This window comes from Mobula birostris, chromosome 4 (assembly GCF_030028105.1).
Source record: "Mobula birostris isolate sMobBir1 chromosome 4, sMobBir1.hap1, whole genome shotgun sequence".
In the NCBI taxonomy this organism is placed as follows: domain Eukaryota; kingdom Metazoa; phylum Chordata; class Chondrichthyes; order Myliobatiformes; family Myliobatidae; genus Mobula; species Mobula birostris.
The window spans coordinates 190753789-190897967 of NC_092373.1; the positions used below are offsets into that span (position 1 = coordinate 190753789).

At 44.1% G+C, this 144179-nt stretch overlaps 1 protein-coding gene across 1 annotated transcript; it reads right to left on the reverse strand.

Moving 5' to 3' along the window:
* Positions 1-19842: 19842 nt before the first annotated feature.
* LOC140197093 (histamine H2 receptor-like) lies at positions 19843-66048 on the reverse strand. The gene is made up of 4 exons (XM_072257008.1): positions 65928-66048; positions 59489-59778; positions 24083-24259; positions 19843-20524 (listed from the first exon to the last, which is right to left on the reverse strand). The coding sequence occupies exons 2-4, from the start codon at positions 59758-59760 to the stop codon at positions 19843-19845; spliced, it is 1131 nt and encodes a 376-aa protein (XP_072113109.1). The 5' UTR covers positions 59761-59778; positions 65928-66048.
* Positions 66049-144179: the final 78131 nt, after the last annotated feature.

Genomic DNA, 144179 nt, shown 5'->3' on the forward strand with positions numbered 1-144179 from the left:
TCCTTACTTAATTTAATTTTATAATACAGTACTGCGCAAAAGTCTTAAGCACATATATAACTTACTATGGTGCCCAAAACTTTTGCACAGCACTGTAATAATTTTATGTGTTGCACTGTACTGTTACTGCAAAAAAAAAACAAATTTCATGACATCTGAGTGATGATAAACCTGATTCTTATACAGGTCTGTATTATGGACTGAGAGTGGGAAGGGGGCAGGGAGAGGGGAATCATGGTTGGGAAAAGGGGAAGGGAGAGGGACGGGAGTGGGAAGTACCAGAGAGACATTCTGTAATGATCAATAAACCAATTGGAATTAAATGACCTTGATTTGTGTCTGCACCCCCCCACCACCACTGACACTCCTTCTCTGCCACCTATCTCACACCCCTCCTGCAGTGCTCCCTCCTCACCATTCCTATATATATATTTATATACAGTTGAAGTCAGAAGTTTACATACACCTTATTCAAATACATTTAAACTCAGATTTTCACAATTCCTGACATTTAATCCTAGAAAACATTCCCTGTCTGAGATCAGTTAGGATCACTACTTTATTTTAAGAATATGAAATGTCAGAATAATACTAGAGAGGATGATTTATTTCAGTTTTTATTGCTTTCATCACTTTCCCAGTGGGTCAGAAGTTTACATACACTTTGTTAGTATTTGGTAGCATTGCCTTTAAATTGTTTAACTTGGGTCAAACATTTTGGATAGCCTTCCACAAGCTTCTCACAGTAAATTGCTGGAATTTTGTTCCATTCCTCCAGACAGAACTGGTGTAACTGAGTCAGGTTAGTAGGCCCCCTTGCTCGCACATGCTTTTTCAGTTCTGCCCACAAAGTAGTGCAACAAGAGCTAAAAAATGGTGAGGTAAAGGAATAAATTGATCCATATCTTTGTATCCTTGTAGACTGAGATTATGCCCTCTGCTCCTAGACTCTCCCACTGTAGGAAAAATCCTCTCCACATCTACTCTATCTAGACCTTTCAATATTTGATACGTTTCCTTGAGATCCCTCCTCATTCTTCTAAATTCCATCAAGTACTGGTCCAGAGCCATTCAAACACTCCTCGTACATTAACCCTTTCATTCCCAGAATCATTCTTGTAAACCTCATTTGGCCCCTCTCCAATTCCAGCACATCCTTTCTTCAATATGGGTCTTAAAACTGCTCACAATACTCCAAATGTGTTTTGACCAATGCCTTATAGAGCCTTGCTCTTCTTTGCAAGAGTAAAATATAGTTGTTCTGTTGCGAAACAGAAGTTTGATCTCATTTCCCTCATAGAATTGCTGTCTATTTCTGTTTTTGTTTTGGATTTCTTGCCTTCCCATGACTTCACCCTTGTGAAACAAATTAGCTCCAGATTGAAAAGAAAATCAAGAAAAGAAATCTGCAGATGTTGGAATTCAGAAATAAAACAGTAAATCACTCAGGAAACACACATAAAAGTTGCTGGTGAACGTCCTGGCGAAGTGTCTTGGCCCGAAACATCGACTGTACCTCTTCCTAGAGATGCTGCCTGGCCTGCTGCGTTCACCAGCAACTTTTATGTGTGTTGCTTGAAATTCCAGCATCATTCAGGAAGCTAGGCAGCATCTGTGGAGTGACAAATTGAGTTAAAAGTTCAGGATGAAGGCCCTCCACTGATGATTTCTAATGAAAAGCCTTTAACCTGGAAAGTTAAATTAATGGCAGCCTTGTTCTGCAAGATAAAGGTTTTGTACTAACAACCAATTGTTTCAGCTTTTTCCATTTTTGTAACTGGATGAAGAACCAACTGAGCCTCATGGCACGGCACATGTAGTCAGTGTCTAATATGTCTTTTAATTATTTTTCATCAATTACCTGAACCGAATGCAACACTTAAAAGCACTGAAGCCAACAATCTACTCAAGGAACTCTGTGGATTGATGCACAAAGGGGGAGTGCCAATCCATTCAGGGCCCTAATGCAACCCAAAAACTTTGAAAACTCATTTGCCTCCACAGATGCTGTTCTACCTGCTAACTTCATAGAACCTAGAACAGTACAGCAGAGTACAGGGCCCTTTGGTCCCACAGTGTTGTACCGCCCTTTAACCTGCTCTAAGTTCAAGCTAACTCTTCTGTCCCACATAGTCCTCGATGTTGTTGTCATCCATGTACCTACCTAAGGTACATGGTTTAAATACCTCTAATGTGCCTCTACCACCACCCCTGGCAGAGTGTTCCATGCAATGACCACTCTCTGTGTAAAAAACTTACCTCTGACATCCCCATTACACACTTCTCCAAACACCTTAAAATTTCTGGTGTCTTCCCCCTTCCTTTCCAGTCCCAAGGAAGGGTCACGATTCTAAATGTCGACTGTTCATCTTCTCCATAGACGCTCTCTGACTTGCTGAGTTCCTCCAGCATTTTGTACTGTATGAGCCCCTTGTATTAGTCACTTCTGCCCTGGAAAAAGGTGCTGGCTTTCTCCTCTATCTACCACACTTATCACCTTTTACACCTCTATCAAGTCACCTCTCACCCTCCTTCACTCCAAAGAGAAAAGCCCTCGCTCGCTCATCCCTTCCTCATAAGACGTGCTCTCTAATCCAGGCAGCATACTTGTGAATCTCCTCTACACCTTCCACATCCTTCCTATAATGAGGTGACCAGAACTAAAAGCAACATTCCAAGTGTGGTCCAGTAGATTGTTTGTTGTTCCAGGTTCCAGTATCTGCAATTTCGTGTGTCTGCATTTAAAGCACTGAGATTCCTCATTTGAATTTTCAGCATGGGCACAGGCTACTCAGCTTGACTGAAGTTTTTATTTAGAGAGGGATACAACATGGTAACAGGCCCTTTTTTCATGTGGGAGGGGTTGGTGATCATGTTGCTGCTCTTTTTTGTGCGGCGGGTGAAGTGGGTTTGATGTTTTTCTTTGAATTACTTCTATGGTTTTCTTAGCTGCATTGCTAACTGGAAAAGGCGAATCTCACAGTTGTATGCTGCAACATACTTTGATAATAAATGAACATTTGAACTTTCTGGCCCAACGAACCTGCACTGCCCAATTAACCTACTAATTTGTATGTCTTTGGAATGTGGGAGGGAACTGAAACACCCAGAGGAAACCCACATGGTCATAGGGTGAGTGTACAAACTCCTTACAGACACCAGTGGGAATTGAACTTGGGATAGGGTTCATCCCATCCCTCTTCACACACCTCCATCAACACATCTTTCTCTTCCTTACTCTCTCATGTACAGTACTTATCCTCTGTCTCCTTAAATGCAGCCATGCATTTTAATTTTGAGTTCATTATTATGACGCTGTTCTCAAAAGTCAATTTCACGGCTGAACTCAATCTGTAACAGCATCAGTAAGCACGCTGCACAATACTCTTTTACACAGATCCCAGCAGCAGAGTATAATGACTTCCCAAAGGGCTTCAGCTTGCTTTACTTTCCACACCATGTTTTTAATTAGCTCAAGTAACTGAGCTGACAGCTGGAAATTAAAATTTCTTCCCTTGGCTCTAAGACGAAGTGAGCTAAACAGTCGAAGAGGCAACAGTGTCAGTAATTATTCTGTTTGAAGACTGAACTGTTGTTAAATTGTAGCATCCATTTTGTTCTCATAGGCACCCCAAATCTATAAATCTATTTCTGTAAAGTATTTCCCGATTAGATAGGTGGGTCTGCATACCACGATCCAGTGATTAAAGAGACTAAATTCTCCCGGGGGAGTTCATCAGTGGTGCTAAATATGTGTTAATTATTCTTGAGAGCTTCATTTGTCGAGAGATGTGTGCAGGAATTTAAAAATGACTGCAGTGAAGGATCACGTTAAACACATGCACTCACGCAAATACTTCAGCATGCTCCCATCAACTTCCACAGGGACCATGGTCCTCCATACCCCTACCAGCCATGTACCCAGCCAAACTTCCCTTAAATGTTGAAAATGAGCTCACATGCACCACTCATGCTGGCAGCTCATTCCACACCCCCAAGACCAGTGAAGGAAGAGTGAAGAAAGTTTCTCCTCATGTTCCCCTTAAACATTTCACTTTTCACCCTTAACACCTGGTTGTAGTCCCACCCTACCTCAGTGGAAAAAGCCTGGGTGCATTTACCCTATCTATACGCCTCATAATTTTGTATACCTCTATAAAATCTCCTCTCAATCTTCTACGTTCTAAGGAATAAAGACCTAATCTATTCAATCTATTCAATGCATTGATCGTATGGATAGTCAGAGGCTTTTTCCCAGGGCTGAAAAGGCTAGCATGAGAAGACATATTTTTAAGGTGCTTGGAAGCAGGTATAGAGGAGATGTCAGGAGTAAGTTTTTTACGCTGAGAGTGATGAGTGGCTGCCGGTGGCGGTGGTGGAAGTGGAAACGATAGGGTCTTTTAAGAGACTCCTGGATGGATACATGGAGCTTAGAAAAATAGAGGGCTATGGGTAAGCCTAGGTAGTTCTAAGGTAAGGACATGCTCGGCACAGCTTTGTGGGCCGAAGGGCCTGTATTGTGCTGTAGGTTTTCTATGTTTCTATATTTCCTTATAACTCTGATTGCCTTTTGACTGTAGTTTGTTCAATGCTCTGAAATAACTTGGATGGGGGTAATTGATGGGACGTCTCAAAAAGATAAACAAAGATCAGTAGATGTATTTTCTTTAACCACTTGATCATGGACACAAGAGATTCTGCCACACACAGACACACACACACACACACACACACACACACACACACATATACACACACACACACACACACACACACACACACACATACACACAAAATGTTTGAGCAAATCAGCAGGTCAAGCAGCACTGACATTTCAGGCCGAGGATTTTCATCAGGACGGGAAAAAGAAGGGGGCAGAAGCCAGAATAAGGAGGAGGGGGAAAGGGAAGGAGCTCAAGCTGGCAGGTGGTAGGTGAAGCCAGGTGAGGGGGAAGGTAGGTGAGTGAGGGAGGGGGTGATGAAGTAGGAAGCTGGGAGGTGATAGGTGGAAGAGGTAAAGGGATGAAGAAGAAGGAGCCTGATTGGAGAGGAGAGTGGACCGTGGGAGAAAGGAAAGGAGGAGGGACACCTGCGGGAGGTGGGAACACTATACTTGGTCATGGTATGGGGAACTCATGGATTAATTAGCATTTACTGCTCATCCCAAATTTCTCCTTGAACTGAATAGGCTGCTAGGATTTTTGCAGAGAACAGTTAAGTGGCATCCACAAAGGTGGTTCTGAAGTCTCAGGTAGGTCAGACAAGGTGGACGTGGAGGTAGTGAGTGTAAATTGGGCGAGCTAATGTGACAGGTACTGAGGGCGCCATTCCGATTCAGATTCATTTATTTATCACATGTACATTGAAATGTACAAGGAAATACACTGTTTATGTTAACAACCAACATAACCTAAGGATGTGCTGGGGGCAGCCCGCAAGCATTGCCAGTGTGACATGCCCACAATGTTCAGCAGAACAACACAGAACACAACAAACTAGAACACATCAAGCAGCAAAACGGGCCCCCTTCTTCCCTCCCTCCCTCGCTCCCACCCACACAGACAGTCCTCTAACCCCAGGATAGGCCTCCAGCCTCCAGTAGACTCGTAGGCTCACAGACAAAGGGCCACCGGCTTCCCAAGTGCAATCAGACTCGCACTCATGATTTGGAGAGAACTATTTAGCTCATCTTATTTTGGAGTCTAAAAGTAAAAATAATTTCCACCTCCATCACTGATTATGTTGACACTAGCTGAAGTTAGTATCCTGTCAGGATGTGTACGGGAGTATAATCTTTGGTTAGGCCATATTTGGAGTCTACAAAATTTTCTTATGTGTCGTGTTGGATGATGTGGGCGATCATGGTCTTCCATCTGTCTTCAGTCTGAGAAGTTCTAATAAGCTCTTCAAAACTTTTGCCTGTATATCCCTCGATCTAACTCATGAATGTCATGTGCTGTCGACCGTGACCTTTTCTTCCATCAGTCTTTCCCGTCACTGCAAGATATTCGAGCTTCTCTTTCCTCAGTACTTGTCCCAGACACTCCAGCTGCCGCTTCCTGATTGATGATATCAGCTCGCTTCTTATTCTGTTTTTTTTTGGCATTCGGAATGTTGTGCACATTTCTGGTCACCCAATTACAGGAAGGATGAGGAAGCTTTGGAATGGCTGCAAAAGAAATTAACCAAGATGCTGCCTGTATTCGAGGGTATCAGCTATAAGCAGAGGTTGGACAAACCTCGGTTGCTTTCTCTGGATTGTCGGAGGCTGAGCGGAGACTTGATAGAAATTTATAATATAATGAGAGGCATGGGCAGTGTCGGGATAATCTGTTTCCCAGGTAGAAATGTCAAGTACTGGGAGAGATGCATTTAAAGTGAGAGGTGGAACATTAAAGGAGATGTGCAGGTAAGTTGGACCGCACGACCCAATTTACATCGGTGGTGCGCAAGTGGAACAGGTTAAAAGCTTTAAGTTCCTCGGGGTCAATATCACAAATGACCTGACTTGGTCCAACCAAGCAGAGTTCACTGCCAAGAAGGCCCACCAGCGCCTTTACTTCCTGAGAAAACTGAAGAAATTTAGCCTATCCCCTAAAACCCTCACTAATTTTTATAGATGCACCGTAGAAAGCATTCTTCTAGGGTGCATCACAACCTGGTATGGAAGTTGTCCTGTCCAAGACCGGAAGAAGCTGCAGAAGATCGTGAACACGGCGCAGCACATCACACAAACCAATCTTCTGTCCTTGGACTCACTTTACACCACACACTGTTGGAGCAGTGCTGCCAGGATAATCAAGGACACGACCCACCCAGCCAACACACTTTTTGTCCCTCTTCCCTCCAGGAGAAGGCTCAGGAGCTTGAAAACTCGTACGGCCAGATTTGGGAACAGCTTCTTTCCAACTGTGATAAGACTGCTGAACGGATCCTGACCCGGATCTGGGCTGTACCCTCCAAATATCCAGACCTGCATCTTGTTTTTTTTTTACACTACCTAACTTTCCATTTTTCTATTTTCTATTTATGATTTATCATTTAAATTTTCAATATTTACTATCGATTTGTACTCCAGGGAGCGGGAAGCGCAGAATCAAATATCGCTGTGATGATTGTACGTTCTAGTATCAATTGTTTGGCGACAATAAAGTATAAAGTATAAAGAATAAAGTTTTAGATGGAAAGCAGGTGCCTGGAGAGCCGGGGGGTGGGGGCGGGGTGGGTGGGGGGTGTAGTGGCAGAAACCGATAAGGCAGTGTTGTAAGACTGACACATGAATATTCAGAGAATGGAGAGATATGTATCATGTGCAGGCAGACAAGATCTAATTTAATTTGGCATCAAAATTGGGTTTAATATCATGGGCAAATGTTGTGAAATATGTTGTTACCTGGCAGCAGTACATTACATAATAATAAAAACTGTGAATTACAGTGATATATAAATAAAATAGTTAACTAAGTAGTGCAAAAGAAGTAGTGAGGGAGCGTTCATGGGTTCATTGTCCATTCGGAAATCTGACGGCAGAGGGGAAGTAGCTGTTCCTGATTGTTGAGTGTGTTAGGCTTCTGAACCTCCCTCATTGGTAGCAATGAGAATAGGGCATGTCCCAGGTGATGGGGTCCTTAATGATGGATGCCACCTTTTAGAGGCATCGCTCCTTGAAGTGTCCTGGATGCTGGGGAGGCTCGTGCCCCTGATGGAGCTGCCTGGGTCTGCAACTTTCTGCAGCTTCTTTCGAAACTGTGTAGTACCCCTCCCCCCATAACAGACGGTGTAGTACCCCTACCCCCATACCACACAGTGCAGTACCCCTCCCCCCATACCAGACGGTGTAGAACCCCTCCCCCCATACCAGATGGTGTAGAACCCCTCTCCCCATACCAGATGGTGTAGAACCCCTCTCCCCATACCACACAGTGTAGTACCCCTACCCCCATACCGGACAGTGTAGAACCCCTACCCTCATACCAGACAGTGTAGTACCCCTCTCCCCATACCAGACAGTGTAGTATCCCTACCCCCATACCAGACGGTGTAGAACCCCTACCCCCATACCAGACGGTGTAGAACCCCTACACCCATACCAGACGGTGTTGCAGTCAGTTAGAATGCTCTCCACAGTACATCTGTAGAAAGTGTCTTTGGTAACTTGCCAAACCTCCTCAAACTCCTAATGAAATCTAGCCACTGTTGTGCCTTCTTTGTAACCGTATTGATATCTTGGGTCCTGGATAGTTCCTTAGAGATGTTGACAATCAGGAACTTGAAATTCCTCACTCAAATCATGTTTGACACAGACATCGTGGGCTGAAGGCTCTTATCCAATCTTGTATTGTTACGTGTTCTATGAGTACAATATGTTTTGAAGCTCAAATGCCACACTTTGAAGAGCAGAGCTACACTCCCGTGAACCTCCCAGTGGATCCAGGGTAACGCAGCATATCAGGCAGCGGAATAAACAGTCGACAGTAACTTTATTCGTCAGGCGCACATTGAGACATACAGTGAAATGCATCATTTGAATCAACGACCAACACAGACTAAACATGTGCTGAGAACCACACTTCCAGCACCACCATAGTGTGCCCACAACCTACGAAACAAATACATACAATGTAATGTGGGGGTTTGTTTACTTGTCTGTCGAATGCTGCTTCCATCGCGCCAGTCATCGATTGGCCCGTTTGAAGTATGGAGTAGCTCTTTCCCATTGGTTGCCTTGCGTGCCACGGCACCAGTGTCCAGCTTCCGGCAACTCAGGGGTATAAGAATAGCATGTCTGGGAGGCTTTTGTCTCCAGGGGCTCTTCACATAGAGGTTGGGACCAGTGCTGAAGAGTCATTGGGAACGTACTCTACAGACATACTCTTAGCGAAGTACCTGTTTCTTGAAAATTTAGTTTTGTAGTTTGTGTAACTTGGTGTGGGGGGGTGAGACTTAGATGCTTGGTCAAATCTTTTACTGTTTGTAAATAAATGATTAATATGCTTATTTGTAGTCAGTGAGATCTGTGGACCTGCTTCCCCATTACTTTTGGTGCTGCGAGCAGGGTTTGGCCATGTGAGAGCAAGGTGAATATATTTAGAAGGTTATTTAAGAAAGAGCATCCCCCACCCCATATGAGCGAAGCCAATCCCCAGGGTGGACTGACGACAGTGGGGGATTTGGGAGTCTCACCAACCTACTGAAGTGTGATGGGATGCCTATAGATTTGTCAGAGCAATTAGATTTCCCCAGGGTTGAAACTGGACACCACATCATGTCCATTCTTAACACGTTAGGATTTCCCAGGAGAAAGGAAGCTTTCTGGCTGTTTGCAGCCATCATAAGGCACCAGCAGAAGATAATCGCGGGCCTTAAGAATGAGGTGGAAGAGCTAAATCAGCACTGTTCCACCATGGGAGAAGTTTTGTGGCTGGTCCAGAACCAGGCCACAGAGCTAGGAATATGGTGACAGCTTGTTGGTTAATCAAGGTACAGCAATTAGAGGCTGTCCAGCAGTTAAGGTCTGAGCCTTGATGCGGTGGGGCGAGGATCCCACTGCATGGATGGGTCTTGGGATGTACCACTGGAAGCTGTAGTACATATTGGTATTACTGACATAGATGGAAAAGGGAAGAGGTCCTGAAAAAGGAATACAGGGAGTTATGAAGGAAGTTGAGAAGCAGAACCTCAAAGGTAGTAATCTAGGGATTGCTACCTGTGCATTGAGACAGTGAGGATAGGAATAGAATGAGGTGGATAAATGCATGGCTGAAGGATTGGAGCAGGGGGCAGGGATTCAGATTTTTGGATAACTGGAACATTTTCTAGGGCAGGTGGGACCTATACAAAAGGGACGGGTTGTACTTGAATCCAAGGACAGGTTTACTAGAGCTGTTGGGAGTGGTTTAAACTAACATGGTGGGGAATGGGAACCAGTATGATAGAACTGAGGATGATACGAAGATAGGCAGAGGGGTAGGTAGTGCTGAGGAAGCAATGTGATTGCAGCAGGACTTGGACAAATTGGAAGAATGGGCAAAATATTTGGCAGATGGAATACAGTGTTGGGAAATGTATGATAATACATTTTGGTAAAAGGAATAATAGTGCAGAATGTTATTTAAACATCAGAGGTGCAGAGGGACTTACGAGTCCCCATGCAAGACTACCAGAGGTAAATTTACAGGTTGGGTCTGTGGTAAAGAAGGCAAATGCAATGTTGGCATATATTTCAAGGGGAGTAGAATATAAAAGCAAAGAGATAATGCTGAGCCTTTATAAGGACTAGCCAGGCACACTTGGATTATTGTCAACAGCTTTGGGCCCCATATCTCAGAAAGGATTTATTGTCGTTGTAGGGAGTCCAGAGGAGGTACACAAGGATAATTCCAGGAATGAAGGGGTTAATATATGAGGAGTGTTCGGCAGCTTTGGGCCTGTACTCACTGGAATGTAGAAGAATGCATGGGGGGGGCGCGGGGGGCTCATTGAAACCTACGGAATGATGAAAGGACTTGATGAGGTGGATGTGGAGAGGATGTTTCTTATAGTGTGTGTATCCAGAACTAGAGGGCCCAGCCTCAAAATTGAGGGGCACCCTTTTAGTACAGAGGTAAGGAGGACATTTTTTTAGCCATAGAGTAGTGAATCTGTGGAATACCGCGGTGGAGGCCATGTCCGTGGGTATTTTTAAGCCGGAAGTTGATTGTTTCTTCATTGGTCAGGGCATCAAAGGATGTGACGAGAAGGCAGGCGTATGGGGTTGAGTGGAATCCGAGATCAGCCATGATGGAATAGTGGAGCAGACTTGGTGAGCTGAATGGCTTAATTCTGCTCCTATTGTCTTGTGGTCTTATGCTGGCTGGATGGTGAAAATGAGGAAGAGAGGGTAGTGTGGACTCCTGGGAATGTCCCTCAAAATGATCACCCTCTCTCCTGTGTACCCAAAACAGTTCAGGCCATGTTAGTGATCATGTGGTCACATACTCATCACTGGGGGGATTTGGCCCGTGGCTTCTTCCTCCCAGTGGGGACAGGAGGCAGAGGATCATGAATGTGTCGGGGTGGTACAATGGGCCCCTATGACACAATAGGGATCAGGGAGTTCTCTGCTAAGGAATTGGCCAAACTATTGGAGAGGTACAGACAGAAGCCTGGAGAGTCTCTGGCCACGTGGTTGTTGAGGATATAGGATGGGGAGGTACTGGAGGGAGCCTATCTAATAGAGAGTTGGGTGCTTTCGGGAGCCTATCATTCTAACACATGATCAGTAATGCCCCGAGGACACTGCTCGCTTCCCCTGAGCACAGTGCATCATTATGGGATTGAGTGGCAGTGGCAGTCAGGTTCAGGTACCTTTCTGTCTTTGATGTTTAGTCGAATCATTTACTGTTGATAAGTGAAAGATTAATATGCTTATTTGTAGTCAGTGCCTTCTGTCTCACTCACCAAACCTGTGAACCTGCTTTCCACAGTTTGGAACGTGGGAGGAAACCGGAGCACTCGGACGAAACACAAGCGGTTGGGGGGAGAATGCACAACCTCCTTGCAGACAGTGGTGTGAAATGAGCCCTGGTTTTCTGATCACTGGCATTGGAAACTCTCAGCAGGTCAGACAGCATCTGTGGAGAGAGAAACAGTTGATGTTTCGGGTTGAAGCCACTTTGCCAAAGAGTTTTCAACCAGAAACATTAACTCTGGTTGTCCTTTCACAACCATGCCTTGATGCTGAGCAAAACACTGCTCAGATGGCCACACTATAGAAAGGATGAGGTTGTCACAGACAGAGTGCAGAAAAGATTCACGAGGATGTTCTCTGGAATGGAGGGCTGTAGGTAGAAGGAGTGATAGAGTAGGCTGGCTTTATTCTCACTGGAATTTTTGCAGGCTGAGGGGTGACCTGAAAGAGGATTACAAAATTATAATGGGCTTAGAGTGCACAGAGAGTCAGAATCTTTTTCTCAGAGAAGGGGATTCCAAATCTAGAGGGCACAGGGAAAAGGGAAGACAGTTGAAGGTTTGATCTGATGGGTCCAACCATCACACAGATGATGGTGAATATTTGGAATGACCTGCCAGAGGTGACAGCAGATACTGTTGCAACCTCTAAAAGGCACTTGGACCAGCTTCTCTTCTCCTCACCGACCCATCACCTCTGGTGACCCTCCACCTTCCCTTTCTTCCATGGTTCAGAGTCCTCTCCTATCACAGTCCTTCCTCTTTACATCTTTGCCTCTTCCACGCACCACCTGATTGGAAAGGCTGGCTCAGTTATAGGAGTCAAACGGGGCACACTGGAAATCCTGGCAATGCTGCTGAATGGATCTCACCCTCTGCATGCCACTTTGGCTGAACAGAGGAGCACTTTCAGTAAAAGAATAAGGCAACTGTACTGCTCCAACAACTGCTCTGAGGTCATTCTTACCCTTGGCCATTGGGCTCTATAATGAGTCAACCTATAGCCCGGGGAAGTGATGATCCCCTCCTGTTAGACTGCTTGAGGTAACTTATTTTTTGCTCTTTCTCTTCTAACATTTGTATATCTATGCACTTGTAATGCTACTGTGACACTGTAATTTCCTTTGGGATCAATAATGTATCTATCTATCACCTCCCAGCTTCTTACTTCAGCCCACCTACCCCCTCACCTGGTCTCACCTATCACCTGCCAGCTTGTACACCTTCCCCTCCCCCCCTTCTTATTTCGGCTTCTTCCCCCACGCCCGCCCCACTTCCTTCCCAGTCTGATGAAGGGTCTCGACCCAAAACATGGACTCTCTTTGTTCCCCTCCATTGATGCTGCTTGACCAGTTGAGTTCCTCCAGCAATTTGTGTGCGTTGATAATGATTTTCAGCATCTGCCAGTCCTCTTGAGTTACTGAGTCCAGGGGTGGTTCCTCATCTGAGTAGACAAATCCACTTGGCACTTGGCTGATTAAATAAGAAGGCCGCTAGTTTCATAGGAGTGGTCCCATTCATTTGACTGCATCACTGACTTTCATTATAAAGTTAAATGACCTGGTTTTTTCCCTTTTTTAAAAATTAATGTTATTAGTTTTAGTTAACCCACCTGTTAAGTGTGCTTTTAAATACATGAATTATTTAGTATTGTTTTTGATTTCTATACTTATTTAAATGTATTTCAGGAGGTTCTGAATATCTCTGATCATACCTCTCAGAGGCATGAGGACAGTCAGTGGGGACGGGGATTTGGTATTCCGTATACTCATTTCATGGCAGCAAAGTCTCGAGGAGAACGAGAACCATATAAAAATGAAGGCTGACCCCAAACATTCTGCAGGAATCGTGGTGGAGATGAAAATTAATTTCCAACCACAATCCATTGTCAAAGAGTTGCTTATGCAAAATCATATGCCGGACACCACCTAGGTCTTTATCTGAAAAGCTTTAGCTCATCTCTGTACTCAATGGCCACTTTATTAGGTACACCTGCTTATTAATGCAAATATCTAATCAGCCAATCATGCGATAGCAAATGAATGCATAAAAGCATGCAGACATGGTTAAGTAGTTTAGTTGTTTTTCTGACAAGACATCAGAATGAGGAAGAAATGTGAACTATGTGAGTTTGACTGTGGAATGATTGCTGATGCCAGATGGAGTGGTTTGAATATCCTCGAAACTGCTGACCTCCCTGGATTTTCACGCACAATATCTCTAGAGCTTACAGAATGCATAAAACAAAAATCATCCCGCGAGCTGCAGTTTTGCGGATGAAAATGCCTTGTAATTGAGAGAGGTCAGAGGAGAATTGCCAGCCTGGTTCAAGCTGACAGGAAGGAAGTACAAATTACCCTGTGTTACAACAGCGGTGCGCAGAAGAACTTCTCTGAGCACACAACACATCGAACCTTGAAGTGGTTGGGCTACGGCAGCAGAAGGCCACAAACATACGTTCGATGGCCACTCTGTAAGGTACAGGATAATGTGGCCACTGAGTGTGTATGCTAAATATCACCTGGGACATTACCTGTTAACTTCTAGCTCCATGTTATATCCAGGATGAAATTAAGCATTAATGCTAACTGGAAGAGCATGTGGTTCATAATCTGTGTCAGTTTATCTGCCCCTTGCTGCACAAGGTAGTAATTTTAAATATCTATGCTTAAAAATAAATAGATATTAGAACTAGACTTATCCAAGAGTGGGAGTGTGTTGCCCTGTTTCAAGAGTTGTATTGTTTTTATTGTATTTATTTATTTGTTGAGATACAGCGTGGAATAGTCCCTTACAGCCCTACGACCCACGCCACCCGGCTATCCCCCGATTTAGTCCTAGCCTAATCATGGGACAATTTACAATGACCAATTACCCTACCAACTAGTATGTCTCTGGACTGTGGGAGGAAACCCATGCAGTCACACTGGGAATGTACAAACTCCACATAGGCAGCGGTGGGAATTGAAGCTGGGACACCTGTACTGTAAAGCGTTGTGCTAACCACTACGCTATTGTGCCACCCTCTGTGTTATATGAATACAGCATGTGTTGAAACTCAAATGCCACACAGTGAAGAGCAGAGCTACCCTCCAGAACCTACCTGTGAGTCCAGAGTGACACATAAAATGCTGGAGGAACGCAGCAAATCAGGCAGCGTCCATGGAGGGGAATAAACTGTCAATGTTTCAGGCTGAGACCTATCATCAGTCGTAATGATGGATCGCCAAGAGCACCACCAAGTGAACAAGTTATTGGGTTTCAGTAAATATCAAAGTCCTGATGCAATCTCACAGTATTGAAGCAGTTATCATAAAAGCCAATACAATTATTAAGGCAAAATAAATTTAATCTGACAGTTCACATTTAAATCAGAAACAGTACATAAATGATTTACAATGCAGCAACAAATAAAGAACTAATTTCAGTGCTTAATTTCACAGCAGTACAGTGGAAATGTGGTAGGTGGATGGGAGTGAAATAGCTTAGACAGAATTAGCAGCATCAAGCTGTTTGAGGAATTAAGTATATATCATCGACAGGAGAAATAAGAATAACTAGGGGCCCAGTCTCCTCTGACTAGACCTGGGAAGAGCTCTCACGGTTTCTGCCTTCACGGGTGTGTATTCACACGGAAGAAATATGCAGAAGCTTCCCTTATCTCATTAAGCAAAGGCAGCTGAAAGAGATTTGGAGAGCTCTAAGGTCGAGGACCAGAGGGCACAGCCTCAAAATAGAGGGATGGCCCCTTAGAACAGAGATGAGAAGGAATTTCTTTAGCTGGAGTTGGTGAATCAGTGGACATTCATTGCCACAGATGGCTGTGGAGGCTAAGTCATTGGATATGTTTAAAGCAGAGGTTGACAGGTTCTTGGTTAGTGAGGGCATCAAAGGTTACGGGGAGAAGGCAGGAGAATGGGGTTGAGAGAGATAATAAATCAGCCATGATGGAATGGCAGAACAAACTCGATGGGCTGAATAGCCTAATTCTGCTCCTATCTCTTATGGTATCATATGTTTATGTTATGATATGTATTCATAGCATAAACTGATTTCCCTTTGTAAGCCATAAGGAGGTGATGAGATGTGATGAACCGGAACGTGCAGACACGGGATCCATCTTGAATGGATCTTCGGAGACACAAGAGACTGCAGGAAATCCGGAACAACACACAAAGTGCTGGAGGCAGCATCTATGGAAGGGAAATGGACAGATGGCATTTTGCATCGAGATCCTTCAGGATAGGAGAGAATGAGGGGAGATAGCTGGCGTAAAAGGGCAGAGGCAAGGGATGGAGCAAGAGCTGGCAGGTGAGATGGGTGGTGTTGAGATGAGACAGGGCTGATAGTGGGGAGGATGTGAGAATGCCTCTCATGCCTCTTTTCCAGTATGCTGCTTGGATTAGAAAACATGACAGGGGAAGTTGAGCAAGCTAATGCTTTCCCTTTAGAGCGAAGGATCAGAGGCTACTTGATAGAGGTGTGCAGCATGATAAGAGGCAAAGTTAGAGAGGACAGCCACCACCTTTTTCCCAGAGCAGCAATGACTAGTGCGAGAGGGTGTACTTTTAAGGTGATTGAAGGAAAGTAGAGGAGGGGTGTCAGTCACAGGTTTTTGCACATACAGTGGTAGGTGTGTGGGAATAAACTGCCAGGTGTAATGGTGTCATCATCATTGTGTACCATTGATGACATGGGCACTTACAGTCTCCATGACCATGATTGTTCTTGGCAAATTTTTCTACAGAAGTGGTTTGCCATTGCCTTTTTCTAGGCAGTGTCTTTACAAGATGGATGACCCCAGCCATTATCAATACTCTTCAGAGATTGTCTGCCGGGCATCAGTGGTTGCATAAGCTGTACCAGCCCCTCATATGACCATCCACCAGCTGCTCCCATGGCTCCATGTGACCCTGATCGGGGAGTGGGACTTAGCAGGTACTATACTTTGCCCAAGGGTGACCTGCAGGCTAACGGAGGGAAGGAGCACCTTGTGCTTCCTTTGGTAGAGGCATATCTCCATCGTGCTACTCCTGGTAGAGGCAGACAATTAAGACATTTTTAGATAGGCATATGGATGAAAGAAATAAATGGAGGCTATGAGGGAGGAAAGGGTTAGATTAATCTTGGAGTAGGTTCAAAGGTTGGCACAACCTGTGGGCTGAAGGGCCTGTATTGTGCTGCTTTGTTCAATGTTTCCAATTTTATACACTTCTATCAAGTCACCTCTCATCTTCCTTTGGTCCAAAGTGAAAAGCCCTAGCTTATTCAATCTTCGCCCCTAAGACATGTTTTCTATTCCAGGCAGTACCTTGATAAATCTCCTGTGCAATCTCTCTAACACTTCCACATCCTTTCCATAATGAGGTTTTATAGAGCTGCAACATCACTCAGGGCTCTTGAACTCAATCTCCAGAAGGCAAACATAACACACTCCCTCTTAACCTCCCTAAGAATCCTGCCATTAATCATGCACTCTGTTTTCAAGTTCGACCCGCACACTTTTCTGGATTGCACTGTTTCCCTGTACTCGAAAACTTGAGACTCTCTTCTTGCATGTGGCAGATGGTGCAGGATGTGCCAATCCCATTCACCGATTCAATTTTTGGGACATGCGACTACTTTGTGCCCTGTTCTAATCGGTGGTGGGAACTGACTTGACTTTTCAAAGTTAAAATTAAAGTCAAAGTAAATATGTTATTAATTGTGTATATGTTACCTCATTTTCTTGCGGGCACTTATAGGAAAATAAAGAAAGACAATGGAATTCATGAAAAAAATGTATTCATAAACAAGACTGACAAATAGCCAATGTGCAAATGAAGACAAATCATGTAACTTAAAATAAATTAAATAACAAACAAATAAACAAATATATAAATAAATAGATAGGAAGGTATGTAGGTAGATAAATAAATAATTCTGAGACCATGAATTTGCAGAGTCCTTGATGGAGTCTGTAGAGAAATAAAAATAAATACAAAATTTTACAGAAAACCACACATAAACAGGCAAGGACTGACAAATAACCAATGTGTAAAAGAAAACAAACTGCAAATACAAATAATACTGAGCACACGGGTTGTAAAGAGTCCTTCAGTGTGAGTCTGTAGGTTGTGGAATCAGTTCAGTGTTGAGGTGAATGAAGTTATCCATGCTGGTTCAGGAACCTGATGGTTGGAAGGTAATAATTGCTCTTGAACCTGGTGGTGTGGGATCTAAGGCCTCCTGCCTCCTGCTCAATAGTAGAAGGGAGAAGAGATCATGGCCTGGATGATGGTTGCAGTCCTTCTGTCCCATAATAACGGGTCGGCAGTTCCATGATTCAGACCCTGAGATGGTGAAGGAATGGCGACAGAATTCCGAGCTTGGTTGCTGTGTGACTGGGAGGGGAATCTGCGGGTGGTGGTGCTCCATTTGACTGCTGCCCTTTTGCTGCTTTATGAAAACTGTCACAAGTAGGGGAAGTTTCAGGTCTAATGTCTCCTTTCTTTATTAGATGGAGGGGATGTGGACCAAGTGTGAGAGAATAATTGTGAGACCAGCCAGGGAAGTTGGCAATAGGCTTCCATCCCCAACTTCCTCCACCATCAGATTTCACTCTTTTAGACCATAAGATATAGGAGCAGCTCCATCATTCTATCATGGCTGACTTATTATCCCTCTCAACCCTGCCTTCTCCCTGTAACCTTTAATACGCTTGCTAATTAATCCCTACTCTAAACATATCAAATGACTTGGCTGCCACAGCCTTCTGTGGCAATAAATTCCACAGACTCACCACCCACTGGCTAAAGAACTTCCTCCTCATCTTTATTCTGAAGGACGTCCTTCTATTCTGACACTGTGCCTCCCGAGCCTAGACTTCCCCACTAAAGGAAACAGCCTCTCCATGTCTACTGAATCTAGGCCTGTCGGTATTTGATGTTTCAATGAGATTTCCGGCCCCCCCCCCCCCCACCAATTCTTCTAAACTCCAGTGAGTACTCTGGAGCGATTACTCCAGAGTATTTTTTCTCTCTTTTGCTTACCACTACTGTTATATATTATCTACTTTATTGTGATTTACAGCATATTTTGTGCCACAAAACAAACTTCACGATGTCTGGCAGTGATAAGATTGTGATTCTGATTCTGCTTTCTGCTTGTTCTGTGGTTCCACTCTCCCTGAACCTCTAATTCCCACATTATAATTCCCCAAGTACCTGCAACCTTCAGATCTGAACCCTCCTGATCATTCCTGAATTTATTTTTATCGAGCCCATGAGTTCATCCCCTTCCTGGACTTCCTTGCCCTTCTGTCATCCCATAAGATCATAAAAAAAAAGAGAGCAGAATTAGGCCATTCGGCCCATTGAGTCTGCTTCACCATTCCATCATGGCTGATTTATTACTCCTCTCGACTCCATCCCCCTTTCTTCTCTGTATAACCTCTAATGCCTTCACTAATCAGAAATTTATCAACATCTGCTTTAAATATACCCAGTGACTTGGTCTCCTCAGCTGTATGTGGCAATGAATTCCGCAGGTTCACCATCCTCTGGCTAAAGAAATTGCTCCCCATCTCTGTTCTGCAGATTCTCCTTAAAAGCCACCTTTTAGAATGAGCTTTCGTTCACCTCCCCCAAGCATCTCCTGAGTTTTTTCCTTCTGAGCACCCTGTAATGTTTTCACTTGGTTATACAGCAGGCTCTGTGTATTTGGAAGTGGTTTAAATTTACAGTATCGCTCTGGTTATTTGGCTCCTTCCTTTGCCAATACCTCTCGTCACATCTACCAGTGGGAAGGTAACACTTAACACCACAAGGAACAGGCACGAGGTTATTTTGACAAGTTGACAAGCTATGCAGTGTCTTGTAGAAATCGCCATAAGATTCTTCTTGATTTCACTGCTCTAGTGAGAGTACAGAATGTTTAATATGTGACACAGAGGATGCTGGAACCAAGTTTAGTAGCATTAACAATATTTTCAAAGGATATTAACTTGGGTCGGAAGTTTTTACTTGCCACATCTTCTCGGCTGTTTTTAGATTACAGGCAAAAATAAACAAGGAAAAGAGAGAGGTCCACAAGACACATCAAACTTGAAGGGGAGACGTTGGTGCAAGAAGCACCAAACAAAAACTTGGTTCCATGGCTCGTGGATGGAAGGGAAGGCCGAGGGGTGAGAAGGGCTCTGTGTTTCTGAAGCGCTGTGCAAGTATTGCTGTTAAAGAGCATCTGATCAACTCTCGCAGAGCAAGGAAGCGGGGCGGTGAAGGAATTGCAAGGAACAAGAAGGAATCGATGAGCAGGTTAGTGCAGAAGGATGGGATACACAGAGTGATGCAGAGTCAGTCAGAGGTCACAACACAAAAATCGGCCATTTGACTTATTGCTCTTCCCAAAATCTTCCTACTGCTTTGACTTGCTCTTGCCTCCAGTGGGCATTCCTGTCACCCTGGTATTGTACTCCGCATCCTGGGCAGTCTTTGAGAAGGTCACGATGGAGACCATGTCCTCGCCAATGTCCACTTGTGAGCTCCAACGCTGGCAGATCAGCAGCTTCTTAAGCGCCCGCTGGAAGTCGCGATTGAGGAAGGCATAAAGCATGGGGTTAATGGTGGAGTTACAGTACCCCAGCCATGTTATCACCTTGAAGACATGCACGATGACTTCACTGGTCTCCTCTGCGCTGTGCACCGCCAGCCAAACATTCAGGACAAAGTACGGCAGCCAGCATAAGACAAAAACAGAGATGATGATACTCATTGTCCGGGTGGCCTTGTTCTCCAGCTGCAGGTTGTTGGGGCGTTTGCTGTTGGGGTGGTAGTGGAGGTCCAGGGTTTGCGACATGATCCTGGTGGCCTTTAGACGGGAGGCCCGGTAGATGAAGAAGTACATGCTGCACATGATCAGGAAGGGAATGTAGAAGGCTAAAGCAGACGCCACGATGGCAAATGTCCAGTTAGTCACAAAGACACACTCTGTGCCGGCATCAAAGTTAACGCCGGGTATTTCATTCCATCCTTGCATCACTGGCAGGAAGGAAATCAGCGAAGAGTAGACCCAAATGGTCACGGCCATGATGATACATCTGCAAAAGCAATAAAGATGTAAGCACTGCAATCCTGACGACGGGTAAAACTCAACTTGGCAGGAAGAATCACCTGAGGCACACAGAAACTAGCCTCCCCTCCACTCTCTCTACACTTCTCACTCTTGCCTCAGTAAAGCAGCCGGCACCCTGGATGTTCACTTTTCTTCCCCCCTCTCCCCATCGGGCAGAACTTGCAAACACCCAAAAGCATAAATCATCAGGCTCAAGAAGAACTTAGAAGTATTGAATGAATCCCTCATACAATAAGATGGATTCTTGACCTCACAAGTTTTAGTCTGTCTTCACTGCGCTTTCTCTCTGGCTGTATTTTGCACTCTGTTATAGTTGTGTTTATTGAGATACAGCACAAAATAGGCCCTTCCAGCCCTTCGAGCCACGTCGCCCAGCAATCCCATGAGATAATTCTAGGGACACAAATCAAAGTTGCTGGTGAACGCAGCAGGCCAGGCAGCATCTCTAGGAAGAGGTACAGTCGACGTTTCGGGCCAAGACTGTTTGTCAGGACTAACTGAAGGAAGAGCTAGTAAGAGATTTGAAAGGGGGAGGCGGAGATCCAAAATGATAGGAGAAGACAGGAGGGGGAGGGATGCTGCCTGGCCTGCTGCATTCACCAGCAACTTTGATGAGTGTTGCTTGAATTTCCAGCATCTGCAGAATTCTTCGCGTTTGAGTTAACTCTAGGGGACAACTTACCCACCAATCGGTATATCTTTGGCCTGTGGGAGGAAACTGGAGCACCTGGAGCAAATAGTGCAGTCACGGGGAGAGCGTACAAACTCCTTACAGGCAACAGTGGGAACTCAGTACGCAAGACAATCTTTTCACGATATCTATCTATATGTGACAATGATAAACCCATTCCAATTGCAATCCAAAGGGAAGGGTTTAAACACTAGAAGAGTAAGGTTTACCAGAAGTCATAGGGGTGGTCTGCGACATTTGGCACATTACCCTTAAGAAACTTGCATTGACACAGCCACGACAGTATGAAAAATGGAAGATTCTATTGCTGCTGTGAGAATTCCCAGGAAAATCCATCCCTCCCCCTCCTGTCTTCTCCTATCATTTTGGGTCTCCCCCTCCCCCTCCAACTTTCAAATCTCTTACCCACTTTTCCTTCAGTTAGTCCTGACAAAGGGTCTCGGCCTGAAACATCGACTGCACCTCTTCCTAGAGATGCTGCCTGGCCTGCTGCGTTCACCAGCAACTTTGATGTGTGTTGCCTCTTCCTTACATTGTTAGTTTCGATCAAGCCACCGCCTCCTGACATCTCTCCACCTCTCCTGCCTCCAGATACACATTGGGTTACTTTTAAAGCCCATCAGTCTCAATGGTTGTCAACAGTAACTTGATACCCAATTCACACCTTATATTTGCACATTAGGTAAAGATAGAGGATCAGCTTTGTCACAGGATCATCGAAACAAACAGTAAAATGTGTCCTTTTGTTCAATGACCCACCACAGTCCGAAGATGTGCTGGCAGCAGCCAGTAAGTACTGCCATACTTTCAGTGCCATCAAAAACATGCCCTACCCCTACCCTTACTTCTTTGAAACGTAGGAGGAAAGCAGAGTGCCCGGGGGAAACCTATGCAGTATGGGGAAAACGTACAAACTCCTTACACACAGTGACGTGAATTGAACGCTGATAGCTGATCATTGGTGTTGTAAAACGAATGCACTACCCACTACGCCAGCAGGCTGCCCTGTGCAGAGTCACCATACCATGCAACTTTGGCCATCTGTCTGCACAGGAGCCATTTGGTGATTGTATCTGTTGGACCATTAAGAGAAGCCAACAGCAGGATGAGATTCTCTGTCTTATCCTGCAACTCCAAGGAATCTCTGGACTCTCCCCTGACCTGCAAGTTGATTGTGATGGTTGGTGATTGGGAAGGTCGGCCATTGAAAATCTTGCCTGGCGTTTTACCGGAAAATCAGATTCAGATGCATTTACTTATCGCGTGTTAATCAAGACATACAAGTGTCGCCACACATTCCGACACCAGAAAAGCATGACCAGCAGAACAACACACGTAAAAACAGAAAAAACAAGCCCCTTTCCTTTCTCCCATCCACACACACAGATCGACTTCCAACCTAGGGAAAGATGCCCTAGGTCTCCAGCCTCCAGTGGTATGTATCCTATCCCATGCTTGTCTCCAGGTGACATTCTACTCATCAGAATGCCCCTTATTATTATCAGATCCCAATACCCCTCTTTCCCCAACCATAAAGCCCTGGGCATCTGCCACCCCACTCTTTCTTGTTGTAGAATTTTAACCGAGTAGAGCATCTCACCATTCACCTCAATGCGCCATTGCTTCACAATGACAGCTTTCGCCAATCAGCGTTCAGTTCCTGCCACTCATAAACTCGAGAAACCCTGCAGGTGCTGGAAATCCAGAGCAACACACACAAAATGCTGGAGGAACTCAGCAGGCCAGGCAGCATCTAAGGAAATGAAAAAAACAGTCGACGTTTCGGGCGGTGACCCTTCTTCACGGCTGAGAAGGAAGGGGGAAGATGCCAGAATAGAAAGGTGGGGGGGGAGGGGAAGGAGGTGAGCTGGAAGGTGATAGGTGAAGCCAGGTGGGTGGGAAAGGTAAAGGCTGGAGAGGAAGGAATCTGATAGGAAAGGAGAGTGAACCATCGGAGAAAGGGAAGGAGGAAGTGATCCGGGGGGAATGGTAGGCAGGTGAGAAGAGTGCAAGGTCAGATTGGGGAATAGAGGAAGGGGGGGAGGGAGGATTTTTTTTACTGGATGGAGAAACCAATATTCATGCCATCAGGTTGGAGGTTACCCAGATGGAATATAAGATACTGTTCTTCCACCCTGAGGGTGGCCTCATCTGGGCACAAGAGGAGACCATGGACCGACATGGGAATTGGAATAAAAATGTTTAGCCACCGGGAAGCTCTGCTTGTGGTGGATGGAGAGGAGGTTCTCGATGAATTGGTCTCTCGTATGGGCAGGTGTAGCGCTCAGGCTGGTTCCTGTCACAGCCTGTAAGGAGTTTGTACGTTCTCCCCGTGACCACATATTTCCTCCGGGTGCTCCAGTTTCCTCCATCATTCCAAGGATGTAAAGGTTAGGTTAGTAAGTTGTGGGATTGATATGTAGGAACCTGAAGTGGGTGACATTTACAGACTGCCCCCAGAACAATTGACACAAATTTCTTTTGATTGAAATGACGCATCTTACTACATGTTTCGATGGACGTGTACACTTGACAAATAAAGCTCATCTTCAAGATCTTTAGTCATCAAGTGGCTCCATTTGTCTAGTCTAGCAGTTTACTGCATCCATGCAGAGAAACGTCCAATGCCCTGATAACTTTGGTTTCTGAACAATGACAGTTCATATTGTGAAGTGTCCTGTTCAGTAAAACGGGTTGGACATACATTACAACTAAAATGGTCTCCAAGCAAGAGTGTCTGTTACTAAGGGCAATTGTTATTGAAGATTTGAATTAGCAAGGATGGCTTTGCTCATTGGTAGGGTAAGAACCAGGTACAATGACTTGACTGACCTTTTGCGAGACATCCTCTTCGGGTAGTTGTAAGGCGTAACTACTGAGCAGTACCGGTCCAGGCTAATGAAACACAGGGTTACAATAGAGGCTGTGCAGAACATGACATCGAAGGAGATCCAGACTTTGCAGAACTGATGACCAAACATCCATAATCCTGTCACTTCGTAGATAATACTGCGAAAGTAAGAGGAGCCCAGATTGTAAATGGGAAAAAAAAAATCATACTCTGACCTAAATCTTTCAGAATCTTCACATTTCAACTGCACTTACAGTAAGGCTGAAACTCTTTACTATAAATAAGATAATCATGAATAAATGCAGTCAAATGCCTAACAAACCAGTCCCTTCTCCCAGGAGAGTATCCATAACCTTCCAATTGCTGCACATTTATGTGTCTGTCTAAAAGCTTCTTGAATGCCTCTATGGTATTTGCCTTCACTACCACTGCTCCTTGGAATGCGTACCCTCTAATCCAGGCAGCATCCCGGTAAGGCTCTTTGCAGCCTTAAGAGTCCTCCACACCTAGATTGTCAAGATACTGATCCTAGATTGTTTAAAGTCATTTCCTGTACACAAGTGTAAGGAGAATGAAATAATTGTTACTCCAGATCTGATGCAGAACAACCGAAAAACACAACAAAAGGTAGACAGGACACAATAATGATTTTAAAACAGAGTAAATATTAATACATAAGATTGCTTATATACACAGATTGATTGTATGTCATAAAGTGAAGGTAGGCTGTACATAGGTTGACTGATCAGAAGTAATAAAGTCGTGGTGGAGGTATTGATTAGTCTTACTGCTCGGGGAAAGCAACTGTTTCTGAGTTTAGTGGTCCTGATATGGATGTATGTAGCCTTCCTCCTGAAGGGAGTGGGACAAACAGTCAACACACACAAAATGCTGGTGGAACGCAGCAGGCCAGGCAGCATCTATAGGAAGAGGTACAGTCGACGTTTCGGGCCGAGACTCTTTGTCAGGACTAACTGAAAGAAGAGATGGTAAGAGATTTGAAAGTGGGAGGGGGAGGGGGAGGGAGAGATCCGAAATAATAGGAGAAGACAGGAGGGGGAGGGATGAAGCTAAGAGCTGGAAAGTTGATTTGCAAAAGGGATACAAGGCTGGATAAGGGAGAGGATCATGGGATGGGAGGCCTAGGGAGAAAGAAAGGGGGAGGGGAGCACCAGAGGAAGATATAATGAGAGGGACAGAGGGAGAAAAAAGAGAGTGAAAGAAGGGGGGGGGCGCACGTGCTGAGATAAATAAATAAATAAATATACAAATAAGGGATGGGGTAAGAAGGGGAGGGGCATTAACGAAACTTAGAGAAGTCAATGTTCATGCCATCAGGTTGGAGGCTACCCAGACGGAATATAAGGTGTTATTCCTCCATCCTGAGTGTGGCTTCATCCTGACAGTAGAGGAGGCCATGGATGGACATATCAGAATGGGACGTGGAATTAAAATGTGTGGCCACTGGGAGATCCTGCTTTCTCTGGCAGACTGCTTTCTCTCTCTTTTTTCTCCCTCTGTCCCTCTCACTATATCTTCCTCTGGTGCTGCCCTCCCTCTCTATTTCTCCCTAGGCCTCCTGTCCCATGATCCTCTCCCTTCTTCGGCCTTGTATCCCTTTTGCCAATCAACTTTCCAGCTCTTAGCTCCATCCCTCCCCCTCCTGTCTTCTCCTATCATTTTGGATCTCCGCCTCCCTCTCCCACTTTCAAATCTCTTACTATCTCTTCTTTCAGTTAGTCCTGACAAAGGGTCTCGGCCCGAAATGTTGACTGTACCTCCGCCTGTAGATGCTGCCTGGCCTGCTGAGTTCAACCAGCATTTTGTGTGTGTTGCTTGAATTTCCAGCATCTGCAGATTTCCTCTTGGGGACAAACAGTCCATGAGCAGAGTGTGTGGGATCCTTCATGAAGTTACCGGTCCTTTTCTGGCACGTTTCTATGTACATGTCCTTGATGTCAGGTAGGCTGGTGCCAGTAAAGCACTGGGCAGTTTTGACTTCCCGTTGTAGATTCTTCCTGTCCGCTGCAGTGCTGTTTCCGTACCAAAGAGTGATGCAGCTTGTAAGATGCTCTCTACTGCACCTCTGTAGAATGATGTGAGTATGGTTGTGCAAAGTCTAGCTCTCTTCAAGCCTCCTCAGAAGGTAGAGACATTGGTGAGCTTTCCTGATTGTGTAGGATGTGTCCTGGGACGAAGAGAGGTTGTGTGAGATGTGCACTCCCAGGAGTCTAAAAATGCTCACAGTTTTCACTGCTGTGTTGCCGACGTAAAGAGGGGTGTGAGTTGTGCGAGTTCTCTTGCAGTCGATAACAATCTCGTTTGACTTGCTGACATTAAGGAAGAGGTTATTTGCCTGGCATAAGATGTCAGACTCCTCCACCTCCTCTCTGTAGGCCATCTCACCTTTGTTGGTGATGACTGTCATGTCATCAGCAAATTTGACGATGCGATCGCTTGGGCATTTGGCCGTGCAGCCATGTATGAGTAATGTGTACAGCATTGGGGCACCCGTGTTGAGGAGGGAGGTGCAGTTGTGCATCGTGACTATCTGTATATTTGTTAGGAAGACCAACACCCAGTTGCACAATGGTACCTAAGTCATACTCAGACCTAAATCTTACAGATCTTTACATTTGAACTGCAAAATACTGCAAGGCTGGAACACTTAACTTTGTGTTTGACCCAAAGGAGTTTTCCAAAATGATGAAAGCACTTGTAAACTCTAACTATTTTAAACTTTTATGGTGATGGAACACACACAGTACTGCTCAGCAAAATACACTCTGCCTTGCTGCTTTTCTTGTACAGTCCACAGATTATGGTCACAGTTATACTCTGTGTTTGTAAAACGGAAATTCATGTAGTATTCTTGACAGAATACAGAAGATGGAATGCTACACCACAACACAAGCCCTTTGGTCCTTGATGTTGTTCCCTGCTTTTGTTCTACTCTAAGATTAACCTAAACCTTCCCTCCTGCATCGTCTTCCATTTTTCTGTCATCTATCTAAGAGCTTCTAAAATGCCCCAAGTGTATCTGCCTCGACCACCACCCCTGGCAGTGTGTTCCAGGTACCCACCACTCTGTGTAAAAACTTACCTCTGACATGGAAACATGGCATTCTGCCCGACTGGGCCATGCCCATCCAAGATAGTCCCAGATGCCTGTACTTGGCTCATAGCCCTCTGAAATTTTCCTATTCATATACCTGTTCAGGTGTCACTGAAAAGTTGCCATTGCACCTGCAGTAACTGTTTTTAAAGCAGAGGATGGTAAGTTCTCAATTAGTAAGGGCATCAATGGTTATGGTGAGAAGGGGGGTTGAGAGGAATAATAAATTAACCATGATGCAGCAGACTCTATGAGTGGATTGACCTAATTCTGCACTATGTCTACTGGTCATAATCACTTCCTCTGGCATCTCATTCTCGATGTACTGTATGTATTACCCTTTGCATGAAGAAGTTGCCCCTCAAGTCGCTTTAAAATCTTTCCTCTCTCACCTCATAATTATACCCTCCAGCTTCTGGTTTCCTTTCCCAGGAAAAAGGACAGTGTACATTCACCCTATCTATGCCCGCATGATTTTATACACGTCTGTAAGGTTATCTCCCAGTCTCTTACACTCTACGGAATAAAAGCTTAGCCTCAATTTCAATTTCAAGTTTGTGGTCATTTAACCATGCATATGTATACAGCTAAACAAAACAACATTGCTCAGGGACCAAGGTGCAAAACACAGTGCATGTGTCACATACAGCACATAAAATAATATTAACACATAATAAGAAATATTCTGTAGATGTACAAGTCGACATAAAGTGCAGGTACACAGTAACACATAGTTAAATATACAACTGCATTACTGCTACTGGTCCCATCATAAATAATATGTAAACACGAGGAATTCTGCAGACGCTGGAAATTCAAGCAACACACATCAAAGTTGCTGGTGAACGCAGCAGACCAGGCAGCATCTCTGGGAAGAGGTACAGTCGATATTTCAGGCCGAGGCCCTTCGTCAGGACTAACTGAAAGAAGAGCTAGTAAGAGATTTGAAACTGGGAGGGGGAGGGGGAGATCCAAAATGATAGGAGAAGACAGGAGAGGGAGTGATGGAGCCAAGAGCTGGACAGGTGGTTGGCAAAAGGGATATGAGAGGATCATGGGACAGGAGGCCCAGGGAGAAAGAAAAGGGGGAGGGGGGGAAAAACCCAGAGGATGGGCAAGAGGTATAGTGAGAAGGACAGAGGGAGAAAAAGGAGAGTGAGAGAAAGAATGTGTGTATATAAATAAATAATGGATGGGGTACGAGGGGGAGATGGGGTATTAGCGGAAGTTTGAGAAGTCAATGTTCATGCCATCAGGTTGGAGGCCACCCAGACGGAATATAAGGTGTTGTTCCTCCAACCTGTGTCAAATGCCTGATGAAACTAATCCCTTCTGCCTGGACAATGTCAATATCCTTGCATTTGTTGCATATTCATGTGCCTGATCAAGAACTTCCTGAATGCTTCTGTTCTATTTGCCTCCACCAGCACTTCTCCTTTGACTACATACCTTCTAAGCCAGGCAGCATCCTGGTAAACCGCTCAGCATCCTCTACTCCACATCCTCCCTACAATGGGACATTCTATTAATTACTGACGGTACTTACGCACTTGTTAGCCAGTAAACAGGGGAATAGGTTCCAGGATGGGAGCTCCTGACCCAAAGTAAAGATGGAGTATCAAGAATGGTTTGAGAACTTGAGTCCATGACACACAGACTCAAATGGTGCAAAGGACAGGAATGTACTACCCTGCCCATCGCCCACTCCATCAGCCACCTTCTTCCCCACCAATAAAAATGCCTGCAGTTGCCATATCAATGGATATTCACTTTCCAGGGACCAAGGGACTTCTTGCCAACCTTAGCTTTAGCACAGTTGCATGACCAGAACTGCCTTTGACTAAGTTAAACTTCAAACCAGTATTCCTTGATCAGTCTCTTGTCATAAACAAGAGAACAGTTAGGCTCATGATTGAATCAAGAGAAATATCGGCTTTCACACTGGACTAATTAAACATTACATTCATCTGGCTTGATCTATGTAACTGAAAAACGTCATGCAAACGATGTCAATTAGTAGTGTTACGTACCCCGTAACTGGGTTGCCAAACCAGCAGAAATGGATCACTCAGTTGGAGTCTGGATTACTAGAACTAAGAAAGTTTTATTAAAGAAACAAGCAACACAGTACTCTAATCAAAAGGATAATAAATGCAACAGTTCAGCAATGATAAACACACATGTGCACAGAATTAAGATAACAGGATCAATCAAGCTCTATCGTTGTCTAGGGGTAAATGACCAGTTTCAAAGTGACGCAAAGTTCAGTTCAATTTAGTTCAGTTCAGTTCGCAGTAATCGTTGCCGTGGCGATGGACAGTGGGGGGAAGGAGAGAGAGAGCAAAAACAAATGAATATTCAAAAAGGCTTCCACACACAGACCTTTGCAGTCAGCTTTCGGGCGAGTCCCTTGTGATGTCATCTGAGGTCACCGACCGTGACCCCTCCGTTTCCAGATATGATCGTTTCCCTGCGTTGAACCTGGCACCCAGGCAAGGGTGGACACACACCAGGTTCCCGCCCATCGTGCCTTTCCACCCTGAGCGTCTAAGGCTTGATCCCGCGATCAGCTGTCCAAAAGCTTCCCACCGACTTGTGAGAGGCGCACCGCTTCCAGGGTCTCGTTACCTCGGGTGTCGTGTATCCTGCCTTAGCGAACCTGTCCCTTTTTATCCCCCTGCTGGGGTATCGCCTGTCCATCACTTCAAACAGTTCAGGGTTCAAAGGGGGAGCCGCTCTTGACAGCTCCCTCCTTCTGTTACTCTCTCTCCCGTCCCTTCATTACACATCTCCAAATGCTGCTCCATTGTTTTCCTTATCTCTCTCTCTCCTGAAGACAGGTGGCAGACCAACTGCTGATCCCACAGGACAGCTAACATCTTAATCTATGTGTATTCTTGTCACAGTAGCAAAATAGTGTACAGTAAATGTTAGAAAGCAGTCAGGATTTGTAGGAGTGTCAAGGTGGAATGATGGGGTGACAGGAAGATGACCTAGATTTCATTTTTACAATCTTTTCATCTGCAACTCATTATTATGTCTTTTCAGTTTGTAAGAATTGTGCCTGTGTTTGGAAATCTTTTGTAGCTTAGAAATGTTTTGTACTTTGGAAATTCAAATTAATTCAAGTTTAATTATCATTCAACCATACATGAATACTTATGAATACAGCCAAACAAGACTCCAGGGCCAAAGTCCAAAATGCAGTACCAACCATCACACACAGCACAAAGCACACAAAAGACAGCAAGCAGAAATGGTGTTACCATCACGCAATAAAAGAGTCAAAAACTTGCACCGCCAATCTACAGTTGATCACAATAGAGCCTGTCACCTGCTGTGTACTCCGGGGGCAGCAGCAATCCAGCCTGGACGCCACGCCACACCGCTCCCAGTGGAGCACCTGGGCCCAACGCTGCCCCCTCACCACACCCCCCAGTCCAGGCACATACAAGACAACAAGTCCATATAGAATATCATTAAAAACACAACCGCACAAAATAGACATGTATATGTCCAGACCCCCCAGCCCATTAAAATCTTCCATCAACCAATCTTTTATGAGTTTAAACTCCTCTGAGAGTTGTAAGTCTATGTCAAGAATAATTTGCCTAAATTTAAGCTGTAACACTAAAATAAACTGTGTTTAAGACTACTTTGTTAACTGAAAGTATCTCCCTCTTGATTTGGGGGTGGGGATTGATAATAGTGATTATTGACAGCTAGACCTCACCGTGGAGACTAAACAGTGAATCAAACTAGTCCTTAGAGTGTGGTTGACACAGTATAATCTCCCTAAAGTGAGGATACTCACAGGCGCTTGTATCGGATAGGACTTAAAGTCTTCTCCTAGGTCCTGAATTTATGAACAGTAGACTCAGTACCGTCACACACCCCAGAACTTATGGAACTAGAGTGGAATCAGAGCATCCTCAGACCCGAGAAGCTGACTAGGAAGAAGGGAGGCTGATCTACAGCAGAAATCTTTACAGCAGTTGCATTCATCCATCATTGGCACCAGCCTACCTGCCATCAAGGACAAATATACAGAAAGGTGCTAGAAACAGACCAATATGGTGAAGGATACCACCCACTCATACTTATGGACCATTTGTCCCACTCCAGGACCACCAAACAATTACTTCCCCAAGCCATCAGGCTGATAAACACCTCCACCCATTAAACCACCCCATTCCGCCCCTCCAACACCACTACATACAATAATTATCAAAGTATTTTAAAAAAATAATACAACCTTGTGATTTGTTTGCTTACAGGCAGCCACAAAGCAAGAAACCTGAAAGAACCCAATTAAAAAAGACCAACACCCAATGCGCAGAAAAGAGGGGAAGAAAACACAAATCATGCAAACAATAAAAGCAAGCAACAGATATTCGAACAAAACATTACCTAGCATCACTTTATGCACATACAACCAGTCTACGTAGGTAACAGTTATATGAACATTGTGTTTTATAGAATTGCTATTATATTTATATTTCTTCTGATCTTTAAGCTTATTGTGTTTTTTCATGCTGCATCTGATCTGGAATAACAATCATTTTGTTCTCCTTTACAGTTGTGTATTGAAGAATGGCAAGAAGATGAAATTCTGAAGGCATGACAATGTGCCTGAGAGGGCGGTGGAAGCAGAGTGGCTAACAATGTTTCAGAAGTGTACAGACAAGCACTCGGATCACCTGAGTTTAGAGGACTATGGGCCAAGAGCTGGAAGATGGCTTCTCACTGGTTGGCATGGATATGGTGAACTAAATGGTTCAATGCTGTAAGCTGCCAAAAAAAAACTGGCTCTAAAAATGTAATTTTACAACTGGGAGTTCTTATCCTTTATTGGAGATTATTTAACTCTTTTATCTCTCGCTCTCAACATACTCTTTTAGATCCCTTTACTTTGCTTTGTATACGTGATTAAACAATGAACATTTCAGCTTAGTAAAACATACAAAAAACGCTGGAGGAACTCATCAAGCCAGGCAGGTGCATGGAGGGGTATACACAGTTGACATTTCAGGCCGAGACCCTTTATCAGGTCTGCAAAGGAAGCAAAATCCAGGATAATGTGGAGACGGGTGAAGGGGGTAATATCCTCTACTGCCATGATGGGGGCAAACTTCTGATGAAGGGTCTTAGCCCAAAACGTCAACTCTTTATTCATCCCAACAGGTGCTGCCTGATCTCCTGCATTTTGCATGTTACGTTAGAGGAGCAGCCCCTCATACTCATCGAGGACAAATATACAGAAAATATACAGACTGATTTCTCTAACTTCTGGTGATTTCTCTCCCCTCCCTCCTGTTCTCTTTTTCCGTTCACTGTTCCGATTCCCCTTTCACCCCTTCTCTTTTCCTCACCTGCCTATTACCTCTCGATAGTTCTCTTTCCTTCTCTTAAATGGTCTATTCTCCACCCTTATCCTATTCATTTTTCTTCAGCCCTTTACCTCTTACACCCATCACCACCCAGCTTCTTATTTCATTCTCTCTACTCTACCCACCTTCCCCTTCAACTGGCCTCACCTGTCACCTGCCAGCTTCTACTCCTCCCCTACGACTGAATGTAAAAGGAATAGTTGAATCGTTCAGTTGTTATGTGCCATGTTGTATGACATAGGCAATCATGGTCTTTCCATAATCATGATTGTTCTTGGCAAATGTTTCTACAGAAGTGGCTTGCCATTGCCTTCTTCTGGGCAGTGCCTTTACAAGACAGGTAACGCCCGTCAATACTCTTCGGAGATTGTCTGCCTGGTGTCAGTAGCCACACAACCAGGACTTGTAGTAAGAACCAGCTTCTCATATGACCATCCACCACTTGCTGCCATGGCTTCATGTGACCCAGATCAGGGTGGGGAGAAGCTAAGCAGGTGTTGTACTTTGCCCAAGGGTGACTCACAGACTAGCAGAGGGAAGGAGCACATTACACCTCCTTTGGTAGAGACGTAGCTCCACCCTGCTGCCCAATAATTGACAAATGACATTAAAACCCCCGCACATCTTTATCCTAGGTATGAGCCAGTAACAGAACTGGCAGATTGGCCGATGACATCCTTAGTATCTACCAATATTTTCAAACCCCAACCCACACAGTTGTTTTTGATGTCTGCACTATTCCAATAAGCATAACGCCACCATATGAAGACAACCACTTTCAGATGTTAGTGGAAGAGAACAGGTATTTCGTTTTCACAGATTTACTCAGAGTGTATGTGACCATTCCTAGCAGCCTGGACAATTTCTTTGCTTGCTGGGTGATTTTGTTGCAGAATGGAGAAGACAGGAAAAGGCAGGGTCTATTTTCGCTGATAGGCATTAGTGAGTCAACAGGACTGATCTTCCACCAACATATTAAATGTCCTTTCTAAGAGATAATATACTCTTTTCTGTGCTATGCTGATTTGCTGCTTCTGCCTTTGGATAGCTCCTTTCCCCCAAAATTCCAACCACCACAGACCCTTACTTTATACTTTATTGTTGCCAAACAATTGATACTAGAGCGTACAATCATCACAGCAATACTTGATTCTGCACTTCGCACTCCCTGGAGTACAAATCAATAGTAAATATTAAAAATTTAAATTATAATTCATAAATAGAAAATAGAAAAGGGAAAGTAAGGTAGTGCAAAAAAACCGAGAGGCAGGTCCGGATATTTGGAGGGTACAGCCCAGGTCCGGGTCAGGATCTGTTCAGCAGTCTTATCACAGTTGGAAAGAAGCTGTTCCCAAATCTGGCCGTATGAGTCTTCAAGCTCCTGAGCCTTCTTCCAGAGGCAAGAGGGACGAAAGGTGTGTTGGCTGGGTGTGTCATGTCCTTAATTATTCTGGCAGCATTGCTCCGACAGCGTGCAGTGTAAAGTGAGTCCAAGGACGGTAGATTGGTTTGTGTGATGTGCTGGGCTGTGTTCATGATCTTTTGCAGCTTCTTCTGGTCTTGGACAGGACAACTTCCATACCAGGTTGTGATGCACCCTAGAAGAATGCTTTCTATGGTGCATCTATAAAAATTAGTGAGGGTTTTAGGGGATAGGCCAAATTTCTTTAGCTTTCTCAGGAAGTAAAGGCACAGGTGGGCCTTCTTGGCAGTGGACTCTGCTTGTTTGAACCAAGTCAGGTCATTTGTGATATTGACCCTGAGGAACTTAAAGCTTTTGACCTGTTCCACTTGCGCACCACCGATGTAAATGGGGTTGTGCGGTCCGCTGCTCCTTCTGAAGTCAACAACCAATTCCTTCATCTTGCTGATGTTGAGGGATAGGTTATTGTCTTCGCACCATGCCACCAGGTTCTTAATTTCCTCTCTGTACTCAAACTTATTATTACCCAAGATACGGCCTACAATTGTGGTGTCATCAGCAAACTTATATATTAAGTTTGATGGAAACTTGGCTACACAATCATGGGTGCACAGTGAGTACAGCAGGGGGCTGAGTACACAGTCTTGTGGAGCACCGGTGCTCAGAGTGATTGTAGAGGAGACCTTGTCCCCTATTTTTACAGCCTGGGTCCTGTCCGTGAGGAAGTTGAAGACCCAGGTTCAGATCTGAGTGCTAAGGCCCAGGTTCTGGAGGTTAGGAATCTGTTAATTTAAGCATTAACTTAATGTAACGTTCAACAATAAGATTAGACCATAAGAACATAAGTCCATAAGACATAGCAGCAGAATTAGGCCATTCAGCCTATCAAGTCTGCTCTGTCTTTTTTCATGCCTGATCCCATTCAACTCCACACACCTGCCCTCTCACCATATCTCTTGATGCCCATACTGATCAGGAAATTGTCACCCTCTGCCTTAAATATACCCACAGACTTGGCTGCAGTCTGTGGCACAGCATTCCACGGATTCACCACTCTCCGCCTAAAAAATTTCCTCCTTACTTCCAGTCTTAAAGCTTGCCCCTCAATCTTGAGGTTGTTCCCTTTAGTTCCGGATACCCCCACCAGAGGAAACATTCTCCCCACATCCACTGTATCTAGTCCCTTCAACATTCAGTTGATTTCAATGAGATCCCTACACATTCTTCTAAATTCCAGTGAGTAGAGGGCTAAAGGTGCCAAAGGCTCCTCATATGTTTAACCCTTAATTCCCAGAATCATCCTTGTGAACCTCCTCTGGACTCTCTCCAATGACAACACATCCTTTCTGAGATATGGGGTCCAAAACTGTGACAATAGTGCAAGTGCAGCCCACCTAGTGTCTTATAAAACTTCAGTACTATCTCCTTGTTTTTATATTCTATTTCCCTTGAAATAAATGCCAACATTGCATTTGCCTTCTGTACCACAGACTCAACCTGTAAATTAATCTTCTGGAGCCTTGCACGAGAACTGCTAAGTCCCTCTGCACCCCAATGTGTGAATTTTCTCCCCATTGAGATAGTAGATCGCACTATTGTTCCTTTTACTGAAGTGCATTGTCATACACTTCCCAACACTGTAATCCATCTGCCACCTTTTTGCCCATTCTTCCAATTTGTCTAAGTCCTGCTGCAAAGAGCGCAGAGGAAATTTATAAGAATGCTGCCAGGACCTACTTGAGGACCTGAGTTAGAGAAAAGTTGAATAAGTTAGGACTTTACTCCCTGGAGCACAGGAGAATGAGGGGAGATAGAGGTATACAAAATAATGAGGGGTGTAGATAGGGTAAACGCAAACAGGCTTTTTCCACTGAGGGTGGGTGAGACTAGAGGTCATAGTTTAAGGGTGTAAGGTAAAATATTTAAAGGAACATGAGAGGAAACATCTTCACTCACAGGGTGGTGAGAGTGAGGAACGAACTGCCAGTGGAAGTGGTGGATGTGGATTTGATTTCAACATTTAAGAGAAAGTTGGATAGGTACATGAATGGGAAGGGTATTCAGGGGTATGCTCTAAGTGCAGATCAATGAGACTAGGCAGATTAATAGTTTGGCACAGACTAATTGGGCCAAAAAGCCTGTTTCTGTGCTGTGGTGGTCTATGATTCACTCTGTTTCTCTCGTCATGGCTGCTGCCTGATTTGCTGTGTTTCTTGTATTTTCTGCGTTATCTCAGAACTCCAGCATCTGCTTAATTGTTGCAGGACATAGACCATGGACAGGCCATACGCACATCATGTGAGCACCTCGTATTTGTGGGCATGCTATGTTGGCACTGGAAAGTGTGGCAACAGTTGCAGGCTGCCCCCAACACATCCTTCGGTTGTGTTGGTTGTTAACACAAATGACACATACCACTGAATGTTTCGATATACATGTGATAAATAAATCTGAATTTGAAGCAGTAAACTAAATCTCTTCTGTCTATACATGATCAATATCCCTCCAGCCCTTCCATATTCATGTGTCTATCTAAAAGCCTCTTAAACTGCATCGTTGTGTCAGCTCCCACCACTACCCCTGGCAGCCCATCACTTACTGTGTGAAAGAAAACTTGCCCTGCACATGTCGTTTAAACTTCAAAGTAAACTTATTATCCATACACGTCACTATACGTATACAACCATGGGATTCATTTTCTTGTGTGAATAACTCAGTAAGTCTACAGAATAACCACAGCAGAATCAATGAAGGGTCGCACTAAATGGGGAATTCAGCTAGAGTATAGAAGACAAGAAACTGTGCAAATACAAAAAGGAAGAAATAATTATGATAAATAAGCAATAAATTTAAAAATCATGAGAAGCTGAGTGTTTTAAAATATTTCTATTGGCTGTGGAAACATTTCAATGAAGGGGCAAGTGAACTTCTCAATTTAACAACATATTCTGAAGTATTTGACATTTCTACCCTAGGAGTTTCTGACAGCTTTGTCTATTTATGCCGCTCATGATTTTATAAACTTCTATCAGGCCTCCCCTCAGCATCCAATGCCCGAGAGAAAAACAAATTAAAATAGATTTCTGCAGCTTGTATAGGATCCATAAACCTCCATTTCCTGCATATTCGTGTGCCAATAGAAGACCTCTAAAACTCTTCTGTAGTATCTGCTTCGGCCACTGCCCCAGCTTTCCAGCCGTCTGTCAGTCTCTGTGTAAAAACTTGCCCCTGCACACCTCTGATATACTTTCCTCCTCTTACCTTAAGCGCATGTTCTCGAGTACTTGACGTTCCAACCTGGGAGAAAAATGATTTTGTCCACTCTCTTCTCTGAAAGCCCCGGAAACTGTTGTGCTTGAAATTCCCAGGAAATCCACAGTTTCTGAGATACTCAGGGCACCCCATCTGGCACCAACAATCATTCCACAGTCAAAGTCACTTAGATCATATTTCTTCCCCGTTCTAATATTTAGGCTGAATAACAACTTAACCTCTTGAGCATATCTGCATGCTTTTATGAGTTATTCCCACATGACTGGCTGATTAAATATTTTCATTAACAAGCAGGTGTACAGATGTACCTAATAAAGTGGCCACAAAGTGTATGTGCTTCCCATGTTAAGTGGCAACTAAATTTATGGATTTCCCCATCCTTAAGATTAATTATTTTGTAATGCTCTTGACTTTTGCCATTGCCTCGAGATGTGCCTACACCGAGAGCGCAGAGCTAGATTTAATAATTGCATACTGTGCATCTCAGGATGAGTGAATTTTGCAACTTTCACAGGGGGATTAAAGAGGATAGCCCATTGTAAGGAGAATGGGCTGAATGGCCTTTTTGTGTAATGTCATTTGTTGTGATTCTAGAATCTAATGAGTGAGTGGGGGGGAGAGAGAGAGGGAGGAGGGGGAGGGGGAGACAGAGAGAATAGAGAAGGAAGGAAACGGATTGAGGAAGATGTAGAAGGAGAATGAGACAAAGTAGTATTGGATGAGCAGGAGTGTAGGAGGGAGAGAGGGAGAGTGTGTGTGAGGGAAACACAGAGTCATGAGGGAGGGAGACCGGTGTAAAGGAAAGGAGAAAAGGAGAGTAAGGAGAAGGAAGGCCAAGTGAAGAGGGAAGAGAGTGAGGGAAGAGTGAGGGAGAAATAGTTTGAGGAGGGGTAGAGAGAGGGAGGTAAAGCCAAGGAATGAATGGAGTGAGGTGGTGAAAATGAGGGGTGCAAGGGAACGATGAGAGAAGGTAGAGTGAAGGGGAAGAATTGAGCAAGAACTTACCAGGATGCTGTCTGGTTTAGAAATTATGCATTATGATCAGAGATTAAGGGAGCTAGGGCTTTACTCTTTGGAGAGAAGGAGAATGAGAGGAGACATGATAGAGGTGTACAAGATAATAAGAGGAATAGATAGAGTGGATAGCCAGCACCTCTTCCCCAGGGCATCACTGCTCAATACAAGAGGACATGGCTTTAAGGTAAGGGGTGGGAAGTTTAAAGGGGATATTAGAGGAAGGTATTTTACTCAGAGAGTGGTTGGTGCGTGGAATGCACTGCCTGAGTCAGTGGTGGAGGCAGATACACTAGAGAAGCTTAAGAGACTACTAGACAGGTATATGGAGGAATCCAAGGTGGGGGCTTATATGGGAGGCAGAGTTTGAGGGTCAGCGCAACATTGTGGGCCGAAGGGCCTGTACTGTGCTGTACTATTCTATGTTCTATGTTCTATGTTCTAATGGCTTTCGATCTGGTCGGATTCACGGTGGGGAGTTCCTCTTACAGGCAGGGTCTAATGTGCTCTTATATGAACAGCAGACCATGGAGCATGAAAGAACAGAACCAGCTGGAGACTATTCTGCCCTTCCAGTGTGCTCCACTATTCAATTTCACGGCTGTTCTTTGACATCACTATAGTTTTGTAAACAAGCTTTGAGACAGAGTTGCACAGCACAGGGACAGGCCCTTCAGCCCATCTACATCAATCCTATTCGTCTGTATTAGGACTGTGGAGCCAAAGCCACAACATTGCACTCAGCATCAGTAAGACCAAGAAATTTTCTGTGGACTTCAGGAAAGGGAACTCAAGGAAACACACAGCAGTACTCTTTGAGGGATTAGAAGTGGAACGGGTGAACAGTTTCAACTTTCTGGATGTCAACATCTCTGAGGAAAAATAGAGGGCTATGGGTAACCCTAGGTAATTTCTAAAGTAAGTACATGCTCGATACAGCATTGTGGGCTGAAGGGCCTGTACTGCCGAAGGGATATCAACCATCTCGACTTCACTGCACCTTGTTCCCATTCCAACCTTACTCCTTTCGAACGCTCTGCTCTTCATTCCCTCCGCAACAATCCTAACCTTATTATTAAACCCGCCGATAAGGGGGGTGCTGTTGTAGTCTGGCGCACTGAACTCTACCTTGCCGAGGCACAGCGACAACTCGCGGATACCTTCTCTTATTTACCCCTCGATCATGACCCCAGTAAGGAACACCAGGCCATTGTCTCCCACACCATCACTGACTTTATCCGCTCAGGGGATCTCCCATCCACTGCTACCAACCTTATAGTTCCCACACCTCGCACTTCCCGTTTCTACCTCCTACCCAAGATCCACAAACCTGCCTGTCCTGGCCGACCTATTGTCTCAGCTTGCTCCTGCCCCACCGAACTCGTTTCTGCATACCTCGACACGGTTTTATCACCCCTTGTTCAATCCCTTCCGACCTATGTTCGTGACACTTCTCACGCCCTTAAACTTTTCGATGATTTTAAGTTCCCTGGCCCCCACCTCTTTATTTTCACCATGGATGTCCAGTCCCTATATAATTCCATCCCCCATCAGGAAGGTCTCAAAGCTCTCCGCTTCTTTTTGGATTCCAGACCTAATCAGTTCCCCTCTACCACCACTCTGCTCCGTCTAGCGGAATTAGTCCTTACTCTTAATAATTTCTCCTTTGGCTCCTCCCACATCCTCCAAACTAAAGGTGTAGCTATGGGCACCCATATGGGTCCTAGCTATGCCTGTCTTTTGTTGGCTTTGTGGAACAATCTATGTTCCGAACCTATTCTGGTATCTGTCCCCCACTTTTCCTTTGCTACATCGACGAATGCATTAGCGCTGCTTCCTGCACACATGCTGAGCTCGTTGACTTTATTAACTTTGCCTCCAACTTTCACCCTGCCCTCAAGTTTACCTGGTCCATTTCCGACACCTCCCTCCCCTTTCTGGATCTTTCTGTCTCTCTGTCTGGAGACAGCTTATCTACTGATGTCTACTATAAGCCTACTGACTCTCACAGCTATCTGGACTATTCCTCTTCTCACTCTGTCTCTTGCAAAAATGCCAACCCCTTCTCACAATTCCTCCGTCTCTGCCGCATCTGCTCTCAGGATGAGGCTTTTCATTCCAGGACGAGGGAGATGTCTTCCTTTTTTAAAGAAAGGGGCTTCCCTTCCTCCACCATCAACTCTGCTCTCAAACGCATCTCCCCCATTTCACGCACATCTGCTCTCACTCCATCCTCCCGCCACCCCACTAGGAATAGGGTTCCCCTGGTCCTCACCTACCACCCCACCAGCCTCCGGGTCCAACATATTATTCTCCGTAACTTCTGCCACCTCCAACGGGATCCCACCACTAAGCACATCTTTCTCTCCCCCCCCCCCAACCTGCTTTCCGCAGGGATCGCTCCCTACGCGACTCCCTTGTCCATTCATCCCCCCCATCCCCCCATCCCTCCCCGCTGATCTCCCTCCTGGCACTTATCCTTGTAAGCGGAACAAGTGCTACACATGCCCTTACACTTCCTCCCTTACCACCATTCAGGGCCCCAGACAGTCCTTCCAGGTGAGGCAACACTTCACCTGTGAGTCGGCTGGGGTGATATACTGCGTCCGGTGCTCCCGAAGTGGCCTTCTATATGTTGGCGAGACCTGACGCAGACTGGGAGATCGTTTTGCTGAACACCTACGCTCTGTCCGCCAGAGAAAGCAGGATCTCCCAGTGGCCACACATTTTAATTCCACATCCCATTCCCATTCTGACATGTCTATCCACGGCCTCCTCTACTGTAAAGATCAAGTCACACTCAGGTTGGAGGAACAACACCTTATATTCCGTCTGGGTAGCCTCCAGCCTGATGGCATGAACATTGACTTCTCTAACTTCCGCTAATGCCCCACCTCCCCTCGTACCCCATTCGTTATTTACATACACACATTCTTTCTCTCACTCTCCTTTTTCTCCATCTGACTATACCCCTTGCCCATCCTCTGGGTTTTTCCCCCCTCCCCCTTTTCCTTCTCCCTGGCCTCCTGTCCCATGATCCTCTCATATCCCTTTTGCCAATCACCTGTCCAGCTCTTGGCTCCATCCCTCCCCCTCCTGTCTTCTCCTATCATTTTAGATTCCCCCCCCTCCCACTTTCAAATCTCTTACTTGCTCTTCCTTCAGTTAGTCCTGACGAAGGGTCTCTGCCTGAAACGTCGACTGTACCTCTTCCTAGAGATGCTGCCTGGCCTGCTGCGTCACCAGCAACTTTGATGTGTGTTGCTTGAATTGCCAGCATCTGCAGAATTCCTCGTGTTTGCACCTATATTGTGCTGTAGGTTTTCTATGTTCCTATATTTCTGTTCATGCTGGGCTCAACATATTAATGCAATTACAAAGGGGAAATGACAGAGGCTATATTTCATTAGGAGTTTGAGGAATTGGTATGTCACCAAAGACATGCTCAAATTTCTACAGCTGTACGGCAGAGGGCATTCTATCTGGTTACATCAAGGTCTGGTGTGGAGGGGCCACTGAACAGCATCAGAAAATGCTGCAGGAAGTTGTAAATTCAGCCAGCTCCATCGTGGGCACCAGCCTTCCCAGCATCCAGGTCACCTTCAAATGGCAATGTCTCAAAAATGTGACATCCACAGTAAGGATCACTATCACCCAATATCAAAAAAGGAGGTTCAGGAGCCTGAAGACACACAGTCAATGATTCAGGAACAGCGTTTTCCCTTCTGCCATCAGATTTCTGAGTGGACAATGAACCCATGAACACACATCAGTATTTATTTTTCCCTCTCTTTCTGCATTACTGACTTAATTATATATACAGTGGCATGCAAAAGTTTGGGCAGCCTATTCAAAATTTCTGTTACTGTGAATAGCTAAGCGAGTAAAAGATGACCTGATTTCCAAAAGGCATAAAGTTAAAGATGACACATTCCTTTAATATTTTAAGCAAGATTACTTTTGTATTTCCATCTTTTACAGTTTCAAAATAACAAACGGAAAAGGGCCCAAAGCAAAAGTTTGGGCACCCTGCATGGTCAGTACTTAGTAACACCCCCTTTGGCAAGTATCACAGCTTGAAAGCACTTTCTGTAGCCAGCTAAGAGTCTTTCAATCCCTGCTTGGGGGATTTTTGCCCATTCTTCCTTGCAAAAGATTTCTAGTTCTGTCAGATTCTTGGGCCGTTTTGCATGCACTGCTGTTTTGAGGTCTATCCACGGATCTTCGATGATGTTTAGGTCGGGGGATTGTGAGGGCCATGGCAAAATCTTCAGTTTGCGCCTTTTGAGGTAGTCCATTGTGGATTTTGAGGTGTGCTTAGGATCATTATCCTGTTGTGGAAGCGATCTGCTTTTCATCTTCAGCTTTTTTTTAAACAGACGGTGTGATGTTTGCCTCCAGAATTTGCTGGTAATTAATTGAATTCACTCTTCCCTCTGCCAGTAAATGTTCCCCGTGCCACTGGCTGCAACACAAGCTCAAAGCATGATCGATCCACCCCCGTGCTTAACAGTTGGAGAGGTGTTCTTTTCATGAAATTCTGCACCCTTTTTTCTCCAAACATACCTTTGCTCATTGCGGCCAAAAAGTTATATTTTAACTGCATCATTCCACAGGACTTGTTTCCAAAATGCATCAGGCTTGTTTAGATGTTCCTTTGCAAACTTCTGACACTGAATTTTGTGGTGAGGATGCAGGAAAGGTTTTCTTCTGATGACTCTTCCACGAAGGTCATATTTGTGCAGGTGTCGCTGCACAGTAGAACAGTGCACCACCACTCCAGTGTCCGCTAAATCTTCCTGAAGGACTTTTGCAGTCAAACAGGGGTTTTGATTTGCCTTTCTAGTAATCCTACGAGCAGTTCTCTCAGAAAGTTTTCTTGGTCTTCCAGACCTCAACTTGGCCTCCACCGTTCCTGGTAACTGCCATTTCTTTATTACATTATGAACTGAGGAAACAGCTACCTGAAAACACTTTGCTATAGTCTTCTCCTGCTTTGTGGGCAGCATTTATTTTAATTTTCAGAGTGCTAGGCAGCAGCTTAGAGGAGCCCATGGCTGCTGATTGTTGGGACAAGGTTTGAGAAGTCAGGGTATTTATAAAGCTTTGAAATTTGCATCACCTGGCCTTTCCTAACGACAACTGTAAACAAGCCATAGCCCTAACAAGCTAATTAAGGTCTGAGACCTTGGTAAATTTATCTGAGAGCTCAAATCTCTTGGGGTGCCCAAACTTTTGCATGGTGCTCCTTTCCTTTTTTTCACTCTAAAATTGTACAAAGCAAAAATAATACACTAATCTTGCTTAAAATGTTGAAAAGAATGTTTCATCTTTAACTTTATAACTTTTGGAGATCAGTTCATCTTCTACTCACTTAACTATTCACAGTAACAGAAATTTTGACCAGGGGTGCCCAAACTTTTGCATACCACTGTATGTGCACAGTTTTTATTCTTATGTATTGTAGTGTACTGCTGTGCAAAACAACAGATTTCATGATATTTGCCTGTGATATTAAACCTGATTCTGATAAATCCTTCTATGCTTTTCTTATTCAAATGTCGATATAAATACCTCTTAAATGTGGGAACTGTATCTAACTCCACCCTCTCCTCTAGCTGTGAGTCCAGGAATCAACCACTCTCTGAATTTGTTTTTAAGTTCCCTTATGAATCCCTCCTCTCACCTTAAACCTGTACTGTCTTGTTTTTGAAACCTCTATCACGGAAAAGATAGGTGTTGATTATCTGTAGCTTTTGTTATCTTATGTACTTTGATCAGCTCATCTCTCAGCCTCTGTTGGTCCAGGGAAAACAACCCCAACCTATCCAATCTCTTCCCCATTACAAAAGTCCTCCAATCCCAGCAACATCCTGAAGAATCTCCTTTGTACACTTTCCTTCAGTGAAACCACATCCTTCCTGTACTGTGGCAGCCAGAACCACACACAGTACTCCACGTGTGACCTAATCACCATTTGGAATCCAAATATCTGTGGATTTTTACATTGGTTTAAAAGAACACAAGTTCCTCCCTAGACGATGATTCGAGGGTGCTCGTACAACCTTGCATCTTGAATTACACAGCCTTTACCTACTGTCTGATGAGCTCCAGCATTTTCTGAACTGCACTCTAGTTATCTACAAAGACCTCAATAACATTCCAGCAGAGCTTTGCCTTAGCACATTCAAAAGAGGTTAAGTGACTCACAGAATTCAGCCCATAATTGATGTTACATTTTGTGTATCAACTGTAGCTAAAAATATGCTGAAATAATAAATTATGTTTTGCTGTGTTGGATGTTTCTGTTTCTTTGATCTATCCAGAAAGAACAACGTCAAATTATTTGCTTCACCCTCATCACCCACTTTGCTCAAAATCACAAACGGCCTTAAATACTTAAGCCTTCTTAACTCACGGAATTGCTCAAGGGATTATGATGATTTAGTGATAGAACATGGAACATAGAAAATAGAATAGTACAGTACAGTACAGGCCCTTTGGCCCACAATGTTGTGCCGACCCTCAAACCCTGCCTCCCGTATAAGCCCCCAACTTAAATTCCTCCATATACCTGTCTGGTAGTCTCTTAAACTTCACTAGTGTATCTGCCTCCACCACTCTCAGGCAGTGCATTCCACGCACCAACCACTCTCTGAGTAAAAAACCTTCCTCTAATATCCCCCTTGAACTTCCCACTCCTTACATTAAAGCCATGTCCTCTTGTATTGAGCAGTGGTGCCCTGGGGAAGAGGCGCTGGCTATCCACTCTATCTATTCCTCTTATCATCTTGTACACCTCTATCATGTCTCCTCTCATCCTCCTTCTCTCCAAAGAATAAAGCCCTAGCTCCCTTGATCTCTGATCGTAATGCATACTCTCGAAACCAGGCAGCATCCTGGTAAATCTCCTCTGTACCCTTTCCAGTGCTTCCACATCCTTCTTATAGTGAGGCGACCAGAACTGAACACAGTACTCCAAGTGTGGCCTAACCAGAGTTTTATAGAGCTGCATCGTTACATTGCGACTCTTAAACTCTATCCCTTAACTTATGAAAGCTAACACCCCATAAGCTTTCTTAACTACCCTAACCACCTATGAGGCAAATTTCAGGGATCTGTGGACATGTACCCCCCAGATCCCTCTGCTCCTCCACACTACCAAGTACCCTGCCATTTACATTGTACTCTGCCTTGGAGTTTGTCCTTCCAATGTGTATCACCTCACACTTCTCAGGGTTGAACTCCATATGCTACTTCTCAGCCCACTTCTGCATCCTATCAATGTCTCTCTGCAATCTTTGACAATCCTCTACACTATCTACAACACCATCAACCTTTGTGTCATCTGCAAACTTGCCAACCCACCCTTCTACCCCCACATCTAGGTCGTTAATAAAAATCACGAAAAGTAGAGGTCCCAGAACAGATCCTTGTGGGACACCACTAGTCACAATCCTCCAATCTGAATGTATCCCCTCCACCACCACCCTCTACCTTCTGCAGGCAAGCCAATTCTGAATCCACCTGGCCAAACTTCCCTGGATCCCATGCATTCTGACTTTCTGAATAAGCCTGCCATGTGGAACCTTGTCAAATGCCTTACTAAAATCCATATAGATCACATCCACTGCACTACCCTCATCTATATGCCTGGTAACCTCCTCAAAGAACTCTATCAGGCTTGTTAAACACGATCTGCCCTTCACAAAGCCATGCTGACTGTCCCTGATCAGACCATGATTCTCTAAATGCCCAGAGATCCTATCTCTAAGAATCTTTTCCAACAACTTTCCCACCACAGACGTAAGGCTCACTGGTCTATAATTACCCGGACTATCCCTACTACCTTTTTTGAACAAGGGGACAACATTCGTCTCCCTCCAATCCTCCGGTACCATTCCCGTGGACAACGAGGACATAAAGCTCCTGGCCAGAGGCTCAGCAATCTCTTCCCTCGCCTTGTGGAGCAGCCTGGAGAATATTCCGTCAGGCCCTGGGGACTTATCTGTTCTAATGTATTTTAACAACTCCAACACCTCCTCTCCCTTAATACCAACATGCTCCAGAACATCAACCTCACTCATATTGTCCTCACCATCATCAAGTTCCCTCTCATTTATGAATACTGAAGAGAAGTATTCATTGAGGACCTCGCTCAGTCGCTCACATTCAAACTGATAAGTTTGAATAAAACAGATACCGTTCCCCAGCAGGAGATGAACCCAGATGTGCAGTTTCACCAGAATTAAATGTTGTAAATGTTGGAAATCTGAAATCTGCTACACAGCAGCAATATAGTTAGTTAATGCTTTACAGCACCAACTATTGTGATTGGGGTTCAATTCCTGTTGTTTTCTGCAAGGAGTTTGTACGTTCCCCCCACAACCACGTGGGTTTCCTCTGGGTGCTTCAGTTTCCCCCCACACCCCAAAAGACAAACAGGTCAGGGTTAGTGAGTTCTGATCATGCCATGTTGGCACCAGAAACGTGGTGACACTTACGGGCTGCCTCCACCACATTCTTGGACTGTGTTGGTTATTGATGCAAACAACGCATTTCACTGTATGTTTTAATGCACAACTGACAAATGCTCATTTTTGAGGAGAAAAATGATAAACAAATCTTTATACAGGAAATGTTGGGTACATTCAGGACGTCAGGCAGCATCTACAGAGAGAGAGACACAGAGGCGGTGTTTCAAACCAAAGACCGCTCATCAGAACTGGGGAAAAATTGGAAATAATACAGGTTTTAATCTGCAGAGGTAGTTGCGGGGGGGGGGGGGGGAAGGGAGGTAAGAATATCAGATCCAGATGCATGACGAGCTGGAGAAAAGCTCATGGACTGCTGGAAAATGATGCTGGAGAAGCGGCAAAGTTTGCAGACAATATGAAGATAGGTTGAGACACAGGTAGTTTTGAGGAAGTAGAGAGGCTACAGAAGGATGTGGACAAATTATGAGAATGGGCAAAGAAAAGGCAGATGGAATACTGTGTAGGGAAGTGTATGGTCATTCACTTTGATAGAAGAAATGAAAGGGTTGACTATTTTCTATATGGTCTTATGGTGGTTTTGCCTGAACGAAGCTGATGAGTAACAGAAGTTGCACCTGTGAGGTGTTATTCAAATGAGATGAATGAAACTCTGAAACACCATAAGTCAAAAATAAACTGAATGCTGGAAATGTCAATGACTGGATATTCGGACATTGTAAAGTTCATTGCTGAACCCCAAGGGCTGAACATGCCAAATGGGAAGATGAGGGAGCTGAACTATTGAACTTCCAAAGAGCAGTGTTTCATGTCCAACTTTTCCCAGTTCTAATTATGTGTCATTGACCCGGATCGTTTCTCCTTCTGCAGATACTGCCTGACGCACTAAGTATTTCCAGCAATTTCTATTTTTATTTCTGATTTATGTTCTGCCTGAGTGATAATGGTTGTGGGTGTAGTGTAATTAAGATAATGAATGGATTAAAGATTAGAACATCATTAAGGGATTCCCAAGGGGAATCTGAACACATCAAAATTTGAGCTAAGCCACTTAAATGGCCAATTTGAAAACTGTAATAGAAATCTCTTGTTTCATTAGATTGGTGATTCTGGTAATCAAGTGAAAATTTCCCAGAGATCATTAGAGTTTTATTTAGATAGGGATTTATCAATATGTGCGGAATTAAGGGCAATTGATGGCATAGATATGACAACGACATGACTAAATGGCATTTAGCCTATTATATGCAACATAAACTGACAATTGCTCTCAGCCGTTCCCATTGCCTTACTCTTGACCAGCAGTCTTATAAGTTTTGGGGCATTAACTCCCATCTGGATACTTTTCCAATGGGATTCAGTTTGCTGTCTCCACCATTCAGGTGCTGGTATCCAAACTCCCATCTGGATGTGAATAATTTTCTTTAAATTTGTTCTAATCTGACCAACTTTCCAAGACACCAACTGTTGCTTATTGACTACAGCTTCACCTTCAATGCTGTAATTCCAAGCAAACTTATCTTCAAGATCCTAGACCTGGAACTTCTCAAGATCACGCTTTGCAACTGGATCCTTGACTTCTAGACCAACAGACCATAATTAGCAAGGATAGGCAGTAATAACTATTGTTATCAACACCATGGAGGGCTATAGTCCAGGTGCAGGTTGACCAAACTCAAATTAACTCAGAATAATAGCTTAGCATGGTCTAGATAGGCCGAAGAGTCTGCTTCTGTGCAGTAGTCCTCTATGATTCAGTGAGTCTTTTACTTGTGCTCAACAAGCTACATCCTCAGCCCCCTAAACTATTCCCCATACAATCACAATTGTGTTGTCATCTACAAGTTTTCAGATGATACCACTGTAATGGGGCATAACTCAAGTAACAATGGATCAGAGTACTGGAAGCAGAAAGAGAGCCGAGTTACATAGTACCATGACACCAAAATTTCATTCAATATCAGCAAAACAAAAGAATTGGTCACTGAAGGGATCAGTGCACAAGCTCTTGTCTATGTCAATGGTGCTGGGGTGATCTGGGGTTTAAGTTCCTCAGCATCCACATCACCGACAACCTCACGTGGTCTGTACATACCAGCTGAGTGGTGAAAAAGGCAGATGATTGAGGAAGTGTGTTATGAGATCCCAAATCATAAGAACTTTCTACAGGGGCACAATTGAGAGCATCCTGACTGGCTGCATCACTGCCTGGTATGGGAACTGTACCTCAATCATTCGCAGGATTCCGCAGAGAGTGGTGCGGACAGCCCAGCGCATCTGTAGATGTGAACTTCCCATGATTCAGGACACTTACAGAGACAGGTGTGAAAAAAAAGGCCCGAAGGATCATTGGGGACCCGAGTCACCCCAACCACAAACTATTACAGTTGCTGCCATCTGGGAAATGGTACCGCAGCATAAAAGCCAGGACCAACAGGCTCCGGGACAGCTCCTTCCACCAGGCCATCAGACTGATGAACTCACACTGACTTGAGTGTACTCTATATTACATTGACGGTTCTATTTATTATAAATTACTATGATTTCACATTGCACACTTAGATGGAGACGTAACGTAAAGATTTTTATTCCTCACGCATGTGAAGGATGTAAGAAATAAAGTCAATTCAATGCTGAAGTCAAGGAGGTTGAGAGCTTCATGTACCGAGGGGTAAACACCACCAATAGTCAGTCCTGGTCCAACTACACCAATACCTCAGCCACAAAGACTCACCATCGTCACTACTTCCTCAGGAGGCTAGAGAAGTGTGGTACGTATGTCTCCTTCGACCCTCACCAATTTTTATTGAATGCACCATAGAAAACATTCTATCTGGATGCATCACAGTTACTGCTCTGCTCATGACTGCAAGAAACTGTAGGGAGTTGTGGTCACAGCTCAGCACATCGTAGAAACCAGCCTCCCCTCCCTGGACTGCGTCCACATTTCTCACTGCCTCAGTAAAGTAGCCGACATAATTAAAGACCCCACCTACAGTACAATGGACGTCTGCCCCATGTCATTGACAAAAGATAAAAAAAAGTCTGAAAAGACTCAAGAACAATGTGTATGCTGCTGTTATAAGACAATTGAATGGGGCCTTAATACAAATAGATGGGCTCATTGACCTCAGTCCACCTCATTATGGCTTTATTGTCCATCTGCAGTGCACTTTCTCTGTAACTGTGACACTTCATTCTTAATTTTATTATTGTTTTAGCTTGTGCTATCTTATTGGACTGTTGTAATGAATTGATCTGCTCGGACTGTTTTCAAGACAAGTTTTTCAATGTATCTCAGTACGTGACAAAAATAAACCGATAAACCAAGTGACATACACCTGCACTTACTTTGGTAACACATTTACTTTGAACTTTGATTTATGGGTGTTAGGTCAGTAAAAAATATTCCTTCCCAGCCCTTCGTTACCTTTGATATTATGTTCCTTCAGTCTGCGTCATTCCAATGGAAACAAACCCAGGTTAATCAATGAAAATAAAAAAAACACAGATGCTGGATGTTTGAAGTAAAAACAATGCTGGAAATACTCAGGATCTAGATTTATAAAATCACAGAAATGTATAGCACAGAAATTGGCCACTACGGTTTACCTTATCCATGCCAACTGTTACGCATAGTTACGCTACTCCCATTTGCCCATATTAGACCCTTATTCTTCTACTTTTTTATCCAGGTATCTGTCTTAATGCTAAACACAAGAGATTCTGCAGATCACAAACAGAGAAAATCTGCAGATGCCAAATCCAGAGCAATGCACATAAGGTGCTGGAGGAACTCAGCAGGTCTGGCAGCATCTCTGGAGAGGAATAAATTGCTGATGATTCAGGCCAAGGCCCTTCATCAGGACTGGAAGGCAAGGAGGATGAAGCCAGAATAAGGATGTTGGGGGGTGGGGGAAGGGAGTTCAAGCTGTCAGGTAATCGGTGAAACCAGGTGGGGGGGACGGTGGGAAGGTGAGTGGGTAGGGATGGGGGAATGAAGGAAGAGTGTTTTAGGACAGGACAGTGGACCATGGAAGAAAGGGAAGGAGGAGGGGCACTAGAAGAAAATAATGGGCAGGTGAGGAGAAGAGAAGCCAGTCCAAATGCCTTTGACACGTTGTAACTGTGTTTGCTGTCACCTCTCATTCCAAATATTCACCACCATCTGTGTGAAAACCGTATCCATCAGATCTTCTTTACTTTTCTTCCCTTTCCCCTATGCCCTAGATTTAGAATCCCCTTACCTGGGAAAAAAATTCTAACTCTCTATGCTATCTAACCCCAACATAATTTTGTAATCCTTTGTAATAACACCCCTCAGCCTGCAATGTTCCAGTGAGAATAAAGCCAGCCTATCCAAGCATTCCTTCTACCCACAGCCCTCCATTCCAGAGAGTATCCTGGAGGATCTCTTCTGCACTCTCCCTAATCTAACCTCATCCCTTCTATAACGTGGCTGTGTTTTGGCAGCTGCAAGACATGGTGGTGCAAAGACAAACTTAATTAATGCTTCAGGTTGAACATTCTTTGGCAAAGTGTCTGACCCAAAACATTAAACCGTTTCTCTCTCCACAGATACTGTCTGACCTGCCAGCGTTTCTAGTGCCAACGACTGGAAAAAAACTGTCTCAATTCCTGTCACTGTTTGTAAGGAGTGTGTACGTTTTCCCTGTAACTGTGTATGTTTCCTCTGGTGCTCTGGTTTCCTCCCACATTCTAAAAGATGTACAGGATAGGGTCAGTAAGTTGTGGGCATGCTATTGTGGTGCCCACAGCACGATGACATTTGTGGGCTGACCCAGCACATATTGGACTGCATTGGTCATTGATGGAAACAACACATTTCACTGTATGTTATGAAAAGCATATGACAAATAAAGCTAATCTTTCATCTTTATTCCATCTTACTCAAATACTTACTTCATTCTCCAAACCTGGCAGAGGCTTCATGTATCTTTTCTAAGCACCAGCATATCTGAAATGTCATTAGTCGTCTCTGTACTATTTTAAATGTTTTCAGCATCGCCACTGTATTCTTTTAGTTTATCGAAAAAAGGTATTAAATCTTATGCCTTTAACGCTGCCTTATCTACTTGCATATTGTTTCCTTCGGGAATCTGTGATGTCCACATCACAATGGCACAGCTCCTTGGCATTTCTCGTCGTGTCAATGTAACTATCACTAATTGCGCATTCCTCTGCTATGTTTGTTTACCAAACCTTGTTAATCGAGATCCACACATTTTAAATCCACATCCCATTCCCATTCTGACATGTCTATCCACGGCCTCCTCTACTGTAAAGATCAAGCCACACTCAGGTTGGAGGAACAACACCTTATATTCCATCAGGGTAGCCTCCAACCTGATGGCATGAACATTGACTTCTCAAACTTCCGCTAATGCCCCACCTTCCCCTCGTACCCCATCTGTTATTTATTTATATACACACATTCTTTCTCTCTCTCTCCTTTTTCTCCCTCTATCCTTCTCGCTATATTCCTTGCCCATCCTCTGGGTTCCCCCCCCCCCCGCTTGTCTTTCTCCCCGGATCTCCTGTCCCATGATCCTCACATATCCCTTTTGCCAATCACCTGTCCAGCTCTTGGCTCCATCCCTCCCCCTCCTGTCTTCTCCTATCACTTTGGATCTCCCACTTTCAAATCTCTTACTAGCTCTTCCTTCAGTTAGTCCTGACGAAGGGCCTCGGCCCGAAACGTCGACTGCACCTCTTCCTAGAGATGCTCCCTGGCCTGCTGCGTTCACCAGCAACTTTGATGTGTGTTGCTTGAATTTCCAGCATCTGCAGATTTCCTCGTGATCGAGATCCATCTGGGTAAAATGCTAATCTATTGCTATCTCTTCTAATCTGGAACAGCAAAATAACATTGTTGCAAAAATTCATTCATTATGGAGGAAAGATAATTGGGTAACATGGCCTAATTGTTTCTTAAATACCATGTTAACCTGCATATTAATAGGCTTACAGCTCCAATTTTATATTTTATTGTCTTATACTCATTCTCCAACAATTTTATTTATTCCCCTTCATGAGAAAACTGTTTGGTAATTTATCTTTGAAATTGACAAAGCCTCGATAAGGTGAAATTTAATGATTCTGGATTTATGCACTAAGTTTCTGAAGGAAGATTGATGTTTTGTATAGACGGCCTGAGCTCCCTCATTGTACATCACTGCTAATTTGAGGTTATTCTTCTACAGTTTTGATAGTTTTGCTCAATTAAAGACTATTTTATAGCAGTTTTGAGCAAGATAACTGTACAGTGAGAAGGGACATTAGAGAATGAATTCAGACAATGCAGACAACAGTAATAAAGTGAATTAGTGGTGCGGAAGGAGATAGGTTTTTCTGCATAGATTCTGTTTCACTGCTGATCTACCCTCCATCAGAAGGTCAGGCACAGGCACGATTTCCAACAATTATCCAATATTCACTTCTATTTTCAGTTAAGGAAGTAGTCAAGCATATTATACAAAACATGGATTACACAGCACTTGTACACTCAATGGCAACTTTATTAGGTACACTTGTGTCACTAATGCAAACATCTAATCAGCCAATCACATGGCAGCAACTCAATGCATAAAAGCGTGCAGACATGGTCAAGAGGTTCAGTTGTTTTTCAGACCAAGCACCAGAACAGGGAAGAAATGTGATCTAAGTGACCTTGACTGTGGGATGAATGTTGGTGCCAGATGAGGTTGTTTGGATATCCGCTGATCTCCTGGGGTTTTAATGCACAACCATCTCTAAAATTTAAAAAGAATGGTGCGAAAAAATATCCAGTGTTCAGCAGTTCTGTGAGTGAAAATCCCTTGTTAGTGAGATTGACTGGGTTTAAACTGACAGGAAGGTGACAGTAACCCAAATAATAATGTGCAGAATAGTATGTCTGAATGCACGTATCGGACCTTGAAGTGGATGGGCTTCCGCACCAGAAGATCACGAACATACACTCAGTGGCCAGGAGGTACCTAATAAAGTGGTCACTGAGTGTAAGTTACAAGTAAAATTCATCCATGCAAAGCCCTTCCTGTTGTACTATTTTGAGTGGAGAGTAACACACTGGTGGTGGAATTTGGATCCCGTCATTCAACTGGATAGCTTTGTTTAGTCTCTTACAATCGTGGTCAGTAAGTTTGCAGATGACACTGAAATAGGGAATGTCATTAGCATTGAAGATGTCTATCAGGATTTACAGAAATACCTTGATTAGCTGGGTAAGTGGGCCAAGGAATGGCAGACGGAGTTTAATGCATATATTCACAAGGTGTTGTATTTTAGGAAGACAAAGGAGGGTAGGATTTTCATCGCAAACATTAGGGTCCAGGAGATGTACAAGATGTTGGTGAGGCTGCATTTGGAGTATTGTGTTCAATTCTGGTCAACCTACTCTAGGAAGGATGTCATGAAGATGGAAAGAGTGCAGAAAAATTATACGAGGATGTTGACAGGGCCCAAGGAACTGCACTATTGAGACAGGAGAGACAAGCGAAGACCATATAGAATTGCATTAAATCATGTGGTGTATAGATAGGTGAATGCACACAGTCTTTTTTTTCCAGTATTGGGGAATGAAGAACCAGAAGGCATAGACTCAAGACAAGAGGGGAAAGACCTAATAAGGATACAAGAGCATTTGTTTTCACCCAGAAGGTAGTCCATACATGGAACAGGCTGTCAGAGGAAGTGATAGAGGTAGGTACAGTTACAATATGTAAAAGACATTTAGAAAGATACATGGCAAGGTAAGATTTAGAGCAGGCGTATCCCAACCTGGGGTCCATGGACCCCTTGCTTAATGGTATTGGTCCATGACATATAAAAAGGTTGGGAATCCGTGGTTTAGAGGGAGCCATATGCTGGCAAATGGGATGCGCTTGGATGGGCATCTCGGTTAGCATGGACCAGTTGGGCTGAAGGGCCAGTTTCTGTGCTGTATGACTATGACTATGAATCTTGTTGGATATGCATATCAATTTTAAGGCCTATGCCTACCTGCCCTTGAAAAAAGGTGGTAATCGTTCTTCCTACAAAATTGCAATGCTTACAGAGTACAAAGTCCTTTGCAATTGTGATCTTCTGGAAAAGATTCTCCTGAAGTGGTGTTGAACTGGGAGTGCCAGGATGTAAACCCAATAATTCTATAGAAAAGGTGTGATTGGAAGGAAATTTGCATGTGGGGGTGTCTGTCCCACATGAGAGTTTAGGTTAAGGCCAACTTTGTCCTTGCAGAAGACCAAGAGTGCTAGAACTGTCAAAGGATGAGGGAGGAGGGCTCATGGAATGATTAGAGTTGAGGAAGAACGGACCATGGGGGTAAGGGCAACGTTGGGGAGGAGGGGTTACTGGCATTGATAGAATTGAAATGTGGATGGGAGTGCAGAGTTCTTATTATGATCAGATCAGTTATGATCTTATCAGATGGGTGAGCAGATCGAAAGATGGAGTATCCTGCTCTTGCTCTAATCCAGTGTCTATTTTTATGATGGGGATTATTGAAAGCCATCAGTCACAACGCCACCTTTGTATAAACAATTCATTGATATGTGAGATTTGTGATGTTATACTATGCACTTTGGCTCAGTCTTCTGTACATAAAATCAGAACCAGGTTTAATATCGCTGGCATATATAATGAAATTTGTTGTTTTGCAACAGCAGTACAATGCAATAGGTTAAATAATGATAAATTACAATTTATATATGTATAGAAACACACACACACAGTACTATGCAAAAGTCTTGGGCAATGCTGTATATATAGTCAAGGTACCTAAGATTTTTGCACAGTATACCGTACTTGTCAATGTCATGCGGAGAGTAAGTTTATAAATCTGGTGGGAGCAAAGGACGGAGGGAATGGCAAGGGCAGGATGCTGCAGATGGTGTGTTGGCAGGTGGCAGGGAAGGAGTGCCAGGGGTGGATGGTGCGGTTGCAGCCACACCCAGTCTTGAGACACCAGGCAAGGTCACGTGATTCCAAACAATAGGTTTATTGATCATTACAGAATGTCTCACTGGTGATTCTCGCTCCCGCCCTCCATCCCCTTCCACTTTTCCTAACCATGATTCCCCTCTCCGTGCCCCCTTCCCAATCTCATTCCACAATACAGACCATTATCAGGATCAGGCTTATCATCGCTCACATATGTCATGAAATTTGTCTTTTTTTGCGGTAGCAGTACAGTGCAATATATAAAATTGCTACAGTATTGTGCAAAAGTCTTAGGCACTATATATATATATATATATATATATATATATATATATACGCACATACACACACACACATATACATGTGCAGTTTTGCACAGAATTGTATATTTAAAATTAAATTATATAAGTGGTGAAAATAAAGAGCAAAAGTAGAGAGGGATTGTACATGTTCATTGTCCATTGTCCATTCAGGTTGTCGTGGCTGTCCCTCGAGGTCGAGGATGACGGTCTTCGTTCTGTTGATATACTTATAGACTCTCATAAGCCACTTGAGGGCAGAGGAGAAAAAGCTGTTCTTAAAACGTTGAGCATGTATCTTCAGGCTTCTGTACCTCCTCCCTATTGGTAGCAATGAGAAGAGGGCATGTCCTGGGTGCTGGAAATCTTTAAATGATGGACACTGAGGCATCGCCTTTTGAAGACGTCTCCATGTTGGGTTGGTGTCCATGAGCGCTAGCCTCCCCTGAGTGACTGACTTAGCGCTATGTTAAATGAGCTATACCCTAACTCTCACTGGAGATTACAGCTGTCCCCACTAGGGAATCTCAGATTTACTCAGGACATGTTGCTGTTCAATAAAATAAAATGGTGATATTCTGTTGGCACTGGAGCTTATATTACAGCAATAAATCACTCTTCTACCACACATTACTGAACGTTGAAGTTCATTGCTTTCCTGCTTTGCTCTCAATTCTGCGTTCCGTTACTGCTTTTCCATTTGCACTACCTAGACCGACTTATTTTTTTGGAATGATCTGCATGCTAGGTGATGTCTTTCACTGTAATTCAGTGCATGTGACAATAATTAAGCAGCCAGCAGTTATCAGTTATGATCTGAAGATCAGCTTCAGCTTCATTTGTTATATGTACATTGAAGCATTGAAACACAAGTTGTCTTGCATCAATGACCATTGACGGTCCAAGACGTGCTGGGGTAGTGGAGCAGAATGCGACCTTTACCATCACGACCATCTGTTCCAGGGCGTTGCCAGGCGATAAGAGCTGCTTTGAGGCAATTAACATCCCGGACTTGAATGGCAGCACACTGAGACTGAGAAGGAGGTGAAGGGCCACAGAGGATGCAGAACAGATGGAGTAGTGTAATTCCAGGGATGTGAGATTTCAGCCACACTATTGGACTGGAAACACATGAATGATTAACTTAACTTGGAGCGCAGGATTAACAGGAAATTTGATAGAGGTATAAGGCCATAAGACACAATTCTGATTTGATGGAGACAGCCGTGAGAAGCATGGAGGAACTTCTGAAATGCCCGGTTCGCTGCCGCTGCTACTGTGCAATCGAGAATCTCCGGAGGAAAGGCCCCAAAATCCTCGGCTTTGCCTGCTGCTGGAGGCCGGGGCTGGGGTCGAAGCGTTCGGCAGAGATGGTGCTCGGTACTCGGTGTCGGAGGGCTGGTTGGAGGCTCGAAGTTTTCGGACGACTCAGAGTTGGACTGTGGTCGGGTATGGCAGGGAGAGTTTTCTTCCCTCTCCCGTCTGCGTGAGATGTGGGACTTTTGAGAGACTTTGAACTTTTTTTACCGTGCCCATGGCCTGTTCTTCAAGTTATGGTATTGTTTGCACTGTTGTAACTATATGTTATAATTATGTGGTTTTTGTCAGTTTTTCAGTCTTGGTCTGTCCTGTGTTTCTGTGATATCACACCGGAGGAATATTGTATCATTTCTTAATGCATACATTACTAAATGACAATAAAAGAGGACTGCGTGTCCTCAAAATCTAATAATCTAATAGAGGCTGATGTAGGCCAATCAGCCCATCAAGTATGCTCCATCATTCCACCATGGCTGATTTATTATCCCTCTCAACCCCATTCTCCTGCCTTTGACACTCTTACTAATCAAGAAGCTATTGACCTCCATTTTAAATATCGCCAATGACTTAGCCTCCACAGCCACCTGTGGCAATGAATTCCATAGATTCACTGCCACTGCCTAAAGAAAGTCCTTCCCATTTTTCTGTTCTAAAGCAATTGCTTTCTATATGGAGGCTGTGCTCTCTGGTCATAGACTCTCCCACAAATGGAAACATACACTCTGTGTCACTATTTAAGCCTTTTAATATTAGCTAGGTTTTAGAACATGGAACAGTCCACCCCAGGAACTGTCCCTTCAGCCCATAATGTTGTGCGGAACCAGAAAAAAGTAAATCAATGAGACCCACCCCCCATCATTCTTCTGAACTCCAGCAATTATAGGCCCAGAGCCATCAAACACCTCTCATGTGTTAACCCTTTCAATCCTGGGATACTTTTTCTAAACCTCTGGACCCCCTCCAACCCCAGCACCTCCTTGTACAAGATTGTAGGGGATTTCGATGGAATGAATGGAGGGAAGCTCAGCCCTTTCTCTGTGCATAATAGTTCTATGTTCATACTGATCACAGTGAGAATTTGGTGCCATCACACTGGAGACAATTTACAGAGGGTCAGCTCACCATGGCCAAAATTTTCTGACCTTGATTTGAAAAGAATTGGATATCTGATTGGCAGTAAGTACCACGTTACTGTTACGAGACCCTGCCAGATTAGAGTTTGTTCTTAGACCACAGCGTCAGAAAATTACCTGAGGTGACTAGTGTGAATGGATGTTCATGATACTGACAATTCGCTGCTCAGACATCAACAATAAACTGCAATCGCTGCGTCCAATGTGCTTTTGCAACAGTACAAAGAGAAAGAATAATTGAAACCAAATCACAAAGGACCAAACATCATAACGTTTATACTACACATTTATACTACTGCTTGCTTTATTATAATGGTGCTAATAGCATTATACTTTAGGTGACAGGGTGGAGATACATCTCTACCAAAGGAGGTGTAAGCCACTCCTTCCCTCCGCTAGGTGTAGCACCTGCTTAGCCACCTGATCAGGGTCACGTGAAGCCATGGGAGCAGGTGGTGGATGGTCGTATGAGCAGCTGGTGCATATTACAAGTCCTGGTTATGCGACCACTGATGCCAGGCAGACAATCTCTGAAGAGGCTGGGCTCACCTGTCTTGTAAAGACACTGCCCAGAAGGCACCAATGGCAAACCACTTCTGTGGAAACATTTGCCAAGAATGGTCGTGGTCATGGAAAGTCCATGATTGCCTAAGTCATATGACATGGCACATAACCAATGAACAGGAGAAAAATTCAAAGTTCAAAGTACTTTTATTATCAGAGTACTTACATTTTACCACATACGACCCGGTGGGCTTATTTAGCAAATCTATAGAACAGTAACTGTAAACAGGATCAATGAACAACAAACTGTGCAAATGCAAATATAAATAAATAGCAATAAAGAACAAAAGAATAGTATAACTGGAATACTGGAACAGCCACATGGACTTGATGGGCCAAATGGCTTGTTTCTATCTTGCTAAAACGTAATGATTCTATGATTATACAGTCAATTCCTTACCTGAAAGGCATAACAAGGCAAGCAAGCAGTAAATCTGCCAAGGCCAAGGACATGATGAACATATAGGTGACTGTCCTCAGTCTCTTCTCCACGGCTGGGCAGATGAAGACAATGGTGTTGCCCAGGAAGGTGACAAGATCGATGAGAGTGAGCAGGATGCCCACCATCACATCCTGGGGAGCTAGCCAGCTGCTACTGTTGCCAACTCCTGCTCCCAGATCCCAGGGCACTGAATCGTTAGGCAGCACCGACAGATTGGCCTCCAACCCCATCTTCAACCCTGCAAAAAACTGTTGCAAAGAAAGCCTTGTATTTACACAACAGTGGAAAATGTGACAAATCAGGTCCTCAACCTGGAGGAACTGAGCAAGTCGGCTAGCATCTATAGAGGGGTATAAACAGTCGATAGATTGGGCCAAGACCCTTCACCGAGACCTGATGAAGGGTCTTGACCTGAGACGTTGACTGTTCACTCCCATCAAGAGATGCTGGCTGTCTTGCTGCATTCCTCCAACACATTGTGTTGCTCAGGATTTCCAGTATTTGCAGAATCTCCTGGGTTTATGATTACTAGGTGAAACCAAGCGGAATAGGTGACAACAAGGTTTCAATCCCAGATGAGATCAATGCAATTTATGCTTGATTTGACCGTCAAAACGTGGAGGAACCTTCAGGAACTCCCACAGCCCCAGATGTGAGAGCATCCTTCAGCAGGTTGTTCCCGTTGAAAGCATCTGGGTGCAGATGGAGTACCTGGCCAAGTACTAAATACCTATCCTCTCAACTGGCTGGAGCATTTCGTGAGATCTTTAACCTCTCGCTTTGACAGTCTGAGGTACCCACCTGTTTCAAACAGGCTTTAATTATACAAGTGCCTAAGAAGAACATCGTGACCTGCCACAATGACCATTGTCCAGTAGCACTTATATCCTCTGTGATAAAGTGCATTGAGAGGTCGGTGATTAAACATATCAACTCTTGCCTGAGGAGGGACTTGGATACACTCCAATTTTCCCACCGGCACAAAAGGTCCACAGCAGAACCCATTTCATTAGCTCTTCACTCAACCCTGGAATATGTGGACAGCGAAGATGCATGCATCATGGTGTTCTTTATCGACTACAGCTTAGCATTCAATACCAACATTCCTTCAAAACTAATCAATATGCTTCAAGACCTTGGCCACAACATTTCCTTGTGTAACTGGGTCCTAAATTTCCTTACTTGTAGACCCCAGTCACTTTGGATTAGCAACAACATCTCCTCCACAATCTCTATCAGCATAGGCACACCACAAGGCTGTGTGCTTAGCCCTCTGTCCTTCTACTTATGACTGGGAGGCTCCAATGCCATATTTAAGTTTACTGATAACACCACTGTTGTTGGCCGAATTGAAGGTGGTGAAGAATCAGTATCTAGGAGGGTACATTGAAAATTTGCTTGAGTGGTGCCACAGCAGCATCTTACTCAATGTCAGCAAGACCAAGAAGCTGATTACTGACTTCAGGAGGAGGAAACCAGAGGTCCATCAGCAAGTCCACATTGGGGGATCAGAGGTGGAGAGGGTCAGGAACTTTAAATTCCCGGGTGTTATCATTTCAGAGGATCTGTTCTGGGTCCCGCACACAAGTGCCGTTATGCAGAAAGCACGGCAGCGCTTTTACTTTCTTAGAAGTTTGCGAAGATTTGGCATGACACCTAAAATTATGACAAACTTCTAAAGATGTGTGGTGGAGAGTATATTGACTGGTTGTATCATGACTTGGTATGAAAACACCAATACCCTTGAACGGAAATGCCTACAAGAAGTGGTGGATATAGCCCAGTCCACATGGGTAACACCCTCCCCACCATTGAGCACACTTATGTGGAGCACTTTTGCAGAAAAACCGCATCAATCACCAAGGACCCCCACCACTCAGGCCATGCTTTCTTCTCACTGCTGCCATCAGGAAGAAGGTACAGGGGCCTTAGGAACCACACTACTAGGCTCAGGAACAGTTAGTACCCACCACCCATCAGGCTTTTGAACCAAAGGGGATAACTTCACTCAACTTCACTCACTCCTTCACTAAACTGTTCCCACAAACTATGGACTCCCTTTCAAGGACTCGTCTTCTCAATTTCTCGATATTTATTGCTTATGTATTATTAGTAGTAGCATTTTTTCTTTCTTCTTTGTATTTGCACAGTTTGTTGTCTTTTGCACACTGGTTGTTTATCTGTTCTGTTGGGTGCAGTTTTTCACTGATTTTATTGAGTTTCTTGTGTGTAGTGTGAATGCCCAGAGAAAATGAATCACAGGGTTGTATATGGTGTCATATATGTGCTTAGATAATAAATGTATTTTGAACTTTGATTAGCGCCACAACCTGATCTGCCATCCAATGGATTGGTCAGACAGGGGCTGTTTTCCCTGGAGTGCAGGGAGCTGAGGGGTAACCTGCTAGAAATATGCAAATTTATGAGTGAAATAGACAGCAAGATACATAGATAAGAAGCTAAAACGCACCGTACTGGCCCTTTGGCCTACAATGTTCCGGTACGAACTTCTGGTAAGATGGCGGCGTGTATGAACACAGCAGCCTCTTGGAGGCTAACTAAAGCTGCACTTTTCTTATTAAAATGAGTTTTTTGTGATCATAAGACTACACTGGACACCACGATCAATGGGTACCGCAGGTCTACCACATCAGTGATCTGCTCGTTGTTCAGAGCTGCCAGCCAAGATGTCGAAGGAGCCGATGCTCAGGTCAGAGAAGGAGAAGCATGCACTTGGCTTGGAGAAGGGGAAGCCAGCAGACAGGACGGATTGGGTTGGGAGGAGCTGACCTGGGTGCAGACTGTGTTGCTGCCTGCTACTCGAAGGTATTGGAGTTGGTGCGCAAAAGCAGAGCGCAGTGTTACCATGAGCGACTGTCTTGGATGTTTCTCTTGCGGTCGCAAGGACATTGACATTGTGAGATGCTGCAGGCCTGTTTCCATTATTTGGTGACAAGACAGGCGATGAGGTGGCAGCGTGGCCTTGGTTGTAGTGAGGACTAGGCCTCAAGCCGCGACCTTGCCTGCTGCTGCAGTCCAGGTGAGACAACGCTGGAGCTGGTGTAGCGTGGAGTCCGTGCTCAATTATGAGCTGGCCTCTCCCATCAGTGCTGCCCTCCAGTGTTTGACCGGTGGAATGACAGGCTGGATTGCACTATCAATTTGCATGTCGCTCAGGAACTTGGACTATACGTGTGTTTTCTTGTGTAACGATGTGTGTTTTAGAATGCATGTTATGCACACTGTGGCCATTTTATTAGGTATACCCTGTAGACCTGCTCATTAATACGAATATCCAGCCAATTATATGGCAGCACATCAATGCATAAAAGCAAGCAGACATGGTCAAGAGATTCAGCTTATGTTATGGAAGGAAGGACTTTTGATTGAACTAAGGAAATTAGGAGTAAGGGGCAGATTGCATAATTTTTTTCGTGTTTTTTATTTGGACAGTCTATGCAGGTTAGTGTCAGTGCGGTATTTTTGGGTTTCTATGAAATACAGAATGGGATCCCACAGGGCAGTGTTTGTAACCATTTATTATTTAATATTATGATTAATAATATTTTCTTTGAGACAGGTGGGTAAATCACTATATTCAGATGATGAAGCTTTATGGATTAGAGATAGAAATTTCAATTTTACTGGATATGGGATGCAATTAGCAATTAATAAGGTCGAACAGTGGGGATGGGGATTTAAGATTTCAGTAGCTAAAACCAGTTATGTGATTTACAAAGAGGATTTAAAGATCTGCACTTGATTTGAAATTATATGGTCAAGTTCTTGAAGAAGTGTCAGTGGTAAGATTTTTCAGCATGTGGATGGGTAATAAGCTGACATGGAAGCATCATATCAGTAAAATAATTGATAAATGTAAAGGAGCATTAAATATTCTCAGGTGCCTATGGGGGTATTCTTGGGGTGTTACACGAAAATCCTTGTTGACCATTTGTATTTGTTTAATTAGATCTGTTCTTGATGGCTTATGGATCAGCTTCATCTTCAGCTTTATAGCGTTTGGATGTGATACAAGCACAGGCTTTAAGATTGTGTTGTGGTGCAATATGTTTGTCCCCTGTTTTGGATTTTCTGGTTGAAGTGGGACAATTATCCTTACAGGTGCAATGGATGACTGTTGGGAATATTACAAGAAGAGTGTTTATAGTTTGTGGTGGCTTAGTTCTTATCAAGCCGGGAATATGGGTTTGCTGGATTATGCATTGTGCCCTACTGTAGTTTTCTAAGGATTCTGTTTTGCCTGAGTGTCTGTTGGCTCATTAATATATTAAGGAAAATTATTCTGGTATGTTAATCATTTTTACGGATGGATCAAAAGATGATTTAACTGGGAATGTTGGTGTGGCTGTTTTTGGGCCTGAATTACAGGTAATGATAAAGGAATCAGTACATCAGTACATACAGCATCATTTTAGGCCTACCGTGGGTGGAGGGAATTTTGTCCATGTAAAGTTGTAATTTGTTCAGATTGCTTTTCAGTTTTGACGAGTTTTAAAACAGGTAGTTCCAGCAGTAGGTCAGGTTTACTGTTGGAAGCTCATCAGGTATTATTTCATATACAAAATATTGGTTAACATGTTTTCTTCTTATGGGTCCGTGATAGTCCAGCTATGAAAGCTGTTAAAAGTTCAAGTGGATATAGACCTTCAACTTAGCAAATCCGAATTAAGGGGTTGGTAAAATTAAGAATTAGGGGGTTATGGCAAGTCATGTGGGATAATGCGTATAAGGGGAGATACCTTTATAGAATACAAAAAACCGTTGGGTAGATGGGAGAAGGGGGTAAGACAAGAAGGGAAGGAATTATTTTGACACAACTTAGAATTGAGCACACTATGTTTAATTATTCCTCATATCTTGATGGAAAACATCATTTTGGGTTATGTAGGTTTCCTCATCATTACGAAACAGGTCATTCCAGCAGCAGGTCAGTGCATAGAAGGGTGAAAGAATTCAAATGCAGGCTTCTTTACAATCTTAGGTGGTTAACAGTTTTCATTTAAAAACTTGGTTAAGTTATGGGACGCAAACACGAGGAATTCTGCAGATGCTGGAAATTCAAGCAACACACATCAAAGTTGCTGGTGAATGCAGCAGGCCAGGCAGCATCTCTAGGAAGAGGTACAGTCAACGTTTTGGGCGTTTCGTTGTCTTCCTTCAGTTAGTCCTGACGAAGGATCTTGGCCCGAAGCGTCGACTGTACCTCTTCCTAGAGATGCTGCCTGGCCTGCTGCGTTCACCAGCAACTTTGATGTGTGTTGCTTAAGTTATGGGAGTGACTTTAATTCACAGTATCGTCTCTCAGTATTTACAATCTATAGGGCTTTCAGGGGCAATTTAGCTTTCATTTGAAAAGAGAAGTAGTCAGGGTTTTTGCCCCATTCCCCACATAACACTCCAGTCCAGTTGGTGGTAGTAATGCCCCTTTAAGTTGGATTGCCAAGTGCCATAGAAAGTCAGAAGAAGATGGTGTTCAGACCAAACATCAGAATCAGGAAGAAATGTGATCTAAGTTACTTTGACTGTAGAATGATTGTTGGTGCCAGATGGGGTGGTTCAAGTATCTTAGAAACTACTGATCTCCTTGGATTTACATGTACAATAGCCTTTAAAATTTACAGTGAATGATGTGAAATACAAAAATACTTGCAGTGAGCATAAATTTCTGTGAGTGAAAATGCCTTGTTAATGAGAAAGGCCAGAAGAGAATAGCCAGACTGGTTCAAGCTGAGAGAAAGGCAACAGTAACTCAGATAACCTCACGTAGCAACAGTGATGTGCAGAAGAGCGTCTCTGAACGCACAACACCTCAAACCTTCAAGTAGGTGGGCTACAGCAGCAGAAGACCACGAACATACACTCAGTGCCCACTTTATTACCTACAGGAGATACCAGGGGTGTATATATGTCGCTTCACGGATCTGAATTGTCCCCAGAAATCCCACCTCCTCTCCCGAACTTGTGCAATTAAGGGGTAACTGTGCCGAGTCAATTTTCACCATCTAAGTTAGGTAACTCCTCGAAGCTGCGTTATTTTCGCCGGTTCGTTTACGGATGTAACCCGCCACATGCAACATTTAAATTATCAAAATCCACGTCCAATTCTGTTTGTAAAACCAGGGGCAATGACACCGATTCCGTACAAGTCAATCGATAACCATTTAAAATCCGATTGATGCAGCTTTTAATAATCCAAAACATTTTTTTTCAAATCAGAAGTTCGGTATTTGCAGAATCGCTGTGATAAACACTGGTCAGTGTCCGAGTGTGAGGTCTCAGTAAAATGACCTGGCATGGACAACGAAAGTGAGTTGAAGGCTATGTTACTCCTCAGTGAGAGAGAAAGGGGAGAAACAGCGAAAGAGGCTGTACCTACCACAGGATTAAACAAGCTGCCTTTAGTGAGTTCAGCACCGCACCGTCCTCTCTCCTTCTCCGGAGGGTCCCCCACTCATAGTGCAGCAAGCGAATCGCGGGATTCAGGAGCAGGGCTCTCTCTCGCCTTGTCCCAGCAAAGCTGGACGCTCTTTTCTCGCTGCTGCCTCCGAATACATCGAGGGGTGGGCTGTGCATCCGCCAACTTGTCTCTTCGCTCGGCAACGCCACACGCAGCGCTGTTTCACTGCAGCGGACCGGGGGATGTGGGTGGAAGGTGACGGTGGGCGGGGGTATTGTCCTCGAACCTTAAATTTACTTTAAACGGAACCTCATCTTGAATTAGGGAAGTATTGTAACTATGTACAGGGTGCTGGCGAGGCTACACCTTGAGTTACGCTGTACATTTTCTCATCCCCCTTACTTGAGACGGGATGTACTCATGTCGAAGTCAGTCCAAAAGAGATTTTCATTGTTAATTCCTGGATAAGGGGTTTTTCCTATCACTAGCTGTCAAAGGAATGCGTAGATGGATAGAGATATACAGCACGGGAATCAGGACCTCCGGCCTAACCGGTCGATGGCGATCAGGATGTTTATCCAAACACCATTTGTCTGTGTTTGCCTCAATTCCCTCCCGATCCTCGTAACTGTCTTTTAACCATTATCATTGTACCCGCCTCTCCCACTACTCCTGTCAGCTCTTTCCGTGTACCCAGCACTCTGTGTATATAAAAAAAACTTTTCTCCTCAGATCACTTCAAACTATTTTTCCCCGCGCCTTAAACTTGTTAGTATCAGGGTTATCGATCTATTTATTCATTTGTTTATTTATTGAAAAGCAACGCGGAGTAGAGTTCCCCAGCCCTTCGAGCCATGCTGCTCAGCAATCCCCCCAATTTAAAATTAGCCTAATCACGGGACAATTTACAATGACCAATCAACCTACCAGTTTTGAGACTGTAGGAGGAAACCGGAGCATCCGGAGGAAACCCGCGCGGTCACGGGGAGAACGTACAAAAACTCCTTACAGGCAGCGGCGGGAATTGAACCCAGGTCACCCGTACTGTGAGGTGTTGTGCTAATTACCATGCTGCCGCGCCGCCCCAAAAAATAATTCCTGTAGAGTCGCTGTGAGCAGGGTTACCGACATCTGTCATGAAATCTGTTGTTTTGTGCCAGCAGGACATAAAAACTCCCGCAAGGTACAATCAGTCAATCAGTTGATCAGTAAATAAAACAGCGCACAAGAGCAATAACGAGTTTTCCATCAGGAAATCTGACGGCAGAGGGGAAGAACGTGTTCCTAAAGCGTCTTCAGACTCCTGTACCTCATCCCCGATGGTAGTAATGAGAAGAGGGCCTGGCCCAGATGATGAAGGTTCTTAATGATGGATGTGACTTTCTTGAGTCACCAGTTTGTGGTGGTGTCCACGATGGTAGGGAAGGTTATACCCGTGGTGGGGCTGGTGGAATCTACAACCCTCCGCACCTCCTTGTCATCCTGTGCATCGGAGCTTCCATATCATTCTTCGGAACTTAGAAAAGTAGGAGATGAGCTGAGTGAAACGTACCAGAACCTGAGAGGGTGCGGCAGGGTAGACATTGGGATGTTTCCACTAGTGGGAGAATCCTGGGCACACTGACCCAGGTTACGAATATCCGATCATAGACATCTTTACATAGATATGGATTCCCATAACATTGTGAAATTCAGAAGTCTGACGTACACAGATGCATTCATTCCAATGAAAAACCGAACTAGTTTTCTCTATAGCTTCACTTGTAATTGTTCCTTCTTGTCAGTCTCATGTGATATTGGTGCCTTTCTGTGGTTATCAAAAACTGAGTGATTTATGTGCATTTTCTGACTTACGGACAAAAGCAACTTCTCGCTACTACCACCGGGCAGGAGGTACAGGAGCCTTAGATCCCACACCATCAGGTATCAGGAACAGTTATTACCATTTAATTATCACCTTCCTGGACCAGCGTGGCAAACTTCACTCACCAATGTTCTGAACTGATTCTACAACCTACGGAGTCACTTTCAATGACACTTTCCAGCTCACATTCCCAGTGTTATTTTTATTCGCAGTTTGCTCATGGGTTGTTTGTCAGTCTTTGGTTATGTACAGTTTTCTGTAAAATTTTATTTGTATTTCTTCCCCCCCCCCGTAAATGCCTGCAAGAAAAGGAATCTGAAGATTGCACTGAAGATTAAAGATAATCTTTATTAGTCACGTGAAACGTACAGTGAAATGCATGGACGACCAACACAGTCCAAGCATCGTGCCGGGAGTATCGTCGTTCTCTGTATCAATGTAGCATGCCTGCAATTTACTAATCCTATCTAATCTTTGGAATTGGGAAGGAAACCACATCACCGGCAGGAAGACCAAGCGATCACGGGGAGAATTTATGAGCTCTCCTCAGACCGCAGTGCGAACTGAACCCAATCGGTTATCACATTTATGAGTATATATAGCAAATATCCCAATTTACATATATGGTAACATATGTACTTCGATAATTGATTTATTTTGACACCTATAAAAAGAGAATCCGTGTGCTACCCTGGAACAGTCTGTAGTTATGAGATAATGGACGAGCTATTTACAACCAAGGTGTGTAGGAGTGTGGTGTTCCTATTAAATGACTTGCTTCAGTTAATTGCCTGTAAGGTGCATGGGGATTCAACTCTTGAATTTATCAGGAGTCAGCATATGCAAAAGCAGTTGTTTTAAGAAGACCTTTCAGTGAGGAAGTTGAGAATTGGCAGTGGATCCCCACAGGGTAAGAGGGGGGCACACACAAAATGCTGGAGGCACTCAGCAGGGCAGACAACATCTATAGAACATAGAACATAGAATAGTACAGCACAGTACAGGCCCTTCGGCCCACAATGTTGTGCTGACCCTCAAACCCCGCCTCCCATATAAGCCCCCATCTTAAATTCCTCCATGTACCTGTCTAGTAGTCTCTTAAACTTCACTAGTGTATCTGCCTCCACCACTGACTCAGGCAGTGCATTCCACGCACCAACCACTCTCTGAGTGAAAAACCTTCCTCTAATATTCCCCTTGAACTTCCCACCCCTTACCTTAAAGCCATGTCCTTTTGTATTGAGCAGTGGTGCCCTGGGGAAGAGGCGCTGGCTATCCACTCTATCTATTCCTCTTATTATCTTGTACACCTCTGTCATGTCTCCTCTCATCCTCCTTCTCTCCAAAGAGTAAAGCCCTAGCTCCCTTAATCTCTGATCTATGGAGTGGAATAAACAGTCGATGCTCCCGGTTGAGACCCTGCGTCAGGACTGCAAAAGAAAGGAAGAAAGGGAAAGGAGTCAGAATAAGAAGGTGGGGTGGGGTGGGGGAAGTAGTACAAGCTGGCGTGAAACCAGGTGAAGGGGATGGGTGGTAGGTGGAACAGGGAGAGGGGATGAAGTGAGAAGCTGGGAGATGATAGGTGGAAAAATGTAAAGGGCTTATTCCCCCTTTCTTCCCAGTCTTGATGAAGGGTCTTCGCCCAAAACATTGATTGTTTATTCCTCTTCATAGATGCTGCCTCTGAGTTCCTCCAAGTGGGTTGAATGTGTTACTCTGGATTTCCAGCATCTGCAGAATCTCATGTGTTTATGAAAAATAATAAGGGATATACATAGTTGCCAGAACGATTTGCCTTGTGTGCAGGACTCCTTACAGAAATTTAAACCTGACTGCTGTTGGAGCAGCTAAGAATTGTATTGTGCATGTACAGTGCTCTATGTTATGTTCTGTATTTTATTGTTCTATGACCCTATGACTTCATGTCCATGGTAACGAAAGTGCCCTTAATGTGCTTAATAATACTGGGACAGGTCCATGCCCCGGCTTTTGTTTGCTGCTGTTTAACAATCTCAAATAAAGTGGGAGAAAAGTATGTAAGTAAGCCACTTGTTTGAGATTGTGTGGCATGGTGGGCTGGATGTTACCTTGTACATGATGAGAAATGACTCATGTAACCTCCCTACACCGACACTCCAATAGAAGGCGTATATTTTTATTCGTAATGGGATGTGACTGCACAAGATTGGAAAGAGCTGCAGAGGGCTGTAAGATCAACAAGCTCTATCATATCAAGGACATCTTCAGAAGGAAATGTCTCAAGAGGCAGCACCCATCATGAAAGACCCCCAGCACCCAGGGCATGCCCTCTTCTCTTTGTCACCATCAGAGACGAGGTGCAGGAGACGGAAAACACATTCTCAATGGTTTAGGCAAAGCCTCTTCCCCTCCACCAACAGACAACGAGCCCGACACTACCTCACCATTTTTGCTCTGTTTTTGCACTAGTTATTGATCATTTTTAATATGTATTTTTCTTATTGTAATTTATAGTATATTTTAAGCATTACACTGTACTGCTGCTGCAAAACAACAGATTTTATGACATACGTTAGCGATAACAAACCTGATTCTGATTCTGATCTGTGGGCCTGACCTGATAGTTCTTGAGAGGATGGTGGTGCGCTGCCTTGAACTGCAGCAGAGCATCAAGATCAGAAACAGAATGAGGTTTTATATCACTGGCATATGCCGTGAAGTTTGTTGTTATGCGGTAGCAGTACACTGCAATACATAATAAAAATGATAATTACAATAAGAAATATATGACAGTATAATATAATTACAATAATAAATATATATAAAATTAAATAAGTAGTGTGAAAAGAGAGCCAAAAAAAGGGAAACGTAGTGAGGCAGTGTACATGGGTTCATTGTCCATTCAGATATCTGATGGCAGAGGGGAAGGAGCTGTTCCTAAAACGTTGAGTGTGTATCTTCAGGCTCCTGTACCTGCTCCTTGATGGGAATGCAAAGGGCAATTTGTTTTGGTGAAGTTATTTCCACTGTGTTTTTGGATAAGCTGTTTCTAGATCCTGACACAGGGATGATGAAGGATTGCTGATATGGTTCCGAGTCTGAGTGATGTATGACGTGACGGAGGCCTGCAGGTCTGATGCATTTGTTGTTTGACCCTGTGAACAGCCACCAAGGGTTAGGAAGCTGCTGTCAGACAAGCTTGAGCAAGTCACAGCAGACCACGTTGTAGATCATAAACACAAGAGATGCTGCAGGGCTGGAAATCTTGTGCAACACCCACAAGATGCTGATTGAACTCATCAAGTCAGGCAGCAGGCAGCAACTATGGCATGGTCATGTGACTTTGATCTTAACACTACAGAAAACTGATTTGATAAATATGTGCAGTGTGGCAAGCAGGGCAGGTTGTGAAACCTTGATAAGGTCAGGAATGATCTTCGTGTTTCTTTTAAGGAATGTGTCTCTCTGTGCCTGAGCAATGATCAGTAGTGGTTGTCATGGTGATTTCATAGGCACCACACCTCTGCCTTGGATATGGTTAGTATCAAAGAGGTGGCTGGTTATTGTCTCCTCATGGTAGACGTACACCAACACTTCTTCAGGTAATCTTAAACTCTCAATTGGCTTCCATTTTAGGTTTGAATAATCATTAACGTGGTTTGCAGATGTTCATTTGAGTTACCAGAAGCTTTTGAATGCTGCTGTTTTGAACAAATTGTCATAGGAATGTTGGGCAGATCAGCAGATTGAACGAGCTGCCAATTTTTTTTTCCATTCTGGCATATTGAGGGGGAACTTCTTTACTCAGAGAGTGGTAGCTGTGTGGAACGAGCTTCCAGCAGAAGTGGTTGAGGCAGGTTCTATGTTGTCGTTTAAAGTTAAATTGGATAGATATATGGGCAGGAAAGGTATGGAGGGTTATGAACTGAGTTCAGTTCAATGGGAATAGGATAGGGTAAGAGTTCAGCACGGACTAGAAGGGCCGAGATGGCCTGTTTCCGTGCTGTAATTGTTATATGGTTATGTACCCTTATCACTTGTGTTCTCGTGCTCTCTCCCTCTCCATCTCTCCCTCTTTCCCTCTCTCTTTCTTTCTCTCTCCCTCTCCCTCACCCTCTCTCCCTCCCTTCCTCTCTCACACTCTCTCTCTTTCTCTCTCTCCCTCACCCTCTCCCTCATCCTCCCCTTCTCTCCCTTGCTCCCTCATCTCTCCCTCTCTTCCTCTCACTCTGTGTCTTTCTCTGTCTCCCTCTCCCTCTCTCCCCCCTTTTTCTCTCTCTCCCTCTCTCCTCCCTCTTTCTCACTGCTCCTCTCACCCTCTCTCCCTCTCTCTCTCACACACACACTCTTTGTCTCTGATCCACCGCAGTGCAGTAGTGCGTTAGCACAATGCTTTACAGTGCCAGAGATCACTGATTGGGGCTCAATAGCCGGCACTGTCTGTAAGGGGTTTGTATGCTCTCGCCATGACTGAGTAGGCTTCTGGCTCCCTTCCACATTCTGAAGATGTACAGTTATGGTTAGTGAGTTGTGGCCATGCTCTGCTGGTGCTGGAAGTGTGGCGACACTTACGAATTTTGCCACCAGCACAATCCTTGAATTGTATCGGTCTCTAATATAAACGATGCATTTCACTGTATGTTTTGATGTGCATTTCCTAAATAAAGATCATCTTTAATCTTTAATCCCTGCTCCTCTCAGTTTTGTCCCCTATCCCATGTGCTTCACCAGCCCCCATTGCTATTTTCATCCTCCTTCCCACCTGGTCCACTCGCATATTTCACCCACCGGATTCCCTCCTCCCCCATTCTGCCACCTGCTCCAATTTGCCCTTCACTTCTCCCCAGGGAATCTCTGGACTAAAGAATTGAAAGGGACGTTAGCTTTATTTTTCACAGGTACATTAAAATATACAGTGAAATGTGTCAATTAGCATCAAATCAAATCAGCGAGGATTGTGCTGGGGGAAGCCCTCAAAGTATCACCACTCCCCTGATCCTGACGTAGCATGCCCACAAATTACTAATCCTCCACAGCCTAGCTGTATGTCTTTGGTATGTGGGAGGAAAACAGAGCACCAGGAGGAAACCCACTTGGTCAAACTCTTTACAGAGAGTAGAGAGAATTAAACTCTGATGGCTGGTGTTATAAAAGTGGTTTGCTGTTACCCAAATATATCTTAAGTACAATAATTTATCTTCCCCTTTCCCACTACAATGGTGCCATCATCTTCTCTTCTTTTCTTCCAGATTTTACCTAATAACTGAATTTATACTATCCAGTGGCCCTTGGTGAGATTTATCTCCTGGTTGTTAATGTAGTAGCCTTGCCACAATGTTGCTATGTGGATCAGAAAAGGAGCCAGAGGCAAGGAGAGTTGAAATTCAGCTCTTGTGAAGTGTCATCTCAGTTTGAGCTGTCAGGGATCCTGAGATTAATTGAAAGAAGGGCTGAAGCAGTCTGTAAAGTCCAAAGCCTGTCTGTTTTGCTTTTAGGCTTGAGATGAGCTGCCTGTGCACAGTAACAACCATCCTAGAGTGAGCCAATTCAGGGAACAGAACAGCAAGTGATACCGTTGAAACAGTTGACATTTAGTTTATTCCTGCTCACTAACGAAAGAACTGCTTGCAGCTTTGCTTGGGGAATAGAACAGGAGACTGGAGTAGCAGAGAGACCCAGGGGTGTTAGAATAAGCCCAGCCACATTTACAATGAAAGAACAATGGCCCTGCAGTTGTATTGGCAAGCTATGAGCCCTGTCAATCATAATGGATATTGGGATATTGTGGAGGTGTTTATCAGATGTTTGTCATTCATATTAGTTGCAACTTTATAACATTCTAGTGATCCAGGTGCACATTAAATACTTAATGTTACCAGAGGCATCCTTACTGCATAAGATGAAACTATTTACCTTCTTAGGTCTCCGGTGGCTCCTTGTAGAGCACTTTATTTAAGCCCATTTTCTCATTCTTTCCCAGAGTCCATCTAAATTATTTCCCCCGCCCCGAGTACCTTTCGAGCTGCATTACAAAGCATTGGTTAACTTTCTTACCTGCTTTATGTGAAGTGAGTTCCAAATCATCTTCACTCTTAGTGTAAAATAGTTTCTCCCCATATCTTCATCAATTTGAATCTCTATTCCCTGGTCCTTCAAGCATCTACTAATGAGAACATTGTATACAACAGAGTGCAGAATTCCCCTGGCAAATACTCCTTCTTCAACCAATGCCAAACAAAAACATATCTGCTGTCCTTTTCTCTCATGCAGTTATTGTTGCAATTCAGTTCTTCTTCAAAGGTTGTCCCTTGAATTGACAGATTGTCACGATGTGCACTGGTAATATTGGAACTCAAGTGCAGGGGAATGACAGATTCCAATGTAGAGACAGCAGTAAGAGTTTATTCATAATATTTCCAAAGAACATTGGTGACTCTGCAAGAAGTAATATTCTCAGAACCAGGACTCCGTGATTAGTGCCAATCGGGCATCCATACATAATACGGGTAACATGGAATCCCTGGGCCTATCAAAATACAAACTTTGTAAATTCAGCTTATCCAGGACACCAGATTACAAAGAGCAAGTCACTCGAGAAAAACACAAAGAACTCTAATTAAACGTCAATAAATCAATTCAGGAGCTTTAAAAACCTCAGAGCCCATTACCCGCACAGACCCAAGGAGCTCATTACACAGATAAGACCATAAACAGAGGAGCATAATTAAGCCATTCACCCTATTAAGTCTATTCAATCATTTGTTAATGTCTAATTTATTATCCTCAATATCATTCTACTGCTTTCTCCCTATTACCTTTGATGCCCTTACTAATCAAGAACTTATCAACCTCTGCCTTCAATGTACCCAGTAACTTGGCTGTCTGTGAAAATGAATTCCACAGATTCATCACCCTCTGGCTAAAGAAATTCCTCTTCATCTCTGCTCTAAAGGGACATCCTTGTATTCCGAGGCTAACTTGTTTTCATTCCAGTTTCATGGCTTCTAAGTTGGCTGATGCAAATAACACATTGGCCTTCATCACAAAGGTAATGCGATTTTCAAAGAGAGAAGTACTGGCACAAATGGACAGGGCGTTGGCAAGACCACACCAAGGGTACTGTCCCTTTACTTAAAGGTAGTAGTCTAAATACGCCACTGTGAACTTGGGTGTTGGACTTCCAAACCAACAGACCTCAGATAGTCGGATGCACATTCATCCCTTCCTCCCCATCATCCTCAACACGGGTGCCTTCCCCCCACCCCCGGTCTTAGAACTGCGTGCTGAGCCCACTGCTGTACACTCTGCTCACACATGACTTTACGGCCAAACACCCAAGTAATGGCATTGTCAAGTTTGCCGATGACACCACAGATGTGCAGTGGAGAGCTTGCTGCATCACTGCATAGTACAGAATCTACACTGTGGTGGACAGGAAGGCTTTACAATGGGTAGTCAATACTGCCCAACAATGATGAAGCAGCCAGCAGAGAGGAGGTGGAAGAGCTCGAGGTCTGGAGCCAGGCAAAAAGCCTCTTCCTCAATGTCAACATGACAAAGGAGATGGATACCGACTTAAGGAGAGCCACTCATACCCCCTCCTTACATCGGTGGCACGGCAGTGGAAACTGCGAGCAGTTTCAAACTCTTGGGAATGCACATCTTGCACAACCTCTCATGGTCTCAGAACACATCCAACCCAGTCAGGAAAGTTCACCAGCACCTCCACTTTCTGAGGAGGCTGAAGGGAGCTGGACTATGCACAACTATCCTCACGTCCTTCTACAGATGTGCAGTAGAGAGCATCCTAACATGCCGCATTATTGACGTCCTTCCAATAATAGGGTAATCAGAACTGTACACAATGTGACTTTCCATGAGGGTTTGTGGAGTTATTATATTTCTCCAGGAAACTTTAGAGACAATTCTTGAATCATTCCTCTGTCATCCAGGTAAACCCTTGCTATGAAAGTGCTTGGAGAAAAGGACCTGATACTGGGTGTGTTGTTATCAATATCAGACCTATATTGTTGGCCGAGGAGGGGCCACTGATATTGGTTCATTCGTTGTGTAGAGAATTTGGAGATATTTCTGTAGAGAGTGCATTGTAACCTCTCCAGCGAGCTCTGGCACTGGTGTAGATAGTCCATGTCCAGAAAGTACACGGACTTGGCCAATAAAAACAGACCAGGATTGGGGCAGTCCAAGTGGAAAATATATTGTACAAGACTTTCCAGCTGAGACCCTGCAGAACACAACAACGTGTATTCAGTTAAGTGTAAACTCCATTGTGGAGGTGTCTGGTCTCACACATATGTCAGGCCACAAGAGAGTGGAGGATTGTCAAGTAATGATATCAGTAAGGCACAGGGATCTTTACATTTTTTGGATTAGATTTTCAGATCAGTTCTGCTGTGCCAGAAGTGTCATCTTTTGCATGAGACCTTAAAACAAGTCTTCACATGGCAGGAGGTAGAATATATCAGGGCAGTAGTGACTACTCAGTGTTCTGGACAAGGGTAAAATCTTCCATCCGGATCCCCACAAGTCTCCTAGCAGGCAATGGGTAACTTTCAGAGGAGCTGTAGTGGCGAACGTCCAGTCAGCTGAGTGCCAGCCTCCAGACCCACAGCCTGCAAAGGCCAACAGGGTAGCAAAAGCTTTTGCAGGTGACTGAGACAACTGACTGGGAAATCTGCCATTGGACAGACATCAGTTCAAGTAACAACACTGACATCTACCCAGCATTGTGGAAAATTGCCCAAGCATGTCACGTTCACCAGCAGGTAAAATATCGGCCAGCCCACTCTCAATTAGTAGAAAAGTGATGGAGACTATCACTGGCTGTGCTCCAGGGTGAGACTTACTCAGCAATAATCCCAATAACCCAGTCACCCAAGCCCAATTTGGAATTTGCCAGCACTACTCAATCCCAGCCCTCGGCAAGATCAGCAATTGATAATAAACACAAGAAATTCTGCAGATGCTGGAAACCTTGAGCGACACACATAATGCTGGAGGAACTCAGCAGTTCAGGCAGCATCTAGGGAGGAGAATAAATAGTCAACTTTTAATCAGAACTGGAAAGGAAGAGGGCAGCAGCCAGGATAAGAAGGTGGGGTATGGGGAAGGATTACAAGCTGATAGCTGATAGGTGAGACCAGGTGAGGAATGCTGTGTATTGAATATTTCAGCAACATTTGAGTAATATTGTAAGAATATTGTTTGATTAAGCATTCTTTGTTGCTTACATAATTCATCATGAGTTCAAAGTCAATTCAAAGTACATTTATTATCAAAGGATGTATAAATTATACACCTTGAGATTTGTTTGCTCATGGACAGCCACAGAGCAAGAAACTTGAAGAACCCAACTAAGAAAAGGAAGATCATAACCACTGTGCTGAGAAAGAAAGAACGAACACACACACACACACACACACACACACACACACACACACACACACACACACACACACACACACACACACACACACACCATCCAAATGAGAGCAATCTGAACCAGATTGAGTCCTTAGTTCTGCTCCCAGGAGCAGCCAGAGCGGTGGGCCCAAACCTCGATCTCGTTCATTATATTTACGGGACAAAAATGCTGCAAAACTTGCAGAGGTGGCATCCACTGGAGAGAGGAATGAATATCGTGGGAGAGCAAGCGAAATCACCTCAGGCTTTCCAGTCTATCTGGGCCAGTGTTTAAACTGTTCAAGCAGTGGGTAGTGCCTGGCTCTAGGCCCTGGCCTTGGCACAGCAATACACCTGGACCACAGAACCTGAAGACATTCTCAATCTCACCAATCGGCTCGGCGCTTGGGGGCAATCCATTCCCGCACCTGGGTTAGATGCATGGGCATCGAAACTCTTCCGCATCGACTCCTCTCCAAATCGCTCACTCCAACGGCGACAGTGATAACAGCTCCATCTGTGACTGCAGCTTGAACACGTTATGCTTCAGCTTTGCAATACTCCAGCATGGCTCATCCTTCAAATCAGTTTCACCTCGCTTGCTTCTTCATTGTTTGTGGTGATAGCTGACCAGTTTACTTGAGTAAAGGTATTATTAATAATACTTTTATTCATATTTCTTGCCTTCTGATCTACCAGTAAGCTGTTGCGCAACTTCAGTAGTGCCATCTTAAACTGGAAGTTATCTGTAAAAGTAAGTGATTGGCATGTGTCATTACACCACCATGTCATAAGTGAACGCCTAACTAAAGTAAGAATGAAGTAGAGACGTTATCTCCAGCTTTGTGTTTTCCTTTTCATTAGCTTTATGTTTTGGAGTTAAAAAACTTAACAGCAGTGATGAATAAATTTTAAAAAGAACCCGAGATGCCTACCTACCTGTTGAAGTGCAGCAATTTTTTTTCTTCACAAGAGGAAAGAGAGAGAGAGACAGACAGTTGAGTTACGGAAAAAGTGCACCAAATTTTTTCTTCAGAAGGGGAGAGTCTAAAAAAAAAGGCAGAAACAGGACAAAATTCATGGGTTCATAAACAGTGAGTAGCTTCAATAGGTACATGTAATGTCAGAGAAATGTATACAATATACATCCTGAAATTCTTTTTCTTTGCAAATATCCATGAAAACAGAGGAGTGCCCCAAAGAATGAATGACAGTTATACATTAGAACCCCAAAGCGCCCCCACCAACCCTCCCCTCCCACACACAAGCAGCAAGGCAATGACCCCCCACTTCCATCACCAGCAAAAAAAAACTTCAGTGCCCTCCACCGAGCACTCAAGCGTGCAGAAAAGCATCAATAAAGACACAGGTTTGCAGCACCCCAAAGACTACTCATTCACCTGGTAATTCGACATACCACAGGCTCTCTCTCTCTCCCTAAAAAAGAGGGGTCCCCATTTCTCAGTGAGAGAGGGGAGACATAACAAACAACTCGCTGATTTATGATGTTAAAAGTCTGTTGTGTCGTTTCTTCTGAGCTCTGCGCCCAGAGAATTGGCCCCAAGGCTCAGGTATCTGGACACACAGCTAGCAGCTAACCCGCTGCTCTGATGTTCCCTATTCTCCCACAACACCTCAGTCCGGGGAACCGGCTTTGAATCAGCCCATCTCCAGAGCCACGAAAATCCGGCAACCTGAAGGCACGCTAGTCTTCCAGGCTGTGTCCTTGGGATAACAAAAAGCAACTGGTTGTGAAGTCCTGATCGCGGGTCCCATTCCTGTATCAGGTGATAACAAAAACATTGGACAATAATTTTTTTCCCAAAGTGTTGCTTCTTCAGAAATTTTTTTTTTGTTTTTGATAGACTACTTGAAGCTGAACATAAATATAATTTCAGATTCCACGTATCACGTAGGAATTTGGAGAAACAAGAAATTAACTTTTGTTGAATATAATGTGTTTAATTGCATAATGGTGCTGACACTTTGCAATGGTTCAACTAAGTTTTGATGATGATTTTCATTTGTACTCAGTGTCTGACACTTCTTGCTTGACTGTCCAACAATAATCAGCCAGCATTGATGGATTCCAGTTGCCCTGAAACTGTTTCTCCATGACCTCCATGTCCTGTTGAAGCCTTTCACCGTGCTCATCACTGACAGCAGCAAGAATGCAGAAGAGGAATCTTTAATGACAAGTTGCACTTCATGGTTTTGTACGCTTGAAGCATGTTGTCAACCAGCTGCATGTAGTTTGACACTCCGTAGTTGCCAAGAAAATTTTCAACCATGTCCTTGAGTGCCTTCCATACGACTTACTCAGGTCCTAATAGAAGTTCTTCAAATTTCCTGTCATTGATGACCTGTTTGATTTGTGAAATAAAAATGCCGTCCTTAATCTTGGCATCAGTTATTCTGACTTGAATTGTGAATTGAAATAACAAATATAGGCAATTAAGAATGGTGTGTAATGGGAAATGTCTTGGTGGTTTTCATGATCAGCTGCCCAAAATCCATAAGATACATCCAAAAATATTCAGGAAGCAAAATCTCTGTTATGCTGCGCAATAAATTAAAAAAAACCAGTGGAAAATGTGACATAGGATAGTAAGATGTTGAATCCTTGTGGGTTGAGTTAAGAAACTGCGAGGGGAAAAAGACTCTGATGGCTTTTATAAAGAGACTTCCCAACAGTAGCTGGGATGTGGACCATAGGTTACAACAGGAAATAGAAAAAGCATGTCAAAAGGGCTGACGATATCTCCAGTTGCACTCTGTCTTTTTGTGTGTTTTTCCCTGAGCTGTCTGTGGTTTTGTATTGCCATGTGCTCCTGCTCTACTCCAGCCCCTGTATTACTGAGTACTCCATCTCTCATCTTACCTGTTTTGCTGCCACCTGTGTCTCATTGTGCTCCACCTATCATCTGCCTCTCTGTTTATTGCTCAGTGTATTTCAGTCCTGTGTTTTCACCTGTTTGTTGCCAGATTGTGCCAGTGAATTTTCCTGAGCCTTTCCAGTATTAGTATCTGTACTCTGTCTGTCTGAATATCAATTCTGCCTGTTTCCTGATTCTGGTTTTTGGATTTCTCTGGATGTTTTGATCTCTGCCTGAACTTTGATGCTGACTTTGTTTGTACCTTGGGATTTGTTACTCAATTAATATCACTGTGTGTGCAGTACTGGGTCTGCGATTGGATCCCTGGTCCCGTGTCCTGACAGTACAACCTGGCCAGAATGGATCCAGCAGACCCTGATCATCCAAGAGCTGCCCTGGAACAACAGGGAGTGATGCTGGGGAGACACCAGAACCAGCTGGACTCTGTGTTCAGGGCAGTGGAGTTGCTTTCTGCCAATGTAGCCGATCTTGTGGCCCAGACTTGCTCACTCCAGCTGTCCCAGAGCGCCCATCAACATTCTGCAAATGCATCTTCTGCCCTGCCCTCCGCATCCTCACATGCCCTTCCTGTCCAAGAGCCCCGTCTGCCTCCTCCAGAAAAGTACTTGGGTGAGCCCGGTACCTGCAGCTACACTCTTTCCCAGTGCACCCTCATTTTTGATTTACAACCAACATTTCTGTCTGATTGAGCCAAGTAGCATACGTCATCACCCAGCTGTCCAGTTGGGTGAGAGAATGGGGAACAACCCTCTGGGAGGCAGGCTCCTCTTTCTGCAGTAGTTTTCAGTTATTTTCTGAGGAGATGAGAAAAGTGTTTGATCGCTCCAAACATGGGAGAGAGGCTGTCCGTGAAATGCTGCATATGCACCAGGGGGTGCAGATCTGTGTCAGTTTGCGCCATAGAGTTCTGGACCCTAGCCACCTCCAGCGGCTGGAACTCGGAGGCACAGTACGACACTTTCATGAATGGCTTCTCTGATGACATCAAAGATGAGCTGGTCACCCAGGACCTTCCTGCCACCTTTGAAGCCCAGGTGGATTTGGCCATCCATATTGATGTTCGCTTTCAGCAGCTCTGCAGAGGGAGGGGTTCCAGATGGTCCCTGGGGTCACTGGGTGAGTTCCAAGCTCCTCGTCAGTCTACATTGCCATGCTGTTGGCCCCCCATCTACAACTCCCGCTCCAGAGCCCGAAGCTATGAAGGTTGACTGTACTCGCCTGATGCTGACTGAAAGACAAAGGAGAATCTGCACTTGTTCCTGTCCGTACTGTAGCCAACCAAACCACTTCATCTCCACCTATCCAATAAAAGCCAGCGCTCACCAGTAGAACGAGGAGTACTGGTGAGCGTGACCCCTGTCCTGCCCTCCTCAACACTACTCACTTTCATACCTGCTTCTCTGGAGTGGAGCGTCCAACGCCGAGCAGTCTCCATCTTGGTTGATTCTGGTGCGAAGGGGTGTTTTATCAGTTCCGGCCTGGCTGCCCAGTGGGGATTACCCACATCTGCTCTCCAGTCACCATAGGTGGCCAATGCCTTGAATGGTCATGGCCCCAGTGAGTCTCAGTGTATCCGGCAACCATCGTGAACAGTTAACTCTTTGTTATTGACTCTCCTCAAGCTCCCATTATCTTGGGCCATCCCTGGTTAGTTAAATACAACCCCCACATTGACTGGATCAGTCACAAGATTGTAGGCTGGAGCCCATTCTGTCACTCCCACTGCCTCTGCCACGCCCAGATATCCGAGCCCAGATCCCCCTGAGGAATTTCCAGACCTTAGTGTCATCCCTCCTGAATAAATGGACCTCAAGGCTGTGTTTAGTAAGTCCTGGACCACTTCCCTACTGCCTCATCGTCCATATGATTACGCCATTGTTCTCTTGCCTAGCACATCTCCCCCAAGGGGCCACATGTATTCCCTGTCCGTACCTGAAACAGAACCATGAATAAGTACATTCAAGAGTCTCTGGCTGCAGGCATCATCTGGCTGTCTTCCTCCCCTGCTGGGTTCAGTTTTTTTAAATCTTTGTTGAAAAGAAGGACAGCGCCTTACATCCATGCATTGATTACCGGGGACTGAACTAAGTCACTGTTAAGAACTTTTACCCTCTTCCGCTCATGACCTTGGCATTCGAACTACTGTAAGGAGCCTCCGTTTTCACCAAGCTTTATCTCCATAACGACTAACATCTTGTCCCCATCTGCAAAGGGGACGAGTGGAAGACAGTCTTCAACACCACCTCAGGCCATTATGAGTATCTGGTCAACAGAGCGAGGCAGCCCCTAGTCACTGCCCCACTAACTGTGTTTACGTTCCCAGCTCTGTCTGCTCACGGGTATTGCAGTGGGATCATTCTTCCCGGTTATCCTGTCACCCCAGAACCAAGCGTACTCAGGCCTTCATCAGTCAGCGGTTCTGGTGGCCCTCCATGGGAGATGACATCCTCAACTTCGTCTCAGCCTGCTCGGTCTATGCTCAAGGCAAGAACTCTAACCAGTCACCTGCTGGTCTGTTACAACCCCTGTCTATACCCAAGAGAACCTGGTCCCACATTGCCCTGGATTTTGTCACCAGTCTGCCCCCATCAGATGGTAACACCACCATTATCATAGTTGATCATTTCTCCAAGTCTGTACACTTTATTCCTTTACCTAAACTCCCCTCTGCCAAAGAAACAGCAAAATTACTAATACTACATATTTTTAAATTACATCGTTTACCTGTAGATGTTGTGTCAGACAGGGCCTCTCAATTCACATCCAACTTCTGGAGGGCATTCCATAATCTTCTGGGTGCCTCTGAGTCTGTCTTCAGGATTCTACCCACAGACCAATGGCCAGACCGAGCGGGTCAACCAACAGCTAGAGACAGTATTATGGTGTCTGATCTCCCAGAACCCCTCTGCATGGAGTCAGCAGCTACGCTGGGCTGAGTACACCATAAACTCTCACCCATTGTCATCCACCGGTCTGTCCCCCTTCGAGTGCTGCCTTGGCTACCAACCTCCACTGTTTCCTGCCCAGGAGGAGGAGGTTGGCGTTCCATCTGCCGAGGCATTCATCCGCGGTCGTCAGCGGACGTGGAGACGCATTCGCTCTGCCCTTCTCCGTGACTCTGTTAGGGTCAAGCTGACTGCCATTGCTCCAAGGCCCCACGTTACTACTAGGGACAGCGTGTGTGGCTTCCAACCTGAGACCTGCGCCTCAAGGTGGATTCCCACGAGCTCACGCCCCACCGGCTTCATCGGCCTCTTCCCCATGGCTAAAGTCATCAGCCCTGCTACCATCCGTCTCAAGCTCTCCTCCACTCTCCACCACATTCATCCCACCTGCCATGTGTCCCGCATCAAGCCTTTCATGGGCTACCCCCTGTGTCCTGTCCCCAAACCACCCCTCCCCCACAGCTCATCAACAGGTCAGAGGCCTTCACCGTGCATTGACTGCTGGATGTTCGTCCACGGGGCCATGGCCTCCAGTTCCTTGTGGACTGGGAGGGCTACGGTCCTGAGGAGAGGTGCCGGGTCCCCGCCAATAACATCCTGGGCCTCTCTCTCATCAGAGACTTTCATCGCCAGCACCCAGCTCTACCTGCTGTGACATTAGGAGGCATCTGTAGGAGGTGGGGGGGGGGGTGGATTACTGTCAGTACCTCTAGTTGAACTGTCTTTTTGTGTTTTTCCCCCTTAGCTGTCAGTCTGTGGTCTTGTATTGCCATATTCTCCTGTCCCTGCTCCTGCTCTACTCCAGCCCCTGTATTACTGAGTACTCCGTCTCTCACCTGTTTCTCATTATTACCTGTACAGCTGCCACCTGTGTCTCATTGTGCTCCACCTATCATCTGCCTTTCTGTTTATTGCTCAGTGTATTTCAGTCCTGTGTTTTCACCTGTTTGTTGCCAGATTGTGCCAGTGAGTTTTCCTGAGCCTTTCCAGTATTGGTATCTGTACTCTGCCTGTCTGGATATTGACTCTGCCAGGTTCCTGATTCTGGTTTTTGGATTTCTCAGGCTGTTTTGATCTCTGCATGAACTTTGATACTGAAGTTGTTTGCACCTTGGGATTTGTTACTCAATTAATATCACTGTGTGCAGTACTGGGTTTGTGATTGGATATCCTGCTCCAGTGCCCTCACAGGGGTAATGTTATGATAGTCATAGGAGATTTTAACATGCAGGATGATTGGGGAAAATCAAACTGGTAATAGATCTCAAGAAACTGAGCTTGTTGAATGTCTATGAAATGGCTTTTGGTAGAACATTTTGCTGTTGAGCCTACTGGGGGATTAGCTATACTGTATTGGGTGTCATGTAATGAACTGGAGGTGATTAGGGAGCTTAAAGTAAAGGAACCCTTGGGAGGAAGTGATTGTATATGATTGAGTTCAACTTGAAATTTGACAGGGAGAAAGTAAAGTCTGATGTAGTATTTCAGTGGAGTAAAAGAAATTACTGTGGTATGAGAAAGGAGTTTGCCAAAGTAAATTGGAAAGAGATGCTGGCAGGAAAGCTGCAGTGTAGCAATGGTATGCATCTCTGGTAAAAATGAGAAAGATGCAGGACAAATGTATTCCAAAAATGAAGAAATACTCAAATGGCAAAAGAATACAATTGTGGCTGACAAGTTAGAGTCAATTGTTAAGTATGAGGTGATGAAGTACTTGGTGACACAGAACAAGATAGGACAAATTCAGCATGGTTTCATTTAGGGAAAATCTTGCTTGATGACCCTGTTGGAATTCTTTGAGGAGATTACAAGTAGGGTAGGTAAAGGGGATGCAGTAGATGTTGTATATTTGGACTTTCAGCCAGCCTTTGACAAGGTGTCACACGAGGCATCTTACCAAGTTAAGAGCCCATGGTACTACAGGGAAGTCACTAAGGTGGTTAGAGCATTGGCTGATTGGTAGGAGGCAGTGAGTGGGAATTAAAGGATCCTTTTCTGGTTGGCTGCCAGTGACTAGTAGTGGTCTGCAGGGGTCTGCATTGGGGGCCACTTCTTTTTATGCTGTATATTAATGATTTAGATGTTGGAATAGGTGGCTTTGTTGCCAAGTTTGCAGATGATATGAAGAGGTGGAGAGGCAGGTAGTGTTGAGGAAACAGGTAGGCTGCAGAAGGACAAAAAAGGAGATCGGGCAAGAAAGTAGCAAATGAAATACAAAGTTAGAAAATGCACAGTCATGCACTTTGGTAGTAGAAATAAATGTGCAGACTATTTTCTAAACAGGGAATTTGTGAATTTGTGGAATTTGCAACCACAGGTATCTGTGCAGACCAGGTGATTGGGTGTATTTAAGGCAGAAATTTATAGGTTCTTGATTGGATACAGTATCAAGGAGAAGGCCAGAAAGAGGGGCTGAGGAGCAGAGAATGGATCAACCATGATTGAATGGTGGAGCAGACTCGATAGGCCAAATGAACGAATTCTGCTCCTGTGTCTTGTGGTTTTATGGTCTTGTATGTAAAAGTACATGAATGACTTGCATTATTACACCACCACATCACAAGTCTGCACATTACCAAAGTAAGAACAAAGGAGACATTATTACTGCTCAATGTTTTTCTTTGAATTTGTTTTGTTTCGATTAGTCTCAATTAGTTTCCAATGGTCTTCTCCACCACAGGAGCATTGCAGGGATGTGAACTTAGCCCCATGCTTTACTCACTTTACAGCTATGAATGTGTGGCTAAGTACAGCTTGAACACCATAGGCAAGTTTGCTGACAGCACCACTGTTGTGGGCTCTATCAAAGGGGGGTGATTAATCAGCATATTGGGGTGGGGGGTAGATTGGAAACTTGGCTGAGTGGTGTAATAACAACCTTTCACTCAATGTCAATAAGACCAAGGAACTGATTGTTGGCTGCAGTAATCAGCAGAGGATCAGAAGTGGAACAGGTCAGTAACTTTAAATTTCTAGGTGTCACTATCTCAGAGGACCTGTCCTGGACCTATCACATAAATATTATTGTGAAGAAAGCACAACAGCATCTCCACTTCCTTGGAGGTCTGCAGAGGTTCAACATGTCATCAAAAACCTTGGCAAACTACTTTAGATGTATGATGGAAAGAGTTCTGACTGGCTGCATTACAGCCTGGTATGGGAACATCCAATGTCTTTGAGTGGAAAATCCTACAAACTGTAGCGGATTTGGCCCAGTACATCACAGGTAAAACCCTCCAACCATTGAGCACATCTACATGAAACATTACTGTAGGGAAGCAACATCAATCATCAAAGATCCTCACCACCCAGGATATGCTCTTTTCTTGCTGCTGCCATCAGGTAGAAGGTACAAGTGCCTCAGGATTCACACCACCAGGGTCAAGAACAGTTACTACCCCTCAACCATCAGACTCATTTAAGGATGCTGCTATTTTGTTATTAAATGCTCATTATTTATTGATATCTGCATTTGTTTGCAGTTAACAGTTCCTGATCGTTACAGTTCACAGATTTGCTAGGTATGCCCACAGAAAAAGAATCTCAGGGTTGTATGTGGTGACATGTATATACTCTGATAATTTTCATGTTGAACTATGTTCTGGAGTTATAAAACACAACAAGAGGGGAGGTGGGTGGATGGGAGAGGGGAGGTGGGTGGATGGGAGAGGGGAGGTGGGTGGATGGGAGAGGGGAGGTGGGTGGATGGGAGAGGGGAGGTGGGTGGATGGGAGAGGGGAGATGAAATGAGAAGCTGGGAAGTGATGGGTGGAAGAGGAAAAGATCTGAAGAAGGTATGTAATTGGAGAGGAGAGTGAACCATGGAAGGGAGGAAAGGAGGGGGAGCACAGGGAGCTGATGGGCAGATGAGAAGAGGTAAGAGGGGATCAGGATGGTGAATTGAGAGAGAATTGGTATTTGTCTGCTACATCTCTAAATAAACTAAAATAAAATTAGCAGTCGCATTTGCAAAGCTGCAACAGCGACTCCACATCAAAAGTCTTTGTAACATTTGACAATGACAGGAGACTTGTGTGCGAGAGTTTTTAAAGTGGGAAAACTTAAACTGGGGCAGTTCCACTCTTTAGACCCCAGGTGTCCGAGACTAGTTGTATGAACAGGTATCACAAACTGGGCTCTTCCTTTGTTGTCGTGGATGACCATGATCGCTTCTGTGCCTCGTCATGCCTTTCGCTCTCCATGGAGTGCTGGAGTACCGCCTTTCTGGCCATTGGACCTTACTGATGATCTTATCCACCCAGTCCTCTGGAGCTGACTTCATTTGCTAGGACACTTGTGCTCCTATCTCACTGGGGTATGAGGCTGCCGGCAACACTCAGCTGGTTTAGTCTGCCTTTTGAAGCGGTGTACCGATATGCGGTCACTGCCACATGCAAACAGCTAGTAGGAGCTACTGCTGACAGCGGAATGTCCAGAGGGAACCAAAGGTAGGTGAGCTGGCCTGGAATGGACACGACAAACCCCTTCACCAGAGGTGCTACCCTTCCCTGGACACCCCATTCACCCCAGAACCGTGCAATGGAAGTATACACTTTCTTTCAAATTCAGTGTTCTCCTCCAATGAGCCAATGCACAGACTCTGACCAAGTATTTTTGTACAGAGGCATCCACTTCCTTTGAAGGTTGAATTGTCCATGACCGGCACAACCAAGCATTGTTCCTCTGAGAGCATTGCAAGTCCTTTTATGTCTGAATTGCCATTCACCATAATTAAATGTCTCCTTTGTACGTGAGCTTGCTGCTCTGATGTCTCATTGTCCTTAAAGTATTTATTTATTTCATCATTAACTAATCTAGGTAAGTAGACAGTTAAGTATTTCTTTCTTCCTACTCCCTCCAAACACTCCACTTGCTGTTTACATACAAAACTGAAATTACTGCCATACTAGAAGATGAGCAAGAGAAACATTTCTTTCTCTGCTGTTCAGCTGTACCCTCAGTGACCACATTATCAGGTACCTTATGTACCTAATAAATTGGCCACTAGGTGTATGCTCATGGTCTTCTGCTGCTAGACCATCCACTTCAAGGTTTGACATGATGTGCGTTCAGAGATGCTCCTCTGTACACCACTATTGTAATGCATCGATATTTGAGTTACTGTTGTCTTCCTGTCTACTTGACCAGTCTGGTCATTCTCTCTCTATAACAAGGTGTTTCGTCCACAGAACGGCTGCTCACTGAATGTTTTATGTTTTTCGCACCGTTCTCTGTAAACTCCAGAGACTGTTGGGTGTGAAAATGCCAGGAGATCAGCAGTTTCTGAGTTACTCAAACCATCCTGTCTAGCACCAGCAATCAGTCCATGGTCAAAGGCACTTCGATCACATTTCTTCTCCCTTCTAATGTTTGGTCTGAACAACAATTGAACCTCATGAACACATCTGCATTGAGTTGTTGCCACATTGTTGGCTGATTAGGTATTTGCACTAATGAGCAGGTGTACCTAATAAAGTGGCCACTGAATGTAAAATTCTAGTAGGACTGTACAGATTAATGCATGAAGGATGTTTAATGGAAGGGGAATCCAGGACCAGGAATCATAGATAAGGATGAGAGGTAATATAAGGCAAGACCAGAAAATTCTTCCTCCAGAGAGCAGTGAACTTCTGGAGTTCTTTAGATTAGATGATGAGGACACGCAGTCCCCTTATATTGTCATTTAGTAATGCATGCATTAAGAAATGGTACAATTTGTTCCTCCAGAAAGATATGACAGAAACAGAAGACAAAGCAAGACTAAAAAAACTGACAAAAACCATATAATTATAACATATAGTTACAACAGTGCAAAGCAATACTGTAACTTGATGAAGAACAGACAATGGGCATGGTTTAAAAAAAAGTCTCAAAATCTCTCAAAGGTCCCATCATCTCACGCAGACAGTAGAAGGAAGAGAAACTCTCTTCCTGCCATGAGCTTCCAGCGCCGCAAACTTGCCGATGCAGCACCCTGGAAGCATCCGACCACAGCCGACTCTTGAGTCCGTCCAAAAGCTGCGAGCCTCCGACACCGAGCACCAGCACTATCCCTGCCGAGTGCTTCGACCCTGACCCTGGCCCCGGCAATAGGCAAAGCCGAGGATTTGGAGCCTTCCCCTCTGGAGATTCTCTATCGCACATTAGCAGCGGCAGCGAAGCGGACGTTTCAGAAGTTTCTCCAGATGTTCCTCCTCTGTCTCCATCAAATCAGGATTGTGCACGGCATCCTACTTCACAAATACGGTATCATATTGGAGCGGCCGCGCGTGCTGCATCACGCCACCATCTTCTCCTCCCCTCCTTTTACCACAGAGAGCTGGGAAATCCAAAACATGAAGGCCAAAAGACCATAGGCATAGGAGGAAAACCTGGCCCACGCAATCCGTGGAATCTGCTCTGCATTCTATCATAGCTAATTTAACATCTGCCTTCATCCCATCCCCCTGCCTTCTCCCCATAACCTTTGACACCCTTACTACTCAGGAACATATCAACCTCCACTTTAAATATACCCAATAAATTGGCCTCCACAGCGGTCAGTGGCAATGAATTCACAGATCCACCACCCTTCAGCTAAAGAAATTCCTTCTTATCCCTGTTCTGAAGGAACATCCTTGTATCCTGAGGCTGTGTCCTCTGGTCCTAGACTTTCCACCTCCACTCTATCTAAGCCTTTCAACATTTGATAGGTTTCAATGAAATCCCTCCTCATTATTCTAAACAGCAGCGAGTGCAGACCCAGAGCCATCAAATACTCCACACGCATCAACCTTTAAATATATTCAAGGAATTAGATAATCTTCCTAGAGCTAGTGGACTCCAGGGATATGTGGAGCAGCAAATAATCTTGTGGAGTAACTCAACAGGTTTAGTGCATCTGTGAGGGGAAATCAATTGTCATACTTAGGGTCCAAAACCTGCATTAGGCCTGAGAGTGGAGAGATGAGATGTCCATTTTTAAGAGGAGAAGGGGAGAGGTAAAAATCGGCTGCAACATCTGGCCTTTAAATTTATTTGTTGGTCAGAAGGGGTGAAGGTAGATGGCACATGCTGACTGACATGTGGGGTTTAAATTTCTGCTCTGGGATGGGTGGTAACAAACTTCATGAGTTTCTGAAACTGTTGTGATGAGAAAACAGGAGACGTGATCTTGGGGAGCTCAAACTAGGGAACAGATAGTTAAGATTTAGCCATTTTAGTGGACTTGGAGGCACTGTTAATGACAACAGATTTCTTCTCCACAGAATCAGAATCAGGTTTATTATCACTGTCATATGTCATCAGATTTGTTGCTTTGCAGTAGTGCAATATAATACATAAAATTGCTACAAGAAATATATATTTTTTAATTTAGAGATTCAGCACAGTAGCAGTCCCTTCTGGCCCAACAAGCTGGTGTTGTCCAGTTACACCCATGTGACCTACTAACCTGAATGTTTTTGGAATCTGGGAGGAAACACCTGGAGGAACCCCAAACAGTCACAGGGAGAACGTACAAACACTGTACAGACTGCAGCGGGAATCGAACCTGGGTCACTGGCATTGTAATAGCATTACACATACTGCTGCGTTATCATGCCACAACATGGTTTAACTTTGTCTCCTTACTCCAGGTAGAACGATAGTTGAGGCCTCAAATAGTCCGTGTGGCAAATGAACTGGACGTACTGTATGTGATGGAGATGTCCGTTCAAGCCAGTCACATTTGCCAGAGTCTGGCCCACATTCCTCTGAACTTTCCGATCAATGTTCTTTTTGGTCTGTCTTTTAAAAGTTGTTATTGTAGTTGATTTGACCACTTCCACTGCTAGTTTGTTCCAAATATATATCACCTCACCTCACCTTAAACCTATGCCTCCTAGTTCTTGATATCTCAAACTCCTGGGTTAAAGACTGAGTTTTTTCACCCTAATTATGCCTGTATTCCATTGGTTTCCTGCATTCCAAGGAATAAAGTCTTAGCCTGCCCAACCTCTCCCTATAGCTCAGGCCCTCAGCTCGTGGCTACATTCTTGCAGATCTTCTTTGCGTTCCTTCCAGCTTGCTGATGTCTTTCCTATAACAGGGTAACCAAATCTGAACACAACATTCCAAGTGCGACCTCACCAGCTTCTTGTCCAATGACACATGACCTCTCAATGTCTGTTCAATGCTCTGATCAATGAAGCCCGGCATACCAAAAACCTTCACCACCCTGTCTACCTGTGACTCCGCTTTCAGGGGATATGTACCTGAACTCTAAGGTTCCTCTGTCCTATAACACTTCCCAGGGTCCCGCCGATCACTATGAAAGCCCTACTTTGATTTTTTAATTCCCATGGTATTTGAGTTTTTGGAGTTGGGTTTGAACCCATAACTCTCTTGCTTTGAGGTTGGAATGTTAACAAGTAAGTTACAAATGACACCAAAAACCATGAGCAATCAAGAGCCTCCAGAAGACCAGCAATTTACATGGTTCATCTTAACAAGAATGGGATTTTAAATAATTAATTTTAATGCAAAGTTCAATGACCTATTTATTCTATTATTATATGCAGGCTCCTTCAGATGCAATTGTTTGATGGGATAATTGCCTCTTACGCAACTAAATCTGTAAATGTGTTCATCAAGCTTCAAATCAAAAGAAAACATTCAATCAAAAATTAATTTTCCATTTAAACTGTTCTTTATCAATTTGCTGACACCTTCAGTGCACTGCAAATGAATAGAATATTAATATTGCATTGCATATCCAATTCAGGAAATTAGTTAGGTACTTAACCACATATTAGAAGAACATATCAGAATTATGTTTAGAAAGAAGTCAACTTTACCAAATGTAGTAAACAGAAAACTGGTAATGGATTTAACCATGAGGAATGCGTTCTTTTGACACAGAATGACTTTGATGAGTTGGGAAGATGTGCAGAGAATGTCAGAGGAAATTCAATCTTGGAAAATGTGTGGTGAAGCTTTTTGGGAGATCTGGTAAGGCTAGAGCATCATGGCGTGGAGATACGCCTGCAGGTCACCCTTGGGCAAGATGTTGTCACCACGATCATGTGAAGTCCTGGGAGCAGGTGGTGGATAGTTGTATGCTGGTGCAGATCACAAGTCCTGGTTATGCCAGGCAGACAATATGTGAAGAGTATTGCTAATGGCATCTAACGTTGGTAACCCATCTTGTAAAGACACAGCCCAGAAGAAGGCAATGGCAAACTAGCTCTGTAGAAAAATTTGCCAAGAACAATCGTGGTCATGGAAAGACCATGATTATCCACATAATACAACATGACATATAAAGTATGAATAAATAATGCTAGGATATGATAAAAAGATTGGACTCCAGGAAGTACTGAGGAACAGAGGAATGTTGCTCAGGATTCCGTGGATCCCTAAAAGTTCCATATTTGTCCTTTCTCTCCTCTCAGATTACATCATCTTCAGTTCTTTAGCACTTCCACCTATCACGTTCGGACTTTGTTCCCACTCTACTCCATTTGCCTATCACCCCTTCCTCACCTGGATCCACCTATCACCTGCCAGCTCTTGCTCTACCCTTTCCCTCCACAATTTTATACTAGCTATCTCCCCTCTGCTTCTCACTCCAGATGAAGGGACTTGACCTGAAATATCATCAGTCCATTTTCCTCCATGGATGCTGCCTGACACACTGAGTTCCTCCAGTGTTTTGTGTGTTGAGCACAGGTAGAATACTTCGAATGTAAATGAAAGTACATTCTGCTACAGCCATATAAAATAGCAACAGTGTGATCACTCAAGTCCTGTATAATGTTCTCCAAAGGGATTATAGAGGTCGATCAGGGATCCATACAGCCGGCATGTTAGAGTTGATTCTCTTCATGGACAATGCACATGAGTGTCTTTTTTAACATGGGGAGGCTGATACATGGGCCGCCACCACATGGTCCTTGACAGGTTGGGGTCAGCGTCCAATGGCATGGAGTACAAGCTGACTGGGGATCCTTCACTGGTGCGGCCTTCCTCCGACCTCATTGCCATTGTGATGTGTCATCGTCTTCTACGAGCTCCACTGTTGAGATCTTGGTTGTCTGGAACCTGCCTTTTGACCTCACCCATGGGTGACCCTAGCAAGAGGCAAGCATCTGATGGCTAAACTCACAGGATCTCAGGATCTCATGTCTCTCAACTGTGACAAGGCGACGATTCTCAAAGAAGACAGCTGCATAAAATATTAGTTGGAACACATCTGGAATACTGTGTGCAGTTCTTATTGCATCACGAAAGCAAGGATATGCTTACATTGGAACGTCCAGGAAATATAATTGATTCTGTGAAGTAGTGCCTCCCCCCATCCCTCCCACCATACCAGACGGTGATGCAACCAGTTAGGATGCTCTCCACAGTACGTCTGTAGAAATTTGTGAGTGTTTTTGTGTGACATACCAAATCTCAAACACCTAATGAAAAATAGACGCTGTTGTGCCCTCTCGATAGCTGCATCGGTATGTTGGGTGAACTGTTTGTGTATCTATATGACAGTATAAAAGGGAAGATTGCAGAGATAAGCAGAGAATAATTATTCCTATTTTCATTAAAGATTCCAGACATAAGCAGAGAATAATTATTCCTATTTTCATTAAAGATTCCAGACATAAGCAGAGAATAATTATTCCTATTTTCATTAAAGAATGCAGAGATAAGCAGAGAATAATTATTCCTATTTTCATTAGGCTGATTATAGGTTGACACGCTCAGCTTACCTTGTCATTTAGGCAATGCCAGTGAAAAATACCCTCAGCACTATATTGCTTATAATGCCTGGAATCCTTTGAGAGTAGTAAATCAGGAGATCAATTTTGTTAAACTTTGCTAATTTGAGTAGGGATAGAATGAAGTGCTGATACACTTCGATGGTTGTGAAACACCCTGGTTTCCTTGGCTTCATAAATCAAGGGGTGATGCTCTCTGGTCCCGCCAAACTCGTGAGATTGAGACAGCTCGATCCCACCCCAAGCCCTGGTTTGTGTGGATGCTGTGTAATTTGCTACCCTGTTACAAATTAGTGCCCCAAAATAACAGACAGTACGCTGAATATGATTAAAGGAATTGTATTTATGAATTTTAACTTAACTAAAGGGTTAGTAAAGAATAACAAAAAGAAAAGGGCCCATTCTAATTAAACAGTCAAATGTGCATAAGTTGGAGCCCATCTTCAATTTCTCTGTCACTCACACACTGGGCCCTCGGCCAGCGTGAAAGCCCACACCACCTTCCGAATGTCACTCACAATCCATCTCGAACAAACAGGTCTCCTGCCGGATCGTATGCTACGACTGGTTCTCCCCAGCATCTTTCTCTTCATCTCCTGCTGAACAAAAGCCCAAGTCCAACCTTATTGTCCCTCACCAAGGAAACCTCCTGCTAATTGCATGGCACACATTCCACATCATCCCTTATCTTCAACAATCACCCAAACAAAAAGAAGACAGAACACACTGCTTGTACAGAACTGCCAAAATGAAATACATACAGCATAACAGTAACAATATGAACAAGGGCATTACAGTTGTATTCAATGGCCTGGGAAGGTAAACATTTGCCTTGCAAATATTCCCGCTGCTGCCTTTAAGGAGTTTGCACCTTCTCCCCATGACCATGTGGGTTTCCTTCCACAGACCAAAGACATACCCGTTGGTAGGTCAATTGTTCATTGTAAGTTGCCCTGTGTTTAGGCCAGGATTAATTCAGTGAATTAGTGGGCAGCGAGGCTCAAAGGACAGAAAGGGCCTATTCTACACTGTACGCCAAAAAAATATCGGCTTTCATCTTCTACTAATATAGAACACAGTCCACTGGGCGCCACTGCAGCGTAGTGGGTAGCTGGACGCGATTACAGCTCGGGGCGTTGGAACTCGGAGTTCAATTCCAACGTCATCTGTAAGAAGTTTAGATGGCTTCCCCGTGGCATGCGCGGATTTTCCCCAGGCACTCCAGTTTCTTCCCACAGCCCAAAGATATTCTCGGTAGGTTACTTGGTCATCGTGATTCGGTTAGGGTTAAATTGGGGTTGTCGATAGTTGCTGGGGCAACGCAACTCGAAGGGCCGGAAGGACCTATTCCACGCTGTATCGCTAAATAAATAAACATTGCAGTGCATTACAGACCCTTTGGCCAACCTCTTAACCTTCTTTAGAATCAATCTAACCCTTCCTTCCAACATACCCCTCCATTATCTATCACCCATGTGCCAATCTTAATGCCACTAATGTATCTACCTTTACCTGGCAGGGGGCGGCCCATGCATTCACCACTCTCTGTGTAAAAATACCTACCTCTGACATAACTCCCTCTCCCCAGACTTTCCCCAAATTTTGCCCTCCTTGTATTAGCCATTTCCACCCTGGGAAAGAGAGTCTGTACCTCTTATCATCTTTTACACTTCTAACAAGTCACCTCTCATCCTTCACTTTTAAAGGTCACAGTTTCCCATACATTTAGCAAACCAATTTGATATCATTGGTCATTCAGAGAGGATACTTGGCAAATAGCCAAGTGATGGGCACCTTAAATTTGCAGATCAGATGTCTGAAGACAATGCTTTCTTTCCACAGCTCTTTAAAGCATTATTCTGTGTTCATCTACACTAGAGTCCTTTGTCAATAAATTCTAGTGCACTCAGATGTAATCAGCACCAATCTTTTCAAAGAAGCAAGACAGCAAACAATCTGATGAATGCAGGAATAAACAGCAAGGCACAATTAAAAACTTCCTTTTACTGAGTGGTGGTTTAACTCTTTACTTTCAAAATCAAATATTCTGATGAAGTGTCTTGGTGTAAAATGTTGGCACTTTGTTCTTCTCCTTAGATGCTGACTGACCTGCTGAGTTCCTCCAGAATTTTGTGGGTGTGTGTTATGTGGGGGTTAGTTTATTTGTCTGTCAAATCTGCTTCCATTGCGTCGGTCATCGATTGTCCTGTTTGAAGTAAAGAGCAGCATTTTTCCATTGGTTGTCTTGTGAACAGCACTGATGTCCAGCTTCAGATACCTCAGAGGTATAAGAATAGCACATGCAGGAGGTTTGGCCTTTTTCCTGTTGTCTCCAGGGGCTCCTCACAGTGAGGTCATGACCAGTGCTGAAGAACCAATGGTGACGTATGCTCCGAATTTAGAAGGTTCATTTACACTCTTAGCGAAATATCTGTTGTTGAACATTTAGTTTTGTAGTTTGTGTAACTTGGGGGGAATTTGATGTTTGACCAAATCTTTTACTGTTTGTAAATAAATTATTAATATGCTTATTCATAGTCAGTGTCTTCTGTTTCACTCAGCAAACCTGTGAACCTGCTTCCAAGCTATAGTGAGTTACTCTGGATTTCCAGTTTTACAAAACCAGCACCACCTACTGTTTTGTTCTCGTTTAAAATGGTCTGGCCCACTGCGGTCACTCATTTGTCAGGTGACCACCCTCCTGTAACAATCAGGTTAAAGAGATTCATGGAATTTTCACTATCATTTAATTAAGAGCTGCATGCGTTTTATTCTCATTCCATATTTCACCACTGTCCTGGGAGAAAGCATTCAAGAACAGATTTGTCCTGTGTTGTTAGGTTTGCTGGGGTAAGCAAAAGAGAGTGAAGGGGATTTTCTTAGAATTTGTGAGCTGGTACAAATGCTTCCAGCTCAACATATTCTGTGTATTCTCCTGAGTTTCTCTGCCTTCTTGCAGGGCTTTGTACTACTTTCATTATCATGCCAAAAAAAAGTTAATGAGTCTTCAGGTATAAAGGTTTGAAATTTCATTCTGTGTACCCAGCTAATTGCTAATTACAGAAGTGACACCAATGGATGACACAATGTCTCTAAGAGTAGAACTGCTGCCTTCAGGCTTCTGCAACTCAGATGCAATCCTGACTTGTGTTCACTATGCGTGGAGTTTGCACATTGCTGGTGTACCCACTTGGGTTTCCTCCAGTGCTCCAATTTCATCTGACATCCTAAATATGTATGGATTGGTAGATTATCTGCTCCTAGTGTGTAGATCCTAGATTCATAGAGCACCAGAACACAGAAGCAGGCCCTTCAGCCCATCTAGTCTGTGCCAGCCTGGTCTGCCTAGTCCTGTCTACCTGCACCTGGATCTATTCCTCTATCATTGATGTATCTATTCAAACTTCTCTTAAATGTTGCAACTGACCTGACATCTATAAATTCCACTGGCAGCTCGTTTCACACTTGCACAACCCTCAGAGTGAAGAAGTTCTCCCTTGGGTTCCCCTTAAATATTTTTTCCTTTCACTCTAACTCTATGGCTTCTAGTTGGAGTCTAACCTAACCTGAGGGGAAAAAGCCTATCTTATCATCATCATCATCATGTGCTGTGTTGTTTGACGTGGGCAATCATGTTCTTCCACCTTCTCTATCCATGACCACGATTGTTCTTGGAAATTTTTTTTTATAGAAGTGGTTTGCCATTGCCTTCTTCTGAGCAGTGTTTTGACAAGACGGGTGACCCCCAGTCATTATCAGTACTCTTCAGAGATGGCTTGCTTGACGTCAGTGATGACTTAACCAGGACTTGTTATGTGCACCAGATGCTTACAAGACTATCCACCACCTGCTCCCATGGCTTTATTTGACCCTGATCGAAGGGTTAAGCAGGTGCTACACCTTGCCTAAGGGTGACCTGTAGGCTAGCGGAGGGAAGGAGCGCCTTACACCTCCTTTGGCAGAGAAGTATCTCCACACTGCCTCCTGCTTACCTGATCTATATCCCTCATAATTTTGTATACCTCTATCAAATCTCTCCTCATTCTCCTACTTTCCAGGGGATAAAGTCCTAACTAATTCCACTTTCCCTATAACTATGTATGACCAGCAGGTGAGTATAAAAAAGTAAGATTAGTCAATTTTAAAGTTGACATATACATATGATATGAAAAACTTACTTGCAGCAACTTCACAGGTATACAACATCATATAAGCTGCATTTACAATAAGTATGTAAAGTTAATATAAACTATACTCAATTTCTGCAAGAAAGAACTCAATTAGATAAAGAAAATCCACTTTAGTGCAAAGTGATCAAAGCTAAACTGTAATAATTAGGGTTGCTCAGGTTGGTTCAAGAACAGAGTGGTAGAATAGAATGGTTAAAGCTGTTCTTGAACCTGTTGGTGTGGAACTTCAGGTGCTCGATGGTAGCTATGGGAAGATGGTGATGGTAGGATAAATGTAAATGAATGGTTGGTAGGCGGATTAATCACTACATATAACTCCTAGCTTGTAGGTGAGTACTGAAATCTAGGGAAGTTGATGGAATTGTAGGAAGATTAAACTGGGACTAGAGCAAGTGGGTAAACAGACAGCCTGCTGGAAGAACTCAGCAGCTCGAGCAGCATCTGTGGGAGGAATGGAATTCAGAATCAGATTCAACTTTATTATCACTGATATCTATCATGAAATTTGTTTTGCGGCAGCAGTACAATGCAATTCATAAAATATACTAACTTCAAAGTTCAAAAGCTCAAAGTAAATTTAGTATCAATGTATGTATACTATATACAACCTTGAGATTTTTTTTCTTACAGGTAGCTACAAAAAAAAGAAACCCAGTAGAACCTATTAAAAAAAAGACCGTCACCCAATGTGTAAAAATAAAACAAATCGAGCAAACAATAAAAACTAAACAAATAACACTCAGAACTAAGGTTCACAAAAGTGAGTTCACAGCCACAAATCCAGTTCATCGCTGCAGCCGGTCCAGGAGCCAGTTAGTTGCAGACCACAACCTCAGTTCAGCTCAGAGACGAGTAAACCTTGTGGAGCAGGGACCCCCCACCTCTGGCCTCACCGCCCTGACCTTTTCAATTGGTCTGGCCCTTAAGTCAGCCAAACATCTGCTCGTTCCTTTTTCTTGGACCCAGGACGTGCTGTTTCAACTCAGCCCCATGTCTGCTCCAGCAATGGCTAAACATCAGCTTGTTCTTCGCTCCCAACCTTTTCAATCTGGCCTGGTACTTAAATCAACCAAACATCAGGCATTCCATACTCTCGGGCCCGGGAGCTGCCATTTCAATGCGGCTCCAATTCAGCTCCAGCAATGGCCAAACATTAGCTCATTCCTCACGCAGAGACCTGGGCCCTGCTGACTCGATTTGGTCCGTACCCACTACACCATCACTTTACTGCGCCCTCAAGAGTCCAGCTCACACTGCAAAAATTCCAGGTCGTGCAGGTGGTTCAAAAACACAACTCTGAAAGGGGACTTATAGGCTGTTGATTGCAGTGATGATTGTCCAGAAAAAGTGTGACTAATAGCATAGTTACTAGATTTGTTTGCTGCCAGTAAAGTGTCGCTGTATCTCAACAGTGCCAACTTTCAATCATGATAAGAAATACATAAAAAATTAAATAGGTAGTGCAAAAGAGAGTGAAAATATTGAGGCAGTGTTCATGGGTTCATAGTCTATTCAGAAATCTGGTGACTGAGGGGAAGAAGCTGTTTCTAAAACATTGAGTGTGTGTCTTCAGGCTCCTGTGTCTCTTCTCTGATGGTAGTAATGAGAAGATGTTGTGGGGTCCTTAATGATTGATGTACCTTTTTGACACATCGTCTTTTGAAGATATCCTCAATGGTGGAGATGCTGGTGCCCATGATGGAGATGGCTGAGTCTGAAGATTTTTCTAATCCTGTGCACTTGCTCCTCCATACCAGATGGCGATGCAACTAGTCAGAATGCTCTCCAAGGTGTATCTGTAGAAATTTGCGAGAGTCCTTGGTGATATACCAAATATCAAACTTTGAATAAAATATAGCTGCTGGCATGCCCTCTTCACAGTTGGCACTCAGGAAATTGAAACTATCAACCCTTTCCACTGTTGACCTTTCAATAAGACTGGTGTGTGTTCCCTTGACTTCCCCTTCCTGAAGTTTACAATGAATTCTTTAGTCTTACTGACATTGAGTGCAAGGTTGCTGTTGTGAGAGTACGACACCAGTCAATCCACCTCACTCCTCTATGCCTCCTCCTCAATGGTTTGGGTCAGGGTACGTGATGATGGGCTGAAAGACACTTTGAGAACTGTATGACTGACTCTCTGTGTTGCAAAACTGAACGCAGTTTATGCTTGAAACATGAAATATAAAGAGCAGGAAACACTGGCATGTTGTATGATGCTTGCATGTTCCTCCCTGCAGGTTTTGAACCAGAAACAAGTTTCTCACTGAGATGGACCGTAGACACTTAGAAGTCCTGGGGAAAAGGGTCTGTTTCCTTCCTCACTGGCTCCCCGTTCAGCCTTGGAACACATGGACAATAGCAACACCTATGTCAGGCTGCTGTTTAGATAGATAGATAGAGAGATACTTTATTGCTCTCAAAGGAAATTACTGTGTCACAGTAGCATTATAAGTGCACAGGTATGAATATTGGAAGAGAAGTAGAGGGAATAAAAAATAAGTTACCACAAACAGTCTAACAGGAGGGGGTCATCACTTCCCTGGCTATAGTTTGACTCATTTTAGAGCCTAATGGCCAAGGGTAAGAATGACCTTGTATAGTACTCTTTGGAGCAGTGCAGTTGTCTTAGTCTATGACTAGAAGTGCTTCTCTATTCAGCCAAGGTGGCATGCAGAGTGTGAGGAACATTGCCAAGATTTTCTCTAGTGTCCTTTGTTCTACCACAGCCTTCAGTGTGTCCAGTTTGACTCCTATAGCAGAGCCAGCCTTCCTAATCAGTTTACTGAGCCTGTTGGTATCACCCATGTTGATGCCATTGCCCCAGCATGCCACCGCATAGAAGATTGTACTGGCGACAACAGACTGGTAGAACATGTGAAGGAGAGGCCTGCATCCTCCAAAGGACCTCAGTCTCCTCAGGAAGTAGAGGCGATTCTGGTCCTTCTTGTACACAGCCTCTGTGTTGGTGCTCCACTCAAGTCTGTCATCCAGATGCACCCCTGGTACTTGCAGGTCCTCACCACATCCACATCCTCACCAGCAATAGTAACAGAGAGCAGTGCAGGCCTAGTCTTCCTAAAGTCCATCATCAACTTCTTTGTCTTACTAATGATGAGCTGCAGATGATTCAACTTTCACCATTTGACAAATTCCTGCACCAGGGCCCTGCGTTCATCCTCCCATCCTCCCTTTATACACCCAACCATTGCTGAGTCATCAGAGAATTTCTGCAGATGACATGACTCAGTGTTGTGCCTGAAGTCTGAGGTATACAGGGTAAACAGGAAGGGAGCCAATACAGTTCCCTGGGGCGGGGCAACAGAGCTGATTATAGCCATCTCTGACTCACAGCTCTGAAGCCGCACATGCTGTGGTCTGCCTGTTAGGTAGTCCATTATCCAGGACACAATGGAAGTGCCGATCTGCATTGAATGGAGCTTCTTCCCCTAGCAATGAGGGCAGTATGGTTTTGAAGGCACTTGAGATATCAAAGAAAACTTGATCCTCAGAGTGCTGCCCTGCTTATCTAAATGGGAGTGAGCTCTGTTCAGTAGGTAGATGACAGCATCGTTGACTCCAATGTGCTTCTGGTAGGCAGACTGCTGGGGGATCTAAGGCTGATCTGACCAGGGGTCGGAGGTGAGCTAGGACCAGCCTCTTTAGGGTCTTCATGATGTTTGAGGTCGGGACCATTGGATGGTACTCATTCAAGACTTTCGGTTGGCCCTTCTTGGGTACTGGGACCACACATGATGTTTTTTACATGGTTGGGACACCTTCCAGGCTGAAACTCAGATTGAAAATGTGTTGGAGAACTCCATACAATTGCTCAGCATAGCTAAACGTTTATTGATTACAGCTGAGCGTTCAACATCATCATCCCCTCAATACTAATCAACAAGCTCCAAATCCTGGGCCTCTGTATCTCCCTCTGCAACTGGATCCTTGACTTCCTCATCCGGAGACCACAGTCAGCGTGAATCAGAAATCAGGTTTATTGTCATTTAACAGTATAGAGTGGTGGTTGAAAGTTTGTGAACCCTGTAGTATTTTCTCTATTTCTACTAAAATACAACCTAAAATGTAATCAGATCTTCACATAAGTCCTAAAACTAGATAAAGAATCAGAAATCAAGTCAAGTTTATGTCATTTAACAGTATAGAGTGGTGTTGAAAAAGTATGTGAACATTTGGTGTAATGGCTTCTACAAAAGCTATTTGGAGACAGGCGTTCCAGTCAATGAGATTGGGGGTTTGGGTTGTAGAGGTGCTCTGCGCTATAAAAAAGACACACAAAGTCAGGTTACTGACAGAACCTGCTCTTCTCAAGAAAGATCTGTTTATGTGCACCGTGTCTCGATCAAAACAACTTTTAGAGGACCTTAGAAGAAGAAGTGTAGAGATGCATTAATCTGGAAACGGCTTCAAAAATATTTCTAAAGACCTGAGTGTTCATCAGGTTACAGTAAGAGAAATTGTCTCCAAATGGAGGAAACTCAGTACTGTTGCTACTCTCCCTAGTAGTGGGCATCCTGCAAAGATCACACCAAGAGCACAGCGTGCATTGCTAAAGGAGGTGAAAAGAACCCAGGAGTATCAGTAAAAGACCTGTAGAAATCTCTAGAACTTACTAAAGTCTCTGTTCATGTGCCCACTATAAGAAAAACACAGAACAAGAATGGTGCTCATGGAAGGACACCACAGAGGAAACCACTGCTCTCCAAAAAAAAAAATTACTGCACTCCTCAAGTTTGCAAAAGACCACCTGAATGTTCTATAATGTTTCTGGGACAATGTTCTGTAGATGGATAAGAGAAAAGTTGACCCTTCTGGCAGAAATGCACATTGCTATGTTTGGAGGAAAAAGAGCACTGCACACCAACACCAAAACCTCATCCCAACTGTGAAGCCTGGTGGAGGGAGCATCATGGTTGGGGCTGCTTTGCTGCCTCAGGGCCTGGACAGCTCACAATCGTTGAAGGAATTATGAATTCAAAATTGTACCAGGATATTTTACAGGAGAAAGTCAGGGGAGTAGCCCATCACCTGAAGCATAATAGCTGTTGGATAAAGCAAAAAAAGTCAATGATCCAAAAGACAAGAGTAAATCAACATCAGAATGGTTTAAAAAGAAAAAAAATCATGTTTTGGAATAGCTGAGCAAAATCCTGACTTTAGTCCTATAGAAATATTGTAGAAGGACCTGAAGAGAGAAGTTCATGAACGGAAGCCCAACAACATCCCAGAGATGAAGCTGTTTTGTAAGGAGGAACGGTCTAGAATTCCTCCAAACCAATGTGCAGAACTGAGCAACAGTTACCAGAAATGGTTGGTTGAAGTTATTGCTGTACAGAAGGGTTACTCCAGTTACTGAAAGAAAAGGTCCTCATACAAATACCAACAAATACAGGTAATATTGGATCATTTTTCTCAATAAATAAGTGAACAAGTATAATGCTTTTTGTGTTTTTTTTATTTACATGGGTTCTCTTTATCTAGTTTTGGAACTTAGGTGAAGATCTGGTTGCATTTTAGGTCATACTTATGCAGAAATAGAGAAAATTCAACAGGATTCACAAACTTTCTAGCAGCACCATACATATATAATGTATATAACCATATAATGTATATAGAAATGAGACAGCATTTCTATGAACCAAGATAATACCATATCCTCCTTGGTGATAATCAACACTGGCTCTCCTCAAGGATGGATGCTTATCCCACTACAGTACTCCCTCTACACCCATGACTGTGTGGCTAGGCACAACTTAAATGATATCTTTAAATTTGTCAATGATGGAACTATTGTTGGCAGAAATTCAGATAGTGATGAGGAGGTATTTAGGAGCAAGATAGATCAGCTGGTCATGTGAAGATGCAGCAACAACCTTGCACTCATGATCAGTAAGACCAAGAAATTGATTATGGACTTCAGGAAGCGGAAGTTGAGGACACACACACCCGTCCGCATCGAGAGATCAGTGGAAAGGGTGAGCAGTTTCAAGTTTCTGGGTGTCTGGAGATCTATCCTGAGTTCAACATATTGACGCAATTACAAAGGGGGCATAGCAGTGGCTATATTTCATTAGGAGTTTGAGGAGACCTGGTATGTCATCAAAGACTCTCTTAAATTTCCACAGAAAGTTCTAACTCATCGCATCACTGTCTAGTATAGAGAAACTACTGCACAGAATCAGGAAAAGCTGCAGAAAGTTGTAAACTCAACCAGATTCATTATAAGAACTAGCCTCCCCACCATCAAGGACACCTGCAAAAGGCGATGTCTCAAGCATCCATTATTAAGGACCCCCATTATCCAGGGCTTGCCCACTTCTCACTGTTACCATCAAGGACAAGATTCAGGAGCCTGAAGACAGACACTCAGCACTTCATGAACACTCTCTTCTCCTCTGCCATCATATTTCTGAATGGACAATGAATGCTACCTCGTTATTTTTTTCTAGTTTTGCACTGCTTATTTAATTGATTTATTTTCCTATATAAGTTTTTTTACTGTAATTTGTTATTATTTATTACAATATACTGCTGCCACAACACAGCGAATTTCACAACATTTACCAGTGATTTTAAAGCTGATGCTGATTCTAGGACCAGTGGACACACGAGTGATGGCAGATGGTGTGTGACACATGATTGATGCCACTACTGTGTCATGAGCTTGTCATGCTAACACAGACTAATTCCGGGTAGTACATCAGCCCTTTACCAGGGTCTGAATCTCACATCAATGTAGGTTAAAGGGCATACTTTCATCTAGAGTTCTGTCAGTGAGTTATCTGCGGTGATGTTTCTAACACTTTCGAAATGCTGCTTATTTGTTGTTGTTCCTGTCAGGATCTGGTGCTGTAAGAAGGCAGGAGAGAATTTTAGCACCTGCTTCATTTCCTCATTCTGCCTTTTGTTGATCTATTGATGCCTCATTTTCAGAGGATTCAGGTCAGTCCAATTGGAAAAATTAAAACTGGGGCAGCATAAATTAATGGTGGCCGATACAGGCAGTAGGAAAATCTGGGCGAAAAATGCAATGTATTTCTCTCTCCATACATGCTGACTGACTAGTTGGGCATTTCCAGCAAATTCCTTTTATTGGTCTTATTATTGTTTCAACAGTTCTGTCTCATTTTTTTTTAACTAAAAAGTGCATTGAGAAGTTGTTCACATCTGGGTTCTTTTGAAAAGAAAGTGATCCTGACAGATGGTAATTTACTTTGGAAACCCATCCTCGTAGGCCTAGCAGCCATATATCGTATATATATATATTGCGTTTGTATATATATTGCTGTTCAAATTGTATGCTGCAGCTTTTGAACTGCTGAATGATACACCATGAGTTACAATTTATGTATTAGATACAGGTGAATCACCTTGCTTTGTTTTTCAGTGAGATCATAGCTAATCCTTTGCCTCAGCTATACTTTCCCACAAGTTCCCTATCCTCTTATTTCACCAGATTTGCAAACCTTTATGCTGAGGCTTGAAAATGTTCATCAGCTCACCATGCAAAATGCTGGAGGAACTCAACAAGTCAGGCAGCATCTAGGGAGAGAAATAAACAGGTGACGTTTTGGACCAAGCCTCTCATCAGGGCTCCGACTTAACGGTCTTGACCTGAAATTTCAAATGGTTATTCCCCTGCCTGGATGCTGCTTGACCTGCTGGGCATTTTGTGTGTGTTGTTCAAGATTTCTTGTGTTTACCATCATTACCAACATGTCTCTCTTCCAAAGACACAAAGTTCTCTGAACAAAGAAGTTTCTCATTTCTTCCATTCTAAATGACCAACCACTCCCAGATGAAGGAAATAACCATAAGGAATATCTATTTTGTCATTCATTCTCAGTCACCGTTCCTTATTCCTTATTCTCCATGAATATTGTCCAGTCTTGGTCTGTCTTTCCTCATGAGACAATTCTTCATTCCAGGACACAGATGTTGGAATCTGAAGCAAAATAATGAACTGCTGGGGAAACACATTGGGTCAGGTAATCTGTTGTGGTAGAAGATGTAAATTGACGTTTTGGATTGAGGCCCTGGTTCAGGACTGAGAGGAAACAGAAAAGGTTTGCAGGGAAGATAGGCACTATAAAGAGGAAAGAGGGATGGGTGCAACAGGGGCTGGCAGATAATAGGAAGAACCAGTTAAGGAGGGGTTGTTGGAATAGTAGGGGAAGGGGAACTTATAGATACAGGCTTGTAGGTGATAGGTAGAAATAAATAAAAAGAAATGGGCAGATGGAGATGGTTAGGGATAGGAAAGAGGGAAAGTAGACCCAGAGGTTGGAAAGTGATAAGTGAAAGCAGATAAGGAAGATTCTAATCCAAATTGCTTCTATAAATGATGAACAATGTTTTGAGACTCTTAAATGGACTTTTATATGATAAAGATGAACACTTGATCTCATATTCTACCTCATGGTGACCCTTGAACCTTATTGTCTGCCTAAACTGCACTTTCTCTGTAATTATAACACCATACTCCACATCTCTTTGTACTACCTGAAAGTACCCATGTTTTGAAATGATCTGTTTGGATGGCATGCTTTTCACAGTGTCTTAGTGTATCCAATAGAAATGAACCAATAACCAATTCCAACCGTTTGCCCAGCGCTGATTACTGTGGGTCATCACAAGGCATTCAGGCCTCCAGTCTGAAAAATAATCTTCTACTATTGCCCTCTTCCTCCTACCATCAAGCCAACTGTGTACCCAATAAGCCAGCTCTCCCTGGATCCCGTATGACCTAAACTTCCAGAGTAGCTTTCCATGTTGGACTTTGTCAAAGGCCTTGCTAAATTCCATATAGATAACATTCGTCACCATTTCCTCATCAAACCTCCTCATTAATTCTTCAAAAAGAAACTCTTAATAAACTTTACTGGGGAACAGACGAGTAAGGTAACAGAGTGTGGAGAAGACAAGTTTGTTTTAATATAAAAAGTACAAGGTCATTTCGATAGAAAAACTGTCAAGAGGCAGGGATCATATTACAAAATGGTTGACCACTCTGACTGGAATTTTTTCACCTTGAGTTGATTTAATCTTTGAAATTTTTTAACCAGGAGGTCTGTGGAGGTACATTTGTGGGTACATTTAAGACAAAGATCAATAAAAGTCAGGAACACAAGAAAATAGGAGCAGGCATAGTCAGCATGACCATGGGTGATCTAATGATAAAATACGATTAGCTTTATTTGTCACATGTACATTGAAACATACAGAGAAATGTATCGTCTCCACAAAACCAAATCAGGAAGGATTATGCTGGGCAGACCACAAGTGTCACCAGGCTTCTGGCACCAACATAAGACCGTAAGATGTAGGAGCAGAATTAGATCATTTGACCCATCGAGTCTGCTCTGTCACTTAATCATGGCTAATCAATTTTTCTTCTCAGCCCCCATCTTCTGCCTTCTCCCCATACTCCTTCATGTCCTGACCAATCAAGAATCAATCAACCTCTACGGTAAATATACATAAAGACTTGGCTTCCACAGCTGCCTGTGGCAAAGAATGCCATAGATTCACCTAGATTACTGTGCCTATTGTCTTGTTTATTAATTATTGTACTGTCTTGCACTATTTTGTGCACTTTATGTAGTCCCATGTAGGTCTGAAGTCTAATTTAGTTTTGTGTTGTTTCACCTAGTCTAGTGTAGTTTTGCATTGTTTCAGGTAGTCTAGTGTAGTTTTATGTTGTTTCATGTAGCACCATGGTCCTGGAGGAACATTGTTTCGTTTTTACTGTGTACTGTACCAGCAGTTATGGTTGAAATGATAATAAAAGCGACTTGACTTGACTTGACCACTCTCTGGCTAAAGAAGTTCCTCCTCATCTCCATTCTAAAAGGAAACCCCTCTATTCTGAGGCTGTGTTCACTGGTCTTAGACTCTCCCACCATAGGAAACATCCTCTCCAGATCCACTCTATCCCGAGGCATTCGATAGGTTTCAACGAGGTCATCCCCTCATTCTTCTAAGTTCCAGTGAATATAGGCCCAGAGCCATTAAACACTCTTCATATGACAAACTGTTCAAACCTGGAATCATTTTCGTGAACCTCCTTTGAACCCTCTCCAGTTTCAGCACATCCTTTCTAAGATAAGGGGCCCAAAACTGCTCACAATACTCCAAGTGAGACCTCACCAGTGTTTTATAAAGTCTCAACATTACATCCTTGCTTTTATATTTGAGTCCTCTTGAAATGAATGTTAACATTGCATTTGCTTTCCTTATCACAGACTCAACCTGCAAATGAACCTTTAGGGAATCCTGCACAAGGACCCCCAAGTCCCTCTTGTGCCTCAATATTTTGCATTCTCTCTCCATTTAGAAAATAGTTAAACCTTTCATTTTTTTCTAACAAGTGCATGACCATACACTTCCCAAAACTGTATTCCATCTACTGCTTCTTTGCCTATTCTCCTAATCTGTCTCCTAAGTCCTTCTGTATCCTCTCTACTTCCTCAAAACTACCTTCCCCTCCACCTATCTTCATATTGTCTGCAAACTTTGCAACAAAAGCATCAATTCCATCATCTAATTCATTAACATATAACATAAATAAAATCAGTACCAACACAGACCCCTATGGAACACCACTGGTCACTGACTGCCAGTCAAAACAGATTCTCTTTTTTCCCCACTCTTTGCCTCCTGCTAATCAGCCACTGTTTTACCACGCTAAGATCTTCCCTGTAATACCATGGGTTTGTAGCTTTTTAAACAGCCTCATGTGTAGCATCTTGTCAAAGGCCTTCTGAAAATCCAAATACACAATATCAACTGATTCCCCTTTGTCTATCCTACTTGTAATTTCTTCAAAGAATTCCAACAGATTTGTCAGGCAAGATTTTCCCTTGTGGAAACCATGCTGACAATGGCCTATTTTGTCATGTGTCTCCAAGTACCCTGAAACTACATCTTTTTTAAATGGCTCCAACATCTTCCCATCCACTGAGGTCAGACTAACTGGTCTATAGTTTCCTTTCTTCTGCCTCTCTCCCTTCTTGAAGAGTAGAGTGACATTTGCAATCTTCCAGTCTACTGGAACCAAATCCAAAATCACATGATTCTTGAAAAATCATTACTAATGCCTCTTCAATCTCTTCAGCTAGCCCTTTCAGAATCCTGGGGTGTACAGCATCTGGTCCAGATGACTTATCTTCCTTCAGACCTGTCAGTTTTCTTAGAACTTTCTCCCTAGTAATGGTAACTTCACTCACTTTGTAACCCCTGGCACCTGGAATTTCCATCATACTGCTAGTGTTATCCACAGTGAAGGCGGATGCAAAATACTTATTCAGTTTGTCGGCCATTTCCTTGTCCACCATTACTACTTCTTCAGCATTATATTCTAGTGGTCCATAATCCACTCTCGCCTCTGTTTAACGTAGCATATCCAGAACTCACTAACTCTAACTATACGTCTTTGGAATTATGGGAGGAAACTGGAGCACCTGGAAGAAACTCATGTGGTCATAGGGAGAACATATAAACTCCTCATAGGCAATGACGGGAATTGAGCCTAGATCCATGATTGCTGGTGCTGTAATAGAGTTACGCTAACCACTATGGCATCCTTAGACTAGGCTTCCATGTTGGACCTTTTCATATGCTTAATTCCCTGCACCAGATCTCCACAGCCCTCAGTTCCCTGTCCTTTCAAACATTTATCTATCTCCATTTTAGTAGTAGGCAGATATCAATCCCAGGGGATCATGGGTTTGCGCCTCTGCTGGACTGTGTCCTCTCCAGGGTGCAAGCCTAGGCAGGAAGATTTGAAGAACCGGCTGTTGCCCACGCAGCGGGCTCCCCCTCTCCACATCACTGATGTAGTCCAAGGGGAGGGCAAGCGCTGATACAGCTTGGCACCAGTGTTGTCGCAGAGGTTGCCAGATTGAAATTGTAAACACCAACAAACTGCCTTAGGGACCCTGGCTCCAGATTTCTTACCTGTGGTTTACTCCTGAAGTCTTTCCCATGGGTGGGTATTCTCCATTTGAAATGTTTCTAATGATCTAACCTCTACAACTCTCTGGATCAGAGAATCCCAGGGATTCAATATCCTCTATGAGAAGAAATCGTTGGTCTGTTATCTGGAAACTATGTGCCCTCAATCAAAACTCACCAGCTAGTGAAAAAATTTCAACAGCTACCCTTTCATGACCCCTTCGGATATTATATGTCTTAAGAAGATCACCTGTCATTCCTCTGAATTCCAAAGTAGTAGAGCTACTAGGACTTGACGTTTCAATCCCTATGGTAAGTCGGCACTCTCGATGTTGGCAGTGGGTTTGGAGTGGTGACAAGGAGGGAGGGTAGGTACGTCATTGGGGTCAAAGGTGGGCACCCTCCTTCTTTGACGTTTCGTTGATAAGCCCACGATGTCTCCAGAAGGCTCAACGGTGCTACCTGGCGTCCCAGATACACCCCCTTCAGTTCCATACCCTCCTGTCTTCATCTTGCAGCCCAGTTGTTGTCTTTCCTTTTAATCCAAATCCAATTGCTGCTTTCTTCTGCTGCGTTTGACAAGGAGTTGATTGCTTGTTGGAGGGAGTAACCCCTCACCCCCATCTTCTTCAATAGACTGGTCATAGATGTAGCAACAAATCCCCTGCATCCCACTTCTACAGGGAAAATCTTGGTCTTCCAGCCTGTTTAGCTGTCTTGATACAGCAATCCTCTCATCAGAAGAATCAGCCTGAGGAATCTCTTTTGGACTGCCTCCAATGCTTCTATATCCTTCCTTTGGTAGGGGCCCGATTCTGTGCAGACTAGACCAGGTGTAGCCACACCAACACCCTGTGCAAGCATAACACATCAAGTTCAAGTTCGAGTTTAATTGTCATTCAGCCATGCATATACATACAGCTAAATGAAAGATCGTTCCTCTGGGCGGCAGTGCAAAACCCAATAATAATGGTAAAATATCCTGAGTGTTATAGCCTGAAGATTGATGGTACATGTGATGTTGTCCTGAAGCCACGTTTCCGCAAGAACAAGCACGTAGCGGTTCCCCATCTCGCACTGCTTAGCCACAGATGAAGGCAATTCAGCTTGCCTTCCAGGGAGCAAACACTGGAGAGCAGCACCAATGGGAGAGCTGGCCTGGAGGGGCCAGAACTTTCCTATTCCCAACTCCAAACCCCCATGCAATAAAAGCCGATATGTTATTTATCATCTTAACTGTTGCTGCACAAACCTAAATCCCTCTAGAAACACAAGAGAGTGGAAATGCTGGAACCTGGAGCGACAATCTGCTGGAGGGACTGAAGTGGTTGGGCAGCATTTATGGGGATGGAACTGCCAATGTTACAGGTCGAAAACCTAAATCAGTCCTGATTGCTTGTTGTTCCAGATCTCTCTGCACTTTATTTAATTTCAGTCTCTCTGTTTCGATATGTCTCTGAATATTAAATACTTTATGAACTAATACTTTACTGCAATGTGTGGTGCTGGCACAGCAGGCCAAATGGCCTACTCATCTTCCTGTCGCTCCTGTAAGGACATGGAGAGCTACCTTCTTAAGCCACTGCAGTCCTTGAGGTGGATAGACCCACAATACTATTGAAAGTTCAAAGTTAAAAGAAAATTTATTGCTAAAGTCGGTATATGTCACTATATACTGCTTGAGATTAATTTTCTTGCAGGCATTAACAGTAAAACAAAGCGATACAATAGAATCAATGAAAACTACGCACAAAGATTGCCAAGCAACCAATATGCAAAATAAGACAAACTGCAAATAAATGAATAGATAAATACATTAATTAATTAATAATACTGAGAACATCAGTTGCAGTGTCCTTGAAATGAATACATAAATTGAGTAAACAGTTCAGAGTTAAGGCGAGTACAGGTATCCGCACTGGTTCAGGAACCTGATGGTTGAAGGATAATAACTGTTCCTGAACATGGTGGAGTGGGACCTAAGGCTCCTGTACCTGCTTCCCAATGGCAGCAGCCAGAAGAGAACATGGTCTCTTCTTGCTGTTGATGTGACAGCTCCAGGATTTTAAACCAGCTTCTTTTTCTTACGTTCTAGTGAGGCCTGCCATGCCACTCCAAAGCCAAAACAACTAGAAACTGGCAAATGGTCCTGTTGACATTATCTGCAGAATAAGAAGATAATAGGTTCAAAGCAAATTGATTATCGAAGTACACATATATGTCACCACATACAACCCTGATACTCTTTTCCTTGTGGGCATACACAGTAAATCCAAGAACCACAATAGAATCAATGAAAGATCACACCCAACAGGATGGACAAACACCTAATGTGCAAACTACAACAGACTGGGCAAATACAAGAAATAATAATAATAATAATAATAAATAAGCAATAAATATCGAGAACATGAGATGAAGAGCCTTGGAGGTGAGTCCCTAAGTGGTGGGAACAGTTCAGTGATGGGGCAAGTGAACTTGAGTGCAGTTATCTTTAATTCCCTCTGTTTCAAGAGCTGATGGTTGAGGAGTAATAACTGTTCCTGAACCCGGTGCTGTGAGTAAAGAAACAAAAGAAGTAAGTAGTGCAAACTGCAGTTTGTGAACCACAGTCAGAAGACACAAGCAAACTACGTGGGTGTGAAATATCCTGAACCTTCCCCTCTCTTTCAGTCTAATTAAATCTAATTAGGTCTAATCAAGCAACAGCTATATGTTTTGAGGTCAGAGAGTATTGGTGTTCAGATGATGAGGTTTATCCCTGTGGGCAAATTAAATATAATACAATTGAGTTGTCAAACGGACTAATAAATTGCGATGAACTAAATTGTTAAACTAGTTCATTATTGTCACAAGTACTGAGATACAGTGGAAATCATTGTTTAGTGTGCCATCCAGACACATCATTTCACCACATCAGTGCATTGAGATAGCACATGGGAAAAGCAATAACAGAGTGAACAATAACACTGTGTCACAGTTACCGAGGAAGTGCAATGCAGGCAGGCAATATGGCACAAAGTCATGGTAGGTAGGTCATGACTCTATTGGATCATCGAAGTGATTCATTCAATAGCCCTATGTTAGTGGGATGGAAATTGTCCTTGAGCCTGCTAGTGGTTGTATTCAGGTTTTCCTGTCTTCTGCCCGATGGAAGGGTTCAAAGAAAGAATATTGGGGGTGGTTGAGACCATTTCCGAGACAATGAGAAGTATAAGCAAAGACCGTGAGGAGAGGCTGGTTTCCATGATATGTTGAACTTTGTTCACAACTCTCTGCAGCTTCTTTCAGGCATGTGTAGAGTAGTTGCCACACCAAGCTCTGATGTGCCTGAATAGGGTGCTTTCTATAATAGAGGATCAATAGGCATATGCTGAATTTCCTTGACCACCTGAGGAAGCACAGGCACTAGTGCGCTTTCTAGGCATCATGGTTGGGAATGACCAATGAAACTAATGTCATTGTCACTTCTGGGTCAAGCCTTTCCATTATGCTACCTTTGAGCCAGGTCAGGCAACGTGTTATTGTTCGATCTATCTAGGCCAGAGGTTCCCTACCTGTGGTCCATGGACTCCTTCTTAATGGTATTGATCCTTGATATTGCCTAGATCAAGGTTGGGACCTCCCTGATCTAGGCAACATATTGTAGGGTTAGTTAAAATGCAGGTGTGCTCACAACTTGCTGACCCTAATCTGTGCATCTTTGGAATGTGGGAGGTGGTGGGAGTACCTGGAGGTGGGCCCGAGAGGTTGGAGAGGGGCGTGAGTGGCTCCCTATTGACAGTGATGGAACTTGGATCCTAATCGCTGACACTGTGGAGCGTTACATTGGATGCTGTGTTGCTGTGCTGCACTGAAATGGTTAGATTCTTGCCTAGAAGGTATTAAGGGCTATGGGGAAAAGGCAGACGGGTGAAGTTGAAACCATGGCCAGATCAGCCATGATCTTATTGAATGGTGGAGCAGGCGTGATGAGCCAGATAACTGATTGAAGTTCAAACCTATTGTCATTCACCTGTATTCAAGTATACCACCAAATGAAATGACATTCTTCCAGACCAAGGTGCAGAACACAGTACATGTAACTCACACACAACACTAAAGTAAAATTTACAAATAAATTAACAAATAATATAATATATTCCAGAAGATTGACATTTAACATAAGGTGCATTTGTGATGCAAGTTAAAAAGTAAACAATATAACATTACTGGTGCTTTATAAGTGATGAGACCTGGACGGTGGCAGGGAGTTCTGTTGTATCACAACCTGGGGGAGGAAGCTGCTTCTCCTGCTCATACTCCCTATGTTCCTATGATCCGGAGATGAGGAATTTCAACTGGTTAATCTAGGTAAGCTGGAACTGATGTCCACAAGGGGAAAAAACAGTTAAAAGGATATTTGTCAGATTTACAAGATTGTAATAGATTAGAAGGGGCAAACTGAAAAGAAGTTTTTTTCCTTTTAATGTATGGTTCAGATTGGCAACAATATCTCCTCCAGTCAGTTTGGATTGGCAGCAAAATCTCCTCCACATTCTCCATCACTACAGGTGCACCACGAGACTGTGTGCTTACTCCCTGCTCTACTCATTTTACATTTATGACTATGCGGCTAAGCATGACTCCAATGCCATTTTCAAGTTTGCTGATGACACTACTGTCATAGGCTGAATCAAAGGTGGCGATGAATCAGAATATAGGAGGGAGAATGAAAATCTGGCTGAGTGGTGCCACAACAGCAGTCTCTTATTCAATGTCAGCAAGGCCAAGGAGCTGATTATTGACTTCAGGAGAAGGAGACCAGATATCCATGAGCCAGTCCTCATTGGAAGATCAGAGGTGGAGTGGGTCAGCAAATTTAAATTGCTTGATGTTATTATTTCAGAGGGCCTGCCCTGTGCCCAGCACACAATTGCAATTACGAAGAAAGCACGACAGCACCTCTACTTCCTCAGGAGTTTGCAAAGATTTCGAATGACATCTAAAATTTTGACAAACTTCCGTGGATGTGTGGCGGAGAGCGTATTGACTGGTTGCATCACAGCCTGGTATGGAAACACCAATGCCCTTGAACAGAAAACCCAACAAAAATTCTATCATGGGTAAAGCCCTCCCCACCTTTGAGCACATCTACATGAAACGTTGTCGCAGGAAAGCAGCATTCATCCTCAGGCACGCCTCACCCAGGACATGCTCTCTGCTTACTGCTGCCATGAGGGAGAAGATACAGGAGCCGCCAAGTACCCGTCAATCATCAGTCTCTTGAATCAAAGGGGATAACTTCACTCAGGCTCTCTTGCCCCATCATCGAAACGTTCGCATAACCCATGAACTCACTTTCAAGGACTCTTCATCTCATGTTCTAAATATTTATAGTTTTTTATTTATTATTATTATTTCTATCTTTTTGTATTTGCACAGTTTGTTGTCTTTTGCACTTTGGTTGAACACCCAAGTTGGTGCAGTCTTTCATTGTTATGGTTATTATTCTATTATGAATTTATGCCTGCAAGAAAATGAATTACAGGGTTGTATATGGTGACATGCGTATTAGGTTAGATTAGATTCAACTTTATTGTCATTGTGCTGAGTACAGATACAAAGCCAATGAAATGCATTTAGCATCTGACCAGAAATGCAAAGAATAGTGTTATTTACAAAATAACTGCAAATAAAAAAGTGCTACAGCACACAAATATAAAAGTACTGAGACAGTCCAATATGGGTGCAATACTGCTTAGCACTGTGATGAGAGGTTCAGCAGGGTCACAGCCTCAGGGAAGAAGCTCTTCCTGAGACTGCTGGTGCGGGAGCGGAGGCTCCTGTAGCGCCTACCGGATAGGAGGAGAGTAAAAAGTCCATGGTTAGGGTGAGATGCATCCCTGATAATGCTTTTCGCCCTGCCCAGGCAGCGTTTATGGTATGTACTTTCATAATAAATGTACTTTGAATGTTGAATTTTCAAGGACAAGGGACACAGAGCAAAGAATCCAAGTGGGATGTGAGGAGATGAGAATCATTGTTATCCAGATGGTGATTATGATTTGGAACTCTCTTCAGTGAAGGTGTAACCAAAGGTGTCAGTTGAGGCCTGAGATTTGCATTATTATGGGGGCAAAATGAGTTCTTGGCATGACTAGTTATTGTATTAGGAGTTGATATAAACATGAAGAACAGGCTGCCTTGTGTACTGTAACAGTTATATGATTTCTGACTAATTTGAATAAATACAATGCAGTAGATGGTAGAATTTTGGTAACTAAAAATATAAAGCTGAAAATAGCCGGCAGATTAGATAGCATTCATCCAAATCACCATCCGAATCAGAATTATGACTGACTTAGATGACATGTAATTTGTTCTTTAGTGACAACGGTACAGTGTTGGAGACATAAAATTACTATAATTACAAAATAAATAATGCAAAATAAAAGGAATAATGAGATGGTGTTCATAGGTTCATGGACTGCTCAGGAATCTGATGGTGGAGGAGAAGAAGCTGTATTTAAATCATTGAGTGTGGGTCTTTACCATCTTTACCACCTGTACAGTCTCCCCAACGTTAATAGTGAGAAAAGGGCGTGTTCTGGATGGTGGTGCTCCTGAATGACGATTTAAGTCTTCAACTCAGCACTGATTTAGTTGGTTGATACTGAAACCTCAGTGCTACGAGGAGATGAAGCAGAGACCCACAACTGGTAAATGGATAAAGTGGTTTATTTTTGGTCTTTGTATCAAGAGATGGGCTTCCCTACTTTGATAATGGTGCAAAGAAATGACTTGTGGGATGAAAATTTTGCCCCATGTAGAGACTGAATATGATAGTGTCACACCAATTGGAATCAATAAGAACAAGGTAGTCTCAGTAAAGCCTAGGATTCTGAGGGGTTCTTGTCAGGTTTGATGTGTTGAGACTCTTTTACTGTCTGAAGAACCTAGAAGGGTCAACAATCTCAGGATGAGATCAGAGGTGATCTCATTCTGTAATTCTCAGACTCACTTACAATTGAGAGGAGATGAAATTTCTTCATTCAGGTCGTGAAGCTTTGCAATTCTTTGTCGTGGAAACATGTGGGCATTCATACTCAAAGCAGAAGATACTTAAAATATCCTAAAATATAAATGAAAATATTGGCAATCAAAGGGCTAGAGGGAGAGAAGTACTTAAAACAGATTTTATTGCGAGAAAAAAATTTCAACAAATTAATTAGGCGAGAAACTGAAAAGCTCTCTTGACCCGATGGCTTATAGTCTAGAGTCTGATAGGAGGTGGATGCAGAGTAAGTGCGCATGTTGAGTTTCCAAAATTTTATAGATTCCAGAGAGGTACCAAAGGACTAGAAAATGTCAATGAAAAGAGCAAAACAGAAAGCAGGAAATTAAAAGCCAGCTTGGTTGTCATCTGTCATTGGAAAAATGCAGTAAATCATAATCAGAGGGTAATTGCAGGACATTTAAAAATACAGGGCTCTATCAAACAGAGCAGGTCAAGAGGAATCAATAGAAGTGTGGAACTGGATTGTGGAGGGTATTTGATTAAGTGCCAGATAAAGTGGCGTATCTAGTACATAATGCTGGGAGGGCTGACTAATTAGATACACAAACACAAGAAAATCTGCAGATGCTGGAAATTCAAAGCAACACACATAAAATGTTGTATGTGATGGGCATCCTTAATGATGAATGTTGTCTTTTTGAGACATTGCTTTTTGAATATGTCCTTGATAATGTCCACAATAGGTTTACAGCAGAGGCAATCTGACGAGCTTTCCACTTGGCCTTGGAAAATCTGGACAACCACACCATCATACCCTCAGTACTAGTCACCAAACACCAAAACCAGGGCCTCAGTACCCCCCCTCTACAACTGGATCCTTGACTTCCTCATTAGGAGTCCACAGCCAGTTCGGATCGGGAAAAAACACCTCCTTGCTGACAATCAACACTGGATGTGTGCTTAACCTACTGCTCTACTCTTTCTACACCTATGACTGTGTGGTGAGGCACAGGAGTGAGATAGATCAGCTGGTTGAGTGGTGTTGAAACACAAAACTTGGCTCTCAAAAGTCAGTAAGACCAAGGAATTGTTCGTGGGCTTCAAGAAGGGTACACACACCAGTCCTCATCGAGTGGAAAGAGTGAGCAGTTTCAAGTCTCTAGGTATCAACATCTCTGAAGATCTATCCTGGGCCCAATATATTGATACAAATACAAAATAGACAGTGGCTCTATTTCATTAGGAGTTTGAGGAGACTTGGTATGTCACTAGAGATTCTTGCAAATTTCTACAGATGTACTGCGAAGAGCTGGTCACGTCTCTGTCTAGAATGGAGGGGGCAACTGCACAGGATCAGAAAAAGCTGCAGGAAGTTGCAAACTCAGCCTGCACCATCATGGGCACTAGCTTCCCCTGAATGAACGACATCTTCGAAAGACAATGTGTCAAATTAGCAGCCTCTGTCATTATGAACCCCCATCACCCAGTACACACCCTCTTCTCATTGCTACCATCAGGGAGGAGGTGCAGGAGCCTGAAGACACACGCTCAATATTTTAGGAACAGCTTGTCCCCCACTGCCATCAGATTTCTGAATGGATAACAAACCCACTATTTCACTATTTTATTTTTCTTGCTCTCTTTCTGCACAACTTATTTAATTTGATATATTTTTTGTTGTAAATTATTATTTTTATTATGTATTGCAATGTACTGCTGCCACAAAACAACGTACAGTATTTTACTACAATATGCACAAAGGAACTCAGCAGTCAGGCAACATTTATAAAAATGCATAAACAGTTGATGTTTCGGACCGAGACCCTTCTTCAGAACTGAGAAGGAAGGAGGAAAATACTGGAATAAAAAGGTGAGGGCAGGGGGAAGGAGGATAGCTTGAAGTTGATAGGTGAAGCCAAGTAGGTGAAGAGTTGGAGGGCAGCAGAGATCACAGAGGGAGAGCATGAGAGAGGGTCTCACTGACCTCCCATTGAAGAGAAGATTTAAACCTCTTCAGGGTAGGGATGCCTCGAAGAGGCTGCACAGTGAAGCCGCGAATCATAAATGTGAGGAATTCTGCAGATGCTGGAAATCCAAAGCAACACACACAAAAAACTGGAGGAACTCAGCAGGTCAGGCAGCATCTATGGAAATGAATAAGCAGTAGACATTTCCGGTTGAGACCCTTCTTCAAGAGTGGAAAGAGGGAGAGAACATGCTTTACATACGCCAGTAATATTAAGCCTGATTCTGATTCTGCTGCTGGGGATGCGACTGACTATGAAGGAGATGGCTGAGTCTGCAACTTTCTGCAGCCTTTTCTGCTCTGTGCAGTGGCAGGTGTTGACACCCGAGAACTTGAAACTGCTCAGCCTTTCCACTGCCGATCCATCCCTTGATGAGGACTGATGTGTGTTTGCTCAACTTCCTTTTCCTGAAGTGCACAATCAGCTCTTTGGTCTTACTGATGTTGAGTGTAAGATCGTTTTTGCAACATTACTCTACCAGAGGATCTACCTAACACCTGTATGCCTCCTCATCACCATCTGAAATCCTGCGAACAGTAGTTGTGTCATTAACAAATTCATGGATGGCATTTGAGCTGTGCTTTAGCCACACAATCATGAGTGAAGAGAGCACAGAGCAGTGAGATAAGCACACATACTTGAATGTGCCTGCGTTGATTGTCAGTAAGGAGATGTTATTTTCAATTTATACGGACTGTGGCCTCCAGGATCCAGTTACAGAGGTCCAGGTTTTCGAGCTTGTTGATTGGTATTGAGGGTATGATGGTGTTGAATGTGGAGCTGTAATCATGTAGGTATTGCTGTGTCCAAGTGATCCAAGGCCAAGCAGAGAGCCAGTGTGATTGCATCTGCTGTAGATCTATAGTGTCGATAGGCAAATTGCTTTGGATCCAGGTTCTTGCTTGGCAAGAGTTTATTCTGGTCATAACCAACTTCTTAAAGCACTTCATTACAGTAGATGTGAGTGCAACTGGGCAATAGTCATTGAGGCAGCTCACCATGCTCTTCTTGTGCACTGGTGTGATTGCTGCCTTTTTGAAGAAGATGGGAACCTTTGATTGTGGCAGTGAGAAATTGAAGATTGTAGCTAGATTCACCAAAGAATCAGACCGGTGGATTAGGAAATTCTAAGGAAGATACAGTGCTCTAGCTAAAGGAAATAGATAGGTTAAGTGAGTGGTAGAGAGTTTGGCTGATGGAGAATAATGTGGGAAAATATGAGGTTATCCTGACCTCTGGTCCTGTCTGCAGGGAGTTTGCACATTCCACCTGAGGTTTCATAAGTGTCAGAGTCAGAAATAGAGTTGGAACCAGAGTCCCATTTATTATCACTGACATACACTCAGTGGCCATTTCATTACGTACACCTGTACATCTGTCCGTTAATGTAAATATCTAATTAGTCAATCACGTGGCAGCAACTCGATGCATAAAAGCATGCAGACATCATCAAGAGGTCCATTTGTTGTTCAGACCAAACAGCAGAATGGGAAAGGAATGTGATCTAAGTGACTCTAAAGACGGGTTGGTTTGAGTACCTCAGAAACAGCAGATCTCCTGAGATTTCATACACCATAGTCTCTGGGGTTTACAGAGATTGATGCAAAAAACATATAACATCCCATGAGCAGCAGTTCTGTTGGCAAAAATACCTTGTTAATGAGAGAGGTCAGAGGACAACGGCCAGACTGTTTCAAGCTGACAGGAAGACAACAGTAACTCAAATAACCACACATTACAACAGTGGTGTGCAGAAGAGCATCTCTGAACGCATAACACATTGAACCATGAAGTGGATGGGCTGCAGCAGCAGAAGACCATGAACATACATTCAGTGGGCACTTTACTGAATACCTAATATAGTGACCACTGACTGTTTATCGTGAAACTTGTTGCTTTGTGGCATCAGTGCAGTACACAAAATAAACTATAAATTACTGTATATTAATAAATGTACCAAAAATTTTTTAAAAAATGCAAAAAGAGAGCAAAAACCATGAGATAGTGTTCATGGGTTGATGGACCTTTCAGAAATCTGATGGCTGAGGGGAAGAAGCTGTCCCTATAATGTCGAGTGTGTGTCTTCAGGCTCCTGTACCTCCTCCCCGATTATAGTAATGAGAAGAGGGCATATTCTTAGTGCTTCAGTTTCCTTCCATATCCCAAAGACACGTGAGCTGACAGCTCAATTGGCCATGGTAAATTTCTCCCAGCGTGTGGGGGAGTTGATAGGAAAGCGGAGAGGATTAAATTGGAGAGGAGTGATTTTGTGTTTGACGATGGCTCAAATTGATAGCCCGAGGCGCTTGTTTTCATGATCGATGACTCGCGCTGATCATCGCAGATATCGCTCAAAGAGGGAGAAAACAAAGGGCTTAACATTGCAAATGGAGACTTGAGAAAAATCAGAGAAACACAAAGCTTGTGGATCAGAAAGGCAGTTTTTATTTTGGCTCATTCCCATCCACAATAGAAGCAAATTATAGAGGATCAAATTTAGAGCTGCAGACAGAATCTCAAATAACAACCGATTCTCTGCAAAACCACAGGGGTGCAAGCCAGCCTTCTGTTTGTCAGACACTGGAGGTTGGCATTAATTTATTTCATTCAAAGATTTACATTAAATATTACAGAGCAGAATCAATGGATCCTTGTCACCTAGTCACCTCCACTTCCTCATCTTAGTCTATCAATGCCACATTTTCCTTCATGTATTTTCAGAGCTTAATGTTAAATGTATCTCTGATATTTTAGTTTACATGGTGGCAAATTCTACATTTTAACCACCTTTAAATGCAGGGACTTCTTCTGAATTCCTTTCTGTAATTCATATTGACAATCTTACATAGAGCAGAACAGCACTGGAACAAGACCTTTGACCCAGTATATCTGTGCCAAATTAAACTAATTAATCTCTTCAAGCAACACACACAAAATGCTGGAGGAACTCAGCAGGCCAGGTAGCATCTATGGAAAAAAGTACAGTCGATGTTTTGGGCCGAGACCCTAATCTCTTCAGTCTGCATATGATTCATACACATCCATTCCCTGCATATTGACGTGTCTGTCAAAAAGCCTCTGGAATGCCACTGTCATATCTGCATCCACTACCACCCTTGGCAGATCTTTCCAGGGACCTGCCACTCTCTGTACGGTGGGCTTTCACATTCCCTATAAACTTTCCTTCATTTATTTTTTGCTCTGAGTTTTGGATTTTCCACAAGTGGAGATGCCTCCGAATGTTTTCGAACATGAAAAGAAGATTGTGCACTGGGAGGAAAGAGGTGACTTTTGAACTTGCAGCATCTCAAAATTTTCCAGCTCTGGCAAGTGCTTGCACCTTGTGTCTTGGCCCAGAGGGAAAGATGGAGTACATCTTGCCCACATGTGATGGTGCCTTGTTCTGACTGGATTTGAAGCTCTTAATTTTTGTTTGAATCTGATCGACATCCACTTTGCCCTCATATTTCCTCATGTAGCTTCATTCTCTTACACCATGTGGCTTTTCATTTGCATTTCTAGCTCTTTTAGAATTGCAAGTTCTTTTCTGTGCCATGGTTCTGCTGAAGGCGTTGGATAATGAAGCCAATGAATTCTCGGTCCACGATATTCATCATTGTAAATGGCTGTGCAAAGCGAGCGTTTTGGAACAGTGTATCCTTGTATTCCTGGGGCTGGCACAGAGTAGAGCCACTGGATTGAATTGACTTTACTTCTTACATCCTTCACATACAAATGGAGTAAAAATCTTTACGTTACGTCTCTATCTAAATGTGCTATGTGCAATCATAGTAATTTATAATAATTTATAATATATAGAACAGTCAATGTAATATAGAGTACACTCAAATCAGTGTGAGTTCATCAGTCTGATGGCCTCAGAGTTCCAGTGATGCAGATTCAATTCTGCTGTTTATGTGGAGTTTGCAAGTTGTCTGTGACCGTGTGGGTTTAGAGTCATAGAAGACTACAGAACAGAAACAGACTCTTTGACCCACCTTGTCAGTGCCAAAGTATTATCCTGTCTACTCCCATCAATCAGCACCCGGATCATAGCTCTCCATACCCCTCCCATCCATGTACCTTCCCAAATTTCTCTTAAATGTTGTCATCAAACCCGCGTCCATCACTTGTTCTGTCAGCTCGTTCCATACTCTCATCACCCTCTGAGTGAGAAGGTTTCCTGTCATGGTCCCCTTAAGCATTTTACCTTTCACCTTTAACCTATAGTCTCACCCAACATCAGTGGAAAAAGCCTGCTTGCATTTCATCATCACCATCATTGTTATGTGCCACGTCGTATGACATAGGCAATCATAGTTTACAGAAGTGGTTTGTCGTTGCCTTCTCTGGACAGCGTCTTTACAAGACGGTGACCCCAGATATTATCAATGCACTTCAGAGCTTGTCAGTGGGGGCATAGCTAGGAGCTGTGATATGCACTAGCTGCTCATACGACCATCCACCACCTGCTCCCATGGCTTCAAGCAATCCTGATTGAGTGGGGCTAAACAGGTGCTACACCTTGTCCAAGGGTGACCTTCGACCAGCAGAGGAAAGGAGCACCTTACACCTCCTTTGGTAGAGACCTATCTCTACCTCGCTACCTAATTACCCTTGCATTTACCCTTTGCCTTTGTAGCTTTGTATATCTCTATCAAATCTCCCCTCATTGTCTTACACTTTCAGGAATAAAATCCTAAACTATTCAGCCTCTCCCTCTAACTCAGGTCCTCAAATTCCAGCAGCTTCCTTGTAATCTGGACATTTTGGCTCCCTGCTACATCCTAAAGCAGTTTGATAGGTTCATTGGCCACTATACTGTGCAGGTGAGTGGCAGAATCTGGGAGAAATTGATGGGATTTTGGGGAGAAAAATTTGTTGGTTGTAGAATTGTTGTAAATGGGTGATTTTTGGTCAGCGTGGATGCTGGACTGAAGAGACTATTTCCATACTGTTTGATTCTATGACAATGACCCATGGGCAGAGAGTGTCACACTGTTCATTATTGCAAAATATAAGTACCAAATCAAAGAGAAGTCAATGTCATTACAGCAAAAACTTACATCAGTAATTAGGTACATCCGTACACCTGTTTATTATTTGAGTTATAGAGTCATGGAGAAGTACAGCACAGAAACAGGCCCTTTGGCCCATCTAGTCCATGCCGAACCATTTAAACTACCTACTTCCATCGACCTGCAGCGGGACCATAGCCCTCCATACCCCTACCATCTATGTACCTATCCAAACTTCTCTTAAATGTTGAAATCGAGCTTGCATGGACCACTTGTGCTGGCAGCTATTCCATACTCCCACAAACGTCTGAGTGAAAAGGTTTTTCTTCATGTTCCCCTTAAACTTTTCACCTTTCTTCCTTAAGCATGGCTTCTGGTTGTAGTCCCACCAAACCTCAGTGGAGAAAGCCTGCTTGTATTTACCCTATAAATACCCCTCATAATTTTGTATACTTATTCAAATCTCCTCTCAATCTTCTACGTTCTAAAGAATACAGTCTTAACGTATTCAATCTTTCCTTGTAACTCGGGTCCTCCAGACATGTCAGCATTCTTGTAAATTTTCTCTGCACTTTTTCAACCTTGTTTACATCTTTCCCGCAGGCAGAAGACCAAAACTGCCCACAATACTCCAAATTGGGCCTCACCAACGTCTTATACAAATTATTCATAACATCCCATCTTATGTGCTCAATACATTGATTTATGAAGGCTAATGTGCTAAAAGGTTTCTTTAGGACTCTATCTACCTGTGACACCACTTTCAACTAATTATGTACCTGTATTCCCAGGCGCCTTTGTTCTACCACACTCCTCAGTACCCTACCGTTCACACTGTAAGACCTACCCTGGCTAGTCCTACCAAAGTGCAAAACTTCGCCTTTTATTCTGACAGGCACGTACAAGCTTTGTACTCTCAAAATTTCATTTTAAAGGCCTCCCACTTTCCAAGTACACCTTTGCCAGAAAGCAGCTTATCCCAATCTACACTTGTCAGATCAGTTCCGATACCATCAAAACTGGCCTCTCTCCCATTTAGAATCTCAACCTGCAGAACAGACCTATCTTTTTGCATATTTACTTTGAAACTAATGCATTGTGGTCACTGGATGCAAAGTGTTCTCCCACACAAACTTCTGTCATCTGCCCTTTCTCATTCCCCAAATGCAGATCAAGTATTACATGCTGTCTTGTTGGGACTGCTATGTACTGTTGAAGGAAACTTTCCTGAATGCATTTGACAGACTCTATGCCATCTAGTCCTTTAGCAGTATGGAATTCCCAGTCAATATGGGGAAAGTTAAAATTACCTACTTATGTTTCTTGCAACAGTCTGCGATTTCTTTACAAATTTGTTCCTCTAAATCCTTAGGACTTTTGGGTGGTCTGTAATATAACCCCAGTAACGTGGTCATACCTATCCCTTACTCGATCTTCCTTCAGTTAGTCCTGACGAAGGGTCTCGGCCTGAAATGTCGACTGCACCTCTTCCTAGAGATGCTGCCTGGCCTGCTGCGTTCACCAGCAACTTTGATGTGTGTTGCTGGTCATTCCTATCTTATTTCTCAGTTCCATCCATAACGCCTCACTAGTTGAGTTCTCCAGTCTGTCCTGACTGAGCACTTCTGTGATATTTTCCCTGACTAGTTACGCCACTTCTCCTCCTTTAAACCCCTCCACTCTGTCATGTCTAAAACAACGGAACCACAGAATACTGAGCTGCCAGTCCTGCCCCTTCTGCAACCAAGTCTCACTAATGGGTACAACATCATAATTCCAGGTGTTGATCATCAGTGAAATCATCTGCCTTTCCTGCGATACGTCTTGCATTGAAATATATGCAGCTCAGGACACTAGTTGCACCATGCTTAAGCTTTTGATTCCTGACTTTCTCTGAGGTCTTACCAACATCTATCTCCATAACCTCTCCACTAAATATTCTGGCTTTCTGGTTCCCATCTCCTGCAACTCTAGCTTAAACCCCACCATACAGCATTAACAAAACTTCCCCCTAGAATATTAATTCCCCTCCAGTTCAGGTGCAAACCATCCCTTCTGTACAGACCCTACCTTCCCTGGAAGAGAGCCCAATGATCCAAAAGTCTTATGCCCTCCCTCCTACACCAACACCTTAGCCACCTATTAAACTATATAATGTTCCTGGTTCTGGCCTCATGAGCAGATGGCACGGGTAGCAATCCTGAGATCACAACACTGGAGGTCCTGCCCTTTAACTTAGCACCCAGCTCCCTGAACTCTCTTTGCAGAACCTCGTCATTTGTCCTACCCCCATGTCATTGGTACCCACATAGACCATGAACTCTGGCTGTTCACCCTCCCACTTAAGAATGTTGAGGACTCGTTCCAGAATGTCCCAGGCCCTGGCACCCGGGGATGCAACATACCATCCAGGAATCTCATTTTTGCCACAGAACTCCTGCTCGTTCCCCTAATTAACAAATCCCCTATCACCACAGCACATCTCTTCTCTCCCACTTCCCTTCTGAGTCACAGAGCCAGACTCAGTGCCAGAGACCCAACTAATGTGACTTTCCTCTGTCAGGTCAACCCCAGCCCAACAGTATCCAAAGAGTTATATCTGGTGTTGAGGAGGATGGCCACAGGGGTACTCTGCACTATCTCCTTAACCACTTTCCCCTTGTTGACTGTCATCCAGTTTCCTGTGTCCTGCACCTTGGGTGTAACTACCTCTCTATATGTCCTTGTCTGTCACCCTTTCAGCCTCCTGAATAGTCCAGAGTTCATCCAGTTAATGTAAATATCTAATCAGCCAATCATGTGGCAGCAACTCAATGCATAAAAGCGTGTAGACATGGTCAAGAGGTTCAGACCAAACATCAGAATGGGGAAGAAATGTGATCTAAGTGGCTTTGACTGTGGGATGATTGTTGGTGCCAGATGGGATGGTTTGAGTATCTTTGAAACTGCTGATCTTCTGGGATTGTTACACACACCATTGTCTGGAGATTACAGAGAGTCATGTTAAAAAACTAAAGAAAAACCTCCAGTGAGCAGCAGTTCTGTGGTCAAAAATGCCTTGTTAATAAAAGAGATCAGAGGAGAATGGCCATACTGGTTCAAACTGACTGGAAGGTGACAGTAATTCAGGTACCCATGCATTACAACAGTGGTGAGCAGAAGGGCATCTCCGAAAGCGTAACATGCCGAATTCTGAAGTGGATGGATTACAGCAGCAGAAGATGAGAAATTTACTGAGTTTTACAGCAAGATGATTCCTGCTTAGCATTGCTGCTTGCCGCCCCTCCAACAGTGCCCGTAGGTCAGCTGCAGGGTCATGAACCAGGGACCACCACTCACTGATCTTTCACTCCCTTAGCCCGGGTACCTCTCCTGGTGGTGGAGCAGTGACGGAGATGTCTCCCTGCCACCCCCTGCAGCTTCCAGTGGGGTTAGACTGTCCTCAATTTCTGCCCTTCCTCCTCAGCTACAGCCAAAAGCTGCCCTTTTCTACCTCCTCAACTAACTCTCTGAGCCTTGCATCAGTCACTCCCATAAAATGGAGTAACGTTGTCGTCAGTGTGCCGATGAAGCCCCAGCATCCTCCCTCCACAGGGTAGGTGATAGTCCTCCATCCAACTTCCTTACACTCAGCTGCCAGGTCTGTGTACTTCAGCCTCTCCCACTCATGGACAGCCTCTATGGGATGGTTAACTCAATGAGGGAGACTGTCTTGCTGGCTGTGGACCACAGTACCACGTCTGGGTGGTGATTTCCATGGGGAAACTGTAGCTGTCTGCTGATGTCTGCCCTAATGTTTCACTCCTTGCCTGTGGAGTGGAGTCCTGTAAGAGCTCTTGGCTGGGTGCATTCAGCGCTCTTCCCAGCTTTAACAAATAGGATGAGTTGTCATCCTGCTGGGGGGAAAGGCTGCTTCTTGCTTCCCACCCCAAGGTCTCTAGGATCTCCACCAGCTTTAGGACTTGGTTGTGCTGCCAGCGGCAGTGCCCTTGCCACAGCGCAGTCTTGCATCCTGCCAGGAAGTGTTGGAGGTTGGCACTGGTTGTATCACACATTGTCAGCTATCCTCACTGCCAGACCACTGGTGAAGATTTCGAGGGCAGGGCAAAGTGTCATAGGTTGCCCTGATGCTGTCGATTTTATCAAAACTTAAGGAAGCACCAATAATGATCAATGCCAGTATGACAGTAAAGAGCAAACATTTCATTAGCTGCTTAATGGAGGCTGTTAGTCGATTTATTATCATAAGAACATAAGAACATAAGAAATAGGAGCAGGATTAGGCCATCTGGTCCATCGAGCCTGCCCTGCCAATCAATAAGATCATGGCTGATCTGTCAGTAAACTCAGCTTCATCTACCTGCCTTTTCCCCATAACTCTTGATTCCCTTACTATGTAAAAACCTATCCAACTGTTTCTTAAATATATTTAGTGAAGGAGCCTCAATTGCTTCCCTGGGCAGAGAATTCCACAGATTCACCACTCTCTGCGAAAAACCGGTTTCTCCTCATCTCCGTCCTAAATCTTCTCCCCTGAATCTTGAGGCAATGTCCCCTAGTTCTAGTCTCACCTACCAATGGAAACAATTTTCCTACTTCTATCTTATCTATCCCTTTCAAAATTTTGTATGTTTCTATAAGATCCCCTCTCATTCTTCTGAACTCCAGAGAGTATAGTCCCAGATGACTCAATCTCCCCTCATAGGTTAACCCCTTCATCCTGGAATCAACCTGGTAAACTTCCTCTGCACTGCCTCCAAAGCCAGTATATCCTTCCTCAACACACATAAAAGTTGCTGGTGAACGCAGCAGGCCAGGCAGCATCTCTAGGAAGAGGTGCAGTCGACGTTTCAGGCCGAGACCCTTCTCCAGGACTAACTGAAGGAAGAGTGAGTAAGGGATTTGAAAGTTGGACGGGGAGGGGTAGATTCAAAATGATAGGAGAAGACAGGAGGGGGAGGGATGGAGCCAAGAGCTGGACAGGTGATAGGCAAAAGGAATATGAGAGGATCATGGGACAGGAGGTCCGGGAAGAAAGACCGGTGGGGGGGGGACCCAGAGGATGGGCAAGGGGTATATTCAGAGGGACAGAGGGAGAAAAAGGAGAGTGAGAGAAAGAATGTGTGTATAAAAATAAGTAACAGATGGGGTACGAGGGGGAGGTGGGGCATTAGCGGAAGTTAGAGAACTCGATGTTCATGCCATCAGGTTGGAGGCTACCCAGACGGAATATAAGGTGTTGTTCGTCCAACCTGAGTGTGGCTTCATCTTTACAGTAGAGGAGGCCGTGGATAGACATGTCAGAATGGGAATGGGATGTGGAATTAAAATGTGCGGCCACTGGGAGATCCTGCTTTCTCTGGCGGACAGAGCGTAGATGTTCAGCAAAGTGGTCTCCCAGTCTGCGTCGGGTCTCGCCAATATATAAAAGGCCACATCGGGAGCACCGGACGCAGTATATCACCCCAGCCGACTCACAGGTGAAATGTTGCCTCACCTGGAAGGACTGTTTGGGGCCCTGAATGGTGGTAAGGGAGGAAGTGTAAGGGCATGTGTAGCACTTGTTCCGCTTACACGGATAAGTGCCAGGAGGGAGATCAGTGGAGAGGGATGGGGGGGATGAATGGACAAGGGAGTCGCGTAGGGAGCGATCCCTGCGGAATGCAGGGGGGGAGGGAAAGACGTGCTTAGTGGTGGGATCCCGTTGGAGGTGGCGGAAGTTACGGAGAATAATATGTTGGACCCGGAGGCTGGTGGGGTGGTAGGTGAGGACCAGGGGAACCCTATTCCTAGTGGGGTGGCGGGAGGATGGAGTGAGAGCAGATGTACGTGAAATGGAGGAGATGCGTTTAAGCACAGAGTTGATAGAGGAGGAAGGGAAGCCCCTTTCTTTAAAAATGGAAGACATCTCCCTCGTCCTAGAATGAAAAGCCTCATCCTGAGAGCAGATGCGGCGGAGATGGAGGAATTGCGAGAAGGGGATGGCGTTTTTGCAAGAGACAGGGTGAGAAGAGGAATAGTCCAGATAGCTGTGAGAGTCAGTAGGCTTATAGCAGACATCAGTGGATAAGCTGTCTCCAGAGACAGAAACAGAAAGATCTAGAAAGGGGAGGGAGGTGTCGGAAATGGACCAGGTAAACTTGAGGGCAGGGTGAAAGTTGGAGGCAAAGTTAATAAAGTCAACGAGCTCTGCATGAGTGCAGGAAGCAGCGCCAATGCAGTCGTCGATGTAGCGAAGGAAAAGTGGGGGACAGATACCAGAATAGGTTCGGAACATAGATTGTTCCACAAAGCCAACAAAAAGGCAGGCATAGCTAGAACCCATACGGGTGCCCATAGCTACACCTTTAGTTTGGAGGAAGTGGGAGGAGCCAAAGGAGAAATTATTAAGAGTAAGGACTAATTCCGCTAGATGGAGCAAAGTGGTGGTAGAGGGGAACTGATTAGGTCTGGAATCCAAAAAGAAGCGTAGAGCTTTGAGACCTTCCTGATGGGGGATGGAACTATATAGGGACTGGACATCCATGGTGAAAAATAAAGAGGTGGGGCCAGGGAACTTAAAATCATCGAAAAGTTTAGGAGCGTGAGAAGTGTCACGAACATAGGTTGGAAGGGATTGAACAAGGGGGGATAAAACCGTGTCGAGGTATGCAGAAACGAGTTCGGTGGGGCAGGAGCAAGCTGAGACAATAGGTCGGCCAGGACAGGCAGGTTTGTGGATCTTGGGTAGGAGGTAGAAACGGGAAGTGCGGGGTGTGGGAACTATAAGGTTGGTAGCAGTGGATGGGAGATCCCCTGAGCGGATAAAGTCGGTGATGGTGTGGAAGACAATGGCCTGGTGCTCCTTAGTGGGGTCACGATTGAGGGGTAAATAAGAGAAGGTATCCGCGAGCTGTCGCTGTGCCTCGGCAAGGTAGAGGTCAGTACGCCAGACTACAACAGCACCCCACTTATCGGCGGGTTTAATAATAAGGTTTGGATTAATGCGGAGGGAGTGGAGAGCAGAGCGTTCCGAAGGAGTGAGGTTGGAATGGGGACAAGGTGCGGTGAAGTTGAGACGGTTGATGTCCCGTCGGCAGTTAGTGATAAAGAGATCCAGAGCAGGCAGAAGACCAGAGTGGGGTGTCCATGAGGAAGAGGAGGGTTGAAGATGGGAGAAGGGGTCATTGGTGGGGGTGGAACAGTCCTTGCCGAAGAAGTAGGCTCGGAGACGGAGACGGCGGAAGAAAAGTTCCGCATCATGGCGAACACGGAACTCGCTGAGGTGTGGGCGAAGGGGGACAAAGGTGAGGCCCTTACTGAGGACAGAGCGCTCTGCCTCTGACAGTTGAAGGTCGGAGGGGATGGTAAAGACCCGGCATAGATGAGAGCTGGGATCAGAGGGGGGAGGCTGGGGGTGTCAATGGAGAGGGGAGGGTTGGGGTGAGAGGAAGATGGGGCCTCTGAGGGCCCAGGAGTTGACGGTGGGATCTGAGGGAGACGGGGTTGCAGAGTGGTGGTGGGGGAAGGGGAGACAGGAGTCACAACAGCAGCACTTGAAGACCCGGACTGGAGTTCAAGGCTGGAGTTGCAGTTGGTGGTTGCGCAATCGCTGTGAAGGTGTCCATGTTCGTTGCTGAAGTCCGGGTTTTGAATATGCCCTGAGGTGTTGGAGCCGGCGAGATCAATGGCAGAGGCCGCAATCTGAAGTTCATGCCTGCTAGCGTCGGGGCCGGCAGGCTCTGGAGTCCATAGATGGAGGACCTTGCGATCTTTGCCTAACATGACAAAGTCAAAAAAAACGGCGATTGCAGGCGTGAATCCGACGGAGGATGAAATAACGGGTAGGACCATTACAGACGGCGAAGAAAGTGTCCCGAAGGTATGGAAGGGTCTGGGATAAGGACACCAAGTACCTCCTCATGGCGGAGAGAGTCGCCTTCAGAGCTTGACGGGAGAAGCGGCGAGAGGCAGAGTCAATAAAATATGAGTACCTGGGATCCTTCCTCAAGTATGGAGACCAGAACTGCACATAGTACTCCAGGTGCGGCCTCATCAGTACCCTGTATAGTTGCAGCATGACCTCCCTGCTCTTGAATTCAATCCCTCTAGCAATGAAGGCCAACATTTCATTTGCCTTCTTAATAACCTGTTGCACCTGCAAGCCAACTTTTTGCGATTCATGCACAAGCACTCCCAAGTCCCTCTGCACAACAGCATGCTGCAATCTTTCACTATTTAAATAATAATCTGCTCTTCTATTAGTCCTTCCAAAGTGGATGATCTCACATTCACCAACGTTGTATTCTATCTGTCAGACCTTGGCCCACTCACTTAACCTATCTATATCCCTCTGCAGACTCTCCATATCCTCTGTACAATTTGTTTTTCCACTCAGTTTAGTGTCATCTGCAAATTTTGCTCTGCTACACTCAGTCCCCTCTTCCAAATCATCAATGTAAATGGTAAACAGCAGCGGGCCCAGCACCGGCCCTTGCGGCACCCCAGTCACCACTGACTGCCAACTGGAGAAACACCCATTTATACCAACTCTCTGCCTTCTGTTGGTTAACCAATCCGCTATCCATGCCAATACACTTCCTCTGACTCCATGCATCCGTATCTTATTTATGTCTCTTGTGCAGCACCTTATCGAACGCCTTCTGGAAATCCATGTATCTATCAAAACTATAAGTTATGAAAATTCACAAGATTGTGTTAACCATCCCAGATACAATTCTACAGGCAGCTGATAGAAAGGTGACAGTAACTCGAATAACCACGTGTTAAACAGCAGTGTGCAGAAGAGCATCTCTGAACGCACAACACATCACACCTTGGGCTTCAGCAGCAGGAGATCACAAACAGCAGGCACCTAATAAAGTAGCCACTGAGTGAACGCACAGTGCAATGAGCTAGAATAGGGTTAAACAATAACAACGCAGAATAAAATGTAAAAGCTATTGAAAAAGTACAACGCAAGTAGACAATGAAGTGTAAGATCATAACAAGGTAGATTGTCAGAGCAAGAGCTCATTTGAAAATGCAGGAGGTCTGTTCAAGAGTTTGTTAATAGTGGGATATAAGCTATGCTTGACCCTAGCGTTACGTGCTTTCGGGGTTTTGTATGGAAGTGAACCTGATGATTGACAAGTTCTGGACGGGTGCAGGAAGTATTACCAATATAGCGGAGAAAGAGTTGGGGAGCGTTCCTGGAGTGCATTTCGAACAATGATTGCTTCACGTTGCCAATGCAAAGGTTGGCATAATGAGGGCCCATACCAGTGCCCCTGGTTAATTTAACATAGAACGTAGAACATAGAATAGTACAGCACAATACAGGCCCTTCGGCCCACAATGTTGTGCCGACCCTCAAACCCTGCCTCCCATATAAGCCCCTACCTTACATTCCTCCATATACCTGTCTAGTAGTCTCTTAAACTTCACTAGTGTATCTGCCTCCACCACTGACTCAGGCGGTGCATTCCACGCACCAACCATTCTCTGAATAAAAAACTTTCCTCTAATATCCCCCTTGAACTTCCCACCCCTTACCTTAAAGCCATGTCCTCTTGTATTGAGCAGTGGTGCCCTGGGGAAGAAGCACTGGCTATCCACTCTATCTGTTCCTCTTAATATCTTGTACACCTCTATCATGTCTCCTCTCATCCTCCTTCTCTCCAACGAGTAAAGCCCTAGCTCCCTTAATCTCTGAATATAATGCATACTTTCTAAACCAGGCAGCATCCTGGTAAATCTCCTCTGTACCCTTTCCAATGCTTCCACATCCTTCCTATAGTGAAGTGACCAGAACTGGACACAGTACTCCAAGTGTGGCCTAACCAGAGTTTTATAGAGCTGCATCATTACATCGCGACTCTTAAACTCTATCCCTCGAATTATGAAAGCTAACACCCCATAAGCTTTCTTAACTACCCTATCCAACTGCGAGGCAATTTTCAGGGATCTGTGGACATGTACCCCGAGATCCCTCTGCTCCTCCACACTACCAAGTATCCTGCCATTTACTTTGTACTCTGCCTTGGAGTTTGTCTTTCCAAAGTGTACCACCTCACACTTCTCCGGGTTGAACTCCATCTGCCACTCCTCAGCCCACTTCTGCATCCTATCAATGTCTCTCTGCAATCTTTGACAATCCTCTACACTATCTACAACACCACCAACCTTTGTGTCGTCTGCAAACATGCCAACCCACCCTTCTACCCCCACATCCAGGTCATTAATTTAGCCTGGAGAAAGGCTACTAGGGTAAGTTGGCCTCAACCAGAAATTCTCTCAAAGATCAGGATTTGTAGAACATAGAACATAGAACAGTACAGCACAGTACAATGTTGTGCCTCCCATATAACCCCCGAACCTTAGATTCCTCTATATACCTGTCTAGTAGTCTCTTGAATTTCACTAGTGTATCTGCCTCCACCATTGACTCAGGCTGTGCATTCCATGCACCAACCACTCTCTGAGTAAACAACCTTCCTCTAATATCCCCCTTGAACTTCTCACCCCTTACCTTAAAGCCATGTTCTCTTGTACTGAGCAGTGGTGCCCTGGGGAAGAGGCGCTGGCTGTCCACTCTATCTATTCCTCTTAATATCTTGTATACCTCTATCAGGTCTCCTCTCATCCTCCTCTCCAGAGAGTAAAGCCCTAGCTCCCTTAATCTCTGATCATAATGCATACTCTCTAAACCAGGCAGCATCCTTGTAAATCTCCTCTGTACCCTTTCCAATGCTTCCACATCCTTCCTATAGTGAGGCGACCAGAACTGGACACAGTAGTCCAAGTGTGGCCTAACCAGAGTTTTATAGTGCTGCATCATTACCCTGCGACTCTTAAACTCTATCCCTCGACTTATGAAAGCTAACACTCCATAAGCTTTCTTAACTACCCTATCTACCTGTGAGGCAACTTGCAGGGATCTGTGGACATGTACCCCTAGATCCCTCTGCTCCTCCACACTTCCAGGTATCCTGCCATTTGCTTTTATGATTCACGGAGGAATCTCACAATCTCATAAACACAAGATATTTTGCAGATGCTGGAAATCCAAAGTAACACGTACATAATTCTGGCGCAACTCAGCTGGAAAGGAATCAACAGTCAATGTTTCAGGCTGAGACCCTTCGTCAGGACTGGAAAGGAAAGGGAAAGAAGCCAGAATAAGAAGGTGGGAGGAGGAGGAGGAGGAGTACAAACTGGTAGGTGATAGATGAAGCCAGGTGAGGTGGGGAAGGGGTGTTGAAGTGAGAAGCTGGGAGGTGATAGGTAAAAAAGGCTGAAGAAGAAAGCATCTGATAGGAGAGAAGACTGGACCGTGGGAGAAAGGAAAGGAGGAGGGGCTGTGATGTGATAAGCAGTTGAGAAGAGGAGAGGGTAAGAGGGGAGGCAGAGTGGGGAATGGAAGAAGAGGGAAGGGGGAGAGGGAAAAAATTATCAGAAGTTAGTGAGATCAATCTTCATGCCGTCAGATTGGAGGCGACCTAGACAGAATATATGGTGTTGCTCCTTCAACCTGAGAGTGGCATCATTATGGCAGAAGAAGAGGCCACTCACAATCTCATTTTGTCATAAAGCTCCATTAAAATCGGCACAGAATTTTCTCTTATCTTGCAGAGACCCTTTAATGATGTCAAAATTAACACTAAGAACACACTCTAAACTGTGATGCTAAATTACATCTGAACCATTTTTATCAATTACTGCACAGCTAAAACATGGTAAAGCACTTTAATAATCACAGCAAACAGCCTCTTGGTCTGACCATTAATATTTAAAGAAGGGTTCAATAAACATAGAATTGGCCACTACAGACAGCAATTAAAATCATTATCTCATCTTGTTTCTGTCAGTCTCTGGGACATGCTTACATTGAATCATACAGCCCAAAAAATATAGCTCTTTCAGCCCACCAAATCAATTCCAACCATTAAACATTCATTACGGATAATGAGTCAGATGGTGCGGCATAATTCCTGTAGTGTGTTGACCATGGATACTCTTAACTATGGATTAACTAGTACTGGTCCATTAAGCTGGTTACCAACCACCGTAAAACAAGATACAGACAGACAGACAGACAATATAGAGGCAAATTTAGTATCTGATGAACTGAACTTTAGCATCATCCATTCATTTACAACTGCCTTATCTCTCTGGACCACGAAGGCTCATCCAGTTTCTTCCGTCTCAGCCATTCCCAACTGAGCTGGCATCTGGCAGGTGACTTCAATGCCTGTGAAAGGTAAGAAGGGAAATTCCCAACTGTTGTTTCAAATACCATCCAAGGAGTCCAAAATGTAATACGTGCAAACTCCAAATATGATGTGTTGCCTGTGTCAACACTAAGAAAAATCAGACCAGGGTCAGTCACGGATTGAAGGAATTTTCCAGATAATTTTAGAACAGAGGACATTGCAGTACAGTACAGGCCCTTCAGTCCATGATGGTATGCTGACCTTTTAACCTACTCTATGATAAATTTAACCCTTCCTGCCTACGCAGTCCTTCATTTTTCTGTCAAACATACCCCTACTTTATTGGGCTTGACATTTTCTCTGGGATTGTATCACTCCCAGGAAGTTAGCTGACAATGCTTCATTAGTTTGGAAGAATCCGAAGAAAGAAATGCTTAACTACGAGGCTTTAGACATTGTAATCTACGCAATGTCTCTGGAGCAAGTGGTCTTTTCGTCACTGGTGATTTGGTACATTGCTTTGTGCTCCTACCCCACGATCCAATTGAAGCCCTATATTTATCACACCTCACACTCATTGGTTGTTGAGCCTCATGTATGTTGAAAAGATCTTGGTGGGAATTCAAAGGGGCAAAGGTTCAAAGGACCAATTTAATGTCAGAGAAATGTATACAATTTACATCCTGAAATGCTTTTTCTTTGCAAACATCCACGAAAACAGAGGTGCCCCAAAGAATGAATAGTTAAACCTGAGAACCCCAAAGTACCCCCCCAGCTCCCCCCCGCGCTTAAGCAGCACCAAGCAACGATTCCCCCCTCCTCTCCCAGATATTCCACAATTTGCCTAAAATTGAATTATAATTACTCAGAATTAATAACTGATAGGAGTCTGAGTTTAGTCCCTGGTGACCACCGGGGTCCCAGATACCTAGCTTTCCACTCAACTTGTATTGTGTATTCAGGAGAATATGGAATTGTCATCCACCAGCAAACATTGCTACCAAAGGCAATGTCCTCAAGTTGGTCTTTTCACTTCTTTTACAGCTTTTTATTTCAGACCTAGACCTGCTACTGTTAGGGCCTGTAATCTACATTGTGGCGGTGTGATTTCAAGCTGATCGGGAATCTGGCGCCTTATTGTCTCTGAGAGAGCTCCATGAGATTGCGACAAAAGCGTGCGGCATGGAGACCAGACAGTCCGGAGACAGGGTGCGAGCTCATGATTGACTCCATCTCTCTCGCCCATCTCACCGATTAAAGCGTCGAAGAAGATTGAAAACATCAAGGTGGGTGTGGAGGCGAGCGAGCGTTCAGTGCCATCTACCAGCGTCTTGCTGGCTGCTGGCGGAGAAGGTGTCTGCAAATGGCGGTCCCTCGATCTCTGTCGCTCACTGCTCCCGAGGGAACGTCATTGCGTTGAATGATTTCTCTCTCCCTTGATGATGTTGGCGGATGGGACCAGAGGAAGGCTTAATCAACATAGATTGTATTTGGACTCAAGTTCAGTTTTTATGATGTGTTCTATTTCTAGTTCTATTTATGGTCACTCTTTTTTTGTTACTACTATTGGGTGATTTTTGAATTGGCATCCTGCAGATAATGAGCACTGAGCTGAAATGTACCAAAATATGCCTATTGTGTTTTACATTCTGTGTTTTCTGTCTTTTTTTGTTGTCGTTTGTGCGATTTTTTTTACATATGGTGGGGAGTAGTGTTTGATGTTTTGTCTTTAATGTGTTGCTGCCATGGCTCTTCTTTACTTTGTGACTGTCTGTGGGGAAGACCAGATCTCAGGATTGTATACTGCATGCATACTTTGATAATGAATATTCTTTGGATCTTTGAATTGTGGCAGCACAGAAGGAGGCCATTTGGCTCATCAAACTTATGCTAGCTCCTGGAAGAGCAATCCCATCAGTCCTATCTAGCTGCTCTTTCACCGTAGCTCTGCAGTTAACGTCCATTGCAATTCCCTTTTGTCAGCCCAGAATGAATTTACACATACTACCTTACAAACAGACTAAAACAACCCTCTGTATGAAATGTACCTTTACATATCCTCTGCCCAAAAAGTAAAATCCGTTCCTTTTGTTCCTTGAATCATCTGCTCATGGAGGCCGTTTCCCTCTGTTTACTCCTCCAAAATCCATGACATTTGTATGAGTACATATCAAAATTCCCTTTTAGGCTGTGGAGAACAAGTCCATTTTTCCCAATGTAACCTTGTGGCTGCAATCTGTCATCCCTGGAACAACCTGTCCTGCACCATCTGTATGCCCTCTATATCCCTCCTCTTACTGGACTGTGCAACCACTTTTGGGCTTAATGCTTTAATGTTTTGTGAAAGTTCAACTTAACCTCCTGGCTTTAATGTTTCTATTTATGGATATTAAGTGCTGCTGGAAGATCATCATCTCAGTGGAAGATATCCACCATTAAACACATGTACAAGTGCTCCCACAATAAAAGCATCCAATATCAAGGACCCACACCATCCAGGCCATCAGGAAGGAGCTTTACGTCCCACTCCACCAGGTTCAGGAACAATTGTTACCCTTCAAACATTAGGCTCCTGAATCAGCGTGGATAACTCCAATCACCTCAAAAATGAACTGATTCCACAACCTATGGACTCAGCTTATACAACCCCGAGATTTGCTTTCTTGCGGGCATCACAGTAAATCCAAGAAACATAATCGTATCAATGAAAGACCACACCCAACTGGGAGGACAAACAATCAATGTGCAAAAGACAACAAACTGTGCAAGTAGAAAAGGAAATAAAGTAATAATATTAAGTAAAAAAGCAATAAATGTTGAGAACATGAGATGAAGAGTCCTTGAAAGTGAGTCCATAGGTTGTGGGAACAGTTCAGTGAGGGGGCAAATGAAGCTGAGGGACGTTATCACCATATTCTTTGATGTCCTGACTGATCAGGAAAAAATCAACTTCTGCCTTAAATATACACACGGACTTGGCCTCCACCACAGTTTGTGGCAGAGCATTCCACAGATTCAGTACTCTCTGACTAAAAAGATTCCTCCTTACCTCTGCTCTAAAGGGTCAAACCTCCACCAGAAGAAGCATCCTCTCCACATCCACCCTATCTAGTCCTTTCAACATTCGGTAGGTTTCAATGAGATCCCTTGTTTCCCTTCCACCTCCCCGCATTCTTCTAAATTCCAGTGAGTAGAGGCCCATAGCTGCCAAAGCCTCCTCATATGTTAACCCCTTCAATCCCAGAATCATCCTTGTGAACCTCCTCTGGACTCTCTCCAATGACAACATATACTTTCTGAGATATGGGGCCCAAAACTGATGATGATACTCCAAGTGCAGCCTGACTAGTGTCTTGTAAAGGCTCAGCATTATCTCCTTGTTTTTATATTCTATTTCCTTTGAAATAAATGCCAACATTGCATTTGCCTTCTTTACCATTGACTCAAACTGTAAATTAACCTTCTGAGAGTCTTGCACAAGGACTCTTAAATCCCTCTGCATCTCTGATGTTTGAACCTTTTCCCCATTTAGATAATAGTCCGTACTATTGTTCATTTATGAAAATGCATTATCATCCATTTCCCAATAATGTATTCTATCTGCCACTATTTTCCTAATTCTTCCAGTTCGTCCTGCTGCAATTACTTTGCTTCCTCAGCACTACCTACCCCTCCACCTATCTTTGTATCATCTGAAAACGTTGCCACAAAGCCATCAATTCCATTATTTAATTCATTGACAAACAATGTGAGAAGTAGCAGTCCCAATATTGACCCCTGAGGAACACCACTAGTTACTGGCAACCAACCAGAAAAGGCCCCTTTTATTCCCACTCAATGCCTCCTGCCTTTCAGCCATTCTGCTATCCATGTCAATATCTTTCCTGCAATGGTATAGGATTTTATCTTTTTAAGCAGCCTCATGTGTGGTAAATGCCTTCTGAAAATCCAAGTAAATAACATCCACTGCCCCTCCTTTGTCCAGCTGCTTGTTACTTCTTCAAAGAACTTTAACTGATTTGCTGGGCAAGATTTCCCTTTGCAAAAACCATGCTGACTTTGACTTATTTCATCATTAGTCTCCAAGTTCCCCGGAATAGAAAAAGAAACTTCATTCTTAATCATAGACTCCAACGCTTTCCCAACCACTGAGGTTAGGCTAACAGGCCTATAATTTCCTTTCTTTTGCCTTTCTCCCTTCTTGAAGAGTGGAGTGACATTTGTAATCTTCCTGTCCTCCGGGATCAAGCGAGAGTCAAGTGATTCTTGAAAGATCATGACCAATGCATCTGTTATCTCTTCTGCAACCTCTGTTAGGACTCTGGGACGTAGTCCATCTGGCTCAGATGAGTTATGCACCTTAAGACCTTTGAGTTTGCCTATCACTTTTTCCTATGTAATAGCAATGGCACTCACTTCTGCTCCCTGACACTCATGGACCTCTAACACACTGCTAGTGTCTTCCACAATGAAGATAGGTGCAGAGTATCCATTAAGCTTATCTGCCATTTCTTTGTCCCCCATTACTACCTCACCAGCATCAATTTTCAGTTGGCCTTCACCTCCCATTTATACTGTTTATGACTGAAAAAACTTTTAGTATCCTGCTTTATATTATAGGCTAGTTTACCCTCATATTTCATCTTTTCCCTTCTTTTAGTTGCCCTTTATTGGATTTTAAAAGCTTCACAATCACCCACTTCCCACTAACTTTTGCTACCTTTATGCCCTTTCTTTGGCTTTTATGCAGTCACTAACTTCCCTTGTCAGTTACGGTTGCCATCCCCTGCCATTTGAGAACCTCTTCTTCTGTGGGACATATCTATCCTGTACCTTGTCAACTATTCCCAGAAACTTCAGCCATCTCTGCTCTGCTGACATCCCCGCCAGTGATCATAAGACAAAAGACCATAAGACATAGGAGCAGAATTAGGCCATCTGGCCCATTGGGTCTGCCCCACCATTCAATCATGGCTGATTGAATGGAGGAGAAGGAGGAGGAGAAGATGGCGGCGCAACGCAGCGCGTGCGGCCACTTCGGTGGTGATGCCTGTTATTTGTCAAGTAGGATACCGTGCACAATTCTGATTTGATGGAGACAGCCGTGAGAGTATGGAGGAACATCCGGAGTAACTTCTGAAATGCCTGCTTCGCTGCCGCTGCTACTGTGTGGTCCGGAATCTCCGGAGGAGAAGGCCCTGAATCCTTGGCTTTGCTTGTCTCGGTGGCCGGGACATGGTCAAAGGCGCTCGGCAGAAGATGGCGCTCGGGAGGTTGTATCGGAGGGGCTGGTCAGAGGCTCGAAGTTTTCGGACGGACGAACTCAGTGTCGGTTGTGGTCGGGTGCTTCCGATGCATCGGCAGTTGTCGGTGCCTGGAGGTTTATGGCAGGGAGTTTCTCCCTTTGCTGCCTGCTATCAGGGACTCGGGAGTCAATTGACTCGGGACTTTGAGACTTTTTTTTTACCGTGCCCATGGTCTGTTCTTTATCAAATTATGGTATTGCTTTGCACTGCTGTAACTATATGTTATAATTATGAGGTTCTGTCAGTGTTAGTCTTTGGTTTGTCCTGTTTTTCTGTGCTATCACTCTGGAAGAACATTGTATCATTTTTTAATGCATGCATGCATTTCTAAATGACAGTAAACGAGGACTGAGTGTTCTCATAATCTAAATCCTTTTTTTCTATCTCCTCCTCAACCCCAGTTCCCAGCCTTCTCCCTGTAACCTTGGATGCCATGTCCAAGCAAGAATCTATCAATCTCTGCCTTAAATGCACACAGTGACCTGGCCTCCACAGCTACATCTGGCAACAAATTCCACAAATTCACCACCCTTTGGCTAAAGAAATTTCTCTGCATCTCTGTTTTGAAAGGGCGCCCCTCTATCCTGAGGCTGTGCCCTCTTGTCCTAGACTCTCCTATCCTGGGAAACATCCTTTCCACATTTACTCTGCCTAGGCCTTTCAGCATTCAAAGGTTTAATGAATCTCCACTCATCCTTCTGAACTCCAGCAAGTACAGACCCAAAGCCATCAAACATTCCTTGTATGATAACTTTTTTATTCCTCGAGTCATCCTTGTGAACCTCCTCTGGACCCTCTCCAAAGCCAGCACATCTTTTCTAAGATGAGGGACCCAAAACTGTTCACAATACTCAAGGTGAGGTCTCACCAGTGCCTTATAAAGCCTCAGCATCACATCCCTGCTCTTGTATTCTAGACCTCTTGAAATGAATGCTAACAGGGCATTTGCCTTCCTCACCACCGACACAACCTGCAAGTTAACCTTCAGGGTGTTCTGCACAAGGAATCACAAGTCCCTCTGCATCTCAGATTCCTGGATTTTCTCTACTACTACTACTACTATGTCGACTCAGGTCTAGGGGGCCGGCGTCGGGCACGATGACGGACTCTCCACTTCTCCCTCTCCCTCATCAGTGTGTTCAGTTCATCTAGATTAGCCGCACCGCTGTCTTCTAGGAGCGTGTTGACCATAGTCTTGGGAGGGGACCCAGGGTTCATCCTCCCGTGCTTGGGCTCCTATATGATGACGAGGCTGGCAGGTAGTTCGGTGGATTTTCTCCCCATTTAGAAAATAGTCTGCACAATGGCCATGCATTTTCCAACATTATATTTCATTTGCCACTTTCTTGCGCATTCTCCTAATCTGTCTAAGCCCTTCTGCATCTTAACTGTTTCCTCAACACCACCTGCCCCTCCACCAATCTTCACATCATCTGTAAACTTTGCAACAAAGCCATCTATTCCATCATCTAAATCATTTATATACAGCATAAAAAGAAGTGGTCCCAACACTGACCCCTGCAGAAAACCACTAGTCACTGGCAGCCAACCAGAAAAGGATCCTTTTATTCCCACTCACTGCCTCCTACCAATTAGCCAATGCTCTAACCATGTCAGTAACCATGGGCTCTTAATTTGGTAATCTTCTCCAATCCACCTGGGAAGCTCCTCCCTCATGCCTCTGTAATTCCCTTTATTCCTTTGCAATACTGATACATGTGAGTTATGCTTCTTTCTCTCAGATTGCAGTATGAATTCAATCATATTATAATCACTCCCTCCTAAGGGTTCCTTTATGTTAAGCTCCCTAATAATATCTGGGTTATTACACAACACCCAATCTAAGATAGCCTTTCCTCAAGTAGGCTCAAGCACAGGATGCTTTAAAAAGCCAGTTCTTAGGCGTTCAACAAACTCCCTCTCTTGTGATCCGACACCAAACTGATTTTCCTAATCCCCTTGCATATTGAAGTCACTCATTACAATGGTGTCATTACCCTTATTGCATGCCTTTTCCAGCTCCCTTTGCAATCTCAACCCCACATCTTGGAGGCCTGTTTATGATTCCCATAATGATTGGGGGACCGCTTCGTCGAGCACCTCTGCTCCGTCCGCCACAACAGACAGGATCTCCCGGTTGCCACCCACTTCAACTCTGCTTCACATTCCCATTCGGATATGTCCATACATGGCTTCCTCTACTGCCATGATGGGGCTAAACTCAGGTTGGAGGAGCAACACCTTATATACCGTCTAGGTAGTCTCCAGCCCCTTAGTGTGAACGTAGAATTCTCCAACTTCCGGTAATTCCCTCCCCCTCCCTTCCCCTATCCCTATGTCACTCTGCCCCCTCCCCCAGCTGCCTATCACCTCCCTCATAGTTCCGCCTCCTTCTACTACCCATGGAGTTCTCCCCTATTCCTTCTTCACCTTTCCTGCCTATCACCTCCCTGCTTCCCCTCCCCTACCCCTTTATCTTTCCTCTTACTGGTTTTTCACCTGGAACCTACCAGCCTTCTCCTTCCAACCCTCCCCCACCTTCTTTATAGGGCCTCTGCCTCTTCCCTCTTCAGTCCTGATGAAGGGTTCCGGCCTTAAATGTTGACTGATTGTTTCCACGGATGCTGCCCGACCTGCTGAGTTCCTCCAGCGTGTTGTGAGTGTTGCTTTGACCCC

Bases quoted from the DNA above. Each gene is read 5' to 3' on its own strand.
- LOC140197093 (XM_072257008.1), bottom strand. From the start codon at position 59,760: ATGGGGTTGGAGGCCAATCTGTCGGTGCTGCCTAACGATTCAGTGCCC. The intron at 24,260-59,488 runs GTAAGGAATTGA...TTACTTTCGCAG, and splicing joins TGCCTTGTTATGCCTTTCAG to TATTATCTACGAAGTGACAG. The intron at 20,525-24,082 runs GTCAGTCAAGTC...TTGCTTTTGCAG, and splicing joins AAGAGGATGTCTCGCAAAAG to ATGTATCATCATGGCCGTGA.